The sequence below is a fragment of the Sceloporus occidentalis genome, unplaced genomic scaffold (genome assembly GCF_023333645.1).
Source record: "Sceloporus occidentalis isolate IW3139 unplaced genomic scaffold, rSceOcc1.0.p SCAF_8, whole genome shotgun sequence".
Classification (NCBI taxonomy): Eukaryota; Metazoa; Chordata; class Lepidosauria; order Squamata; family Phrynosomatidae; genus Sceloporus; species Sceloporus occidentalis.
The window spans coordinates 34,457,644-34,564,306 of record NW_028316988.1 but is presented as its reverse complement, the minus strand read 5'-3'; the positions used below and the strand labels follow the sequence as shown (position 1 = coordinate 34,564,306).

At 43.1% G+C, this 106,663-nt stretch overlaps 4 protein-coding genes across 5 annotated transcripts; 2 read left to right on the top strand and 2 right to left on the bottom strand.

The window, feature by feature from the left end:
• The first annotated feature begins 16,545 nt into the window (after positions 1-16,545).
• On the top strand, positions 16,546-25,955 carry LOC149308655 (ras-related protein Rap-2c). Its single transcript, XM_089536234.1, has 4 exons — positions 16,546-16,641; positions 17,528-17,889; positions 20,438-20,757; positions 23,379-25,955. The coding sequence occupies exons 2-3, from the start codon at positions 17,617-17,619 to the stop codon at positions 20,714-20,716; spliced, it is 552 nt and encodes a 183-aa protein (XP_089392360.1). The 5' UTR covers positions 16,546-16,641; positions 17,528-17,616; the 3' UTR covers positions 20,717-20,757; positions 23,379-25,955.
• Positions 25,956-30,389: 4,434 nt separating this feature from the next.
• Positions 30,390-46,987, top strand: FRMD7 (FERM domain containing 7). Its single transcript, XM_089536233.1, has 12 exons — positions 30,390-30,446; positions 34,155-34,259; positions 35,174-35,216; positions 36,447-36,525; positions 36,941-37,038; positions 37,852-37,966; positions 38,751-38,898; positions 40,951-41,046; positions 41,145-41,308; positions 41,433-41,501; positions 44,187-44,262; positions 45,174-46,987. The coding sequence occupies exons 1-12, from the start codon at positions 30,390-30,392 to the stop codon at positions 46,230-46,232; spliced, it is 2,109 nt and encodes a 702-aa protein (XP_089392359.1). The 3' UTR covers positions 46,233-46,987.
• A 1,280-nt stretch (positions 46,988-48,267) lies between these two features.
• Positions 48,268-81,945, bottom strand: STK26 (serine/threonine kinase 26). The gene is made up of 12 exons (XM_089536231.1): positions 81,553-81,945; positions 79,823-79,994; positions 64,970-65,200; positions 60,340-60,396; positions 57,504-57,612; positions 57,253-57,410; positions 55,509-55,694; positions 54,868-55,016; positions 53,260-53,353; positions 51,999-52,061; positions 51,767-51,903; positions 48,268-50,497 (listed from the first exon to the last, which is right to left on the bottom strand). Exons 2-12 carry the CDS (start codon positions 79,862-79,864, stop codon positions 50,473-50,475), a joined length of 1,251 nt encoding a protein of 416 aa, XP_089392357.1. The 5' UTR covers positions 79,865-79,994; positions 81,553-81,945; the 3' UTR covers positions 48,268-50,472.
• An 8,052-nt stretch (positions 81,946-89,997) lies between these two features.
• Positions 89,998-105,852, bottom strand: IL13RA1 (interleukin 13 receptor subunit alpha 1). 2 transcript variants are annotated; one of them, XM_089536229.1, is made up of 10 exons: positions 105,758-105,852; positions 99,576-99,733; positions 98,186-98,330; positions 96,678-96,798; positions 95,589-95,764; positions 94,672-94,814; positions 93,215-93,365; positions 92,458-92,551; positions 91,746-91,869; positions 89,998-91,127 (listed from the first exon to the last, which is right to left on the bottom strand). In XM_089536229.1, exons 1-10 carry the CDS (start codon positions 105,801-105,803, stop codon positions 91,053-91,055), a joined length of 1,233 nt encoding a protein of 410 aa, XP_089392355.1. In that variant the 5' UTR covers positions 105,804-105,852; the 3' UTR covers positions 89,998-91,052. The 2 variants fall into 2 exon arrangements, with proteins under 2 accessions (XP_089392355.1, XP_089392356.1); XM_089536230.1 differs by having other exon boundaries at positions 93,215-93,362.
• Between the last annotated feature and the right edge of the window lie 811 nt (positions 105,853-106,663).

The following is a 106,663-nucleotide window of genomic DNA, read 5'->3' as shown; positions in this document are numbered from 1 at the left end:
GTGACCCAAAGCAGCTTTATTTTGGCCTGTCCGTATGGGGTCTTAGTTAAGTACATAAGACTTTAAGAAAAAGTTAAATATTCCATGTCGTCTGAGCATTGGACAACGGCTCTGGAGATCAGGGTTTGATTCCTTGCTTGGGCATAACCAAGTCACACTCTCTCAGTCTCAGAGGATGTCCATAGCAAAGCCCCTCTGGAGAAACTTGCTAAGAAAACCTTATGACAGGTCCGCCTTAGGCCCCCATAATCCAGCAATGACTTTGAGGCACACAACAGCAGCATAAGTGTACTTAACTAAGTAGTTGATCTGGAATACTGGCCCATATATATATATACACACACACAGTTGTGTCCCCAGCCCCTTTTTCCAGACAGCTGGTCCACCGCTCTCTGCCTGCGAACACTTCCAAACCCTTTTGGATCTGCCATGTCTCGCATGCTGCACTTTTTGAGTGTCCGCTTGTGGAACTGCCATGGCTGGCTAGCTGCTCCTTGCCCCCAAAACCTTTGGCAAAGTGATAGGATCTGTCCTTGCCAAAATAAAATCCTCCAACACACATCCGTACTTGCATCTTGCCTGGGGAAAAAAAAATGAATGCACAATAGTCCAGGGATCTGAACGCTTGGAAATGTAGGCTGAGATTCACCATGGAGTAGAGGGAGTGTAACTTTAAGCCACGGAGTTAGTTCATGTGCAATGCGCACAAACAATGCACTTGTGTTACGTGCAGCAATGTACATTGCAGGAGCCTGCACCACGTTGGAGCATGCGTCGTTCTCCGGCTCCAACTGCCTGTACTTTGCAGAAATTCACTACAACTCCCAGAAGCTCTTAGCCCACTAGCCATGAGGTCTGGGGGATTCTGGGAACTTTAATCCCCTCCCAAAAAAGTAACATTTCCATGCTCTGCAGCTGAAGAGTTGAGTTGCACCCTGTTATGGTGCAGTGCTTAAAAGCCAGTACTGCAACCACAAAGTTGTGAGTTCGATTCCAGGGCTCTAAAATGGACTCAGCCTTCCATCCTTTTGTAGGTGGCTAAAATGAGTACTCACCTTGTTGGGGGCAATTGGCTTATACCATTGTAAACTGCTAAGAGAGGACATAGTTCACCATTAAGCAGTATTGAAATGTGAATGCTATTGCTAATTTAACTTTGGAAGTTCTCACTTTGAACACCAGGCATGCCATGTTTCCAACAGCTTTGAAACCCAGTTTTGAAACTGTGTTTTAGAGTTGCATTGGGGAAAAAACAAGTCTGATCCCATTTTTGGAGCCACCAAACAGGTTGGTCAATGGCAGAGGTGGCTCTGTTTTTTAGCAAGGGACACATCGGTCAGGGAACTGGCCGTTCGGATCCATGCGGAAAGCAGACTTTGCTATGCACAGTGGGCCATGCGCTTAAAACTGCAGCCCAGTTTCTACAGATCTTCAGGAAAATGCAAGAAGCCAATGCCAGCCTAGGCAAGAAAGGCAAAGATATCATGATCCAGAGCCATTGCAAGTAGTTTTTGGGTTCAGTTGAACCACTGCTCTGCAGTTCCCATTTATCTTACTCAGAGTTTGGAAATGTTACCTTACTTTCCTCCAGTTGGATTCCCAACATCTTCCAGCTCTGGCCATCAAACCATACTGGATTCTGGGAGTTGTATTCCAAAAGCAAAAGGGATCCCCCTCTCTCCATGTTCTGGCTTTTTAAGGGAATGTGTAAGGAATTTAACAGTAACCCCTCTTTGCTACAACAGCTTTTAATACAGACTGAGTCTCCCTTATCCGGAATACCGAAATTTGAAATACTCCAAAATTGTCCCTATGGATGGCTAGGATAGTGATACCGCCTTTGCTTTCTGATGGTTCAGTGTACACCAACATTGTTCCATGCATGAAATTATTTTTAAAATGTTGTGTTTAATTATAATAATAATAATTATTATTATTTTAAAATAATAATTTTTTAAAAAATTAATTATTATTTTAAAATAATTATTATCTTTAAAATGTTGTGTATAATCATAATTATTATGATTATTATACACAACATTTTAAAAATAATAATTTAAAAATAATAATTTTTTAAAAATAATTATTATTTTAAAAATGTTGTGTATGATAATTATTTTTATTATTATTATGCACAACATTTTAAAAATTATTTTAAAATAATTATTATTTTATTATTATAATTATCATTTATTTTAAAATGATTATTTTTAAAATGTTGTGCATAATAATAAAAATAATAAAAATTTATTTTAAAATAAATGATAATTATAATAATAAAATAATTATTATTTTAAAATAATAATTTTAAAATGTTGTGTATAATAATAATAATTATTTTTATACACAACATTTTAAAATAATAATTATTTTTAAATAATTATTAAAATTATTATTATTATTATTATTGCGTTTATTTATATAGTGCCATAGGCTTTACAAAGGCGAGAAAACAACAATCCAAAACGGAAACAAAAAGTCATCTAAAACCACAAACAAGATTATAAAATTAATAAAATATTACTATATACTATTACTTAAAACAGTAGTTAAAACAATGCCGTAAAAGTGTAAATTAATACAAATAATACGGCCATAAAATCAAGATGAAAGTTAGAAGGCTTCCCCTGAATTGAACAGCCTTTAATTTAGACTTAGAACTTTATCGCAATGGCTCCTTCTGTTCCGTTCTAAAGACGGAACGGAAGGAGCAGGAACGAGTACAGAACGAGTGGGGGACGGATTTTACCGCACGCACTCGTCCCTCATTCGTTCCGTTCCCCCTCTCTTCCGTTCTCAATCGGATTGAGAACAGTTCTCAAAAAGCGTTCCCTCTGGAACGGAATGGGCAGGGAAGAGAAGGGAAACGGAACGAGTGAGGGACGGGTGTGTGCGGTAAAATCCGTCCCCCACTCGTTCCGTTTCCTGCCGCGCCGTGCCGAGAATGGCCCTCAACCCCAGTGCGATAATCTTCTTAAAGTAGCCTAAAGAGGTCTAAATATAAATGTATACTCAATATTCAGATGTATAAGATAGCTTATATGTGTATAAGATATCTATGAAGCATAACTCAACTTTACGTTTCGACTCGGGTCCCGTTTCCTAGGTATCTCATAATGTCCATTTCTGCAAATCTAGCTATTACGAAATCCGAAAAATAAATCCAAAAAACACTTCCGATCTCAAACGTTTTGGATAAAAGGGAGACTCAACCTGTACATAAAAATAGGGGGGGAAATGCAATTGATAAGGAACCATTCGAATTGCACCCTCCGCCTGAAAGGATGTATGTTGCCGACCATTGGATTTTTAACCATGTGCCTGACGAAGGCCTTAGAATATATTGTATGTTAAAAGACTGTAATAACTTTTTTTAAAGAAAATAAAAAAGCTATTAGTTGATAGCCTAAAATAACTGTAAATAGAATTTAAAGACACACACACACATAGATACACACATTGTAACTAGAGGCTACAACAACAAGTTGTAATTCATGTTGCGTTATATTTTTTTTCCCATTTCCTTTTTTTGTTAGTTTTAACAGATTTTTTTTCATGATTGCTTTTATATATATATATATATATATATATATATATATGTTTAGTAACTAATGAATTTAATTTTTTGAAGGAGAGTTAGAGAACGTTTTAAGGTTTTTAAATACATGTATTCTACTTGTTTAGTTGCGACAACGACAACACTGAAGCGCATGTCAAGATATAGAAAAATACAAAAATACAAATACAGTCCATAACTAGTTTGTATAGTTTACAGTTTAAGAACAAACAAACAAACAAAAAAATTATTAACTTTGTATGTAACTCCTACAATGATAGATTCATTGTTAACTAATTATATTAAGTTGTTGTTGCTATGGCAACAAAAACTACAACATGGCTACCTTTGTATACATTATTTGTGAGATTTTTTCACATGTAAATTTAAAAAGTCGAGAGAGAGAAAAAAATTAATTAACGTTAATTGTGTAACAGTATGGGTTCGTTTTAAGGTACAGTTCGATACTGTCGGAGGAAAGAGAGAAACGACTGGTTATTTTTAAAATCCCAAAGTCCCATGTGAACGCTGGATCGGTGTCTTTGATGTCACTTTTTCCGGTCAAAAAAGTTTACAACACATGGATTTAGAGTCAGGTTTTATAGCTTGTAGGAATTGTTGTGTGGGTCGGGTTATTCCACAGTATTTTTCTCCGCGACGGAGAGCAAAACTTTGCTTTCGTTCCCTTTACCTTTATCCACTCGGGAAATTCGGGGTTCAGAATTCGGCGCACCGGTGGTGCCGACCTCCAATTTTGCAAAACATTGCAATTCAAAAAATAATAACATCCGGACGCCAGTTCAGCAGAAGGCAGTCGCGAATAATTATTCCCATTATCGCAGCCTTTCCCAGCTGCAAAATTACTGCATTTTCATTGCATTTTAATTGCAACGAAACCGCCATAATTTCTCTAGATATCCCCCAATTCGAGCTAAATTTTTATATGGAAAGCTGTCTTTCAGGATCCCTGAACACACCTTTTATCTATGGAGTTTATCAGACAAGGGGAATTGGAAGTATTATCCAATGGCAATCTGAACGCAATCATGGGGTTTCACGTTATTGCGTGATAGACTACCATACGCAATTTCGGGCCGTGGGAAGTCAGTCCGAACGCAATCATGTGGTTTCACGTTATTGCGTGATAGACTGCCACACACAAATTTGGACAATGACATGCTATTTTTGGGCAATGGGAAGCCAGTTTGAACGCAATGCGCATTCACGTAATTGCGCTAAACTAGCGACTTTAAGTGAATGCGTTCTGGCCCCACTTTCTTTTCATTCGAATTTAAGAGAAATTCCTGCTGTTTGATAAACTCCACAGACTTTCAGGGCCTTACCTGGGTTATTGCCTGTGTTTATTGTCGATTCGGTGCATTGTTTGCTGTCATGTTTTGTTTTAGAATGTATTCATTAAATTTTAATTTTAAAAAAATTGCCGCGGTTGCATCCTATGGAGTCCTGGGATTTGTAGTTTGGGGAGGCGCAAGAGTTCTCCATTTGCAAATTCAGGTGCATTCCCTAAATTGGAAATCCCTGGATGCCATAAGATATTGCCGTGACATTTAAAGTGGGATCATAGCGCTATAAATGAGTAGTGTGAAAGCAACCCGTAGGATTTCGCTTTTGCTTTGAATTTTGTCCCGGAACGAAACATTTTTCTGCAAAATGGAGAAACCCCAATGGATTGAATTTCCAGCCATAAGATTTTGCAACCGTTGAGGTCCTAAAGCCATGAATCTATATTTTGAATACTGGAAATTAATCAGATTCTGAACTGCGAGTTTTCCACCCGTTTTTTCATTTGCTGTTGTTTGTTCCAATACTAGTAAATTCGTAACTAAACAGTTGGATTACTGCAAAAACGAAACAATCCCTCTTTATAATCCTTTGTGTGATTATGTCACAAACAGAACTGGGAAATATATCTATCTATCTATCGATAGATATTTATACTATCAAAAAGAGGAAGACGCAAACCCTGTACATAACACAAAGAAAAATATTGTGGAATGACCCTGTAACAGTGTTGAAGATTTTTCAATATGCTGCAGTTAAACTGATTCAAGTTAGTGTACGAATGTGTGAGACACACTTTTTGCACTTATGTACATAGTCCACGAAAAAAGAAAATCCTTGGAACTTATTTTGAATATATTAAAATAAAATTTAAAAAGTCTGTAATAATAATAATAATAATAATAATACAAGGAAAAAAGTTTGTAAAAGAGATTACTTAAGGCTTTGAAAAAAAAGGAAGAGATTTTGTTTTGTTGTTTTTTTGCTGTAAGACTTATCTGAACGCATGATGTTGCTTTGCTATTGTACAAGCTTTTTGTAGTTTGCCATATAGCTTACAATACAGCGGACTGATACCGGGCCACATTCAACCTGCAGCTCCGATCAATAAGAAAAAATGAGAATTATAGGAAACGGATGCTCAATTTTTGTAAAAATAAGACGAAGGAGTCAAGGTCGCCAGCAAAGGTTCGTTTTGAAACACTTGGTCGGCAGTCTAAATCTGGAGATTAAAAACTTAAACTACTCCAACCAATTTCACCAATTTGGAGACATTACATTATTGGGAGCGTAGCACCTAGAATACACCAGCCATTAGAGGATTCTGGGTGTTGTAGTCAAAAATAAGTAATTCCCCCCCCCCCTGAGCTCCCAGCAATTAATTCAAACGTTAATGGCATTGGGTATTTCTGTCTTCTTTCATTGATGCATCCTTTCCTCTGTTGCATCCCTCAGTGGTTGTATTAAGATTTCCTCCTATGTTTGGCAATGCAATGGGCTCTCCGCATTCGCTGGGGTTAGGGGTCCAAGACCCCCATCAAAGTAGGAAAACCACAAGCAAAAACCCCCAATTTTTAATTACCCAAGATAACACCTTTCTAGGAATCTCTCCAGCACAACTCTGTAGTCAACTTCAGGTGGTAGTTAGCCATAGAACCACATTGGAGGACCTACAAATGCCCAGATAAGTGTTTTCTCTAGGAATCTCTAGGTACTCCAATGTAACTCTATGGTCAACATCAAGTGGAAGTTGGAGGGCTTACAAATGGGGAGATCTTGGAGAAAGATTCCCTAAGTAGGGTTTTATGTGGATTTTTGGGCGATGTGGCCACGTTCTAGAAGAGTTTGTTCCTGATGTTTCGCCAGCATCTGCGGCTTTGGCATCTTCGGAGAATGCGTTCGAGAATGCAAACATCAGGAATAAACTCTTCTAGAACATGTCCGCATCGCCCGCAAAACCCACAAAAAACTATGGATGCCAGCCATGAAACCTTCAACTTTACATTCCCTAAGTAGTCACCAGGACTGTCCTGTGATACCTTAAAAACCAACCAGTTTAATATAGCACAACCTTTTGTAGATCACAGTGCACTTTTAACAGTCGAAGTGGGCTCTGTGATCCATTGAAAGCGTTAGCTGTAATGAATGTCTTTTTGAAGGGTGCCACAGGACTCTTTGATGTTGCCTAACCATAAGACAAGGCGCATTGTGTTCCTGGGAAGACAACCATGTCCCCCTTTTGCATAAGACCTTTGGGTGGAAGAAATGTGAATGCTCACATCCTTACCTCTACAAAAGCCAAGGATATTTTCCAAAGGGTTGGTAGATGCCAAACGCGGGAGAAGTCTTAAGGAAGACAGTTTTTGTGGGAGGTATGGAGGCATCTTCTGAAACTGGACCAGTGAACATGATGGAGACTGGAAAAGCTCATGGCCAACATTTCAAACCTATGGAAACAACACACCTTTGCTGGTGGCCTTTGCAGCCATGTTTCCTATAATCCGAAAAGGCACATGCCTCCAGAGAAGGTGGCCAAAACACACACGCAAAAAAACGATCAATCCAAACCAACAACACAACAATTGAAAGAATGGAAAACCAAGTGGGTCTTTTTTCCCCAAAACACACACACACAACGGAGGGAAATTACCTGACGTGGAATTACAAGGTTCCAGATCTTTTATTACTGTACACAGATGCTATTTGATAGTGGTGGAAGCCAAATGATTTTGTTGCCATGGCGCTTGTATCCTAGCAGCCGAGGGGACGACATGGCCACCGGCGGAAGGACTGGGGAAGGAATCGGGGAGGGAAAAGGAGAGAGGGGTTTTCCCATTCAAATCCCACCGCCTTTAAAGTCTCAAACTCCCAAGAGTTTGGTCTCCGGTGCGATGCCCAGAAAGACAGAGGAAAGAATCCTGCCAAAAATTCAGAAACCAAGGAAAAGTCAACCGTCGGAAGCAAGAGGTTGATCCGACGCCACTTTTTTTCCTAGGAGTAAGCTCCATTGAATTCAGTGGGACTTAGCTTCACAATCAAAATATGTGACATTGCATGGGAATTTAAAAAATAAATCAATTTGGCATTGTTGGGAAGGGATGCCATTGTATTTAGTGGGGTTTGAGCATCCATGGATTTTGGGATCCACGGAGAGTCCTGGAACCAAACCCCAACGGATAACAACGTCTGACTTTGTGTGTGTGTGTTGTGTGTGTATATACAAACACACACACACACACCATTCTGAATTGTAATGTAAAACAATGCTTCACCAACAACAGATAATCCTTTAAAAAGAAGGAAATCTCTACAAGTTTGGCCAGGTTTCATACTCTAAGCTCCAACTTTCACACCAGATAAAGAAAGGGTTCCCATCCTGAACTGTCATTTACCATTTTGTGCAGCCAAATTTGTTCGACTTTTGTTTGAACCCCAGTTATAACCAATGCTAAATCCAGATTATTTTTTAATTTCAGTCAAGCCAACACCTGTGATCTCTTGCTATCACCAGGAAACGTGCGAGGTGCGTAATTCAAACATTTCTTCTTCCTCGCTTGTTCATTTGATACCGACAGGGATGACTTTAAAGGAACGGGTTTAATCTTTGAAACGTACCCGGTGTGCATTTTTGAATGATGCGTTGGCCTTAAGAGAGCATCTCGGATGTTTTCTTCTCCCATGGGTTTCGTGCGAGAAGAAAGCGCAGGCGCGTTGTTCAAAATGGCAAGAAAATGCACTCCAATTGAAGCAACTTCGGTGGGAATCAATGGGGTTTCTCTCCATCCTAAATGTGGAGAGGTTCTGCTGTGATGCAAATTTGGATGGTCCTAGGCCTGTAAAAAGACCGCTCCCTCGGCTGCTAGCGAAAGGTGTATGCTTTGGATTTCTTTTCCTTTTTTGCCACGTTTATATCGCTGTAGTGCTTGTTCGTGCTTTCTAGAAACGTGCATAATATGCGACTCATTTTACTATGTTACTTCTATATTGTTACCGTTTTATTTTTATTTTTATTTTTTTCCTGGATCTTTTAATAAAGTGTATAAAATTCTCTCTTTATGTTTTTTATGAACCCATATCGACACGTTTAATAAATAGGAGTTTACTTTTCCAAGTCTCCAGTTTGATGAGTCACAGCCTTGAAAGCGGCGTTCGGTGGGAAGGAATGAGGATTAAATGAGAAGTTGGATCCATAGTCGAAATCCATGAAAGGATGGGATGCACCACTTTTCAGGGTGGGAAGGGACTTTCGTACAGTATTTTGGAATTGGTCAATGTCTTGTCTTTTTTATTGGATGTTTTTAAGTGTGTTGTATAAAATTCCTGTCTTGGGCAAAGTACCAAGCAAAGTCCATCAGAGATGAGACAGTCGCAGACCCGGTTGTATATAGGAGTGTACCAACCAGTTACAGATCTGAGTCCAAGCAATTCAGGTCGGTAGGACATAGCAATGAATCCAATCTGTCAGTCCAAGAGCAAGTCTGGAAACATGGGCAATTTGCAATACAAGGTGCAAGTTTCTTTGCAAACAAGAGCCAGCAGTTGAGACAAGAGCGTTGCTTCCTCCCGAATGGTCAGTCGTCAGCAACAACCTCATAAGGATTGTTTATGGGATGACAGCCTCTTGCAGCTGTCTGATAACCAACATTTCCTGTATAAATGCTTCGAACAAAGACATACAGTCAGCCCTCCTTATCCAGTTTTTTTATCCACGGATTCAAGCATCCACGGCTTTGAAATATTTTATAAACAGTATAAATTCCAAATAGCAAACCTTGATTTTTTCCATTGTATATAAGGGACATGATTTTGCTATGCCATCTCCTTCCTTGGAAGTATTTAAACAGAGGCTGGATGGCCATCTTTTGGGGATGCTTTGATTGAGAGTTCCTGCATGGCAGAAGAATGGGGTTGGACTGGGTCAGGGCCCTTCTTGGGTCTCTTCCAACGCTACGATTCTATGATTATATTTAACGGGACTTGAGCATCCAAGGTTTTTGTTATACATGAGGGATCCTGGAACCAAGCCCCAACGGATAACAAGGACCTACTGTATAAATACATAAGTTAATTTAAATACATAATTTAAGCTAATTTAATAGCTGTGGTAGGTATTGATGAGTCCATGCTTGCGTGTTGTGACTGCTGGCATGTCTCCCTGTCCTTCTGGTTCCCTGTCTCTGTCAAAGTCTGAACCTGGGTCCCAGGGGCAAAGCATGACTGGAAATTTCATAGAAAAGAAATCAGGATTTTAGAAAACAAAATTCTGCAGTGGCCCTCATGTCAGTGGGGTGATAAATCCACTCTGGGTTTTATCTAAGCCTTGAAGGAGATATCCATGGCGCTCAATCAGTTTACAGTATCTGGCATTCTGCTTGGGGCTTGCATCTTCGTCAGTGGCTTTAAGCATGAATTGAATCAAACTGAGTAGTTTCACAACATCCCTCTTCACCTAGGGAAGGGGTTCTCAACCTTCCTAATGCCGTGATTCTTTAATACAGTTCCTCATGTTGTGGTGGCTCCCAACCATAAAACTGTGGCGTCTTGGTTCCTAAGACAATTGGAAATATGTGTTTTCCGATGGTCTTAGGTGAACCCTATGAAGGGGTCATTCGACTCCCCAAGGGGTTGCGACCCAGAGGTTGAGAACCGCTGATCTAAGGTGATTCACTATGATGTTGTTACATGCAGGCCCCCAGTGTAAATGGTAAACAGTGGAGTTACTGATACCCTATGACCCAATGCTCAATGGACACCAATGCATATCAGAACTGACCAACATGCAACAGGCGTACCCTATGCACATGAGAAGTGTCCAGCGTGCATCTGAAATGTCCAATGAACTTCTGTATCTGACGCACATCAGAAGTGTCTGGTGCATGTTGGAGTAATCTTGCAGTGGCTGGATGCATACTTTTGCAATTCACTAACCAGGTTTTGCTGCAGTTCTTCAACATAGCTATGGATTCATTAGGTTATGAAACAAAGATTGGGATGCAGAGTCTGGGCCAATGGCTATAAAAGGTAAGATACCTGAAAATGGACGTTATCAGAAAAGGGAAATTGGAAGTATAATCCAATGGCAATCCGAACGCAATCATGGGTTTTCACGTTATTGCGTGATACACGCGATTTCGGGCAATGGCAAGCTATTTCGGGTAATGAGAAGTCAGTTCAAACGTGGTTCAAACTCACAAATTCGCTGAACTAGCGAAGTCATGTGAATGCGTTCTGGCCCCACTTTTCATTCTAAATTAAGAGACATTCCCCCCGTGTGATAAACTCCATAGTCTGTGATATAAGGTATCGTATATACCGTGTGTGTGTGTGTGTGTGAGAGAGAGAGAGAGAGAGAGAGAGATGGTTGTCCCCATATTGTCTCTCTGGGGGTGACAACATATGTTACTGCACTGGGGTGACACCAACAAGATCCCAACAAATGCCTACAATGCCTGTTGTTTTCAAACACTAGAATTATATCCTAGTGCAAAAGAGTTTAAGCATTGCTCTTAATTCAGTGACTGCAAAAAGAAAGCTGTCCTACTGCGTCCATAGAAGGACTGGTGCAGATAGAAGGCCACGATCCCTTCAAATGTTCTCTTTTCTCCTGTACTGAAGCCTATTTTGAACAAGCGCTTCAAAAAAAACCCAGGTTAATTGACTGACCCATTGTGCCAGCCCCCTTTTCTCTATTCTTGCTAACAGGGACTTCTTCCTAACTAGGCGGCCAATTAAGCAAAGTAAATATGAAGTGTCACGTATCACAGGCATGCACCATGTGCTACAAAAGCGTGCAACTGGGGACAAAAGGAAGAGCTCGCCCATAGGTTCCATTTTTTAAATGACACCCTTTTATATGTTTTGCTTGAATATCATTGTTCCCTTTTCCATGCATAAAATTAAGGAAATTAATCAAGCAGATAGATCAGGGAAAGTGCTAGGTTTGGAACTAATACAGGAACCTTTGTTTCTCTCTTCTGGAGTGGATTCACTGTCTCTCTCTTCTAGTCTTTTGTCATTTTGCTACACAAAGAACAGAACCAGACCAAGTAAAGAACTTCATGGTGTCACGATTGGGGCCTTGCAATTTAATGACTAAGGCTACCACTCCCATCTTTCAAATCCATTTATATCTACCCGGCTATTTTCTGCTAGGCGTTCTCTGTTTATCCAACCTGATTGATGCCGAACCGAGGGAGAGAGCAGAGCATGGGGTGCATATTTCAGAGGCATGATGTGACACATTTTGCGGCTCTGGAGGAACCGCCGGCAAGGCGTGGCGCTCTCTGAAGCACGCCTGAGTCATGAGCGCCTTTTCAACAAGCACAAAATGCTTGAGCCTCAGCTCTGCAAATGGCACATGCGTTGGAAATGGCCAGGTCCTCAGCAGAAGCCACAAAATCTTATTTGTGCTGGCTATAAGCTCCCTAAATTTCAGGATGATTCTGGTCACTGTAGTTCCAAAAGTAATTTTTGCTCAAACAGTGCCGCAAATATTGGAGGTGGGTACACTTTAATGCAATGGTTGGTCCTCCATTTCTTTTGGACTTCAGATCCTGGAAGCCCCAGCCAACTAAGGCAACAGTTAAGAATTATGGAAATCTGAAGTCCAAAACATCTAGAGGACCAAAAATTGGGAACCATGCTTTATTGGATGCTGGCTGGGGGGTTATGGGAGTTATCATCCCCAAATGTAATTTCCTTAAGCAGTGCTTCAGAGTCGGGGTGGCGAGACATGTCCTCCTCTTCCAGGACACATCCTCCATTTCAACCTTCTCTCCAGGAGGAATTCCAAAATGTCCTCCATTTCGAGCATAACAAAGAAGCATGGACTTACATTTATATTAGTGCTTGCAGCTTTTATTTGGTGATGTCCTGCATTTTTCTTGGAAGCACCACATTTTGCAGTGCCTTGTCCCCCTTTGCAGTTATGATATCTGCACTCCTGTTCACATTATGTGGCAGTAGATGCTCTTTAATGCTGGGGACTGTGGCAGTTATAGACCTTCACAACAATTTTTTTGAGCTGTGCTGAAAATATATGGCAGCATGTACTGTGTGCAACAAATTATCCGGGAGATTATGGGAGCTGTAGTCCCCCAAAGTAATTTTTCCCATGCTGTGCTGCCAGTACTTATGTTGGCTGGGGGATTATGGGCATTATAATCACTCAGGAGTAATTTTTCTCCAACCTGTGCCGCAAATGTGGCAGTGGCTTATCTTTGGAATTGAGTTGACAGGAGAGTGATGGGACATTTAACCCAACACGATGGGAAGTTATCAAGTTGGAGAAAGCACCTCGAAAGTGTATTTTTGCACCTGCCTCAATGCAGGCATTTTGGGTTTTCCATTGGGAGGGATTTTTTTCCCAGCCAGTTGCAAAATCTGACAATCCTGGATGCATCCCCGCTCTGCAAATAACTTCTCTTCACCATATTCAAAAGCCAAAATCCTGGGATTTGTCGTTTCGTGAGATATTTATCCTCCTCTGACGGAGAGCTCTGGATGTCACAACAAAATAAAGATCCCAGGTTCCTATAGCACTGAACCATGGCAGTTAAAGCGCTGTCAAACTGCATTATTTCTAATGTGAAGTCGAAGGCTTTCATGACCGGCATCCATAGATTTGTGTGGGTTTTTCGGGCTAGGTGGCCATGTTCTAGAAGACTTTATTCCTAAACTCTCAGGAATAAACTCTTCTACAACTTGGCCATATAACACGAAAAAACCCACAAAAAACTGCATTATTTCTGCCATGCAGAGAAACAGAGGTTGTAAATACATTCTGCACTTATCATCAACGCCTGGCCCTGCATTTGTTTGCAAAATGATTCTCTGGTGGCCAGGCCATTGCTGGGAATGAAGCAACCTGAGTTTACCTTTGCCACCATCAATCCATCTGTCCACCTTGGCTTTAAATCCTGGCCAGCTTTCTCTCCTCTTCTTGGCCATCCTCCATAGGCCAGCAGAAGAGAAGAGGCTCGAGGCTGGCAGGGTGAACCGAAGCGGCCAGATAATCTTATTATTGTGACCTTCCCTTTCTCCTCTCCTTCCTGCTCCCCAGAGTCCCTTCCAATGAGTATGTTACTCCCATTCAGGATCACGTCAGGGCTAAAATTAGACCATAAGCTTCTCTGGGTGGGACTCTGTGTGCTGCTTGCTGTGCCAAGACTCTTGAGATAGAGAGGATCTGAAAAGAGGCAGCAGGACAGGGCAGCCTTTTCTCCCCCAGCAAGTCTGCCTTGTCGGCCAATTTTTGTGCTGCTCGCTCAACGTTTTGTCCTTCCACAGGGTCTGTCCTATTGAACACAATGGGTCTTTGTCCAAGGAGTGAGGAATTTTTTAATTTCAAATGAAAAGAAAGTGGGGCCAGAACGCATTCATGTGAATTCTCTAGTTCAGCGAATTTACGTGAATTCAAATTGCGTTCGAACTGGCTTCCCATTGCCCGAAAATAGCTTGCCATTACCCGAATTTGCATGTGATCGCCTCTCACGCAATAACGTGAAACCTCACGATTGCGTTCGGATTGCCATTGGATTATACTTCCAGTTTCCCTCCTCTGATAAGGTCCCAAGTTTTTGCCCACCAGCCGTTCCCAGGTATCAGTTTCCCTACTGGAAGATGTCCAGCAACTTATATTTAGACATGGAGAAAAGGCATTCTGCACATGCTCCTGCTAAGGAGTTTATCACACAGGGGGAAAATGTGGAGTTTAAACAGTGATTAATCCGTGAAAATCGCACAATTAACATTAAAATGAGATTAACACAAGAGCCCTTATCCTGTGAATAACCAGGGAGTAACCAGGCAATAAACAGAAAAGTCATTCACTGGACAAACCCTTAAGTTGCAATTCCGGTGGGATATTCTTTAAAAAGCTGACCAGATAATGGTTTTTGCCTATGTATTTCTATTCAATGCGTATGTATTTCTATAATTGAGATGCTCACTTTCCTCTGTTTGAAAAATGTTATGTTGCAGTTACTTACAGGTTATTTTTTAATAGAGGAAGACATCTATTTCTCCCTCCTATTCCCTTTGACAACAAGGCTGAACGTTGCAAATTATTAAGGGGAAAGAGGGTTACATATCATCTTTGGAAATCCCCTCAAGGACCTATATTCCCTTTTACTTGCAACAAGGCTGAACTTTGCAAATTATTAAAGAGAAAGAGGGTTATGTATCTTTGGAAATCCCCTCAATTCCAAAATGGCATTCAATGTGGTCATTTGACAGAGAGATCCCATGATTATGGGGGATCTTTGGGTCTGAGAGATTTAGGGAAATCCTGGGTTGACACCTAGCGGCTCTCAGAGAAAGGACATTCCAGTCATTAGATAGAAGGAAACACATAGGGAAAAAGTCAACTAATTCCCTGACAAAACTGACAATTGGACCAACTTTAGAGGAAAAGTGTGTCTTTGTGCTTTTAATTTAGATCAGTGATCCCCAAACTCTGGCTTCCCAGGTGTTTTGGACTTCAGCTCCCAGAATCCCAGACCAGAGGCTTCTGAGAACTGAAGTCCAAAATACCTGGAGGACCAAAGTTTGGGAATCACTGCTTATGGTCCAAAACACACTGCAGAAATAACCCAGTTTGAGACCGCTTTAAGTCCCTTGGCTCAGCGCAAGGGGATCCTGGGAATTGTAGTTTATTGTGGCTCCAGAGCTCTCCGAGACAGAATGCTCAATATCTCACAAAACTACAAATCCCAGAATTCCCTAGCACTGAGCCAGGGCAGTTAAAGCAGTCTCAAATTTGATTATTTCTGCAGTGGGTTTTGGACCTTTGACACGTCTTTGGAACAGACACCATTGTTATGCCAGGACACATGGCTGTACATGGATTAGGATTTGGGGTGGATTATTGTAGCTCCATTATATGGAATCCTGGGATTTGTAGTTTTGCAAGGTCTCAGTGCCTCACAAAACTACAAATCCCAGGATTCTGTTAGCTGGAGTCAGGGCAGTTTAAAGTGGTGTCAAACTGCATTATTTCTACAGTGCAGATGCACCCTTAAACTGGTGCAAGGCTTTCCCAATCACTCCTAATTAAGTACAGATTGATGGTTTAGCTGAGTGTTACACTAATTAAGTTCCCTATTGAGGCCACTTCCGGTAGTGCGCTAGGAAAAAAACAGCCACAATTCTATGGCGAGAGGCGGGACTTCCGGTAGCCGCCATTGTCTATAATATACATAATGGTACATGGGGACGCTCTGGGCCTCGCCGTCTCTATGGTGGGAACCTCCCCAAAGCATTTATTTCTAGGAAAAGGCATTAAAAGCGTTCATTTTCCAAACACACAAATGATAACGAAACATCTTTTTATGTTTAACGCCGAGGTGGCCTTTATATTCTTATCGGAAGGCTCCAGTAAGGCTTTAAGGCCTAATACCATAGAGAAGCCGAGATAGAGCGCCGGAAGTGGGCTCCGCGCACCGGAAGTGTAGGCCGCGGAGCCTTTTTATTATTCTTGTAAGGCCTTAGTGCTTGGTAGAAATAGATTGAAATACATAATGTAATATATTAAAAAGCTCTAGTCAGCTTTAACTGTGGCGACACCGCAGGAAGTATGTGTATATAACCGGAAGTGGTGTGTATGTTCCCGGAAGTGGTGTGAGCGGTGCCCTGGAGAAATGCTTCCGGGTGGGTCGGGCGGGAGGGCGGCGGGCGGTTCCCTCGGCTCTTAGCAGCGAGCGACGGCCATGGAGTGAGCAGCGGCGGAAGGAGCAGCAGTGCCGGCGGCAGCGGGGCCTTTGGGGCTGGAGAGCCGGACGGAGGTAAGCCAGGAGGCCCCAGGGCTGCCCTTCCGTCTCTTTCTCCAGGGGAGGAGGAAAGAGGGGCCCCAGAGCCCCATTGAAGGCAGGCAGGCAGGCAGGCAGGCAGCCAGGACAGGCCAGCCTTGGAGCAGTTCCATCTATCCCTATAGGGCTCAGCGATACAGCCATGTTCGTCTGTAGACTCAGTCTGCAAAGAGACCTTGTGGCACCTTTGGGACTTATTGAAAGAAGGGTTGGCAGCAGGAGTCATGCTAGGCTTCGGTCTCCTTCCTCAGATGCAATGATAATAATGATGTAGAGAGACCTTGTAGCACCTTTGAGACTCACTGAAAGAAAGAAAGAATTGGCAGCAGGAGCTTTCAGAGACTTCAGCCTAATTCCTCAGATGCCCTATTATTATTATTATATCATCATCATCATCATTAAATGATATAGCCATGTTAATAATCACTGTAGAGAGACCTTGTAGCATCTTGGAGACTCACCGAAAGAAAGGGGTTGGCAGCAGGAGCTTTGCTACATTAAAGCGTTCTTACTTCCGCAGAAGCGTTTAGGGGTTTTGGGCTTTGGCTCCCAGGAACATCAGCCATCTTGGCCCATTTATTTATTCATTTAGAGCATTTATACTCGGTTCCCTGCCCTCAGGCTTACAATCTAAAAAGACGTGACACAAAAGGAGAAGGGAATGGCAGTGGCGAAGGGGATCAGGTCCGGCAATTCTTCCCAGTTGCCTGGGATTCTGGGAACTGAAGTTCAAAACGTCTGGAAGGCCGGAGTTCGGGACCTCCCTCTGATAAAGCTCTTTTTGGGGGCAACAACTCGGTAGCAACGTCTATTGTTATTGAGATGATGATGCTGATGATGCTTCTCTCTCTTTGCCTCCTAGCCCGCTGTGCTGCCTTGCCGTTCCTGACCCTCCGCCTCCTGGTGGGTAGCATCCCTGTTTTATGCTGGGCAGCGAGGAAGGCAGCGCCCATGAGGGAGTACAAAGTCGTGGTTCTCGGGAGTGGGGGGGTGGGTAAGTCGGCCCTGACCGTCCAGTTCGTGACCGGGACGTTCATCGAGAAGTACGACCCCACCATCGAAGACTTCTACCGGAAGGAGATCGAAGTGGACTGCTCCCCGTCAGTACTTGAAATCTTGGATACCGCAGGGACCGAACAGTTTGCTTCCATGAGAGACCTCTACATTAAAAATGGCCAAGGGTTCATCCTAGTTTACAGTTTGGTAAACCAACAGTCTTTTCAGGTAATGAAAACAGCTGCGGGGTTTTTTTGGTTGGTTTGTTTTTAATGGTTTTATTTGCTTAATGGATGCACATCCTGTTTTTCTTCCACGGCTCACAAATTTGAGTTAAAACTGTGGCAGCTGAAAACATTAATTTAAAACTGTTTTTAAAAAGGTAGTTAAATATTATAATGATAAATACACTATTGCATATAGTGTATTTATCATTATCTTGCCAAGAAAACCCCATGATAGGGTTGCTGAAAGTTGGAAACAACACGAAGAGACGGCAACAAAATACTATACATCCCAATTAAAAGACCCTCTGCAACAGACAGTTGATACCCAAAGGCCCGGGTTAAGCAGCAAAGCTTTTGCCTGCTGGGAAATGGAGGGCAGAGAAGGGGCTGACCTACCTTCCACCGTCTGGAAGCAGCCACCAAGAAGGCATCCTCACAAAATGGCCCTTGATGATGGCGGTGAGACCTAAAGAAAGCCTTCCCCCAAAGAACTGAACAATTGGGAGGGTTCATAGTGGGAGACACAGTCTGCCATATATCCTGGACCTTGTTTGCCTTTTGACTGCTTGAAGAGCCTTAGACAACTGCAAGTTTTAATGTGTTGATATCTGCAATGTATCAATGGTGGATTTGATCACCAAATGTTATTTTACGGTATTTATACCCCGCCCTTCAGCCCTAAAGGCTCTCAGAGCGGCTTACGATTATTATTATTTTATTATTAGTTATCAAAGACTAGTACTTCCTTAGATAGTTATTTTTAAGGGATGTGTCTGTAGTTGGTGTTCCAGAGATATCCTTCAACTCAATGCATATTTGCTAGATCTGAGTACTGAAGTCTGTTTCTGACATCAGGTTGTGGTCCGCTTTACAATATCTGAAGCTTTGTTGCTGATTTTGTCTTTAAAGAGAATAATAATCTATACAGAGATGTTGCAGTATGTTTGAGGCTAGCTAAAAGAATTTGGCAGCAGGAGGCTTCCTAGGCTTCAGTCTACTTCCTCAGATGCAATGATAATAATGTAGAGAGACCTTGTGGCATCTTGGCACCTGGTTTATGTGACATCAATTTTGCAATAGGTTTGAAAAATAAATTCATTTGCTTTTAGATACCTTCTTCTAATCCTCTTGCCTTGATTTTTCATCTCTGAATGCCTTAGTTTGGAGATCATGGTTAGTTTAGAATCTGGGCATTGTACCCATATACCTTACCTCCTGTCCTGGTATCTTGAATGTTAGGTTTATTTTCTGAGGGGCTGGCTGGCAAAACCAGCAGAAAGAGTCTCCTACAGAACTGTTCTCCTTGTTTGTAGCTCAGGTATGAAGAGTTACAGTCTGGCATCTGAAAAGAGCCTCTTGTAACCTGAAAGGACCTAAGGTGAGAAGGAGAGCATGGGAAAAATGCAGGATCCAGCCCTTTTGAAGACTCTGTCAAGGCTCCTTCCTGGCAGCAGTTAACTTTTGGAGTTGAACTGACTCCAGCTTCTTGGCAGAGCCTGTTCCACCCACACAAAGAGGCATATCTTTGCAAAGAGCATATCTGCACGGATGCATAGCTAGATAAATGCTATCTCAGACCTTTTTCCTTGGCATTCCTTTCCTATCTCCTTTTGGCTGTGTCTCTTCCTTGCGCATGCTATCTTGTATGTTCCAGAAGAAAGACAAATTAATAACCCCTCAAGACCTCGCGCCTGTTCCAAATGCCTTTTATCCCCCTTGGGTTTGCCAACAAGGCTCTCTTGCACTTCAGTTGCTTGAGGGCTTTGGGTTTTTTAACCACTGCTGATCAAAAAGAAGTAGGCGTACGCCTTCTAGTGTGATTGCATTAATAATGGTAGCTTTCAGTATTTAATTGCTTCTGTCCAAGATGCTGCAGATCTTGTGAGGCTTTTTATAGTCAGGCAATAAAGTAGGAAAGTTGTGTTGTCGTTCTCATTGGAGGAAAGTGTCTGTTGGAGGTCTCTGCAACTTTTAGACCCTCGCCCAAGGATTGTGTCTTGCCAGATGTTTTTTGCATTCCCAGGCTGGCAACAAAACCTAGGAGTGTTATCATGCTCATTGCAGGCTTCTGGAATCCCAGAAGTAGTTTTTCCCCCCAGTTTCTTTGCCTTAAATAGAGCCTACAGCACCTGGGATTCATTAGAGGTCTCCCATCCAAGTACTAGTTAGAGCTGTCCCTGCTTTGCTTCCAAGATCAGACATAATCTGGTGCCTTGAGGGTATTTAGGCCACTGGTCTTGTTCTGGCACCTAAATCAGTGGTTCTTAACCTTCAGCTCTCCAGATGTTTGCACTTCTGCTCCCAGGACCCTTTGCCTTTTTCCATACTGGCTGGCTCTACTGAGAGTCGAAATCCTAAATATCTGAAGGACCAGAAGTTGAGAACTACTCCCCTGAATGAATACTGTTCATCCCTTCTCAGCATAGCCAGCTTTGCTTTCTGCCCCACAAGCAAAAAAGTGAGACTGAGCCTAGTTAGATACTGCAGTTGTTTTGGTATAGGACAACTACCAGAATAGAGTCCATTTACAAGTCTGATTTCTTCCTCAGGACATCAAGCCAATGAGGGACCAAATTGTCCGTGTGAAGAGATACGAAAAGGTTCCCCTCATCCTGGTGGGAAATAAAGTCGACCTGGAATCAGAGCGGGAGGTCTTGTCAGCCGAAGGCCGAGCGTTGGCTCAGGAGTGGGGCTGTCCTTTCATGGAGACATCTGCCAAGAGCAAGACCATGGTGGATGAACTGTTTGCAGAGATCGTGAGGCAAATGAACTATGCATCCTTGCCTGAAAAGCAGGACCAGTGTTGTACAACCTGCGTTGTCCAGTGAAAGAGAGAAGCGAAACCTCAATCATGGCCATACAAGAGCAGGTTGGTAGAAGATCCATACTTGACACACTTGCAGCCACACTTATCCATTCCCCAAGCTGTTAGGCTTGGAGTGAATCCTGGAGCCTATCGATAAAGAAGTCATACTTCTCTGCTTTTACTGCAGGCATCCCATGACAGGTTTGTTAAGGAAAACTGATGGGCAGGTGGGTAGGAACAAAGAGGGAGAGGGTAACTGCTTCTCCAAGGCTACTCAGTGGAGTTTATATAAGGCTAGTACTAGATTTAGTAGGCTTGACTTAGATCTACTGGATCTGGCTGGGTAGTGTTTGAGGATGGCTCCAGAAATACAACTTTCCGCCTCTTCTGCCAGTGTGTGTTGGTGTTTCAGGTGGCTTCAGCAGCATATGCAAGTGTCTTGCATAAAGACTTTTCCAGAGTTGGATATGTAACTTAGGTGGAGGGTCTCCAATCCCAGAACTGTCACTCCCAGCCAGCACAGCTGTGGTCCCAAAAGCTCACTTTCCAAGAGCTGTGTTTCCCTTATCATACAGGAATGAAAATCTTAGGTGTCTCCAAAGGCAGTCTCCCCCATTTTTTCTGGCTCATCAACCTAGATGGCAAGGGTGAGGTTGCCATCTAAAATGAAAGAGGCTTGTCCCACCGATCCAGATACCTCACTCCAAAGCCCTCATGCATGTTGATCTGAACTTTGTCTTATAAAAATGGTCTTGACAGAGAGAGAGAAGGAAAAGCCCCTGTCCATGCCGATTGTACTTCTCCACAGCATGAGAAGGCGGTCTCTTGGCTCAGACGAGGCAAGAGGTTGCGAAAGTTATGCGTCAGCCGTCACTTGAGTTTTCCAGGAGGACTCCTGATAGCAGCACCCATTACTGTCAGAGTGTGTGTTGAAACCCATGCCAGCGACTTCAGATGGACTAAAACTGAAGCAGTGACATTGGGGAAGGCTTTCGTGGTGGTCTTTCCCTCATCTGAAACTTCCTTCTTATAACATGCAGTGTGGCTTTTCTGTCTCTGTTACTCTTCCACCAAACGTATTAAATTTATTTGGAATTTTCTGATCACAGATAGCCTTTCAGAGGCCAGGAGAAGGTTCTCTTTTTCTAACTTACCGGAGTGGAAAGTATCCTCTCATACCAGGCAAAATCTTAGCTGATGAACAGGGGCCAAAGTTCAGAGACATATCCAGGTTTGTCTGGAATATCAGTGTGCAAAGGGATGTCGTAGCACCTTTGAAACTAACTGATCAAAAGATGTTGTAGCAGAAGCTTTCATTGACTTAGCACCTGAGGAAGTAGATCAAGTCTAAGAAAGCTTGCACTACAATGTCTTTCACACAGTTAGTCTCCAAGATCCCTTAGCATAAGGACCAGTCTTGTCAGGGGTGAGTATGGCCCTCTACTCAAAATAAATTCTCATGCTAGAAATAGGGCAGAAATAGTTATCTTTTCCAAATAGACCAGCTCCAAAAAGGCATTGAGGTGAATTTGTGGAGGTGAGGGCCGTCTATGGTTGCTTCTCAGGTTGGCTAGAAATGACCTCCAGTATCTGAGTCAGTTCACTTCTAGGGAATGTGAGATAGAACAGTACAGTTGCCCTCAGACCCTATTTGTGAGTTTTCTATAGGCAGCTGGGTAGCCACTCTGTGCAAACAGAGTTCTGGACTCACCAGAGCTTCAGGGGTCTCCAAACATCCTTTCTTTCCCATGGGGTCAGGTGTGTACCATACCATCCTAAGCACCATCAGTTCTTCCTCCTTTTGGCCTCTGGGTTCAGCCCTTTCTTTCAAAGCTTCTCTGTCTCTTGCCATTACCTTATTGTGTAATCCTGTTGCCCCTGTTGTGTGATTTGGGACAGTGTGTCCCCTCCAAGACAAAATGTGGAAAATAGAACAAGCCGGGATACTGGAAAGGACTGGAACGCAAGCAACAACAACAACACAGCTGCCTTAAAATGGATGGTGCCAAGAAAAAGGTCTTTCTCAAGTGCTTTAGTTTCTTTTTCATTTAGAGTATTTATACCTCGCTCTTCAGCCACAAAGATTCTCAGAGCAGCTTACGGATTGTTAATTTGACAATTCCCTGCCCTCAGGTTTACAGTCTAAAATGTCATGACACAAAAGGAGAAAGGAATGCTGGTAGGGAAGGGGATCAGCTCCAGCAGATATTGCCAGTTCTCTTTCTCCTAGGCCAAGATGGTAGCAGTTAAGATGGAGCGAGGGTCTTTCATCTGCCCTTGGGGCTAGGGATGGCAGAGCTTTGCCTGTTTCTTCTCTCTGTCTGAGACCAGGGTGGTAGTAGTTAAGATGAGCGTATTCCACCCATCTCTGGGGCTATGCATGGAGGAGCTGTGCCTGCCTCTTCTCTCCCTCTGAGTTGTGGATTCCTGAATGGCAGTGGCTTGGTCTAGATATGCCTTGCAGCCCCTTCCAACTCCAAGATCCTATTTTAATGATTCTAAGCAGGGTCTTGGGATTAGTGAGGGGCAATAAGTGACTCTTTGGTCACTTATTGTAAGTAGTGGGAAACCCCTGAAAGGTATAGTTAAGTAGGGGGGCATGCCTGCATGGTACCAAGTAGGTATCAGTTCTCTCCGGGAGAAGCAGAGCCCTGGCCATGACTGCCTCTTTGTCTTTACTGCAGATAAAACTCAGAGGAAAATTTGCACAGATGCTGCTTTGGAGAACCCTTTCCAGCCCAGGCTGCAGAACTGAGCCTTGATCAATCCTGTCTCTTTAGCACGTGTTTCCAGGCGTCGAGTGCAAAACGAAACAAAGAGGGTGAGCGATGGCCGTGGAGGGACCCGTCGGCCAGCGACAGAAACGCTTAGCATGTTTACCATACGTTTTGGAATCTGTTCTTTAATCTCTTGATCCTCTTTTGGTTACTTTTTTTAAAAAATAGCTTTCTAAGTTCCTATTAACGGCTAATATGCAAAGATTCTTTTTTTTTTTTTTTAATATTTTGATTTCATTAATTGATTTCCAAAACTTGTATTTATTAAACTCTAAACTCAGTATTACCTACTCAATGCCTTTTTGAGAGAGAGAGAAAGAGAAATTAGTGGAGAATAAAATTGAGCCTTAAATGAATGGTTACTTCTGTATATTACCTCACATCCATGCTTGGTTTGCAAAAAAGAGAAATGGTTTCCCTCTCGTCCCAAATGTCATTGGTTGAAACTTTGGAAAATGTTCTGTTTAGATGTGACGGCGTCATAGAAAGATACTAAAAGAGTCAAGTTCTGTGGTGGCCATTTCATGGTGCGAAGTAACTGAGCAAGGCCTGGAGGCGTCCGGCAAGTTGTATTATGATGTGTGTTCTCTGTTCTTACATGGCGTTCAGATCTTGGAGGTTTTGGGTTGTTGTTTTATTTTTAACAAAAACGATTGTGTTACAAAATCACCAATGCATCTCCTAACTGTGTTCATTTCCCAGTTTCCAATGCTTTACTGAACTTGGTAAGGGGAAGTAACCCATTGGCTTTGTGACCCAGAGCAGATGCTATCGCGAGTTTGCCTGACAGGATTTAAGATGACAGCCAGAGCACATCAGCACATGATAAATCAAACCTAAATTTAAAAGAAAAAAAAAAGACTTTACATTTTCTAGTTCTTTAAAAAAATAAGACTTTTCTCTCCTAATATTAATATTTTGAAGCAATATTGGTTAGCTTTGCTTGGTGCCCGTCCTGCACTGCTCTTTTCCCCCCTTCTTATTTGCTTTCTCCCCTGTTTTCCAGTGAACGGAGCATTAGTTGGTATGACAGGGCAATTGCCTCAGCAGTCACTCAATGCGCAGACGCATTGCTCAGCCGTTGCCTTCTGCTGAATTCTCCTGATTTTTAAACTGTTTTTGTCTGGATACTTGAAACTTTGGGGCAGCGGCACAGGTATAGGGCAGAATGAAGAGTTTATCAATAGTTGCCGTGTTCCGACTTTGACCCAACTGTTTGTTTCAGAGAATTTTCTAGCAGCGATCTGAAAAACCTTGTTCTTCCACCCACACTCAGTTTGAATAACTGCAGCTTCCACAGAATTGCAGATTTCAAGAGCCTGTCTTAAGTCATTTGAATGTACGCCTGAGAGAGAGCGACTCGCCCTGGAATAGCTGAGAATTTATTGGCAGGGAACACCAATAGTGCAGTACTCCTCTGAGGTGAGCCAGCTTTACATCCGAAAGTAGAGACTACTATCTGTAGTCTCCATTGAGTCCTACAAACAAAAAGAATTTAGCTTTTAACCTCTGGCTTCCCCAATTGGAAATGGGGCTGCCAGACATTAAAGTTAGATTCGCACTTTAATAGAAGACACCCAACAAAAGATTGCTTTCAAACTGTGCCCACCTGGCAATGTGTCAGGAGATACCTAGCAAAGGGGCACAGAATTCAGATTCTACCTTATTTCTCAAGTGAGTGGAGCAGCTGCGTGGCATTGCCACTAAAAACTCTTCACTTATTTGCCCTTTAAAATTTCATTAAAACTGAATTAGTGTCGACACATGGGGTAGTTTTAACAGGAAAGGCTAAACAGGATCCAGACTGGGTGTCTTAAGGGATAAGGGACCAAATGTTCAGTGATGGGTTTCTGTGTACGTCGCAGGGTGAGAAATTAACACACACGTCTTGCATCTCTTACCTGTGCCTCTGAATTCTCACATCTATTCAAATCACTTCAGGGAGGCTCTTCGAACAGGCCGTTTTCGGGTTGTTCCAAGGTTTTTCATACCCCTTGTATGGGGTGAGGTGAGGAGAGTGAGATGCTTCTGGAAGAAGTGTCTCCTTTCTGCTCACTTGCTCCCCTTTCTCCTAGTTGCACAGTATGGCAGGTCAGGACCAACTCCTCTTACTCACCCCCCGATGACTATCTAGGGCACACAAACACAACTCTTTATTGAGGCGGACCTACTCTCCGGTGGTGCGTTGTAAACGTCTGCATGGACACCGCTAACATGCCCAAAAGTACCTGAAGCAATTATACCTACCTGTATCCAATGTACTGTACCATTTTGCTGGTGAAAAGTTCCAAAAAATAAATAAGACAAAATCTGGAAATGGATCAAATGCCGAACTAGAATTAATGGGCGAATGCTTTGTAACCTTTTTAAGAAAACGGCCTCCTCACTCCACCCGCCTGGTTTCATTTGTTCTTCTTTTGTAAGACAAGCCTACGGTCCACCTGTTTGTAACTTTTTTAATAAAATAGATACCTGTATTACCAAGGCTGCGTCCGCCCGGTCTTTTCTCGATGAAGCTGGTTTGCGTACATGTGTGTTTTGGCCAAAGGACATGCCGTTTGCTGTGTTCTGCCTATGCATGTGCTGTCATTTGCAAAAGGAGGCTCTTAGTGCAAAATAACACACTTGCTGAGATTCTTGTTACAGAAACGCGCTTTCTGGGCTGCAAAGACAGGCTTAGCTGTACAAGGAAACGCCTCCCCACCCGCAGTGACTGGAAACCGTTTCTGGGCTATCAGCCGGCATCAGTGCTTCTCTGATCCTTTCCCCACAAGCAAAACCAAGAAGGTAAATAAGTTTCTTGGTTCTCGATGACGATGGTACAAGAACCAGTTTGGCACTCCTGACCCATCTCAGTTACTCATCCACACAAGGAAACGGAAATGTTCAGATGACAGAGTTAACTTGCTCATGCATCTCAGAGGACTTGGAAGAGTTTATTCCTGATGTTTTGCTGGCATCTGTGGCTGGCATCTTCAGAGAATAAACTCTTCTAGAACATGAGCACATAGCCCAACCCCCCCCCCAAAAAAAAAAGATGGATGCCGGCCGTGAAAGCAAGTGGTGTGTTTTACTTCATGGAGCAAGGACCCCAGACTGCTGTCACACAGGAGTTATCTGAACATGTCAAGAGTGCATTTCCCCCTGCAACCGCAAAGGCCTGGGCGTTGGTGCCCACGTTGCATGCTTTTTGCAGCAAAGGGAGTGGTTTCCTTGCAGACTCAGCGGCTGGCACTTCCTCTTTGAAAGATGGGCTCAACCAAGCAAGGAAGGGCAAGAATACCAGAGCAAGTCGAACGTCAAAGAGGAAGCGATGTTTAATTTTTAACCCAGTTTTAGCCTGTTTCTCTTGCAAGGAATGTACAAAGTATGCATGCCGCCTACCCCTGTTATCTGTACAAACAAGCCTATGGAGTAGATTGAATTGTGTCAGGACTGCTCCAAAAGGTCAACCAGAAAGCTCTGGGTTCAAATGTTCACTGACTATTTTGTACCCAGGAGGTACAAACTCAGTGCTGAGTTGCAACAGCTTTTTTTTTTTTTTTTTGGGGGGGGGGGGGATATTGAGCAACATCTCAACTTCTGTTTCTGACATTTGTGTGTGTGTTTTAAATTTGTTGTTTCGTTTTCTGTTCTTAGAATAAAATGAACTCTAGGTTTCTTGCCAAGCCATAAAACCTTTGTTTTCCCTGATCTCATATTGGGATTGTTTGATACAAGAATAATATTTTTGGTACTATATTCATTGTAATGCCAGCAAATCTATCTAATAGTGATGCTTTCAGACTTCTCCGGTCTTCTAGGTCTTTCCTAATATCTTTCCAACACACACGGTTTCCTTTCCATTTGGCCCAGTTTGGCTGCAACCGTCCTGATGAATCCTCTTTCTCAGCTGCCTTCAAAACATCCCAGTCCCTTGCTTCTTGCACTTTCCCAGCTTTCTTCAATTGCTGCAAATTGAAGGGTCAAAGTGGACAAACAGTTTGCACTCGGTTTACTCAGGAGGAAGAGAAGGGCCAGAATTTGACCCTTTCTTAAGAGATGGACAAAAAGCAAGAAAGAGGATGCTGGGGATGCTTGCACTGGATTCCTTGCGCCTAGAAGAGAGTTAGACTTCATGACCTCTAAGGACCCTTTCCAAATCTATAATTCTACCTAACCTGAGGAGAGATATTACATTTAAATGGACACAGCCATGCAAAAGCTGAGAAACTATCAAGTAAGTAAGGGGGAAAGCATGGGGAAATGGAGGGCCTTTGGAGAGGCAAAGGTTGGAAATCAATATAAGTATTTTCAATGCTAAGAAGGTAGCCTTCCACCTCTTACCTGTTGCCTCTTATGTCCAAAGGAGGTTTGCCATTGCTTTTCCCTGAGGCTGAGAGAGTGTGACTTGCCCAAGGTAAGTTTATATGACATTTAGGATGTGTGTGTGTGACATTTAGCTGCCTAATGTCTTGTATTTTGTTCTGGGAGGTGAATGTTGATGGTGGAGATGGGCAAAGGGGGGGGGGGGAAGAGAGAAACAAAAGATTGCTTGATTTTAAAGCACAAAGACATATAGATGTAGATATAGGTACACACACACACACACACATACATACATATATATATATATATATATGCTGGTGGTTCACAAAACTACCAGGATTTTCTAAGATGTAGCCCTGGTAGTTAAAATGGTGCCTATTTCTCCAGGGTAGATGCAAACCCTGAGAAAAGAGCTATTACGAGCCTAAATGCCACAAAAGCATGAGGTGCTGTCTGGTTTTGCAAGCTAAGTAGGGTCAGCCCTGGTTGGTACTTGGATGGGAGACCGCTGATGAATACCGTTTGCCTAAGAAAACTACAAAAACTATGGGGTCACCATGACAGGCAACTTGAAGGCCCAGACAGACACAATATAGGACAGGTGCTAAATACACTCAAGGCACCTGATCCCAAATGATCTTGGAGGAAAAGGAGGGTCAACCATGGTTAGTACTTGAATGGGAGACTTCCAACAAATGCCAGGTGCTGGCGGCTCTGTTTCAGAGACAGGAACTGGGAAAGCCACCTCTGAGGATTCCTTGCCTAGGAGAACCCAATAATCTTCATCATGGGGTTGCCATAAGTCAACAGGTGACTTGAAGACACAGGCTCCCACAATGAATGAATGCTAGGTCAAGGGTCAGGCACACATAGCTCTCTGTGCTGTTGGACTGCAGCTCCTATCATCCCTCCAGACCAGGACTGTTGAGTATTGCAGTCCACTAGCATTTTCAGAAGACACACAAGGGTACAAGAAACATTAGGGCACAACATTGCTTTCTATGCTTTGTTGTTTTTGTGTGCCTTCAACCCTGTCTATCCTGGGGTTTTCTTGGCAAGGTTTGCTCAGAGGCTGAGAGAGTGTGACTTCTTGCCCAAAGGTCACCCAGTGGGTTTCATAGCCAAGCTGGAACTCTAGACATACCTAAAACTGGAATGGGAGACTAGTCTCCCGAAAGAACCAGGAGATGGTGCTCTTTCCAAGCAAGTCAACAGCTGCTCCCTTTTGCATCTTTCACCAAAGAAGCGCATGAATTCGTTGTGAGAATGCCAGTTCTCTGCAAGCGATGCTTCATTCATTCTAAAGAAATAGCTAGCTAGACAGATATAGATTTGTTATTCTTTTTTAGACTTGACCAGTGACAAATAAATCCTTACCATCCAGTTCCCCAAATTAACAATATAATTATTGCAATATATTGCTGTGTACATGCGTTGTTATGTGTTGTGTGCCTTCAAGTTGTTTCCAACCTATGGCAACCCTAAGGCGAACGTATCATGGGGTCTTTATGGCAAGATTTGCTCAGAGGAGGTTTGCCATTGCCTTCCCCTGAGGCTGAGAGAGTGAGACTTGCCCAAGGCAACATTATTATTATTATTATTATTATTATTATTATTATTATTATTATTATTTTCTTATATACTGTAGAGGTATACTAGGCCATTGTATTTAATGGAACTGGGGTATCCATGGATTTTTATATCCATAGGAGGTCCTGGAACCAAATCCAAGACAAGGATACCAAAGGCCCACTGTAATCATCATCATCCCCCATTTGCATTTAATAGGACTTGAGCATTCATGATCCTGGAACTAAACCCCAGTGGATACCAAGGGTCCACTATCATCATCATCACCATCATCCTCACCATCGTCGTCATCCCCCATTTGTATTTAATAGGGCGAGCATTCATGGATTTTGGTATCCATTGGGGTCCTGGAACTAAACCCCAGTAGATACCAAGGGTCCATCATCATCATCATCACCATTGTCTTCATCATCGTCATCGTCATCATCACTAGCATCATACTCTATTAGCATTTAATAGGACTTGAACATTCATGGATTTTCGTATCCATGGGGATCCTGGAACTAAACCCCATCAGATACCAAGGGCCCACTGTAATCATCATCATCACCACCATCATCATTATACCCAATTTGCATTTGATGGGACTGGAGTACCCATGGATTTTGGTATCCACAGGGGTCCTGGAACCAAACCCTTGTGGATACCAAAGACCCACACTGTGACCCCTTTCCCATCATCCATGGCATGTCCAGCAGCGAGGATGCATGAGCAATCCCTATGAAATGCAACCTTGGAAAGCCTTTGTCCTTGGCATATATCAGCCTCAGCACTTGAAGGAACTGTGGAAAGCAGAGAACAAAAGGAAACCCTTTCAGGTTGTCATTTGGGGGCTTGCTCTGCTGTTTGCCACAATATCTTCCTCGAGCATCATCTGCCTTTCCCCACTTACACTCCTCTGCAAAGGGTCTGCTCTCTTAAGGCTCCAAATCCTGATTTTTTCCCAGCAGAGTCTGAAATTTTGTATGCCGTTTTGCAGAGCACCGAGAGCATTCCAGCTGCTCAGCCGCGCAACCAAGGATGTTGCATCTGAAAGTCCAGTTTTTGGATGATTCCCAGAAGATCTTTGTCGTCGATGTAAGTGCATTCTCTCATTGTGATGCTTTCATTTGGCCATTTGCACCTTTAAGACTTCTTTTGCAATCTTTGATGGCAGAGTCTCTCCTATATCTTGAAGGTTAACTAGTTGGCGCATGGGACTTGTGTGGTGTCAAACTGTTCTATGCACCATTTGAAAGGAATGCTTTTTTAATAACAGATTATTTGCATTCTGATATCTGCACACTTGCATTAAGAAATCTTGTTTTTGGATGACTGCCGGTTATGGGGAGGGGAGATTTAATTCTTTTTAGAAGAAAGATCTGCATCGCTTACTCCATCAATATTGCACTTTATAATTTAGACTTCAGAGGAAGGCAATGGCAATCCTCCCCTGAAGAAATTTCGTCAAGAAAGCCTTTGGATAGAAAGCCACAGTTGACTTAAAAGGTCCTTAACAACAACAGCAACAACATTTTGTAAAGACATTATAAAAGGAAAAGGTGCATACAGTAGCGGCAACTCAAAGAACATATTCAAATGTATTTATTTCAATACCCAATTAATTCCTTAGGAGAAGTGTCTTGTATGGCTTCAAAAGATAAGTGCATATTTTGTTCAGGATTGTTTGCAGCTTCCTTTTTCTGTAGCCGATGAGAAACTGCACTTTCTCCAGATCTTTATCTTTGTCGCTCTTTAGCAGACCAAAGAGTATATTAGTATATATGATATAATCTGGAACAAGAGGAAAAGAATTTGCACAGTTTCGCTTCTGGGAAATGAAGAGAGCATTGCGTCAGCTCCTTCAAAGCTTTTGAAAGATGCTATTTCGCTTTCTGTTTGGTTAGGATGAAGTGGCTGCACCGTTTCTTAAAAGTTCGTTGTTACCGTTCCAAACTATTTGGATGAAAATTGCATGTGTGTGTGTGTGTGTGTGTGTGTGTGTGTGTGTGTGTGTAATTTAACTTTTATTAGGCACACAACAACATACAGTTACAATAAAACTTCAAGATGAAATTTATATGGCATCAGTTTAGTGCCTCCACCAGAAAATTGGCCATTAGCCTGGCAATATGTGGGTTCTGTCCAAACAGATATTCAAATATGCATGCAACTTTCATCCAAAGAGTTTGGAATTATAACAGAGAGATAAATAAATACAGAAATATAAAGTAATAATAAAAATAATCCAGGATTTGAGAAGTTATTTGCTTGGATCTTAGCTCCAGGAATCCCTTAGCCAACATGACTCCATTCATAAGTATGTACTGAACATCCCTCTTGCATTTTCCCCTCTTTCCAAAATGTAAATGCTAAGGCCGCATCAATGCACAGTGCTACTTTTTTTGGATAACAAGTCCCAGCATCCCTTTGCTGGGTATTGCTATAGCCCCCCCCCCCAAAAAAAAAAAAGTCAGTCCGTCAAGCGCTGAGAAGATTGTGATACTGAATATGGAGCAATGTCTTGTGGTTATAACTGGGAAATGTGCTGGATTTCAACTGATTCCCATCAGAGTCCATCCCTGTTAGTGAGAGACATCCATGGCATTTTAGCTCTGCATGACAAGTTCATTGCAAGAAATAGGTTCCATTAAGGCTCCTGGTTTGAGCCTTTCCTTTTCAACCCTTCCCCTGCAAAATCCTCCTAGGCATTGGATGCATTTCAAGCCGAATGGTTAAAGTGAATGCAGACCTGAATTAGCCGGTCTCCTGGAATAAAAAAGCTGCCCTTGGGTGATCATATATCTTCAGTAGCTATATTTCACGCTGCGTAGATGCAGCTTTTGTCAGGAGTCTGGGTGAGGTCAGAAATCTTTTCTTGAATGTGGGATTCAGGACCAGAAAATATAGGGCCATTGCTGAGAATGGAGGATGGGCTCAGCTCTTCCAAGGATCATGTCGTGGAGGCACCCAATGTCCACATTTACTTCCAGGCTGGACTTCGTCTCTAATGTCCTTTATGTACATTGGGCCTTTGGTATCTGCTGTAGTTTGGTCCCAGGACCCCCAGAGATACCAAAATCCACAGATGCTCAAGTCCCATTCAGTTCAGTGACATAGTGAAAGGGCATCCCTTATATATAATTTTTCAGTCCCAGTTAATCCTCTTTTTCACTCTTTCTGTTTTTCCTGCTTCCATCTGCCTTGCTAAACATCATTGCCTTTTCTAGGGATCTTCTCATGATATGTCCAAAGTATGATATTTATTCATCTTGGCTTCTAGACTTGGTTAGCTGTTCAGTTCAAGGTTGCCAAAGTTCATGGTTGTGCAAGGCAGTGCTATGGTACATGCACATTTGGCAGTGTGCATATGATTGTACAAGGCAGTGCCCTGGTAGAAGCACATTGTGCATTGTGCAGTATATATGGTTGTATAGGTAGCGCCACAATATATGCACATTTTGCATTGTGCATTGTGCTGTGAACTGTACATAGTTATGCAGGTAGTGCCTTGGTAGATGTACATTTTGCATTGTGCATATGGTTGTACATACAGTGCCCTGGTACATGCACATGCTGCATTGTGCATTTTATTTGTTCACTGTTGTAAAGGCAGTGCCCTTGAATGTGCACATTTTGCACTGTGCATTACACATGGCACATGGATATTCATATGGCAGGTTACATATGCCAAGGTGCATTGATATTAGGTTGCAGATGCTCACAACTCCCTAGCAAGCAGCAATGCACAATGTACCACTGTGAGCATTAAGTTATGCTCCATCTCCCTGGTCTTGGTCTCTCTCTCTGGCGCATAAACTGCTCTTTGCCTTTTGTCCCCTGTGGGATGGTGCCCAAATATTATAGTGCAGAAGGCGCAAACAAGGATAATGGTTTTAATTATGGCTGTGATCCAACCATTTGTAAGGAAAAGAGGGACACCTCCGGAGAGTGCGCTGTTATTATCCTGTCACTTCCCAGCTGCTTTTTGTACAAGGGGTAGTAATTTCAGCCGCCTCAAAGGCAGGCAGGGATTGTCTGTGAAATGGTAGCATGCACGCTTCACGCTGCGCATGACTCAGGGTGCGCAAGCAACCCTCAATTTTTCTGGTTCGCCGAAGTCACCATGACAGGTGTGCTTGGACGTGTGCCAGCTGCAATCTTCCTAGCTATGGGACAAGCATGAGCAATATGGAGCATTAGCAGATTTTTAGCATTCTGAGTGCCACAGTCCTAAAAAAAAAGTACCTTTCCCCAGGTCTGAGCATTAATGTTGCCTTAGTGCTTGCACCCAAACTCTTTTGATACTCAATGGTTTGGAAAGAGAGCAGAAAGCAAGCGGCCAGTTCTGTATGTACTTGACTATATAAGTTGACTTCATGCATAAGTTGAGGGCAGGTTTTGGAGCCATGGATAAGTCAAGGGTATGATTTAGGGCCTACTGTATACAGTGCACCCTTTTTTTATGTAGGGATCCCCCAGATAAACATACCCTCGACTTATCCATGGATCATATCAAAATGCACTATTTTGGCACAATTTTGGAAAGTAATGGGGCTCGTGCATGCGACAGTGGCGTGGCGGCGTGGCAGTGCGCACACACCTTGGGTACACACCCCATTCATCTAAATGGGACGCACTGCCCCTTGCGCCCTGTGCGCTCGTGCACAGCCCTCTCATACCTTTCATCGTATGCTGAAAGTTGCGTATAGTGCATCCATGTATAATGCAGGCGCACTGTGTGTGTGTGTGTATGCAAGATATATACACACATTCTTAACCTGTATTTTTGGATCCCTTCAACAGCAAAAATCATCTGGGAAGACATTGTTCAACCTGAGCTGCAGCCACTTGAACCTCACAGAAAAGGAATATTTTGGACTGGAGTTTTGGAGTTCTGCGGGGCATGCTGTAAGTGACGATGCGCTACGCACCTCCGAAACATCCTCTGTGGCTATTATTATTATTATTATTTCTTACCCACCTCTCCCCATGGATATCAGTTAAAAGGAGGCAGATAGTACCTGAGATGGAGAACTGGTTGTTTCTGACCTTTCCAGACACTGTTGTTCAGGGAGGTTGAGATGCTTAATAGGGTGGGATACTCCTCCGTTACAAACCATGATTAAAACCCCATAGACAGAAAACCAGTACATCAGGGAGAAATAATAAGCTAAAGCCTCCTCTGCACACCTCTGAGAAACTAGTTCCCTATGGGCAAGAATATAGATATAGCTTGTGAAAGCATGCTATGTCTTTCTGAAACATTTTGTATGTAAAGAAGGCCAAATGGTGGTCTTTGACCATTTTGGGGACGGACTGGACACTTACAAGGTGGAATATTCCTCTGTTACAAATAATGATAAAATCCCTGCAGAGAGAAAACTAGTAGATCAGGGAAAGGGCTAAGAGCTGAAGACTAAAATGATCTAAAAAGTCGGTTTGGTATCTCCTAGAGGAGCATTAATTTGCGCATAATCGTTCTTTCTTAATTCTAATTGTTTCGGTCTTTAATCTGTATTGTTTTTCCCTTGCACAGTTTTTATAGTAATGCATCAGCGCTTCTTTAAAATAACCATACGTCTTATAACTCTCCTTTAATATACAAGATAGTCTTTATCACCTTTATATAACCGATCCAATTACCTTCGATTTCTAATTTATTCACTCACTAGGAACAGACAAAATATTGTGTGTGTGTATATATATATATGTGTGAGTGTGTGTGTGTGTGTGTGTGTGTGTCTATATATATATTGGACAAAAACAATTCCTGATCCATGATCCAATTCACCAACTGTTTTGCTTTCCCCATATTCTTGTAGGCCTGGCTGGAACTTCTCAAACCGATAACAAAGCAGATTAAAAGTAAGTGTTTCCATGTATTGATTTAAACAAACAAAAGAACAAATTGCTGGAGGTTAGCATGGAATATCCTTCATGATTTTGTTCCTGCTGTTGTTGTAATTTGATAGGAAAAGGCAGGACCTTTGGGTGACTATCTCCTGGCATCCTTATGCTTGATATATTTAGACTTAGACTGAAGGAAACAGCTAGGAACAAAGTTCCTTTGGAGGACTGCAACTTCCATCTGCAATCTTCATCTTTTCAGGACTGCATTTCCATGCTAGCTGGGGGGATTCTGGGATCTGCAGTCACAGGGGTAATATTTCCAAGGTCTGGGTACTGCAGAATTAAGGCAGTTTGACGATGCTTTCATTGCCATGGCTCCATCCTATGGGATCTTGGGTTTTTTAAAGTTTGTTATGGAACCAGAGCTCTCTGACAGAGAAGGCTAAATATCTAATGAAACTACAGATCTTAGGGTTTCATAGCATGGAGCCATGAAAGTTAAAGTGGTGTCAAACTGGGTTATTTCTGCAGTGCAGATGCAGCCTTCGAAGACCATCTTCTCGCACCCCAAAATGTTTCATTGCTGGGAGTTGAAAAAGCCAGGCAAGCAAGAGAGAAGTAATTCAAGGGCACTTTGCAAGAGATAAGTAATGCCAACGCAATTTGCAAGAGAGAAGTAACACAAATTATATTTGCAAGAGACAAGTAATGCTGGGCCTCATTCCCATTGCCTTTCAAATCGTATCGCAAATCGATTTGAACAGGTTTAAATGTCCATGGTTCACATTTGAACCGAATCGCTGAACCAATCCGGAGACGGGGGCCATGCGCTAGACCCATTTATGCCACATCTTTTTGGCACTGATTTTTTCCCACTTCTCTTTGGATAAATCGATTTAGCGCAAGTGTGAATCAGATGCGGATTGGAATTGATTTAAATTTGCCCTTTGGCCGACTGGAGCGGGTCCATTTTGAACCGATTCATTTGTGAATGTGAACCACAAGTGGGTTATTTTACAGGGGAAAATGTAACCAGGGCAAATGTAGTGGGAACCACACTCCGCTGTTGAACCGATCCGTCGATTCGGATCACAAACCGATTTATTTGCAAGTGGGGAATGCGGCCCAAATGTAATTTGCAAACCCTAGCAGGTTTAATCTGAATCTATGTGGCAAATGAAAGAGATGTGTAAATGTTCCCGACAGACCTTTGAAACCAAACTTATGAAGATGTTGTGTTTTAAGATCCTAAGGAGATTCTTTTCAAATTTATGGTGAAATTTTTCCCAGTGGATCCGGCTCATCTGAAAGAAGAGCTGACCAGGTACGCTGCTTTGCATGGCACCCTTCCTTTATTCCTTTATATTTCCCCCCTTAATTTTTCCGTTCCAAAATCACCTCCCTATCTAGTTTTTTGACAGTGTGTTTTAAATAACAATATATGAATTAGCAGAATGGTTCCAACCCACTAATATGAAATACCCTTTTTCTTCTAAGCTGCTACATCAGTGTTACAAAACGCAAGCCCAATTGCATTTTTAGATGCTGTATTTGAGGCTGCAATGTTGTTATTTCTGCTGCAAATTAAATTACAGAACTGTTTGAAGCTGATGGGAATAAATCAGTCAGCCCTGAGAGAATCAATATGGGGATGTACTGCTATGTTATAGGGTTATTATTTATGGGTTGGAGGTGCAGGAGGGCTTTTGTATCAATAACGTCTCCAAAATGGTTCTTAGGTACCTCTTCACTCTCCAAATCAAGAAGGACCTGGCGTCTGGAAGACTTCCCTGCAGCGATAACAGCTCAGCCTTGATGGTTTCTCACCTTTTGCAATGTATGTCTACATAATTGGACCACAAGATGTAATGGTCACTATTGGTCACTATTGACAGGAGAGTAAAGTCCTTCGCTCATTTAACCTGGCCTTTATGGTGGATTTGGGGGGCGTTTGAGGCTATGGCAATGGTGCCGTGGCCGTAAATGTGAACACAACACACTTAACAAAGTCACTGTATATACTCATGTATAGGTCTAGATGTTTTAGTAAAAATATTGATTCCAAAAACTTGGGACGACTTATCCATGGGTCAATGTAAATACCATACTTTAACTCTTATTAAAAAGGGAACCGTGTCCCTATGAAAGGTGAGAGCGTAATATCTTTTTGGAGCGCCTAAAAGAAACATTGGGGCAGCACAGACTGCCTCAAAATGTCGGGTCGGACTCGGCCATTTTAACTGCAGAAGGACACCGAGGACGCCAAACCATGTGCCATCCTTCTGCAGTAAAAAGAACCCGCTTCTTCCGGGTTCTTTTTATGGCACGCTGTGCACATCATGAGTACTCCATTAGCGTACTCAATGCGCAGCGATGTGCAGGTGCTGCGTGTTGTCATCATCATCATCATGGTGGCGCCCATATAGATAGGACTCCTCCATGATGACAATGCCCATGCGGACTAGGGTTCTGGAACCCTAGTTTCAACACTGGCACACCGCTTTTAGCACGTGTGTCTTGGGCCATTTACTCCCTCTACTGTCCCATCCATCCAGCCTCTAACTCTATCCGCCATTTTGTTGCTTCCTCTGTTTGGTGGAGTCTGACTTTTCCAAAAGTATTGTTATTCTTTATTTTTTCCATGCCGCAGCTGCTCTGGGAGATTTCCATGAAGAAATGGATTGGAAGCATCTGGACACACACCAATATTTAGTGAACCAAGAGCGCTTGGCCAACAAGATCATGCACTATCACAAGAAACACAGGTGCGTTCGCCAATTGCGTCTTCTTCAGTGCATTTTGTGGCCCTTTGCGGGTTTTAAATTCTGCGTTAGAGAAGAATTGCAAAATCTTCTGCAATAAAAAAAAATCTGATTTTCTGCAAAATGCATTAAACAGGCAAGTCAAGAAAAATGCACAATTTAATTCCCTTTCTATGCTGCATTTGGCTAGTTGGTTCTAATCATGGAGCCAAATAAAAGGATGATGGGGTCTGAAGTTCTACCTGAAATCTGCTCATCCACTATATATATATATATATATATATATATATATATATATAAAATCTCCATGGTTTGATTGTCATTTCCTGCATGACAAGGGATTGGACTGGATGGTCCTTGTGGTCTCTTCCAACTCTATGTATAAGTCCAGAAATTTAGGTTACATATTGACTCAAATAACCTGAGTCCACTTATCCATGGGTCAATGTAAGTATTATATTTTAATACACACACACACACACACACACATATGGTGAAAGGCAAGAGTTTAATCTGCACAGACTCCCTTCTACTCTCTCAGCCTTCCAGCCTTTAGTATGAGAACAAATAGTTCTGCCATCTGATATCTTGTAAGTTCTTTGGCTTTGTTTTCCTTTACTTCGTCCTTTGCATCCTTTGTTACATGTGCCTAAGTTTTACGCATGATTTATCCAAGGGTCATGTCAAAAATCCATAATTTTGGCCCCAAAATGTGCCCTCGACTTATATATGTGGTTGTCGACTTATAGTCAAGTATATACGGTACTTTGCCTGCTTTTTTTTCTAGGGGCAAAACTCCGGCCGAATCGGACGTGCAGCTTCTGGACATTGCGAGGAAACTGGACATGTATGGGATCCGGCCCCATCCTGCCAGCGATGGAGAAGGGACCCAAATCAACCTGGCTGTGGCCCACATGGGGGTCCTGGTTTTGCGGGTAAGGAGGAAACATTATTCTACAAAGCATTTACTGAGAAACATAGAGATTTATCACACGGTGCCCAAATCCGTGGATAAACAGAGGGTTAAATCCAGGATTGTTTTCTGGCAACGTCACTCGACATCGCCATTATCCCAGACGTAACCCGTCAATTTTGATAGTGTCCATTCCAGAGCTGTGTTGTGTTGCTGAGTGTTTCTACATTCAGCAACATTTGCTACAATGGCATGTGTCGTTGTTGTTGTTGTGTCCCTCCAAGTCATTTTTGATTTATGGCCGACCCTGAAACAGAACATATCCTGGCGTTTTCTTGGCAAGTTTCTTCAGAGAAGGTTTGCTATTGCCATCTTCTGAGGCTGAGGTCCTTTTCCTGGACCTACCTTCCATCAGTTTCAGCCTTCTTCTGTCCATTTGAAGCAGGACTAAGAAGCATGACTTTATGTTTATATCCATCCTAATTTTTTCTTGAACGTCCTGCATTTTCCGGTGCGTTTCCCTCCTTTGTCGTTACGACATTTGGCTATCGTGCAAAAGTCAGAAATGACTTGAAGGCATACAACAGCAGCAGCAGCAACAACAAATCTTCTGGTTTGGAAAGAGTCTCCCTTTCTGGTTCCTTTTGATGTGGTACCGCCGCTTTTGCCTTGACATGCTCAACCCAAACGCTGCAATGTCAGAACTTGGTGTCGCACGGTAGCGCAACATCTCTCCACCATATAATCTTCCCCCAAAAATAGCCACCTAATTTGGAGCAATTACAGGTTAGCGCAATTCTTCAGTGCATTCTGCAGGGCAACCGTATGCCTCGAGTGGCATTTGCTGTGTAACGTGGGCGAGACAAGTCCTTAAACAACCAGGGAAGAAGCCAATATATGTGTGTGTGTGTGCACACACATACTGAAAAGACCACAGGACAATTTAGCCTTGCTCTTAAACCATAAACAGAGACCAATGTTTTCTCAGGCTCTGTTGTCATGCAAAACCTTCCCATATATAATTGTGAATCAGGGAGTAGCTATGAACAAGTTTTCTTCTCCCTAGATGCCAAATGAAAGTGTTGATTTTAGTTAATCTAGACATGTGTTTCTTTGTCAAATGAAATTATTATTATTATATTTGTATCCTGCTTTCTCTCCAAAACTGGCACTCAAAGAGCCAAACTGGAACTCAAACATAGTGTCAACATTCATTAAATGATGCATACATTTCTGTCTTTATGAAGGGCCCATAGCTAAAAATATGGGATTTTCTAGCATCACGTTCAGTCTGTAATATATTTGAGGGCCAGAAAGCTTTTCCTTTTATATAGACTCTGTATAGAAAAGCTTTCTGGGCTCAAATAAGAGGCAGCCCTTAGAACAAGGACATCTGCCAATACCTATATTGATTAGACGTTGAGTCTTTCTTATTCAAAATGCTTGGGACCAGACGTATTTTGGATTTCAGGTTTTTTGTGGATTGGAATTGGAATATTTGCATATACATAATGTTTGCATATACAAACTCTTGAAAATTGGTGGTTGTTGTTGTTGTGTGCCTTCAAGTCACTTCTGACTTATGGCCACCCTCTCTTGGGGTTTTCTTGGCAAGTTTCTTCGGAGGTTTGCCATTGCCTTCCCCTGACTTGGAGACAGGACCCAAATCTAAACATTAAGTTCATTTCTGTTTGGTCAATGGTCAAGAATACTGGGAGTTGTAATCCAACATCTTCAGGAGGGTACCAGGAGAAAGATGGGGCGATGGGGCAGAAACCACCAACGGATCCCCACTTTGCCAAATCCTTAATCCACTCTGGATTTTAGTCTGAGATTTAAATTTATTTGAAGGGATAGGTTTTGAGAGCCACCATCCATCACTGCATTGGTGATCCTCAACCTGAGCTTGGAAACAGTGACATTTCAGGATTAGCAAGGCCAGTGTCCCTATGGTTTAGGGATTCTGGGAGGTGTAGTCCAAGCACATAATTCTTCTAAGTGCTGCATGCGATCTTGAACTGAATTGAGTTTTGAGTCACATATACAGAGCGCCTCTTCGTTTGCGCATTTGCAGGGAAATACCAAGATCAACACTTTCAACTGGTCCAAAATCCGCAAACTGAGTTTCAAACGGAAGCATTTCCTGATCAAACTCCATGCCAATGTGGCGGTAAGTAATGCATTTTTCTCTTATAACAGAAAAACATGGGATGCTGCTTTGTACTGAATTTGGACCCTTGGTCCGATCTCTCCCTCTTCACCCATCAGGCCTTGTGCAAAGACACGCTGGAGTTCGCCATGGCAAGCCGAGACACGTGCAAAGCTTTCTGGAAGACATGCGTGGAATACCACGCTTTCTTCCGACTCTCTGAAGAGCCAAAGTCGAAGCCTAAAGCCTTCCTATGCAGCAAAGGGTCTAGTTTCCGATACAGGTAAAAAAACACATATAGTCAGCCCCTCTGCTGTGTAGTTCAATATACACAACATTTATGTAGTGTGGACTGTGATAAAGGATTCTGTTTTTTCACATTTATTTTCCCATCTTTCTGATGGCAGTGGAAGGACCCAGAGGCAGCTGCTGGAGCACGGGACCAAAGGGAAACTCAAGAGTTTGCCGTTTGAAAGGTATAGTCTTTTCACAAAGCAGTTATTTTACTCCGGTGAAAATACTAGAATAGCAAAATGGAGGTGCGCAGCTCTGCTTCTGTAGCCATTTACTGAGTTTGCAGATATCTAAAGCACAGGATGATTTGGGAAAGGAACTAATGTGGGGCAAGCTTGCACCAGGAATTGCTGCGGCGGCACTGTGGGAACATTACGAGCACCATCTTTGCCGGCATAGAGGAGAAGAGGCATTGCTCATTGCTAAAAATAGTGGCAAGTAATTAAAAGAGGGAGAATAAAGCAAGCGTTGCAATTTAGGAGCCGCACAATTAATTACCCAAGGCTGCAAATATTGTGTGCGCAGAGGGAGAGCCCAATGCACAGCTGATGTTTGGCTGCAGCGCTTCCGGTGCCCAAGAGCCAAACCGTGGTCCATTTGAAGTTCAGTTCTGGGCAGATGAGGAAGGAGCCCAGTGATGTCTCCAATTGCCAGCTTTGACTTTCTGTTGGATGATTCCTCGATGGTTAAGACTTCACACCACTCTCCATCGTGAACAACCTGGAGCCTTCACCATAGAATTTGAGTCTTATCCTTCAATGGGGCTCTTCTCACCTTGCGAGAAGTCTTTGATCATCTGAAGAAAATGCCTTCACACCAGTTGGCCATAGAAAAAGCATTTCTTTCATTCAAAACTCTTATTGAGAAGCAAGGTAGTGTGAACGTTGACCGACAACACCATGGCCATGTATCCCTAAACAAGCAAGGTGGGACTTGATCTCACACCTGCCTTCATCTCATGGTTCGACTCCGAGACTGGTGCATTCAGAGGGACGTCTCCATTTCCGAAGTCCATCTTCCCGGGGAAGAAACCGTCCTTGAAGATGCTATCAGCGAAGAGATACCTTAAACTGTTAGAAGGGGAGGAGACTGGGAAACAAATCTAGGTAGAAGACATGATCCTCTGGAGAAGCCCAAAAAACTGAATTGGGCTCCTGGGAGGACCAGCTTCTGCTCCAGAGGTTCTGCACCTCTGGTCCGTGGGAAAGAGTCATGTGCGCCATAGCCATAACCAGCAAGTGTTTTCTTCCTTTAAAAAAAATAATAATCTTTTATTATGTATTCCCAAATAAATTATCTTCAAAGGAAAATGCACCAGTGCTAAAACTGCTCCATATTTTAATTGGATGCTTAATGGGCTTTGATCGGTCTGCCTTGGTTAGTGGCAAAAATAATCATAATTTGGCCGCGTCCAGCAGCCCCAGTTAAGCACTTTGAAGTCCCCCGTCGACGTCGAGGCGAGCAATTTCAACAAGGGCTGACTAAGGCTGCCCTTTGAGATCATTATGGTTTAATAAAAGCACTTTTAACCTTGGCAGGGTGGTGACTTTAGCTGAGTGCGCTAAATGGATTAAGTGCCCTTTTAAATGCGTTTTTTTACCAATCAGCGTTCTTCTGCCAATCAGGCCTGGGCTGCAGGAGCTACACTGCAAGGACTCTGAACCTATAAAAATGACTTTCTGGGCTTTAGATCATCATCTCCAAGCCACCGTAATCAGTGGCCATGTTGGCTAGCGAGTTCTGGAAGCTGTTGCCCCAAAAAGATCTCTTTTCCAGCCTTGCCTTGAATCCATTGCAGACAGCTTGGGTCCTGGCGATCTGAAAGCCTATGATGATGAGCCTGCCCAATTTTTAAGATTCCCCAGAGAAGGGCTTTCTCTTGGTCCCACCACCTTCCTAGGATATTTTATTTATTTCCAGGATTTATATCCTGCCATTCTCCCACGATGGGATTCAAGGCGGGATATAAATAGGATACAGGACAGAGCCTTCTCAGTGGCGGTGGAACTCCTTAGATGGGCTTCTCAACCAATCTGGGCTACACAGATATATCAGTTGCATGCCTCTTTAATTGCCATGGCTCCTCCTTAAGCATCCCTGGGTTTTGAAGGCAGACAAGGTATGCAAAATTCTCTGAGAGCCACTGGACCGGGGTTCTTTTATTCTAGTTGTCCAGGTACTTGGGACTGTGGCCGAGATCCAAGACTGCTTCAGCATGACTTTTACATTTACATGTGTACTTTTATAGCACTATAGAAATAAACTATAATAATCATCATCATCATCATCATCATCATCATCATCATCATCATTTCTATGCCAATATTCATCTTCTCTGTGCATTGCCCATGGATAGCCACATACATTGAACTTTCATTTACATTTGTTTTGGTGTGCTGATGCACATGGATGACCATGGGCAATGTACAGAGAAGCTTCATAGTTGTTGTGTACCTTTGTTTTTGACTTATGATGACCATAAGGCTGGGGCTGAGAGTGTGTGACTCGTCCAAGGGTCATCCAATGGGTTTCCATGGGAACTGAACCCTAGTCTCCAGAGTCATAGTCTAATGCTGAAACCATTGCACATCACACTGGTTTGTGTATGTCACTAACTTGGCCATGCAGACTGAGGCTTCTGGAAATTTAGGTCCAAAGTGTCAGAAGGATCGGAGATTGAGAACTTGGTTCTAGTTCTCTCCCCTGAACTAAAAATCCCATGATTGCTTAGGAAAGAGCCCTAGTGGTTAAAGTGTTATGAATCCAGTATAACAATGCTGTGTGGCTGGACTTTTGGTCACCGGAGCTGAATTATATTTCTTGAGGAAGCATAACCAGTATCTTGTTCTTTCTTTGTTTCATTTCAGGAAACACTACTCCTATCGGTACCATGACAGGCAATGCCGCTCATCCCCAGATCTTCTTACAGACGTTTCTAAACAGGTACGTAACTTAGTAGTTGGTGGGAAATTGTATGGAAAGGGAAGAGGGGAGGCCCTTGGTATCTGCCGGGACTTGGTTCCAAGACAGCCATGGATACCAAAATCCATGGATGCTCAAGTCCCATTAAATGCAATGGCATGGCAAAATGGTTTCCCTTATATAAAATGGCAAAATCAAGGCATGCTTTTTAGATTAAATACATGTATTCTTTCAAGATGTGAATAGTTGAGTCTGTGGATGCAGAATCGGTGGATATGGAGAGCTGACTGTATAAGTTCAAGGCATGAGCAACCCTCTTCTGTGGGCCTCACCTCCCCAAAAGTGCTCCCAAATGCAGCATCTCTTTATTTTCTTCCAAGTAATTCCCTGTTGCCATTTTACTGTATATCTGCAAGTCCTTTCCGACTTATGGCGAACCCAAAGGCAAGCCTATCATGGGGTTTTCTTGGCAGGCTTCTTCAGAAGGAATCTGTCATTCCCATCTTCGGAGGCTGAGAGTGTGTGACTTGCCTTTGCGGCTGAAGATATACTCTAATTAAATAAATCAATAAATGGTTTTCTGTGGCTAGGCTTGGATTCAAACCTTGAGTCCTTGTATTAGAAAGTGGGATATAAACATAACAACAACAACAACAAAACTAAATTATTTAAACTCTGCTCTCCAGAATCACAGTTCAATGCTGAAGCCACACTACGTTACCTTGTTAAATTTAGCTTATGATTTGTAAACCTTGAGAAGGATGCCATCCTAAGGTGCTGTGTTGTGTGCATCGTTGTGTGGTTGTGCTGTTTGAGGGGAAGCAGTAGAAGGCGGTACATGAAATATAACACACTCTCCTAAAGAGCTGTGTAGTACCACTGTTGTCGCGATAGTGCAACATTCCAACATCCTGACATTTTCCTCTCCCCAGATGGAGGACTTGCGCCTGGTCTATGGCAATATGGGAAGCTACTATGGTGCAAATGGTGTCCACACCTCGGAGCCCACACTCGACAGCCGGCGGAGGAACTCTGCCGTGGAAGTGATCTTTGCAGACGAACTGGAGCGCTCCAAGCCCGAAGCTGATCCAACGCTGCTGGCTCACTCCCAAAGCAGCTCTGTTTTCCCGCTGGTCTACGCAGAGCTGGAACAGGATTGGGAGCCCCCTGACCTTTACGGGTCGAGGGTCCCGCTGACCTCCTTCCAGCCGAGCTACAAGCTGGCAGGGAGCAGCAAAAGCACCTCCGTGGGCAACATGCGCGAGGTGACCCCCAGGCAACAGCTGGCTTACACCGATGTGCCCTACATGGCCCCTGTCAACCCACCACTGGATGTGGGTTCGCCCCAAGTTTTCTTCTATGTGGATAGGCCCCCTCAGTTTGCACGGCATGCGATGATGGGCCCAGTGGAGGAGATGGCAAGTGGCATGAACCTCCTTGGGGTGGCACCCATGAAACCTCAGAGGAGGAATCCGGGGACCTCAAGATTGAGGGTGCCTGAGCCAGAGGCCCTGCCAAGAACTAGTTATCTTACTAGTGTTAGCATGGAGCAAGATGACGACGGAAGTGTCTTTGACTATGGAATCCAGGAACCCGTTCCCAAGAGATCCTGGAGCCAATCGGACATGAAAACCATCAGGTTCCCTTATGGCTCGGAGTTTCGACCTTTAGGGCCGTGTCCTGTCCTGAGTAGCAGGAAGGCTGACCTCCTCCAGTACGTCTGGGCTCAGCAGGGATTTCCGGAAACTCCCCGACTCCAGCGAGCCACCGAACGCTACGTTGGCAGTGGGACGGAGTCCAGCGATTCTGATTCAGAGCTCCTTCCAGATTACTATTCTCTCTATGGGAGGGTGGTCAAAGCCCCCCGGGCGAGGGTCCGCTTGTCTTCTGGGAGTCTGCAGCTCGAGGGAGAAGATGAAGAAGTTTGCCTCGCTACTGCCAGCATGGATGACAACCGAACGTCCCAGGGAGCCTCCAAATACTTCACTTAACTCAAATCTTGCCGCTTTGGTTGAGTCAGTCTTTTTGTCAGTGCCGCTGGGCAATAACGGGAGAAAGAAAAGCAGTGGGTACCTTGTACATTGCTGTTTTTTGCAGATAATTACACCTCTGGGACGTGGAAACTGGGTAATCTGCCAACGCAAAGGCCTCTCTGACCTGCAAAAGGAAGTGATTCAGGTGTTATGCATCGGATTAGTAAAAATCAAACCAAAGGTAGGCTGACCTTCTTCCTGCTCTCCTTGACTCAGTCCATACTTTGGAGACGTGATACAGTTATAGTGCGGCAAGTTACAGATTTAAGGGATAGTTTCATTTCCTTGGAGAGCTGAATATCACCAAGCTGAGTCAGTGTGACTTTTACCAGGGTTAGTAAAAGGCAAGTGAAAGAAGGGGTGGAATGAAGTCTGCTAAAGGGGAAACAGAAACTGTTGAACTGGGGTTCAATTCTAGCTGCCTTTTAAGTACAATGTAAGCATCCTCCTCCTCCTTAAAAGGATCCCAGAACAGATAGGGAAGCGTACTGTAATTTCTTTATGCTGCTTGTGTTAAGAATACCAAATGTGTCACGGAAAGAGTAGCTTACCTTTGTTTGAGTGTATTATCAGGGTTTCATCCTTGACCTGTTCAGTCCAAGCAGGAAGGCAAAGAATATGTTTTGGGCAACTTTAAGTTCTGTTCAACAGCATCAACTCATGTCAATGCTTCCAGTATGCTTCTCTTCTTCCTGTCCCAATTAAAAACTGGCCCTAGAGTGCTTACCATCAGAAATACAGTTCTCTCCTTGGAATGGATGAGGCGAAAAGGTATGTAGGTTCATATGATGTAAAGAGTCACTAATACCACCTGTAACTACTGTACACTGTCTTTTCAGTCTGACATATATGCTGAAGTTCTCTTAGTGGCACAAGTACGCCTTATACTTTGTAAATGTCTTTTCATTGTTGGTGGCATTCTCTTCTACACTTTGCAACCATTAATGTCCAGACTTACTATTTAACTGCTGTGGCTGGTGGAAAGCAGCAGAGGCGACTGGAGAAATGTCTGTGTCCCTGCGACTCAGACATTCCCAAACTCTGGTCCCTCAGGTGTTTTGAATTCAGCTCCCAGAAGCCTCATCCATCTTGTCCAATGGTCTGGGATTCTGGGAACTGAGGTCTAAAACATCCGGAAGGCAGGAGTTTGGGAATCACTGCAAAAGCATAATGTTTACATCACCCGCTGGAACCGCTACGTTCGTCGGATCCCAGTGATGTGATTTTGCATCTGGTTACAGGGACACAGCCAGATGTTTCTCCAATCTTGCCTGCTCCCATTTTCCATCTGCCACAGAATGGCCGAAGGATGCTGTAGTGGATCAGGATTGAGTTGCGTGGACAACGTGGTGTAGTTCTGCCTGCAAAACCTATTACGCCATGCTGTGCCATACAGGATCATGGCTATGCTGTAGCTTAGGACAGGCTTCCATACCTAAAAAAAGAACTGTCTGTTACAAAAAACAATTCACTCAGACTCTTAACTTTCCTGTTTTTGAAGATAAGATTTAGTAGGCTAGTTAAATGTACAGGAATACACTCATCCCTCCATATTTGCGGCTTTGATATTTGTGGATTTGATTAATATTCTCTCTAGGAATCTCTACGTCCTCCAGTGCAACTCTATGGTCAACTTTAACTAAAAGTTGCACTGAAAGACCTAGAGATTCATAGAGGGAATACTCTACTAGGCCTTTGTAGCTCCACCGGCACAACTCTATGGTCAGTGTCTGTTGGACATTGACCACAGAGTTGCCCTGGAGGACCTAGAGAGGTGTCCTCTCAGGTGAAAAACATGGTGGGTTTTTGTTATTGGTGCTTATTCCATATTCACAGGGATCTTGTGCCCCTAACCCTAGCGAATATGGGGGGACGAGTGTACTTCCCTTTCTCCAGGTTGAAGTCTTGTAAGAAGTGGGACGATCATCCTTTCCCCCGATTGTATGAACCTTTTTTTAAAAGCATAAATAGTACAAATGAGGACCAGAAGGCATTACAGAACTTAAATATTTATTTGTTTTAAACCTTTCCACCTTCTGCTGCCCCTCGCTTGCCCCCCACTACCCCCAAAACAACATTGAAAGAAGCTTCGTCTATAAACAGATTTACAGGACTAAAAGCTACAGGGAAGAGCACTACAGTTCTGTATCAGTGACGCAGTTGTTTCCGTAAAGCTTCAGATCAACTGTATTTACAACTTTTTGCTGCTTTTACATTTATAAAAATATTTTTTTATTTAATCCATAACATTATTGTTTTCAAAAACTATGTCCAGACTTTATTTTTTTCCCCTCAAGATATAAATTTCTAATTGCGTTTTCAGTTATATAGCGATGAAAGATTTTTCTTTTTTAACAAACATTTTTTAAAATCAAAACAAAGGAGTTAAAAGTAATTTCTTTTTTTTTACAGTGTAGGCACCATTGAAAATAACTGCCCTTTGCAATTCCAACCACCGTCTTCTTTGCCAGTGTCTTTATATCTATTTTTCTTTCTTAAAAAAGGATGTAATGGCAACTTTTAACTAAAAAAAAAACATCATCAATATTTGCTTGCACTCCATTAACTCTTCGATATTTGGCAGATATACTTTGAATCCTTTAAAAATGACTTTTGTGCAAAAACAAAAACAAAAAATGTGCAGATCTGAACTATAAAATTAAACACATCCAGACTTCTTATCAAAAATAAATTTACACCAACAGTTCCACAGCTAAGGACTGAAATACAACCCCACTTCAAACTTCAGCATAATATACATATTGGGTCGAAAAGGAAGGAAGGAAAAAGAGAGCGATTACCCCATCTAAACAGTACCATAAATATATATCTGAAAGCAAAGTTTATAATTTTATCTACCTTTTATGAAAGGAAAAAAAAACACACTCCATAATGCACAGTACTATCTTTTTTTTTGTGTGTGAAAGAATATCTATAACTCAGTTATTTGCATATTAACTGGTAAATACGTATTTAAAATACACGTCGGAGTGGGGGGGGAATTAAACGTATGGCGATGCGATCTACGTAATGTGTTTGATAAAGAACCTAAGTGTATAAATATCTTACAGGAAGGGGAAAACAACGAAACAAAACACAACCGCACAAAAAGCTGGTCTCGCGCTTTTCTACCTGCTTGCGAGGTATTTATCTCACGCCACGGTTTTTCCTCCAAGGTCCCCTGTCCCAAACACAGAATGAGCTGATACTCCCTTCCCCAAATTTATACTAAAAATAGAGGAAAATATATATTAAATTAAACCAGATTGTGTCCATTATTGCCAAGAAAGCCTCCCCTCTGCCCTTCAACTATATTGCTTTAAAAATTTCTTACCATGATGAATGACTTACGGGGGGGGGGGGGGGGGGAATCCTGTTCTACAAGGTAAAATACATACAAACTGTACACTAAGCTCTAAATCAGTCGCTACATGTTAAAACTTGCAAAGCTATTGACATATATTGCTCTCAAAATGGAGGTGATCACAGAGCTGCCTAAAATACTGTACCAATTTCCCCAAAGGTAGGTGATAATCGTCGCAGTTGTCGCGTTGACGTTTACGGGGGCCGAAGTAAAGGCTAGAAGAAACAGGGTGGTCAAGCAGGTGCTACGGTTAACATCCCACAAGCGGAAGTGCTTATTATTATGTCTGTGTGAAAAAGCTGGTTTTTTAAAAGCCTAGTTTCAGTGACTTTAGAAGCGCTATCACTCTGCGCAAGTACTTCTAACAAAAGGAACAAGAAGACACTGGGTCTCCTTTCAGAGAGTAAGAAAACGTCGCCGGCACACATACTTTCTACAAACTCAAGTAAAGGGGGTGCAAGTCCGATGAACCCTTGAGACCCCGGATCTCACCTGCGGAAATTGGCAACCGGTAGCGCCTCTGGGTTACATCTAGAAGCAATACTGCGCCCTCACCGTTGTTGTGTGTGTTTGTTTGTTTCCAACTGGATTAAATAGGTGAAAACTACAATATTAAAAGTTGCTCTTTACAAAAAAAAAGAATGTCCTGGAAATACAAAAAAAAACCATGTATACCCATCACAAAATAGTGGAGTTCAGTCCTTTTAAATCCCCGATCATCAAATACGTCGCAATGATCCAAAAAGGCACAAGGAGCTCATGACCAAAGCATTGCCAAGCTTAGAGTAGGTTTTGGTGGCCTATACTGGGTCCGTGTGGAACAGCATCCGTTGCTTAGGAGGAGTCATTCACAGAAAACCTGGGAAGAGATGGCAGAGAGAGAGAAAGGTGTCAGTCGCTGGGGGACCCTTTACAGCACACAAACACAGTGCTATGATTCCACTTTAAACCATCATGACAACATCCTATGGAATCCTGGGGTTTGTAGTCTGGTCAAGTCTGGGTGGTCTGCTTGCCCCATGACTATGACATCAAATGTGGAGAGACCTATCTATGCCACCTTTGGCCACCAAACATGGGGACCGCTTCTTGTTCCACTCTACTGAACTAAATGAGGGGACAGTCTATATGCCCACATGGTTACTCTGTGATCATAATCCTAGCTGGACCTAATTAACTAATCTTGATCTCTCCTCTTGACTGACTTTTAGACAACTTCTTCTTCTTCTTCTTCTTCTTATTATTATTATTATTATTATTATTATTATTATTTCTCCACCTTCCTCGCAGTACAGGGACTCAAGGCAGCTATTCCTTCAAACTTGTCACCTCCAGCATTCCACATTCTCCTTCTCAACAGATCACTCACTTTATTACATCTGAATTACTCCATAACTTTTTCCATGGTTGCCTGAGATAAATGACCCCTTTGCTTTCAGACGGTTTTATGTATACTAACGTTTGCTTCGTGCACAAAACTATTAAAAACAGTACGTATAAAATTATCTCTAGGGTATGTGTGTAAGGTGTATATGAAGCAATGAACTTTGTGTTTAGACTCGAGTCCCATCTCCAATATATCTCATTAAGTATAAGCAAGTATTCTGCCTTGGGGCCCTTTGCTGGGAGAAAGATAGGCTAGACATTACATTAAAGTGAACTAAATTAATAGACTACAAATCTTGGCAGTTATAGTGCAATCACAGTGCTTTAAGTGTGTAGTGTGGAAGATCCCAGGTCCCAACAGGGCAGCCTTCTTAGAGCTTGTCTAACCACCCACTAACCCAGTGGTCCCCAAACTGTGCCCTTTAAGAGATTTTGGATTTCAGTTCCCAGAAGCCTCAGCCATGTTGGCCAACAGCCTGGGATTCTGGGAGCTGAAGTTCAAAATCCTTTAAAGAGCACAGTTTGGGGACCACTGCACTAACCCATCCGATCCCTTCTCCTCTCCATCCTCAAACTCTTTCTACCCGTAGTTGCAACTACCAATCTTAGGTTGCCTCTCTGCTCTTTCTAGTACCCCTTCCAGATGCACAGAGCAGCTAAGAAGTAAAACAACAGCCTACACAGTCTCTGGCAGGCACTGCAAGAGATACCACAAGTTAAGAAAGGAAGCGCAGACACTTACTTCTGAAATTTCTCCATAAGTTTCTTCACCATCTTGTCGGTGATCCCCGGACATGTTGTCTCTGCCAAATTGATGCTTTTTTCAAGTTCTTCAATGGCCTTCTTCCTGCTGGCATTGTTGGTGTCTTGCTGCTTAAGCTGAGAAGTGCAGAAGAACACGATAACAGTTCAGGATGTTGCAACCTTGCCACCCATGCTTTTCTGCTTGTGCAGCAGAGGTCAAAAAGACTCACCTCAGCAAATACAGGTGTGATGATCATGGTTAAGCAGCTCAGCGTTTTCATGAGATCTTGGTCCTGGAAGTTAGAAAAGGCAGTATTCAAACAGAATGACTGGTTTTACCAGTTTTTACTGTATGCCACCCTGAGATATCTGGACAGAGGGTGGATTATAAATATTTAAATAAATAATTGTGTTGCTGCTGTTTGACAGAGAAGCCACCACTTATCTAGAGTAGGCTTTCTCAACCTTTTTTATCCTGGAGGAACCCTTGAAATAATTTTCGGGTCTCAAATAAAAATGATGCTATCTACAGCTAAAAAAAACCCCTTACTTCTCCCACCCCACATTCACAGTCTCTTGAGGAACGCCTAGAGAATTCTCATGAGAAACCCTGATCTTAAAAGGGGTATTTTTCTGACCCACAATGGCTTTCCGGGATCAAATGGACAGGAGAAGACTTCATATGAAACAGGAAAAGAACCAGAAGGGACTGCCACTCACCTCCTGTTAAACAAAGGCCTCTCCTGGGCCTAATAATGCTCCTCTTTTTCAACCTGCCTCCCCAAATAGGCTAAAGGCAGCCAGTCAATAAAACACTAAATATATATTTAAAAAGTTAAAATATGAAAAAAGACCTAGCTCCTTTATGATCCAATTGATGGCCTATGAACACATCCCTAGTAACAAGTGATAAAATGCCAGTACAGTGCCCCCGCGTCATATGTGGACGCACTATACGTGGCTTTCAGCATATGCTGAAGGCCATGGGGGGAGCAAGGGGCAGTGCACCCCATTTAGATTAATGGGGTGTGTGCCCATGGCCGCCTCCTCCACATACACAAGCCCCATTACATTAGATGGGGCTTGAGCATATGCATTTTTTACGCGGGGGGGGGGGGTTCCAGAATGGATCCCCCACGTAAAAAAAGGGTGCACTGTAGTTAAAATATTCTGCAAGGTTTAGTAAATACAGGCTACATGAAGTCCAGTAACCTTTCACCATTTTGTACTTCAGACTTGAAAATCCTACCTTTCATTAATGACAGCAACAGTAACAAGCACAACAATACCTTTTAATACTCATCACTTAATTCTGATAAATTTGATAATGGGATGGCTAACAACTCTATAAACACTCCTGCTAAGACAAGGAATAATGCTGTGCATGCGAGTGTGACATTGAGCTCTACTTCACACAAGTACCAAGAGTTAGCACTTCGACTGAAAAGCTTCCAAGGATTTGAGAATAAAAAAGATTCTGGCTGGACGTACTGTTCCGTTCTGCAGTTTCTTGGCATCTGGCTTCTTCCGAACTGTAGTGAAACTCCATTCTGGGTGAGAATTGTTCTCCTTGTTGCTAGACTCACTGATGGGCAAGGGTAAAAAAGAACAACACCAGAGGTTTCAGACAACTGGGCTACTGCATCAGGGGCCCACCCACGTCAAAGCCTCTATGCATGTTAATTGGAAAGACCTGTATTGCAGCCACACTTGTGCAGGTTATGTGTTGCTGAAGGAGAGCTACTGAAGCATACTGAAGAAGAAACAAATACTAATTCCAAATCTCACTGACTCCCACTTAAAAAAAAGGGGAGAAATACCATAAATCCTGTCATCAGCTACATTCAAAGTGCCTTTTAACTCAGCAGAGTAGGCCGCAGGGGCCCTCCAGAGGTTTCCAACCTGCAGACTTTAGAAAGGCTGCAAACTGAGTCTGTAAAACAAGTTTGTAATAGGCTAAAATGCTGTATGATCCAAATAGTTCTGCATGCAGAACAGCTGGCCATTTGCCTACTGTAGACTCACTGCAGCCCCCAACTCTGGCCAGTCCATGAGTGGTGAAAGTTGTAGGGTTCTGGAGTAATGTCTGGCTATGGCTCTGTAGCCAGACACAAAATGAGTACATCCGCCATGGAGGTCTTCTGAGGTCCCTGGACATTTTAGATGGTTATTGTTTTGTGTCTGGCTGCAGGAACATAGCCAGACACTTCTATGATCACACACGCACATTGACATTATCCATCAGGCATAGAATGACCAGTGGGGGCTACAGGAGCTCCGCAGTAGGTCAGGGTTTGTGTGTTTTTGCAATGTAAAAGGAAAAGTGGAATACCATCCTTGGCCTCAACCAAAATAGACACACACAGGTGTACGGTTGGCTTACTCCTGTATATGCCACTAACAGGATGCCAGCCTAAGTGTGTGTGTGTAGCAGGGACTGCTTAGCTGCTGCACCACACAGTAGGGATGCAAGCTGAGAAGTTTCCCACCTCTCTTTTCCACTCTTGGGGTGGAGGGTCTGCTTCAACCACTGCTGGATGCTAGTGGTGGGCTCAGAACATCTCCACAAAGCAATGATTGAAGCATACTAGGTTCAGCCAAGGCTTCAAACATTCACTGGGGCCTGTATGTTTTTCTGCCACTTTCTCACATACTCACTGCTGTTCTTTTTCACTGGGGAGGTTTTTTTCAGCTGCTAGCCCTATCACCAAGCAAGCAGTAGCAGAAGGAATGGGGAGACACACACACACCATTTTCAAGTGAAATGGGCTTATATGTCTTCCTGAAAATGTCAGAGAAAACTCATATGCACTCTATATCTTTTCCACATGAAAGGAAGGGGCATTTTCGCTGGGCTGAAGATGTATGCCGCTATAAAGCCAGCAGTGTGAAGGAATCTGCTGAGAATGACTGGTTAGGCTAGAAAAGCAGTTTTAAAAGCCTGTCAGACCCCCTGGTTAGTGCCCTAAAGCACTAATTCCGATAGCAGATAATAAGAATCGCACTCTGTCTAACAGCATAGAAAGACTGCATTCTCAAGCTGAACTCTTCAACCTCCTGGCCCCCTCCCCAGCAAACAGTCTAAAAATCCATACTTACGAATCAGAGCCATCAGAATCAGTTTCATCACTACTGTGTCCTTCTGCTTTCCATCTCTTAAATCTATCAATAAGCTCCGTCAGATAAGATGTCTTCTTGGCATTCTTCAGAATGAATTTGTGCTTTAGGAGTTCTTTTGCTGTAGGACGCTGTAAGAGACACATGGCATCAATTCCTTTTTGCTGGAGATTACTTTTAAAGCCTTAAATGGCTTTAGGCAGGACCCCATAGACCTGTCCCCTTCCTCTTCCAGTCTGCCCTCAGGCTTTTCTTTCTATCTCAGTTGTAGCCAAGGCACTTCTGGCTGCAATGCTGAGAGAATATCTGGAGACTGTGGAACTCCATGACTCAGGAAATCTCTTTACCTTGCCCACTCCTCCATTTTTGATATTCAAATTTCTTTTTAAAATCAGCACAGCTTTGATTTCTTTTTAACCCGTCTCAATGTTGTAGCAAAGTATCAAACTACATGGGCATATTCTGTGTACCCCTTTCCTAAGGTAGATTGCCATATGCCTCAACATCACACAGACCACTGAAGTTTGCTTGTTTTGCTTATTGCTGCCTTTCATGCCACGGGACAAGCAACACTTAACATTAATTCCAATTTCTGAATACTGAAACAAAAATGTAATACTCACAAACGTTGGGTCCTTATTGAGGCATGCATCTATAAACTCTTTAAAGGGTTTGCTGAAATCTCCTATTAGGGTCGGAGGGTTGTTCTTGGGAATGAGAAAGAGCACTCTCATTGGATGCATGTCTGAGTTGGGCGGCTCTCCTTTGGCCAGTTCAATGGCGGTGATTCCCAATGACCAAATATCAGCCTGCGGGCAAAGAAAAGAACATCTCAATTCGCATGAGGTCAGTCATTTTGAACAGTGAAACAGTAGCCACAACAACCATAAATCTGATTTATATCCTGTCTCCTACCTAAACTGCGACTCAATGTGGCTCAGAACAAGAATTAATTACAGCTGAGATCCAACAGTGTATTTCTACTAGACCCCTTTGCTTCCAGCGAAATTGGTGATCCTCCTTTCCTTCTGTACTCCCTGGTCCACCCTAAAAGCATGCTCCAAAGAAGTGGGAAATGTTTCTGGTGCCACCAAGGGATGAGATAAGAAGGAGGGAAAGTCCCAGCTCCAATGCATCCCAATATTCACCACTAGAATTATACTAAAGCACAGTTACAGTAGCATTGTAGCCAGATAGAGGGAAGTAGTAGTGCCATTCTTTTCTGCTTTGATCAGACCTCACCTGGAGTATTGTATCCAGTTCTGGACACTACTCTTCTGTAATGTAAGAGCTTTATGGGAATGGACTGCCTTAGAGGGTGGTGGATTCTCTGACTTTGGAGGTCTTTCAACAGAGGATGCATATCCATCTGTCGGGAGTGCTTCAGTTGTGCATTCACTAGATGGTCCTTGTGGTCTCTTCCAACTTCTACAAGTCTATGAGTTACATTAAAAGCCTGTCCATTTAAAAAGGAACACCATCCACCTGTTACAAGTCCTTTTCTCAACACCCAAGAGAAGGGGTAGGGGCAACACAGCTTTTTTAGGACAGGAACTCCGCAGCCTGTTAAGGTCCTCTTCCAGGCTATGATGCACAAAGGCTACAGCTTTATACCAAATTGAAACGGCCCGCACACACAGCAGACCCCTGTGTCCGAGGGTGCTTAAATCACGTAGGAATGTCTGTCAATATGGAACCTGGCATATTCTTTCAACACCAACTTTTTTACTGGCAAATTTTCCTCAGCTGAATAATCTTTGCGGTCATGCTTACGGCAAATTGGGGAAGTGCTCACTCAGGAGAAAGAAAAAAGCAGATGGGTGAGATTATGCAGTGTGAAAGAGAGCCCAACAGGAAGCAGAGAAAAGAAGCGACAACAGCTCAGCAGCGAGGGAAGAGGAACGGCTGTGCCTCTGCAACACAAAAACCATCCAAACAAGTGTGTATGTACCATCCCACTGTTTACAGAACTGGTTGGGATTTTAAGATTAGAGCAGGGAATTCTTCTTCGGGGGAATGAGCAGGACAGACGATGAAGCTTGCTGAATTGCAAGAGGCCGAGAGCCAGAATCAAACAGCAATATGCAGCTGGGCACTTTTGCTCCTAACCCTAACATTAACACAGAAGATCCCCGCTGCTGGTTTTTCACATTCCATGCAATTTTGGGCTGTTTAACTATTATCATTAGGGCTTAAAATTTGCACTTTAAAAAGATAATCTTATAAGATTAAGCAGGTCAATGGAGAGGTCACAGTGTTAAGTTGTCACAGAGCTATCAGTCTTTTACCTGGAGACATTTTCTACATGATGGGGCATGACTGTGGTCACGGATCTCTCTAAAACACACAAAACAACAAGAGCCTTACTTTTGAGTCATAGGCTGACTGCTGAATGACTTCAGGAGCCATCCAAAACGGTGTGCCTACAAAGGTGTTCCTCTTAATCTGTGTATCGGTCAGTTGTCCCGCAACTCCAAAATCCGCAAGTTTGACATCTCCTTGCTCTGACAACAACACGTTGGCAGCTTGAAGGGAGAAGAAAGTGGAAAGCCTGATTTAGAAAGAGAAAGCATTTGTGCTTGAATGGATCTTGCCCTTCTGCTTGCTCAAATACACACCTTTTATATCTCTGTGGATTTTCTTCTCTGAGTGTAGATAGTCAAGGCCTTTCAAGATTTCCTTTAGCATTGTAGCAATCTGGAACTCGTCAAACGGGCCGGCCCGGAGCTTTACGGAGAAAACAAGAATATGCCATAAAAGTTATTTTGTAACCCTGGCCATCACCAGTTGTTAAGATGCATTTATGTAGCTTCTACAAGAGGCACACCATAAATAAGCCAAACAGCATAAGTAACTTGGAAACACTATCAAGCAGACATCCACAATATTTTGAGGGCTGCAGCATTTTACAGAAAAGTATAGTGCAGGGATGGGGAAAGTGTGGCCCTTATGCCACATGTGGCCCCCAGAATACCTCAGGGATCTCCCCTATTTTGCTTCCAAATATCTCCTAGGGGATATATGGGACCATGTTGCCATAGTTTTTGCTTCTCTGGATGTTTTTGGCCCAGGAGGAGGCTACCCACACACACACACACACACACACACACACACACACACACACAGTGATAAAGAAGTTGAGCTCTGGATCACTTCCTGTTGGAAAAAACCGACAATCTCCTGGACCAAAAATTTGGCAAAACTGCCTTCCATAACTCCTTCCTCTGCCCAAAAAAAAGTGAATCTGGTGAGGTGAGGAGCAATGGCCCTGCTCGGTTCCTAATTCAGGGATGGCAATGTGACCCTGTAACAGCTTCGAGTTGCCCATCCTTGACATTTAGATCATGAAACTGTAGTGTTACTCTAGTCCTGAGGGGTGCTTCAGTCATTATGAAGTGTGGAAGAGACATCAACGTCTGCAACAACCAAAAAAAAAGAGATGGAAATCTGCATACGTCACCAACAGGATGGCACCCTATATACTGTAATGATGTCCCCTGGTATTGCCATAGGCTACTCCCTTACAGACAACTAGGCTATGAAGGTATCAATAAGCGCTGAGACTAATAGGTCACTTACAAGCTCCTATTTGTGCTGGCCAAATGGCTGTAATAAAGTTATTATTGGCCTGTTACAGACTGCCAAAATAAAGCTGCTTGGGGTCTCTTTGGAGGTATGCTGTTTAAATGATGCATGCATCCTAAGAATCCGGAAGCTGCACCAAAGCTGCACTCCAGTGCTTAGGAATGGAGTGTGGCTTTAGCACAACCTCCGGACTCTTAGGACCCATGCGTCATTTAAATAGCATACCTCCAAAGTGACCCGAAGCAGCTTTATTTTGGCAGTCTGTAACAGGTCATTATTATTACAAGCCCCTATTAACATCACCAAGAGATGAATCTCCTCAAGTATCCAACCCTTGAACAGACGTCATTTGAGGACCTTAAGCAGAACATGCATGTCTCAGTATCATCAAAGAGTACTGTTTGAGGTGATGTGATCTGTTCCTGACGCCTGTCAAGATACGCATTCTTTAACTGCAACACTAAGGCAAGATGGTTCAAAGCAACATGTTACAGATGATCGTACATGTGAATATACTCCAGCTCTCCTGGAAGTCTCTTCTCCTTGCCCTGCAAGATACTTGCTACATGACAGCAGAGAGCCATTATTTTTCTTCCTGCCTTCCTAGTTCCTGCTGAGAGGAGCAGAAGGCAGCTGTTGGGGTTGAACGGAAGGCTATGCATAAGCAGGTGCTGCAATTCGAGTGTGACAAAGGCACAGTATGCCACAGAGCTGAGAAAAATGTCATAAAACTCACTCCTAATAATATTCCTGGATCTCAGGAGCGTAAACACTGAGCACTATTATCTTACAGGAAAAGGGTGGGACTCCTCTGCAGGGCTGTGGTGGAGCTGGACTAGGGGATAGGGGAAAACCACACAACACCACCCAAAGTGCTTTGCTTTTTCAGTCCCTCCTATGTGGCATCCATCATGAACGCTGCATTTGTCATAAAGCAATGGGGTCCTTTCATGGCTTTAATTTAAACTGCCAAAAATGGAAAAGCCAGGTCAGTTTGAACACTGAATATTAACCGTTCTTGGGTTTCATGGTACACTCCCTGGACCTGCTTTCAGAGGAAACATTTCTGCATATTCAGAGCAAGCAAAACATCCCAGTTTTATTTTTAGCTTATTCATGACACTTTTAAAAATAGCAACAAGGGTAATGCCTACTAAAAAGCAGTGTGTGTGTTATCTACTTTGTTTTAATCTGTTAAAACAAGGGAAGAAAAGACAAGGCAGACAGTCTGCAATCACGTCCATCGACAATTAGGGCTTGTAGTCCTTAAGTCAACAGGAGTGCTGTATGACCAGAGTCGGTCTGCACCGGTGGAAAGCGTGTTTGACTTGGACCAAGAAAGTCTGAACCCTGCCCAGACGCTGACTCACTTGGTAGACATAGTCAGCCTTAGTTATCCGTCTGCAAATGGAAGCAAGAGCTATCTAACTGACAAAGTACTTGCAAAGAGATGGGGGAGAGGATATATTATTACTGAGAGCACTTTAAAAAAAACAGTAACAAAATGGTTTACAATCTGGAGCAAATTACAGAACACCTCGAACACTAATGCACTATAAACAAACCCACCTGTCACTAACAGTATAGCAATGCTCAGTCGGTTCCAGAATCTAAATACTGTGAGCAAATTATTAAACCTAGAAATAGGCTTGCAGTGTTAAAGAATGTCTGGAAACCACATATTTTCATCAGGGATATTTAGATGGTTTGAAGGTATACGTTTACTGAAAGGCTCTAATACCTGGCAAGTGAGTTGACTAGCAACTAGCCATTCACTACTGACTAGTGAACTGTTACAAGACTGCATTTGTAAGAATAAAAATGGCTAACCTACAATTAGAAAGTGAAAAAACATCAACAAATACTTACCAGATCCAATGCTGATCCCCCACCTAAGTATTCCATTATTATCCATAACTTTGTGCCCTAGAAATGAAGGCAGATCAAGTGTCAAACTTTTCAAGAGAGGTTATTGTACCCTTTTGTAAAAACACAGACATCTCTTGGGCTCAATCCATCGAACCACAAAGTCCAGAAGAAAGCAAGACTCACCCTCCCACACACTTTGCAACTGCAAGCTGGCAAGAAACAATGGAGAAGTAAGTCAACATTGTTTTATCTCCTACTTCACAATTTTGCTTAATATTAGTTGGTACTCATGCTCTTCAGTTCAACTCCTCAAGTGGCTGAAATCATGCACCATTATCTCTTAAAGCGGAGGAAAGAAGGGGAAGGAAAGCAAGCAAAAATGGGGAAAAGGCTGGGGAAGGTATGCAAGAGAGGAGCAGAATATATTTAGGAACACAACAGAGAATAAAGCAGAGTGGTGGGGTATGTGAACAAGATTTTATGAGGCCCTGGATTTATTGGGTGCCCACTGTCCAAAGGAAAAGGCTACCATAAAAAAGAGTGAGGGAGATAGATCAATCTCTCTTTCAACAGAAAGACATCCGTCTATCTTTACAGGAATTCCCTCCGAGCCAGATATACCTCTGGAAGTTTTTGGTTTGGTAGCCTAATGGCAAGTTCATACATCCAGGTTACTAACATCATTGCTTTCCAAGCAATACCTTCTTTGGTATGGTTGCCTGAAGTGCGAGAGCCAACAAGGGCTGATGAGTTATGTGCTTTATTGTATTTAATTCTCCCAAATGTGAAATTGCTCTCACAATAATAATATAACAAATATTAAGTTATCAAATATTAAGAAAGACAGCAGCAATTCCCTTAGAACTCAACCACTATATCCCTTCTTTGAATTCTTTATGTTCCAGGGGTGTCCCACCAAACACCCTTCCCAGGAAAAGGTGTTCCTTCCTAAAAATGAATCCAAAACCCAACCTCCCTATACTGGCATTATAACAAATCCATGTCCCATCATACAGGTCAAATAAGAAAGCCATAAGTGTGGTTTAAGTGTGGTCTGTATGATATGTTGCCAGATCTCATTCAGGATAGTGAAGGCTACTCAATTCCTCCCAGAGCAAACAGATTAAATCTTCTGGCTTTTTTTAGATTAAAAAAGGCCAACCAATTCTATTTGAATCTGAAATTTTAAAAAGGTAGTAGAATCAAATGTAACAACACCATCAATTTTTAACATGGAATTAAATGTGAGTTCTTGTGTTAGGATGTTTATTTGCTCTATAACAGAGAATGTTGTGTTTGCAACCATTTGACCAAAGAACATTTCCCAAAGTATTGTTCAACATTCTGGGAAAGCAAACAAAGGTTTATTTCCCCTGAAGCCATTGTGAAAACAATTTTAAGGAACGGTTGGGGGAAAAATATCAGTTTTGGAAAAGTCCTGACCCTGCAGTTAAGAGAGCAAGTAAAAGAAATAATTGCATGGGTGAGGAAAATATGCCAGTTCACATTTTGCTTATGAAGGCTCTTCGCAGAAAAGAAAAAAAATGCCTATAATTTTAAGGCAGGTGGTTAGACTAGTAGCAGAATATCTGTTGTTAAAACAGCATGCAAGCTTTTATGTTTCAGATAATATGAACAAAGGCATGGCATTAAATCCTAATCAGGAAATTATTTTGGAACGACGTTGTCATTATCATTAACGAAATGTCCAGTTCTGAGATCAAAGGAGAAGCGCCTGCTGATCAAATGAGGCTAGAACTTTGTCCAAACAAGATGCTCTGGGACTTGAGAGCTTAATACAAGAAGCACTGGAGTTGTTTCTCTCTGAACGTTTCAAAGGTTTATCTTCATCCGCTGCATCTCCTAGAAATGCAGGTAAGATTGTCTTTGGGGCAGTGTGCCAGTTTCTACAGAAATGCCCCCAGCTTCAATAATCCATGCTTCAGTGACTTGTAGACTTGGGCTGCCATTGCACTGCAGAAATAATCCACTTAGACCCCACTTTAACTGGCATGGCTCAATGCTGTGGATTTCTGGGAACTGTAGTTGGTAAGAAACTGAGCAGAAAGACTTTTCCTCCTTGGTTTACACAATTAAAGCATCTTTTACCATCTTCATTGGCCTCCTGTCTTATTCTGGGGCTGATCTGACAGGTTTTCCACGTATAAGTTCTAGTTGTACTTTCCATTAGATTTTTTGTTTTTGCTTTAAGTGTGGTTTGTACATGTCCTTTATTATTTTTTACATTTTAAAACTAACTATTACACACTGCATTGATTGTATTTTATAGCCTTATGATGACAATATTTGATTTCACAATAGCCAGATTTCATCATCCAGAAATGAAAGCTGAAGCCCGTCAATTCCTCAGGTATATCCAATCATTTTTGTGATCAAAGTCCTGTTTTGTGAGACTGAAATATCTATTTATTACAATCGTTGTGCTGCACCTACACTGCAGAACTAATGCAGTTTGACACAGCTTTAGTCATCATGGCATTATCCTATGGAATCCTGGGATTTGTAGTTTGTTGTGGCACTAGAGCTCTCAGACAGAGAAGACGATACGTCTGACAAAACTAGAAATCTCGGAATTCCATATGACTGAGCCATGACAATTAAAGCAGTGTCAAACTGGATTTATTCTGCAGTGTAGATGCAGCATAACAGATCCTAATAGATCTCACAAAACAGCACTCTGATCATAAAAAAATGACTGGGCTGTTTATACACCTGAGAGATGGATGGGCTTCAGCTTCCATTTCTAGCTGACAAAAAGTGTCTATTGTGAAAACCGGCATACGTTTCAGGTGAGAAATATAAACTGATCTAAGGCAGCCTGTCCCAACACAGTGCCCCAACTGATAAACTAAATTACAAATGCCATCATCCTCAACCAATATGATTAGCCTAACAGAACCCTCCATCTTCTTTTGGGTTAACTGCTCTCTGCAGCCACTTTGCCATGCCAAAGGTGTGCCAGCTATTTTGAGCATTCCCACCTAAGGCTGAGTTTGAAGCCAACCCCATTTCCTGAGTATGGACTGAAATCTGAGCCAGCAAATAAAGGTGCAAGGCATCCATGCCCCAGATACAACCGGCAAATAGAGAACACTTTGTTGAGAACCAGGAAGGCATATAGGTTACCTTTATACTACAAGTGTTTGTTCCGACCGTCAGAAATCAGGAAGGGAAGGGGTTTGCCAAGCTCTTCACAAAGCCCAACTGTGCCAGCAAGAAAAACCTTAAAAGCCTTCATTTTGGGGCAAACAGTGTGATCACACAGATACCTTTGGGTGGTTACGGTGCGATTTGGAAAAGTCTACACAGCAGAAGAAAGCCAGCACTGTGGTCTTCCAAAATTTGCTCAAAGAGGTTGCTATTACAAACTTTAACAAGGCATCTATAGCTTTTGCCTGGTCATCCGAGAGCACCAGTGCTAGAGACAGAGATGAGCTGGGGTTCCTGGCACTGCTTGGATCCCAAGGATGCATCTACACTGTAGAAATAATGCAGTTTGACACCACTTTAACTGCCACAGCTCCATCCTGCAGAATCCTGGGATATGTATTTTTGTGAGGCACCAGCACTCTATGGCAGAGAAGGCTAAAGATCTCATAAAATTACAAACCCCAAGATTCCATAGGCTGGAGCTACAGCAATTAAAGTAGTGCCAAACTGCATTATTTCTACAGTGCAGATGCACCTCTAACCTCTTCCTTAGTTCCACAAACGAAAGCTCCAAGTTAAGTTGCCACTATTATCGCATGTATCCCCAACCCTTCAACACAAAATGTCATCCAACCAAGTTCTACTCTTAAATCAGATGTAGACACACGTCAGGCTTGTTGGGCCTACTTTCTTGTTTTCAACCAGAACCAGGCAGCCCAAAAATACAGAATTAAAGAATAAGATGCCTCTTTGAGCATGTTATGAGCCCAAGGATGTGTGCTCAATGCCAGAACTGAGCTCATAGTCTGTTCACACCAAAGTCCACACTCCTGGTTACTTTGAGTTCTCTTCCCTGTTGCCACAGGGGGAAAAACAACATTTAGGTCTTCATTTCTGACTTTTTGTCAAGCAGTGAAAATTCAGCCTTTTTGTTATGCATGCAAGAATCCTGTTGAACAGCTCTCTCTATCTTGCTCCATGTCATGTACTGTCTCATTTTAATGTTGTTTTTACTTTTTAATTTGATCTAGCTGCCCTGTTTGTTTCCTTCATCCAAGGATAGAACCACCGTAGTGAACTAAAATAAAAGATTGTGAAGGCGGGGAGAAGCATTCACCTTTAGGTTTCGTATTACGTATGAATCAGCGCTATCAATTATTATAAAGTCAACAAAAATGACAAATAAAGAAAAAAAATTGTTAGGCAGCTAACAACTAGTGCATGTTGGAAGGTGGCATATCTGTAGTATTTTACAACCCCTGGAACATGAGCATCAAAATGCAATGAAAGCAACAAGCCAAATTCATACTCTAACCTTGATCTGTAAAAACACAGGAATTTTGACAAAGTTAAAAAAACAACTGCCAGCATTCCTACAGTCACAACTCTGATTTTCTTGCCTTCAAAGCCATCAAAGATTGAGTTTTTCAATAAAACATGATGCAGCTTTATACATTACCTTTAGATAGGAGCCATAATATTTTGTTACGTATGGGCTGTCACACTGGCTTAGAACAGTTATCTCCTGCTGAATGTCTTCTATTTCATCTTCAGCCTCTTCCAGATCTATGATTTTTATAGCAACCACTTGTTGTGTCCGATTATCAATTCCTTTAAAGACTTCTCCGAAGGATCCTTTCCCAATACGTTCTAGTTTTGTGAAAAGTTCCTCGGGGTCTGCTCTGTGGTTCTGAAGAAGAGAAGGTGGGGAGGGATGGGATAACACAAGCATTAGGTTTATGCCTTGGTTCAACGGTTACCATCTTGGTTTTAGATGTCAATTTCACATCAAACAAAACCAAACAGTACATCAAGAATATACATGAAAAGCAGGCGTTCCATCCTGAAATCCTCTTCCTAAGAAAACCAAAACTCTTTATGCCATTTTTCTGCCAACCCTCCCACAAAAGAGAGCTACCTCTTCCAGAATCCTATACAAGTAGTAATTCATGGCTGGCATCCTGATCAGCATTTACAAGCTTGTATGTCAGAGCTTAACCTAAATATCCTAAAGGCACCAGATTCTGTATAACCTTGGGAGATAAGCGGGATCAGCCCTGGTTAGTACTTGGATGGGAGACTGTCAGTGAATACCATTGGTGCTGTAGGCTATATTTTAGAGGAAGGAACTGGCAAAGCCATTTCTAAATATTCCTTGCCTTAAAAAAACCCTAAGAAACTCATGGGGTCACCACAGGATGACAGGTGACTTGAAAGCACATATACACATACATACAAGCCAGACTTACAACACCTTGCAACATTTGAGACCCAGGTGTATGGTTGTTAATGACCAAATGTGACCCCCCAAAAACCCATGTCTTAAGCCAGGCAGTGTCACCCTTTGGGTAATGCACTATATGGCTTAAGAGGTAGTTTTTTTGGGGAGGAAGTATTGGAAGATGTAGCCAAGACAACAAATTTTTGCTGGCGTAGTTGCATCTGAGGATGCTGGATCTCTGACCAGGTTGCAAGCCCTGAATGGTTTAATATAAAAATCAACCTATTTTTCAAAACCAGAGATGGACTTCTTTCTTCTGGTTTTATGGCCTCTGCCCATCCCTGCTCTGGGTGACAGCTTTTCTTATTTTGGTCTTCAAGTACACCTGTTACTCTATGTTGATGGGGAAACAGCAACAAAATAGTGCCGAGGACATCAGGAGCCTCAGGTAAAACAATATGATAAAGCCCTCAGACGATCACAGCAATAATAATGTACCATTAGCTTGCAGGGCTGTCGACAAAAGCAGGCATTTATTAAAATTCTGTCTGAGAGCTATAAATAGGACGCTGCAAAAGTACAAACACACAAGTACAAGATGCTAATGGAATAGTCACCCTCCATGTCTACACAGAGTGAGCCAGAAAACATTCTGCAATTTTCCAGCTAAGCCCACAAGAATATTACTCAGTGTGAGCTTCAAACTCTAAAGGCTGCAAATCTAAATGAATTTTTTCATGGAGTAAGTTCCACTGAAATCTGTGGGACTTACTACTGAAGAAGCGTATTTCGGATTGTGCCACACAGCATAAGAAAAGGTTTGTTCAGCTGTGACAGGCTGAGTTTTCTTAGTCTGGATCTGATTGCCTAGCCCCCTATTTCACTATTTAGGTCTTGACATTCTGGAACCAGGTACCGTGGGCCCTCTTTATCCACAGATCCTTTATCCACAGATTCAACAACCCACGGCTTGAAGGTATTCAAAAATATATATGAAGTCCAAAAAGCAAACCTATATTTTGCCATCTTATATAAAGAACAACATTTTACAACAACGTTGTAAAGCTGTCCCTCCACATTTGCAGCTTTGACTATTTGCGGTTTTGATTAATATGTTCTCTCTAAGAATCTCTAGGTCCTCCAGTGCAACTACAGCCAGAAGATGACCATAGAGTTGTGCTGGAGAACCTAGAAGCTCCTAGAGAAAACACTTCTCTAGGCATCTGTAGGTCCTCCAAGATGATTCTATGATCAATTTCTAGCAGATCTTGATCACAGAGTTCCACTGGAAGACCTGGAGATTCCTGTGTTCTCTTAAGTAAAAAGATTAGAGGTTTGTTATTTATGTTTTTTCTACATCCACACTGAGGTTTTCCCACATTTTTTATTGGCAGTTTTACCATTTTCCACATCCTTCACCCCTAACCTCAGCTAATGTGGAGGGACCACTGTATATAATGGGACTTGAGCATCCACGGATTTTGGTATTTATGGAGGATCCTGGAACCGAACCCCAGCGGATACCAAGGGCCCCCCATATTCTCTTCAAGAACTCTGCAAAATCCTTTGTGGACGCAAGACTACCAAAGCCAGGGGATCATCGGTGTACTACCACTAAGAACCCACTTTGAAATACGTCTCGTTTTGTACCTTTCGACAGCAAGCAGCAACAGTTGTGCAACGTCCCCAGCTTGCCTAATTGTTCCCTTTTAGAAACCAGCTGATAATTACACAGGCGGTTTCCTCTGATGCTAAAAACGTTCAATATCCTCATGGAATTTTCCACTTTTCAATATTCATCTCTAGGGATGGGATCGCACCAGAAAAAGGCAGAGGTTTTTGCCACAATACTAGGATGTTTGTAAAGAAATACTTTGGGTGACTTGGAGATTTTCTTTCTCTCTCTTTTCAGTTTGTAAGCAAACATGTGTCAGTTTTCCAGACATTCAGAAATGAAGCAGGTTTTTCCAGAACCGGGTGTATTTTTAGACTCCCTTATTTCAAAAAACCTGTTTCAAGACTGTTGTTCTTTAAACAGCAGCTGTATGCAAACATCACCTCGGCTGAAAAGAAAAATGGAAACATAACCAAATTCAGTCATCTAAATTCGGCCACGGACTTGTTCCTTCAGCCATTTACGTAGGCTCATAAAATCATAAGAGTTGGAAGACAGCACAAGGGCCATCCAACTTGCCATGCAGGAATACACACTCAAAGCAAACCAGATCAATACATAAGCCACTCAAAAAGCATCGGCACGTGTCCCTATAAATTCTACTAGTTGGCGAGCTCTATCATCAAAATCTGGGTATAAAGATTCGAAGTGAAGAGACTGACAAAGCTTAGTGGTTGATGCCACAGATTTCACTACAAACCCATTAGATAACCAAGGGCACAATGTGATGATAATAATAGTAATGTAATAATAATAATAATAATAATAATAATAATAATAATACCACCCCATTTTATATAATGGGACTTGAGCATCCATGGATTTTGGTATCCATGGGAGGGGTCCTAGAAACAAACCCCAGCAGATAACCAAAGGCCCACTGTGATAATAATGGTGGTGGTAGTAGTAGTAGTAGTAGTAGTAATAATAATAATAATAATAATAATACCCCATTGTATATAATAGGACTTGAGCATTCATGATTTTGGTATCCGGGGGGGGGGGGGGGGAGGTTGTCCTGGAATCAACCCCCAGTGGATATCAAGGTAATGGTAATAATAATAATAATAATAATAATAATAATAATAATAATATCCCAATTTATATAATGGACTTGAGCATTCATGGATATTGGTATCCATGGGAGGGAGGGGTCCTAGAACCAAACCCCAGCGAATACCAAGGGCCCACTGTAGTAGCAGTAATAATAATAATAATAATAATACCACATTGCATATAATGGGACTTGAACATCTCCAGATTTTGCTATCCATGCAAGATCCTGGTCCCAAACCCCAGGAGATACCAAGGACCCACTATAGCTATTGCCACTGCACTAAAATAGCAGCTATTTTTGTAAGGGAGAGAAGGAAATCAGAAGCATCGCATTCAACAAAGCCCTTGACAGAACAAATATTTGCCAAGGGTTCAAGAACGGCCGTACGTCATCGGCTACGCTAGAATGCTTGTGAGATGAGCCATTGCCCCATAACCTGGTGATTCTAGTTTGGGATTTCACACTCTCTTTTTTTATGAGCAGATATTCTTTTGTCTGCTTGGGACACTCCCACAATACTACTGCAATAACCTGGAGACAGTTTTGACGACAACTAGCTTTTTGTGAAATGCCCCAGCCCAGGTGCTTTGGGTGTTCAAAGAGCAGAATCACAAGCAGCCCTTTGTTTAACAGATGCTGTTTTTCTAACATGAATACCTACAGGAGAGACATGGGCTCCCTTGTGCCAAAAATGGGATGCAAAATGAAGCAGGCAGCCGCTGCCTTTGCAAACAGTGAATTAGACAAGGAAGAGGACCTATTACCACAAAGGTGAGGAAATGAAGCATGGAGTGCTATGACTTACGACAAGGAAATCTCTCCCCCATCTCTCTGGGTTGAATTTTACCATTTTTACTTCCTTCAGCGGTTTGGAGACAGAAACACATTGCAAGACTTGCTTTCAAACTCATTCTGGCTTATGGCAACCCTATGCTAGGGTTTTCTTGGCCAGATTTATTCACAAGAGGTTTCCCATTGCCTTCCTCTGAGGCTGAGAGAGTGTGATTTGGCCAAGTCCATGGCTCGGTGGGGATTCAAACCAAGGCCTAGTCCAGCACACAAATCACGCCACCTCTCACATTTCAAGAGACTAACCGAAGTCAATTATATGTGAAGTTACCACGCCTTTCCAAATTTAATAGTGCCTCTTGTACAGGCTTGCCAAAGCCTTAGCATTTCCCAAATGAAAAGCAACGCAGTTTTGCTTAGTCTGATGTCTGGTGACGACAAACGATGAAGGGTCACCCCGGCAGAGGAATGTTTTGGAGGGGAGTGCCTGGTGCGTGTGTGTATATACTAACCTTACAAATCTTTGAATATTGTAAAACGCTCCAGAGTCGCAAAGATTCACCTTCTCTCACCAGAATTTGGAAATTTCTCTTTAGACTATCATGGGCCTTTTGGGGGGAAGGAGGAAGCCCTTAGGAGTTGTAGTCCCCCCCCCAAAAAAACAACTTTTTCCAAGTACTGCCACCATACAATTATACCGACTGCAATTTCATGACATAAAGATGTAGATAATAAAAGTAGGAATCCAAGTATTACACTACTAACAATAAATACTTTGGAGATAATGTTAAAATTGAAAAGGCATAGGAAAACATGGTATATTGAGGATGAGAAAGTACATCCACTAAGTATTTTTCTTTCAAATCCACCAAAAAGCTATAGATGTGGAAGAAGTGAGTGGGTTATGGATAAAATGGAACATCATAGTTAGAGGGTATAATTTAATTGGGTTTGAATTGTTTTTGTGAGTTCACTGCAAAAAGAAATAGATGTCTGGAATATTACTGGGAGCTAAATGTTTATGGAAATTGAATGTATTTTATAGGAATGTGTCTTTTATTTTTGGAAAACTGATAACAAGAGAGATTGCAATACAGGTTCCTCCTATTCTGCAAGACCTCGCCATCCAAATAATTAACCAAATCCCTCAGAGCCTTTCCTGGCACTATCTCTTGGGCCACCCATAGAGTCGGGAAGCCAAGACTTGATAACAATTCAAATGTAGCTAAGCAAACAATTATCACATTAATAAATATGTTTGTCTGACTAAGGTTTTTTCACTTTATAGATGCAACTATACCTGTCAGTGGCGCGTTTCCATTGTGTGGCCGCAGGCACGGAGGACCTACCTTTGCATTCACTCTGGCACCTATTCACATGGCAAGCACATGCAAAAACATTAAATATATAGTTTTGTGCACTCCTGCAATTTGTTTCTTTTAAAGCTGGTAGTATGCGGTTCGGTACATATGAACAGCAAGTCAGCTACTCAGAACTAAATGTTTCAGAAACAGCACAGCTTGTGTTTAGAGGCAAAGCAACTTAACATTGTTGATTGCCAACTTTTTAAGGTCTTTCCCACTTAAAACTGCATCTGTCCTTCATGCAAAAAGCAGAAGCTAGGCCATGTACAATGAACTCTTACATCAGCTCTCAGAAACAAGGAGGTGGTTAGCCACTTCGTTCTGACACTGAGCAGCCCATGCAAAATTAATTGATCTCCTCAAGTCTAGTCAGTTAACCGGTCTCAACATCGCGGAAACATCCATCAAAATTTAACATCCAAGTGGTTGCTTCCGAGGTCACACTGGAACATGGAGCTGCTTTTGCAGAGGGGGGTTCTCTGCGGCTGCAAATGAAGAACAATGCCTTGTGTTTCTACCACTTGGTGTATCTTTTGTGAACACCCACTTCCATCAACACTGTTTGATCCTCTTGGCTGCAAACACAAAATGAACTGGAACTCAAGAGGAAAGAAGGCCTCTCTAGCTCCTGACAAAGTAGAGTTCAAAGCCTGATGAAGATGACAAGAGAGCAGGAAGATCAAGAAACACATTATTGTTAACATGAAGCTTCTCACTTTGCGCAGAATGTACAACTAATCATTATCCTTCACTGTCACAAAGCGCAGCCTGTGAGTTCAAATAGCTTCTCCTCCAGTTAAGTTTTAAAAAGACCTCCATCTTTACCTCTGTTCCTAATGAGACCAATACTCTAATTCTGAAGATGTTTATGCTAAAAGGAGTCCACTGACTTTAATGAGATTTCCAAGGGAACATTCTTAGGATTACAGCATCAACACTCATTTATGGTGTTTGTGCAAGTGAGAGAGATCCAAACCAAAAGGCTTCGAAGGAAACAACTTGAAGGCAACCAACAAGAACAATCCAGCTAGCATTCAAAGTTTATTTTTGTAACTTTTGTTACAGTAGTTAACTTCTCTAAAGATTCAAGCGTCCCACGTAAATAAGAAAGGATCCAATTGAAGCGGTGATCCCTGTTCAAAGCTTATTTACACATTTGTGTAATTCCACAATATTCTGGAGTCAAAACTGAGCAAGAATTTCTTTTTTAAACGTTTCCTTATTGCCACTTTCCCAAATACATGAAATGCCAGCACATGTGCATTTGTGACTCTTCGTACGAAGCCAGCGCTGTCAAAGGAGTACAGCTGACTCCATCACGTGGCAATAGCATCTGAACATTTCTGACAACTAGAGCATATTGTGAAAAGTGGAGATAAAAATAGGACTTCCCTGACCTGTTCTTGGTCAGGGAAGTCAGCCATCAACAGCCATCTTTCAGTTCCTATTGGCCAAAACAGGTTTTGGGGTTTTTTTTTACTACATTAAACTTCAGTCAAACCTGAAGAACCAATACAGGCTGACAGCAAGCTGCGACTTCTAACCTGCCTCTTGCAAAGAACAGGATTGCCAGCCAGTTCCAAGGTTGGAGTTGATATGCCAACAACATGAATTTGACTGGTATTGTCTTAATCTTGGTTTTATGCAGGAAAAGCAACAGTGTGAACAAGGTGCGGTAAAGCTACCATTCCTTCTGACAATCTGCACTCCCAACAAACCCTCCTTCTTTAACAGGGAGTAATGCCCACCAAGTCCCTCCAGCATGGCATCATTATGGTTGCAATATAGGTTATTGTTGTGGTGGTTGTTGTGTGCCTTAAAGTCATTTCCGACTTATGGAAACCCTAAGTTAAGCAAGCGGATAGGAAGAAAATCAATTTATTTTAAATGTGGTGCTGGAGAAGATTGCTGAGGACACCATGAAAGTCAAACAAATGGGTGCTAGAACAGATCAAATCAGAAATCTCTCTGGAAACCAAGAAGGCTAGACTAAGGATGTCATACTTTAGTTGTATCACGAGAAGGCATGGATCACTAGAAAAGACACTATTGCTAGGAAAGGTAGAAGGCAGTAGAAAGAGAGGAAGGCCACATGCAAGATGGATGGACTCTATAAAAGAGGTCATGGATATGAATTTGCAGGAACTGAGCAGAGCAGTGGAAGATAGGGAGTCTTGGAAATCTCTCATCCACAGGGTCGCCATGGGTCGAGATTGACTCCAGGGTGGATAACAACAACAAAAAAAGATAATCCTTTCTTCAGAGGGGGTTTGCCATTGTCATCCTCTGGGGCTGAGAGATTATGATTTGCTAAAGGTCACCCAGTGGGTTCCAATGGCCAAGTGGGCATCTGATCCTGGTATCCCACAGGGATGTGGTGGCTTAGTGGTTAAGATGCCAATTCTGATGAGTTGGCAGCTCGAGGCCTGGGTCTCTCATGATGGGGTGAGCTCCCGTCACTAGTCCCAGCTTCTGTGAACATAGCAGTTCAAAAGCATGCAAAGGCAAGTAGACAAATAGGTACCACTTCGGTGGGAAGGTAATCGTGTTCGGTGCAGTCATGCTGACCACACGACCGCCAGAGTAGTCCTTGGACAACGCTGGCTGTTCAGCTTAGAAACAGTTGGTTATGACTAGATATTCATGTCAAGGGACTTCTTTACCTTTTTTATCTACCCCAGAGTCATAGTCCAACGCTCAAATTACTACGCCACACTGGCTCCCTGAAATACAGGTACCTCTCCATTATTCTGCAAGATTTCACCATCAAAATAATTAAATCTCTCAGAGGCTTACCTGACACACTATCTCTTGGGCCACCCATAGAGTTGGGAAGCCAAGCCTAGATAACAATTCATACATAGCTAAGCAAACAATTATCACATTAATAAATATGTTTGTTTGACTAAGTTTTGTTCTGCTTTAAAAATGCAACTGTTAATAGAAACAGAGTTGTCAAACCAAGTTCCATATCAAGGCAAAACTACATTGCATCAGCCAAGACAACCCAGAGGGCAGCCATGCTGCAAAATTAGATGCTAAAATTGTTGTGCACCAGGAGGAAAACAGGTAATGTGTCTTCCTTGATTTGAGCCACCAGAGTTCTGCTTATGATCACAATTTGGGATGTTAACTTAGAGGACAAAGACCAGGCTTCTTAAATACAACTATCAATCTTCACAATGCATCCACTTGTTTCTTCACCAGTTCCCTTTTAAATTCCTACGAACAAATCCAACGTTACGCAGTACAAGACGAAAACACAAGTGTCTTCATACACTAAACCTTCCCACAGTGGTAATTTCAACATAACTACTAGAGCATGTTCAACCTCACATCTGTTTACAGTTCCTGAATTGAAGCCACAGGAGCTTCAAAACCGTCTAGAAGGCGGCAGCGCTCTTAACAATTACAATTACAAAATGGCTATAAGTAGAAGTGGGCAAACCTAGCACTATCTCTTAAATGACAGAACGGTCCGTTTCTTTGCCAGGAGCTTGAAGGAAAAAAGGATGACATGTGGGATAATTTCTATCCTGCACCCAATACTCAAAGGGGTGTTTTTACTTTTGTGTTTTGTGCCTTCATTTAAAAAAAATGAAATGGAAACGCTACTCTTTGCAGCTGTACATAGCAGAGAAAGATACTACCTCTTCCTATATTAATTAAGAGATCTAGGTTAGGTTAACAACAACAGCAAATTGAGAGGAAATATAAGGTTTATTGCTTTAATGGCGAAACAGAACGCTTCAAGGAATTTCACAAAGTTCTTCCTGAAACTCTACACAGCCTAATAATAATAATAAATTAAAGGAAAATGGATTCTATACAATATAGAGAGAAAGCTGAGAATTTGCATTCGTTCGGCTTATAGATACATATTTACCAGGGGAACATTTCCTCCTATCAAGCTATTAAGGAAACTTTTGTAAATGAGAGAAGGATTCTTTCCTACTAAATGATCATTTAAAGTTCCTGCTGTCACAGGTGACCAGGACTACTAAAACTTGCTACTAATTGCTGCCCACACTGGAAAGACTTCCCCATTTCCAGATCTATTATTTGTCTAATCAGATCAAACCATCAAGCTAAATCACTGATGCGTATGAATGTAAAAGTATAGGGTTGGGGGTTTTTTTTGCCGGAGATAAATGTTTCTGAAAAAGAAAACAAAAACAAGTCGGGAAAACCTTTAAGCTGTCTCTGCACAAGCTAAATTCCTTGCTCCAAAAACACGCAGCCAGTTATTTATAAACTACTTAGTTGTATTTAGCTACTTAGCTAATTTCGAATTTCTGAACAATTCAGAACACAGACACTGTTTTCTTTATTTCTACGTTCAGGACTATCTCCTTCTGTTGTGGGGAAATTACACACACACACTTCTTAAAGTAGGTTAGGATAGTGCTAGAGAAGTGTTATGGTCCACGAAGAGAAGAAACATTACCTGTTGTTTCAGCTTTTGTTCTGACTGGGTTTAATCCTACCTTGACATTCTGAGTTGCATTTTAATTGGAATTTTAATAAGCTGTTTTGGGTAGCTAGTTTTACATCTGGACTGCGGGTTATTTGTTTTCAATAAAAGATACTCTAGATATTATGGAAGTCGGGAACATTGATTTTGTGAGAGCTGGCAAGACGGGACTGAAAAAGAGTAAAACGTATGTCAATCCAATCCCTAACATCACAATTTGTTGACTTTTACCTTGAAAAACCTTACCTTAACCTCCCGTCTGTTTAAAAGCATTTCTGATCCTACTCAGTCTTACATCTCCCTCCTTTTCAGCTAACTTCCTAGTCCTTAATGATAGGGGGGAAAGGACCAAGGTCCAAAACACACTGCAGCAATAATCCAGTTTGAGACCACTTTAACTGCCCAGGTTCAGTGCTAGGGAATCCTGGCCATTGTAGTTTATTGTGGCCCCAGAGCTCAAAGCAGTTTCAAACTGGATTATTTCTGCAGTGTGTTTTGGACCAAAGTCAAACAGTGTGAAAACCCAACATGTGCAACTAGGATTAACCTTAATGACCTACGTGGAAGATCATCCAAGATCAACCCATCCAACATCAGCGAATGAGTGTGCAAGGGAAAACCTGGACAGAAATATCGCCATGACATAAGCAACAACTTCAAGGACCACAGTGCCCCTCTTAACTCAACATCTTTCATCTTCAGCCAAAAGGCAGCAGAGAAAAGAAAATGTTTTCGTTTCAAAAGTGGATTGATTCCATACCAGATTCCCTTGCGTGGACCATCATGTTCCTAGGTCACTGAGCCACCATTCACAGGCTTTGAGTTTAGATCATTCAAAGGCTGCATCCACACTGCAGAAATAATCCAGTTTGTCATAGCTTTAACAGTCAAGACGCTATCCTACAGAATCCTGGATTTGTAGTTTGTTGTGGCACTGGAGCTCTCTGATAAAAGAGGCTGCAAGTCTCACAAAACTACAATTCCCAGAATTCTATAGCACTGAGCCATGGCAGTTAAAGCAGTATCAAACTGGATCATTTCTACAGTGTGGGTGCAGCCTAAGATCTGTCCTGTGTGTGTAGATACCTTGCAAGCAGCTGTTTTCCAAGACATTCAATCTCTGTACACAGAATCGACAGGAATTTTCCAGGCATTTCGTTTATTTATTAGTGCTAGTGTGCAATAAAACAAAATGCATGGAAAATTCCTGTTGATTCCGTGTACAGAGATTGAATGTCTTGGAAACAGCTGCTTGCAAGGTATCTACACACACAGGACAGATCTGTGTAGTACTTTGTCCTTCTTGGAAAAGCTGCAGAGATATACTTGTGTGGAAAACACAGCAGCAAGGAACACAGAGGAAACTGGCGAACCTGATTTTAGGAAAGAGCTCAGGATCTGCTTTTAGGACAGAACCTATTTATTGAAACAAAGCTATGCTGCGGGTGCTTAGTGTCCATTCGGAAGTGAGTCCCAATGAGTTTAGCGCATTAACTGTCAAGGAAATCAGGTTTAGGACTGTAGCCTTAATAAGCAATCCAAGTCCCAATTCACAGCTGAGATGCTACTTAAACATAATATACAGATCCTTCAGAAAAAAGTGTTTCATGCCTTTCCATAAAGAGTGACAGTAGTAGTTGTCCTGTGTATTATTAAGTGACACCCAAGATTTATGCAGGAATAGAACAACTATCATCCTGCATACCATGAACACAAATGCAATGCTTTAAAACAGGGACACAACACCACAGCACAACGCTTTTGGACTGCAACTCCCATTGCTCCTAGACAGATATTAAAAACGAACACCAATAAAGGCATTCTGGGATTACACCTTGTCGGTACATCTGCACAGTCCCTATTGTTGTTTTTAAAGGAGAGGAACTATTCACTGTGCAAAAATACCACATTTAAGCTAAAGATCTCTGAGGTTTTAATAAGCTTCCAAGGAGCCAACATGGACGCTGTTAAAATTAATATTTGGGGACCTTGACATATAGGATGGGATCAGAGCAAACTGAAAGTAATGGGAGAGATTGTTGACCTTTTCAGCTATGCTAGATTGGAAAAATAAGCAAGGCCAAGGGAATCAGGATCTTGTCAGCCGGAAAAAAGGGGCCGGAGAGAAGAGTGACCATGGATGGGGGATCCCTGTAAAATATATTCAGCCGGCTAAAGGGCCTTTGCTCTCTTCCTTTAGAAAACACAAGGCTTTTTGATGGGCTTAGTGCCATTACACTCATGTCAAGCAGATTAGAAAATCACTAGAGGGGAAAATATCAAACAACCCACCAACCCCAGATTAGTTCCAGGAGACTAACTTGTGTTAGTCTGTGACAGCAAAATGACAAACAAAAAAAAGTATTTCATTTATTTAAACTCCAACCAACCCGAAAAAGCCACAGTTTGGTCCACAGGCAACGTTCCTGGTATGGCATTTAAAACTCTCTGGCCCCCAAACTCTCGACCCTTTCAGCTATGTCTAGAAATGGAGATAAAGCCCAGGCTTAACGTTTAAAGTAGCACTGTCACTCAGTTTAATAATAGGAATGTTTCCATGCTCAGAGGTTGCCTGACATGAACTGCTCAAATAAATCCTACTTTATTCTCAGGAAAAAACTGGCAGCATCATGCCATCTATTTTGGCATTCCCAACAAAGAATGGCACTTCCTTGAAACAGCAAAACAAAACTCCAGGTTTTCTTCCTGGACTGGGGAAGAGTTTGAGTCGAAAGGGTCAGTGGCTGCAGGGTAAGTGACCGCTAACTCCATTAATATACATTCTGGGGTTGATCAGTGCTTGGAGCAAATAAGCTTAAGGGCGAATTTGGCAGTAAAGCATGTTGCTTGCATGTTTACATCCGCAACACAACAGTACTGCAACACAGCTGTTCCACAGCCAAGAGGAGCTCCTCAAATTGGCACGGGTATTTTATAGAAAACCTCTGTCCTACAAAACGCAAGCCAAAGGATGTGTTACAAAAGAGTAACCGATCATTATTCATACCCAAGGGGCCTAAATACCCTAAAGGCATCACATATTATCTCATCTGGGAAGCTAACCAGGGTCAGCCCTGGCTAGTACTTGGATGGGAGACCACCTATAAATCCCATGTGCTGCAGGTGCTATTTCAGAGGAAGGAACTGGCAAAACCACCTCTGAGTATTCTTTGCTTAAGACAACTCTGTGAAATTCAAAGGGTCACTGACAACTTGAACTGGGGTCAAGAATACACAACTGGGGTCCAAAACACACTGCAGAAATAATCCAGTTTGACACTGCTTTAAATGCCCTGTCTCAGTGCTAGGGAATCCTGGGAACTGTAGTTTTGTGAGACATTTAGCCTTCTCTGTCAAGAGAGCTCTGGTGCCATAGTAAACTACAATTCCCAGGATTCCCTAGCACTGAGCGAGGGCAGTTAAAGTGATTTCAAACTGGATTATTTCTGCATTGTGTTTTGGAGCTGTATTGGTACATTCTGGGATGGGCCAGCGCTTGGGGCAAATAAGCTTAAGGCTGACTTTGGTGGAAGAGCCTGCTGCCTGCATGTTAACACCAGCAGCTTTAAGCACTGCAACAGAAATATTCCACAGCCAAGGGGAGGTCCTCCAATTGGATGGGTGTTTTACCAAATATATCTATATCTATCCTACAAAGCACAAGACAAAGGAGCTAACATAGAATCAGAGACCCCAAAGGCCATCCAGTCCAACCCCCTGACAAGCAGGAAATCACAGTCAAAGAACCCCCAAGAGATGGCCATCCAGCCTCTGTTTAAAGACCTCCAAAGGAGGAGACCCCACCACCCTCCGCGGGCCTTCTCTCCATGACTTGTGCTGTTTAATCACCATACTATGCAGGCACATTTTTATTTGACATGTAGTGCAGGGACAGCAGAAACACAATGCCATCTCCCAAGAGTTCCTGAAGTGTAAAAAGTGCTGATCTGAATCTCTTCCCTCAACAAGAAGGAATCCTAATTTCTGTCCTTTCACTTCCATCCCTCCAGTCCATCTGCCATGGTCCAGGACTCAGAGGGAGAGAAGAACTGCTGGATTCGATCCCCCTTCCCCACCACCATTCCCTTCTCCTTTTGTGTCACGTCTTTTTAGATTGTAAGCCCGAGGGCAGGGAACTGTCCAGATAACTATCTGTAAACCGCTCCGAGAGCCTTTAGGGCTGAAGAGCAGGGTATAAATACCCTTGTCCCTCCATATTTGCTAGGGTTAGGGGCACAAGACCCGTGAATATGGAAAAAACGCAAATAACAAAAACACCACGTTTTTACCCGAGAGGAAATCTCTCTAGGAATCTCTAGGTCCTGCAGTGCAACTCTATGGTCAACGTCCAATAGACACTGACCATAGAACTGCGCCGGAGGAGCTACAAAGGCCTAGTAGAGTCTTCTCTCTAGGTCTTTTAGTGTAACTTTTAGTCAAAGTTGACCACAGAGTTGCACTGGAGGACCAAGAGATTCCTAGAGAGAACATATTACTCAAATCTGTGAATAATCAAACCCACAAATATGGAGTGATGAGTGTACCACAAATAAATAGTTGTGACTCTCCCTGGACTACGCTGAGACCTCAGGTTTGAAAGGCACACTTTCACTGCCTGCAATGAATGGCGCAGATGTGCTCGTGAGGATCCTTGCTAACGAAATCAGGATGTGTTGGATGTTTCCAGCATCAGCGCCCCGCTTGCGCTTTGCGTCCCCAAACCCCGTCTCACCTGCATGCCTGGCACCTGCACCGCGACGGGAGAGTGGGCCATGATGACCTCAATCGTCCTTTCGCACGCTCTCTCCTCCTCCTGCTTCTCCTTCCTGCGGCCTCCTGCTGCAGGGAAGCAGGCGCTGCTCCTCGCTGCTTGCCGCTACTACAGGCTTCGGCTGCTGCGGGGCCTGCGAAAGGGAGGAGGGGGGGAAAGCGAGAAAGAGAGAGAGAGAAAAAGAGAGAGAGAAGGAAACACTGCATTAAACACTTCACCTTAGTCAGGGCTTTATTGGAAGGGAGGAGGAGGAAGGAAAGTCAAGCACCCAATGGAACAACCAGACCTCTCCCCAATGTTTTAAAATTGAAACCCCACTTTTCTCACCAGAGACCCCCACGACTGTCGAAGCATGTCCCCCTCCCCATGTTTCCTTCAGCCTTGACTTTTAACATCATCACAACTGCATCGCACCCCTCCTAACTTAAATGTCCCTCTACTTTCTCAGGTGCAGCCCCACATCCCTCAGCCCCAGACTGTATCCTGTCCTTCACCTTAGCCTCCCTTCCACACTATGAGGCACTATTTTAAGGTGGGTGAGGAAGGCACATCTCCAACTGCCCCCCCCCCCAGAAGACCACCATCACCATCCAGATCCTGGCCTATGGGATGGGGAAGGGACCCCCTTTGACCCGTCCTCATGGGGTGGAAGAGAGACACAACACCTGCTGTCCTAGGCTATGGGATGGAGAAGGGACACAGGCCATGCTGCCCTCCTTAAAGCCAAGTCTATGGAGGCAAGGGATACAGTCCCCCAACCCCTCTCTGACCATTCCCTGTGGGGTGGGAGAGGGGCACAAGATCTTCCACCCCCAACCCCCACCCTGGTCAATGGGGTGAGGAACAGCCCAATGTTGACTCCTTACAGCCCCTTCTATAGGGGCAAGGGATACACTCCCCAACCCCCACTGGCTCTTCTCTATGGAATGGGAAAGTAACACAACACCAGGCCCTAGTCTATGGGGTAGGGAAGGGATACATGCCATGTTGGCCTCCTTGCCAACTAGACTACGGGGGCAAGGGATGCACTTCCCCAGCCCACACTGACCCTTCCCTATGGGGTGGAAAGGGAACACAATCTTCCTCATCCCCACCAGATCCTTCTATGGGGTGGCATGTATGGCATACACTCCCCAGCTCCCTTTTGACCTTTCCTCCCTAATAGATGCTAGTCTATGGGGTGAGGAAGGGATGCATGCCATTTTGCCCTCTTTACCTCCCCCCCCCCCAGTCTATGGGGTGGGAGAAGGACACAAGACCCTCCACTACCACTACTATCCCCAAATCCAGGCCTATGGGGCAGGGAAGGGATACGGGTCACGTTGCCTCCAGTCTATGGGGGCAAGGGATGCCCTTCCCCAGCCCCATTCCGACCCTTCTCTATGGGGTGGGAGAGTGACACAACATTGTTCCTCCCCCAAGACCCTAATCTATGGGGTGGGGAAGGGACGTGTCCAATTTTGCCCCCCAGCCTATGGGGTGGGAGAAGGGGCACAACACCCTCCAGCGCCCCCAGACCCTAATCTCTGGGGTGGGGAAGGAAAACACATAGACAAGCCCCCCTTCCCTGGACCTAGGGTCCAAAGGGGGGAGCCACAAACACCAACACACCCCAAGCTCCCCTCATAGTCTATTATCACACCCTTAGACCCCCAACTTATGGGGCAGGGAGGGCATTGATTAGGGTTTACCTGAGAGCCAGAGACGAGGGAGAAAACAAGCCCCAGACCCCAAAGCCCCAAGCAGCAGCCCCTTGCTAGGCCTCGGGGACCCCCTTTCTTCCCCTTCCCCGAAGGAAGGGCCTCGGCGGCGGCGGCGGCGTCGCACCTCCTTCCTTCCTTCCTTCCTTCCTTCCTTCCTTCCTTCCTGGGGGCGATTAGTGGCGGCGGGCTGCTCCTTCCCGGCGGGGCCTCAGCGTCGGCGTCGGAGGCCCGGCTTCTTCGGGGCCCAGGCCCATGAGGCCGAAGGGGGAGAAGGCAGGGAAGGCGGCGGCGGCGGGAGTCGGAGGGAAGGAGCCCAGGCGCCTCAGGAGAAGGAGGAGGGCAGCGCCGCCATTTTGGAGGAGGAGGAGGAGGAAGAAGAAGGAGAAGGGCCCCGGCCCCGGCCTCGGCCTCTCCTTGGCTCGGCTGCGGCCTCCTCTCCTCCGCCTCCTTCTCCGCCTCTTCCTCCGCCTCCGAGGCGGGCAGCAGCAGGCCCCCTTCGCCGGGGGAGGAAGCTCTCCATGGGACCGAGGAGGGGGCCTCCAGGCAAGGAGGGTTGCGGGGTTTAGGGAGCAAATGGGCATTGTGGGGTAGCTGAGGGTCTTTTGGGGGTGCCTCCTTCCCAGGAGGGCTGAGGGGGGATTTCGGGGTGCCTCTGGGGAGAATGGGGAGCATTGAGATAACAAACGGGGCGCTTCCAAGGAGGGTTAGGGGGGTTAGGGAGGGGATGGGGATGGGGGTAGCTGAGGGTCTTTTTGGGGTGCCTTCAAAGAGGATTGAGGGGTCTTAAGGGAGTTTGGAGAGGGATTTGGGGAGCAAATGGGGCTGAGGAAGGAATTTGAGGGTGTCTCTGGAGAAATGGGGGGCATTTAGGGAATAAATGGGGCTCAGAGGCAACTGCTGTTTTTGGGGGGATAGCTGAGGGATTTTTGGGGGGTGCCTCCCAGGAGGGTTGAGGGGGGATTAGGGGAGCTTGGAGGGGGTTTAGGGAGCAAATGGGGATTGGGGGGCTGAGGGGTTGGGGGGATTAAGGGAATTTGGAGGGGGATTTGGGGAGCAAATGGGGCTGAGGAAGGCATTTGAGGGTGTCTCTGGAGAAATGGGGGGCATTTAGGGAATAATTGGGGCTCAGGGGGATTGGTTTTTTTGGGGGGATAGCTGAGGCATTTTTTGGGGTGTGCCTCCCAGTTGAGGGGGGATTAGGGTTGAGGGGGAATTAGGGGAGCTTGGAGGGAGGCTGGGGGGATCTTGGGGAGTCTCCAAGGCATCTGAGGAGGGGAGTTCGAGGTGCCTTTGGGGAGAATGGGGGGATTTAGGGTATCAATGGGGCTGGGTTTTTTTAGGGGGGAGATAGCTGAAGGTCTTTTGGGGTGCCTCCCAGGAAGGTTGGGAGGATTAGAGGAGCTTGGAGAAGGGATTTGGGGGGAAATTGGGCTGAGGCTTTTTTGGGGGGGCTCCAAGGAGGGTTGGGGGTCTAGAAGAGCTTGGAGGGGGATATAGGGAGTAAATGGGGCTGAGGAAGGTATTTGTGGGTGCCTCTGGAGAAATGGGGGGCATTTAGGGAGCAAATGAGGCTGAGGGGGATTGGGGGCAGAGGATTTTTTGAGTGGCATAACAGGTTTTTTTTTGGGGGGGGTGCCTCTAAGGAGGGCTGGTGGGGTTTAGGGGAGCTTGGAAGGGGGGGTTATGGAGTACATGGGGCAGAAGGGAATTTGGGGGGTGCTAAGGGGGCCTGGTGGAGGGATTTGGAGTGCAAAGGGGGTTGGAGGATTTGGGGGTGCCTCAAGAGGGTGGAGGTGGGGTTTAGGGGGACCTTGGAGAAGAGGTGGGGTTAGTGGGAGGTTTAGGGAGTAAATGGGGCTGAGGGGGATTTGGGGAGGTGCTGAGGTATGGGGTTTTGGGGGGGCTTTAGAGGGAGCTGAGGGTGGATTTGGGGGTGCCTCAAGGAGAGCATGGGGAGGCTCAAGTGTATTGTTATTTTAATTGTTGACTTTGTGCGTTTTCCATTTCTAATTCTGTTTTGTATTTTAACATGTTGTGTCCCACCTCAAGCCTTGAGGGAAAGAAATAAAACTACTACTACTACTACTACTACTATTGTTGTTATTATTATGGAGCAGAACCATGGACATTGAAGTGAAAAGTCGCAGTGCTGTGCAGTGCGCAAGGGCCCCAAATGTTGACATTTTCAAGGAGGGTATGATGGTAAAACAAAATGAACCCACTCCCCATCAATGGACAGTCAAAAGACCACTCTCTGCACCTCTTAAATCCTAGAATGATTTTTAAAGATTTAAACTGAAACCAGCCATTTTAAATGTACATCTTAGAATTCAAACTGAGTAGAATAAATCCCAACAAGGTTGGAGTTCTATGCATCATTTTGACGGTTTCACCAAAATCTTTTAGCACTCAGCTCTATTAAACCTGCATTAACGTCCTCTGGTTTTTCTCTGACTTCTCAATACTTGAGATCACTTGAATTACGTTGCTTCCTCCCCGTCCTTTAAAAACACAATTTCCATTTGAGCTGAATGCATTTTGTCATTTCACTCTGAATCATATCGTTTTGAACTTGAAAACACTGCAATATTTCTTTGCCGCCTGGCAATTTATCCTTACTCCATCCTCCCAGGTAGAACAGTTTGTGATAGACTGAGTTCGGCATTTACTTATTTTAAGTTAAATAATGAAGTCATTGATAAATAATGTGGTTTCTTTCATATTCTTTTTTTTAGCGGAGACCAAGTTTAATTGCGGTCTGCAACATTTGGAGGAATTCAAAGGTACCCATTCATTGGGTTTCAAAATCGCCATTGAGCTCAGATCCCGTATGTATTCCAGGAGCCGAGTTTTCCCACCATTTGGAACAACAGTGGAGAATTCACTATTTTTCTGGTCTTCTTCAGTCCTCTTTCGGCTGAGTTTCCTGTCGGCCTCCTCGGACCCACAGGCTAAAAATAGTCTAAATACCATCCATTTCGGTTTAGCGGGAGATAACCAAATATGACTGGAAAGTACAGTATGTTTTTACTTAGTGTGTTGTGTCGCACGGTTGTGGATGCAGTAGCAGCAGGTTTGGGCTACAATCTAGACCAGTGATGGTGAACCTTTTACAGACCGAGTGCCCAAACTGCAACCCAGACCCCACTTATTTATTGCAAAGTGCCACGTCCCTCTTGCTTTCTAGTAAGAAACTCTGGCAAACTCTGTGCTTGGGCGACAGTATGTGTGCCCACAGAGAGGGCTCTGAGTGCCAACTCTGGCACGCTTGCCATAGGTTCGCCATCACTGATCTAGACTGAGAATCCATCACAAATCTATGGCCAAATATGGCGGAGTTGCACTGGAGGACCTAGAAATCCCTAGAGATAGCATACTGTATATACTCATGTGCAAGTCTAATTTTAGTCAAATAATTGATCCAAAAAACCTGAGTCAACTTATCCACAGGTCAATGTAAGTAATGTACTTCCACTCTTAGTTTAAAAAAGTATGAAGAGAGATCTTGTAGCACCTTTGAGACTAACTGAAAGAAAGAAGTTGGCATCAGGAGCTTTCATAGGCTTCCGTCTCTTTCCTGAGATACATGTGGTCTTAGGCTGAAGTCTACGAAAGCTCATGCTGCCAACTTCGTTCTTTCCGTACGTCTCAAAGGTGCTACAAGATCTCTCTTCATACTTCTTCTACAGACTAACACAGCTATATCTCTGTATTTTAAAAAAGGCAGTGTAATCTTGTCCTGGAAGCACTGACCCTGCTCTACTCTCTCATCCATCTAGCCTTTAGCATGAGCACAAACAGTGATGCCTGCTGGAATTTTGTAAGTTGTTGGCCATTGTTTCCTTTTCCTTCACCCTTTACACCCTTAGTTAAAAGTGCCTAAGTTTTGACCTCAACTTATCCAGAGGTCATATCAAAATCCGTAATTTTGGCCCCCAGACCTGCCCTTGACTTACACACGAGGTTGACTTGTTCAGTATATGCGGTATTAATCAAATCCACCAATAATCAAAGCTGCAAATGGCAAATCTGCAAATCTGGAGGGTTAACTCTACACACACTTATTGCACATCCCACCCAAACTTGCTGTCTTTGCACCGACCGCAGTGCTAATTCCTGCTCCTTTGAGTCTTATCCATGCGCCACACCATTTCAAAGGCAACATTCACACAACTGCAGCCTGAGAAAACTGCTGAGGAGGATTGAAAAAGCCACTGAAGTTGGAGTAAACATTTGCCGTATGCCTTGTATCTCAGCAACAGGGCTTGCAAAATTAAAAAAAGAGCGAGAAAGCAAAGGCAGGACTCCAAGAAGAGCTGCTTGGCAAATGCCAGGCATTAGTACCTGGTGCAAATCAGGCTGACAAAGCAGCCTTTCTGTCCTGGGGCAGCCAAAAAGGACAAACTCCGGCCAAGGAGAGATGTGAAAGTTCTGACCATCTGGGACACAGACCCCAAGATGACAGTTGAATCCCAAATGGAGGACACAGAAGCAGAACAAAAACAAGCAAATTGGCCAGCTAGCTATCGTACTTGTCTTCCTTCCAAAAGAGGGAACAGGTTAGGGGTCAAGCCCCCCAAGATGGATAATTGGGAGGAAATAACTAGCTTTAAAAAGTTAAATATTTTCACAATCGCACAAAGTGTGACTAGAAGAGTCAAATATTGAAGCAATAGACCTATTTGGCTCTAAGGCCGCAAACCGGGATCCTCTTGTTGGTGCGTCTGCTAGTTAGTTTTCTCTCCTTGCACAAACACATATTAAGGGCTCAATATCGATGGAAGGACAATAATCAAAAGATGTTGTTTAAGCTTGGAGTCTGTATGAGGGGAAAATGATCAAATTCCAATGATCAGGTAAGTTGCAATTGATAACAGAGAATACAGAGAGACAAGGAAGTACTAAATGGTGTTGGTTTTGGGTTGGAAGACTGAGAGAATGTCACTGTTAATGTAAAGTTGTGTCACGTGTGTGATGTACGTTTGTTGCAAAATGTATTTTTTAATTATATGTTAATTTTTAAAAAGAAAAAGAAAATAAATTGTAACTGAATTTTAAAGAACTCTTCAGTTTAAACCCCCGCCTCCTCCTTTTGCGCAAGGTCAAAGAGATCCTGGCCTATGTCTGTCTGTCTGTGTGTGCAAGAGGCACATTTAGTCACACAGGACTTCCTGCCTCCGAAACCAGCCTTTCCCCACTTCCCTTTCACCAAATTTTAACCCTCTTCCACTCCTCTCTTTCAGCCTCCGGCTGCAAATGTGACTCACAAGCGAGTATTTTACAGTGGCCTCCTGAAGTCAGATAGCAGGAAGAGGGAAGTGTTTCAGAAGTATAGTGTTTTTTTGGCATACAACACCTTTTCGTGGGTCTCTCCTCCAAACCCCAGAACTCAGAGATGTGCTGCTTCACACCATTTGTGTGAGAAAGATCAGTAGCTATTCTTTAGTCTTGGAAACCTTTGACAGATAGTCTGCTCTCACCTTCTTCCCACTCCCTTCTTTCAGCTTTTGCAAAGGTACCTTGTCATTCTTGATTTCTTCCATCTCCATATCTGTCCTCCATACTGCTGGATATCATCCCCATTTATCTAGTATTTCTCACTTTCCATGGGGTTAGAATTCAGAGGCATATTTATTTTATTTATTTAGGCCCTTTTATAGCCATGTTAATCTGGAATATTAGTATACAAAGCGATCTTGTACAGTGGGTCCTTGGTATCCGCTGGTGTTTGGGTCCAGGGCCATCTCTGGATACCAAAAGCCATGGGTGCTCAGGTCCCGTCAAATGCAATGCTGTCCTTTATATAAAAGGGCAAAATCAAGGTTTATATATTTTTAAAATATATAAACTTTTAAAAACTATTTTCAAGCTGTGGATGCTTTAATCCATGGATAAAAAGGTCTGTAGGTATGGAGGGCTGACTGAAGCACCCTTGAGACTGTCTTTGTAGCATGAGTGTTTGTAGACTTGGAATTTAAAGTGGTATCAAACTGCTGTAATTATGCCATGCAGATACATCACAACTCTAGGAACTACACAAGTTAGCGCCACTGCTCTCTGCACCAGAAATGAAGGAATGGTGATGGTGGTCTCCATTTCTGGTGACGCAAAGGGCTCAAAAGGAAATGGATTTGCCAGCGGCTTTAAATTCCCAGAGTCAGGTGCCAGCTGTTTGCAGAGTGCTCTTCCTTTTATTTCTTGCCCGGAGGGCAGAAAGCGGGGAAACAATTCCTTTCCAAGAGTGAGAGACATCCTCATCTAAGGGAAAACAAAAGGCACTTTCTTTTGTGGGTCAGAGAACATTTGGGGTAGACTCCGGAGGGGGTGGGTGTTGTTTCAAGGGGGCTGCCTGGCTGCTAAAGCACTGCTTCATGGCATGGAGAAGGAAGATTGGTTTTGGAAGCTAAGCAGGGTCAGTACTTGGATAAGAGACTGCCACCAGGTCCTGCATTTCAGAGGAAGGAACTGGCAAAAACCACCTCTGAGTATCACTCCTCTTGGGCTGTAGAAATAATCTAGGTCATCATCACTTTAACTGCTATGAGCTGATGCTATGGGATTCTGGGAATTGTGGTTTTGTGAGAGCTCTGGCACCACAACTACAGTTCCCAGAACCCCGTAGTGACAACCGGGATTATTTCTGCAGTGCAGATGCAGCCAAAGAAAGCGTTGTGAAACTTTTAAGGTCACTGAGTTGACAGGAGACCTGAAGGCACATGAGACAACACAGTACTAAAGGTATCGGGACCCTTAAGTTCTAGAATAGGGGACAGAAGATGATGATGGTTGTTATTGTCGTTTCTTTTTGATGGGCCTTTTCTGCCCCCTGCTGTTCAGTTTCTACACAATAATATTGTATATACCCATGTACAAGTCTAGAAATTTTTGTCAAAAATTGATCTGAAACACCTGAGTCGACTTATCCATATGTCAATGCAAGTACTGTACTTTAACTCTTAAAAAGGAACCATCCTTTGGTGGAAGGCAAGAGCGTCATCTTGCTGGAACCACCACCTCATCCATCCAGTCTTTAGTATGAGCACAAATGGTTATGCCTTCTGGGATTTTTGTAAATTCTTTGGCATTGTTTTCCTTTGCATCATCTTTTACAACCTTTGTTACATGCCCCTACGTTTTATCCTTATGCATGGGTCATATCAAAATCCGTAATTCTGCCATATATAAGGCCAGTTTACAGTCAAGTACATAGAGTAGGTCATAACACAGATAGTCCACATTGAGCGCTTTGATGGTGTCTTCCTACATGGCTGAATTGGGTTGGACTGGATGACCCTTGAGGTCTCTTCCATGATTCTATGAAAACAAAACCCAGCTGATGAGGGCAAACCAACCACACATCACCATATAAAAGTCCAAGTTATGAGTTTTTAAAAAGGGGCTTTTAAAAATAGTTATCTACAATCCATGAGCCTTTATCTTTGCGTTCAGTGCTACACAAACAGGTGGTCCATGGCCAAGTGTCAATCCCCAATCCATTGTCTTTGGCAAGTTTCCACACAAGAAACCACCATAGCCAGCTGGTATAAATATGGTGATGGCGCTTGGCACATTGGGGGAAAAGGAAAAACTCTGGTCTCCCCCCAGATTTAGGATACACTACTTTACACTGTTAATCTGAAAATGTAAACTGCACTTGGAACACTTTCGTCCTCATGGCAAGGCATAATCATATCAAAACATCTATTTGTTGTTTGTTGGGATCACTCAGAGCAGCTATTTTATCTCGCTGGCCCAAGCGGCCATCATCTCACTGTAACACTCCCGGCTGCCCTGTTGCCATACTTAGCAGATGGAGAGAGGGATACACAATGCGCAGGCAAGCCAGCCTGGTTTTATGTGGCCATTTAGCCTACATATTTGCACATCTGTGCCTAGAAAGACGCAGCCCAACTGATAAGTTATTTAAAGCTGCTTGTCTGAATGTTTAGATGAAAGTTATGTCTGGGACTGTGGCGTGGGAAAGAGATGCAGACTGGGACACTTGAATACTCTCGCCAAATGCGTTTTTTTCTGTCTGGCTTCTTCTGCACACAGATATTCTGAGGATTTTAGGGATGAACCATGCTCCAAGTAGGCCCACAGTGCTTCCTAAAGGTAATAGCAGTTATACCAGTCAACCTTAAGGACTGGACATTGGCAGGGTTTTAGTGTAAAGAGCAGCAAGATGTTAGGAACAAATGAACACTGAACAATTAGTTGCCTGATCTGAGGCTGCTGCATTACCCTCCGAAGGCTTGGTTGCAGTTGAGGTGTCAGACATTGTCTGGAAATTGCCTGCGAGTTCCTAAACACAAGCTGAAAACCAGCGAACAGCCAATAAAATAATGCAGCCCTACAAACCGACAGGGACTTACCAAGAATTAGGGCCTACTGATGTGCAGCAATGGAAAAGATATCTCCAAAAGCAGAAGAGATGCTTTTTTGTTTTATATATAAAAAAAGTATTTCTTTTCATTCTTTATACAAAAATCGCAGATCTCAATTGTTAAAAAATAAATCCCAAGTAAACAAATACTCGTAAGTTAACAATGTTAAAAAAACCCAACCCTAATAACACAAACTTCAAGCTTGTTCAAAAGTTTGCTGAGAGAGACAGACAAGAGGCATGTACGCATCATTTAGACATTCACACAAGGCATCCTGGACCCAGATTCTGACAAGTGTTAAAAGGGCTCAGATACACAAGCTGCTGGGTGTTAGAAAAGGCTTTTTATAAGCTCCACTGGAACCAAAAGAGGTTGGTCTTCGCACTTTCATGGCCTTATGGCTTCTAAGTCCTGTGAATGCTTTCCCTTGGCATTCCCACAGGTAAAAAGGTATGCAGTTGGCAGCCTTCACCAGATGTTTGGGACTTCAAGTCCCAACATGTCTGGGGAAGACTAGGTAAAGTTGTGCAAACCTTTGGCAGAACTTCCATATTTACATGCTTGTGGCAGACAAGACAGATAAGCTAAGAATCTAAGATGTCACATGCTGCGGCCAAGAGCAATCGCCACCAGTCGAGTGACCTGACTCACTGTCCCTTTAGCCGTGTTTGAAATGATGTGAATAATTCCTGGACTTGGAGAAGCTCAAAGTTCCAGACCGGCTGAATGTAACACCGAGGCAAGATCCACTACGAATACGCTCGCAGTTCCAGAAAGTGACAGAAACAGAAATGCCTCTTCTCCCAGAACAAATGCTGCTTCACAGAAGTTAACAGAGAGCTTGATGTTTGTGGACATGGTTCAGTGGGGTGAGCATGGGTGGCAAACTGGGGCAAAGGGGTGAGGGAAAAGGGACTGCTACTGACGTGATGGATTTCTGGGGCCTGCTTGGTCCAGCAAGATGGTTTTAGCAAAGAGGTACCAGGGAAAGGGTGTTGTGTACAACTCCAAGAGACTGTCCAGCAGGTGAGCGCATCAGTTCCCTGGCCCCCAAAGCATCCGGTTTAAGTCATGTGGAGTAAAGAAAGCAACTTTATGTCCTCAGTTCTCTTTTCTGTTTGTGATTATCAACAAATGGGTTGGTTCTTCTTTGACTGGCAGTTCTGCTGGCTGTTTCTAGGAACAAAAAAGCAGAAGCAGTCAAGCAATGCAACATTTCTTTATTTACTACCTCAAGTGCCTTGGCACTGCTCATGCCCACGCTTGACACCCACATGAAAGTTTCATGGGACCTTTAGTGCCCCAGATCCCCTTTTGCCTCCAACAATCCTCTCAGCAGTGCTCAGTCTTCCCCAGTTTTCCCAACTTTCTTTTTACCATACTTTATTGTAAGTTGATCTTGTGGATACAACTGAAGGTAGGTTTTGGGCCCAAAATTACAGAATTTGCTAAGTCCCCAAGGATAAGTCAAGGGTAAAACTTAGGGACGTGTAAGGATGTAAAGGACAATGCAAAGAAAATGGTGACTATGGGGTCAAGCAGATCAGCACCTTGGAGCAGTTTCAAAGGCAGAAACTTCAAAGATGCACAGAAAAGAATTACATGTTCAACATATTTCAAGCACTATATATATTTTTTCTTTAGGGCTGGGCTGAGAGGAATTTGAATGCTTTCAAAAGGAAACAAAAACCGTCTTCCACTCTGTCTCAAAATGAGTTTTTTTGAGCCTCTGCTTCCTTCAGCTTTTTATTAAACCTAGCCTTGTTGAGATCAAGGTGGAAGCGCAACACTCACATAGAGATCCATGTTTGGCTCCTCAAACATTCCTTTCGCATGGAGATCTTCACTTTGGTCTTCAAACATTCCTTTTAGAAACTTTCCCGGGTCAGGAATCGTTGGAAGAATCAGCAGCTTAATCCTTTAGAAATATAACAACAACAAAAAGAACAAGAATTTAGCAATTTTAGATAGCAGACTCGGTTTAATTGATTCAGTGTTTAAAAAACAAACCCTCTACCAGTTTTATTTTTATAAAGCTGCAGCATACCAAGATGGTTACATCCCTATTTCAGTCTCTGAGAACTGCTCTACAGAGCATTTTACAGGGAAAGCAAAGGCCATGGTCCTTACTTTCCTCAAACCCTTGTGCTCTTACCATATTGTAGTTTAAAAGCTAAATTTAACCTGGATTTCAGGGAATAGAAACAGTACTCCCACTTCTACAAGAATCTATAATCTTATATATAAATCCTCTGCCTTAATTGCAAATCACAATCAACTATAAAGTTTATTGTTATTGTTGTGTACATTTCAAGTTGTTTCCAACTTATGGTAACCCTAAGGCGAACCTACAATGTGGGTTTCTTTGGCAAGATTTGTTCAAAGTATGTTTGCTGTTGCCTTCCCCTGAGAGCATGTAACTTGTGAAAGGTCACAGGGCAAACCCTTATCTTGGAAAATAGTTATACTACACACAAAAGACTCAAGTGAGCAATCAGACTCTTACCTCTTCAGGTAAACCAGCAAAATGATAGTCAGGATGGTCACGCATAAAGGAATGAGGATTAATAGAAGAAATTTAAACATGTTGTCTCTTTCATCTGAAAAAACACACACCAAGAGATAGGGTATATAAATGCATATAGCGCCTAGAAATATAACTCACCATAACAAGACTCCCTGCAAGCAATTTACACATTAAAAGCCTGCTTGAACAAAAAAGGTGTTTCTCTGCTCGCAAAAGGAGAGTGGAAAGGGAGCCAACCTAGCTTTCTATGGATGGGGAATTCCACACAGTGGGAATTCAGCCACCGAGAAGGTCCTCTCTGGTGTTCTCATCCGAAAAGATGTAGTGTTGACCTGACAATGTAGTGTGCGTTCTTTCAATTGTCATAAAAGAATGCACAAGAATGCATACTGAAGCCAGGATAAACCAAGAACTCAATCCATCAGAGCCTACCAGTTTGCACTCTTAATAGCCCAACCCAATGAGTTATATCATTGGAAAGACAAGGGTAGGATAGGTGAAAACACACACACACACACCAACCATACATATATCACCAACCCCTCCTTCAAAACCAACTGTAACCGTTCCTCAAAATTAAGTAAGATAAGTCACTGGTATGAAAGAGGATCCTATGAAAAATGTAACACCATCATGCAAACATTAACAAAACATTCATCCTGAAAGTTAATTCATTATGTAGCCCAGTAAAGCTGATGGAGCCAGTTAGCTTATGCATTACAAAGCTGTTTCTCACCCCATTCCTCCTGGTTGCTCCACTCACTCCACATTCCCTGGTAGTTCTTGCAATGGTTGTTAAGACTATCTTGAATGGCTCTCACCCGGAAAGTGTGGCGCTCATTAGAACTGAGGGGAATTGCTGCGGTGGTCTTGCCCTCAACAGTCTTCTTAAAAAAGAAAAGAAAACCTTTTCATCATCTACCGACTTTTAATATAATTCCGTATAATAAACAATTGCTTATTGTTATTGCTGCCGTTGCTCCTTGCCTTTTCCTCAAAACGGGGACACAAGGCAGCTTACAATTTAAAACAAGCGCAACACAGTTAAAAACGTACGGAAGTCGACATTAAAGTCAAATTAATCTACTAACAGCATTAGAACAATTCAAAACATACACTTAAAATGGATGATTTTAAAAGGCAACTGAATAAAATCAAAACCACACTCTTTAAAAAAAAATTACCCTTCGGTCCTAAAACCTTGTCAGAATATAAAAGTGTTAAGGGACATTACAAATTTTTAAAAGAGCAAGAAATGCACAGTATGAAGCGGGAGAAGGAATGGTTGTCTACCTGACGGATACCTGGCTCTTGCATGAAAGGCAGGGTTTCTACCCTGGAAAATATACAAGCTCAAAGACCGACTGAAACTGGATAAGCAGCTTGAAAATGAAGATTTGGGGGCTTGAAAACAGAGCCAAGGGGATTCCTTCTGTCTGGAGATAGGTCATACCCTCTCATTAGGCTCTGGAAGCCCAACAATATACTCCACCAGCAGGGAGGAAAAAAATCCTGCCTCAGTTTACAAGAAGCTGTTCTTATCTATCAAAACTTAACAGAAGAAAAAAGGCAGACAGTTGGGAGTTCAAAATAGAACTCAGTTGGACTCAAGCCCAGCAAACCCAGCCTTATGAGTAATGACTTAGGGAGTTAGGTATGTTTAGCTTGAGGAAGAGAAGAGTGAGAGGTGAGCTATCCTGGAATATCTGAAGAGTTGTCAAGTAGAAAATGGAGCAAGCTTGCTTTCTGGCAGAGGTTTCAGAAACCAATGGTTTCAAATTCCAAGAAAAAAAGTTTCCATGAGAAGAACATCTTTACTGTAAGAACTATTAAACGGTGGAAAAGACTCCTGCGGAGGATATTGGACCCTCTTCTTTGCAGAGGGTTTGAAACAGAGGCTGGATGGTCATCTCTTAGAGGTGCATTTCAGTTGTGCATTCTTCTATGTCAGTAGGGATGGCCCTTGGGGTCCCTTCCAACTCTTCAGCTTTTATGATTCTATCACATGAAAAGAAAAATAGATCCAAAGTGTCATCAAGGGTCTGGAACTCAGATCTCTTGGAGGATTCTTCATGCCAAACCAGGATTTTTATATTCTACTAAAGTGACTAGCCTTAATTTTTAAGCTGACACAATTCTCTTTCTACATCAATTTAGACATTCAGTTGTAAGCCAGATCAGACAGTAACTCACCATTTTCTTTGTGTTGGAGCTATTTATTTCTACCTCATAGCATATGCTGTTCCAATTCAGAGGAGAAGTCCAGTTTAGAAACACTCCATCACTACTTTTTCTAATGTTTATGATGGACGGAGGATGAGGTTTTACTGGAATCTCTAAAGCAATAGACAAATAAATAAGGCATTTTTTTAAAAAAAGGCCAAGATCCCAGATTGGCAAAGAGATCTGGGCAAAGGGATCCCAGATCAGCATCTGCCAGAGCTGACCACTCCTGCCCCCTGATCCAGCTTACTGGGCAGCAGTCCCTGAGAGCAACATCTGTTCTCCTTTTAATCGGTTTGCAGTACACTGAGGTTTCTACTCTCCTCCTGCCAGTGATCTCTGGTGAACAACCAGAAGCAGGATCCCTGTTGCAATGTTTCCTCACACCAGAGTTCGTTGGCAGGAAGGAGGTGGAAATGCCAGTATGCTGCACCTTGATCAAAAGGAGACCAGACCACCACTGCTCTCAACGACTGCTACCCAATAAAGCCGGCCTAGATAGACTTTTACAATATGGCACAACCATAAATGTGTAGGGACTATGAATATAAATCAGTTACAGATGAGTAATTCTAGGTTATGCATCCATACCTAAGATAGTGAATTCCAATCAATATTTAACCAGACAGATATAACGGTGACATATTTGCAGGCTTTCAAAGAGAACGCCAATCAAAATGTTCTCCAAAAGAGAGCCGTTGTGATGTTAGGGTTCGAGAACTGGACTATGACCCTGAAGACCAGGGTACAAAGCCCCACTCAGCCATGGAAACCCACCTTAGGCAGGCTGTTTAATTCTTCTAAAGGCCATTCTGCTTTCAGTGTAATTTCTCATGCCAATCTTTAGGTATAAATCAAGCCATCATCTGACCAACAGAGACACTTACCTGGATCTAAACCATCCTTTGTAACCAGGCACACAGTCCGAATATCTTTGGAATTGCCATGGATGGAAACTGAAAAAGGTTCAGACAAAATCTTTGTGAAGTGGAAAGAGCATCGAAAGGTATCACCTTCTTTTGTATAATTTGTGCACTCCTTTTCTTCAGTCATCCCATGATGCCTTGAGTGGGAAAAGCAACATCAGCAGAACATTAGAAAACCAGGATGGCAGCAGGCAAACCACTAATGTTCATACACAGCTGTATAGACAGAGAGAGACCAGAAGGAGCGGAAAACAGCCAGGGACAAAGGACTGAAATAATAAAAACCTGGCAACTGTAAGCTTTCCTATTCTGGGAGCACCCCAGAATATTCTGGCCAGTGTAGACCCACACAAAGTCAGCATGTCACACTGCCTTTATAAAAGTGTGTGTAGTCACTGGGGCTGTCTGCACTGCAGAAATAATCCACTTTGAAACCACTATAACTGCCATGACTCAATACTATGGAATTCTAGGTAGTTTTACGAGATATTTAGCCTTCTCTGTCAGAGAGCTCTGGCGTCACAACTACAATTCCTCGAACTCCATAGCACTGAGTCATGGCAGTTAAAGTGGTGTCAAAGTGGATTATTTCTGTATTGTGGATGAAGCCATTGCGGAAAGACTGGACTAGGCTGCTGCCCTTGTATAGACATGTATAGTAAGGAGAAAAGGGGGGAAAGGAATGAATCACAGAAAACATGGGACATTCCAAGAAATAAATGGTCACTTCCTCTAAAAAAACAGTATGAATTGAAGCAAGGGAAGCACTGTGGAGACCAGACTAGATTTTGTAAAGCCTTGTGATGGGAATCTATTTTGGAAGTGCTGCTGGCAGGCAGAGGTAAAAGGAGATTAAAATGAATCTGAATGAATCTGTGACTTGAAAAGGGAAATGTGTTCCTGGACATTGTTATTAAACACTTGCTGTTGTGCAATTCTGTTGGATTTCCAACCTGGAAAGATCACTGGATTAAAACAGCTCTGCAGGCCTAAGAGCTCTCAAACATCACTTTGAAGGGTGGGGATGAGGAGGAGTTTTCAAATACAAACCAGTAGGTCAGGTTGTAGACGGTGTCCCGACTTGCATTCTCTCCACGCCGCCATGAACACTCTACGTACTGCCTATTATGCCAAATGCAGCTGACATCAATGGCTCCCGTACCTGCACTACCTGGAAAAAGAGAAGCAGCAACATCAAAAGCTGGACTCATCTTGTCAAGCACCTTTCAAAGTCAGAATCTTCTTTGCTCAGTTAGGTTTCGAGGCTTTAATGCTGGCCAGACAGAACTGCTGAAAGGGAAGGAACTGGGCTGCCAACAAAGCAAGAATGAAGCAAGAATGATCAGCACAATCCTTCACATCCAACCTAAGGCCAGGTCATAAAAAAACAAAGCTACTTGCAAACATTTGCTTTACATAATTTGTCCTACAGTGACTGTAAACATAATTTATATAACATAGTTATATATATATATATATATATATATATATATATATAATTTAATTTATATATTATATAATTTGTTGTACCGTGACTGAAAACAGGGAGATGAAATGGGAGGTAGGGCAGGAAGTTACAGGAAAGAAAAACAGCAAGTGCCCAAACTGTCCCCAGGCTCCAGTGCAGTAGCTCTCAAACTCTGTGCCCTTGTGACCCCCTTTACATCTACATCCAGATATCTTGTCCCCTCCGCTTGACATTGTATATGAATAAAAATATTTATTTAGTGTGTGTATTTTTGTTTACACATTCATGTATGTACATATTTTAATATCTTATAAAGAAACAGCTCTTCTCCTGCACTCTCCTCAGTCAGAGGCTCCAAGGGCCCTCCTTGCCTTTCTCTTCCCATCCAGAACAGAGGGTTTGGGAGGATCAGGGCATCCAAGTCTCACCCCTCGGAGCAACTTTCACACACACAACCAGGGTCCCACCCCAGAGTTTGAGAACCACTGCTTTAGTGCATTGCTAGGCAAACTGTGCCAGGCCCCTAGTTTTTCACCTCTTGAATATTTTCAAGCGGATGTTTGAATCTCTGGATACAACATCCATAGATACAGAGAGCCAACTGTATGGACAAATGCAGTCTATGCTTTCTCAACAAGGGTTTTACATTGCTGCTCCTCATTTCAATGGGAAGTAAATTGGAATGAGTACTTTTCGACCGATTCCCATGTAGAACATCTGTTGGCCACATGGGATGCAGGGGAGGGGATGACGAACATGGGATTACTGGCAATATCCTATGCAGAGTTTGCTCAGAGTTTTCCAAAGCGTGAATGATAAAATCTGTAGGGATCACTGGAAGGGCACAGAGGGCTGACGAACCCCTGACTACTGTTCTCATGCGGACGATGAAATGGCAAGAAGTAATGAGGGCATTCAGGCAGGGAAAGCTTGCCTTCGTGGATCACAGGGTCGGGCCTCTCCCAAAAAAGCATGCCAATTACAGTACACACACGTTGCTATGGTAAGTTTAATACGGGTAGCTGCACAATTTTGCAAAACACCAACCTTATGTCAACATGAAGCATGGAGCTAATAAGGGGTGACCTACCATTTTGTGGAAGAGTGATGTTAACCCATTCTCCTTCACTCCAGTTTCCTTTATTCCATTTGTCCTGACATAAAGGTCTGGCTCTGAATATAGCTTTCTTTCCCAGAGGTACAAGGATTGCCCGGGACGGGTTTAAAATACTTTTCTAAGTTTGGAAAGGAAGACATCAATCAGAAAATGAAAAACTATTAATTTCAGACAAGACGCAGATCACATCAAACCCTGACAGAAAGCATGTCTTGACACAATGTAAGCATACAGCAATAGCAGCCATAATTTCTTTTGAAACAAGATCTGTAATCCTATACAAATTTACTGGAGGAAAAGCCCCACTGCTCCAGGTGTCCTTGTTTCCAAAAGTGAGAGTAGTAGTCAATGGGGGGAAAAACCTTCTCTGTGGAAGTGCCTCATCTCTGGATCAAATGTCAGCTTGATGCCTATGCTTTTATTGTTTTGGTCTCTACAATGCAATCCTATACTCATCAGCTCACAAGCCCCTCTGAATGTAAGCAGACCTGTACATCAAGAAGTGTGTCTACATCTACAACTTTGTTTTCCCAAGCCTTTGCATAAATGACTTGGGTTGGAATCCTATTGATGACATACAATTGGCCCTTGGTATCCACAGATTCCTTATCCACAGATTCAACCACGCATAGCTTGAAAATGTTTTTAAAATATATGAATTCCAAAATTTTGCCATTTTATATAAGTGACATCATTTTTTCTATGCCACTGTTTTTAATGGGACTTGAGCATCCACAGACTTTGGTATCCATTGTGAGGTCCTGGAAACAAACCCCAGAGGATACCAAGGGCCCACTGTACCTACCTTGGGGTTATGTGTGTGTATGTCCCTTTATGGGACAAGGTGTAAACTGTTTACTACTCCTTCGTACAATGCCCAAATATCCAACCCCTCGAGCAGCCAAGAGAGAAAGACTACCAGTGTCCAGCTGCAGCCAATGGGGAGAGAAATTCATTCCTTCAATCTAGACACAACATCATGACTTTTATGATCATTTAACTGTCTCATTTGACTATAATCTGCATCATAATCCTGGTACTTTTAATTTTTTATTTTTATTTCTTTACATTGGCCTGTTACAGACTGCCAAAATAAAGCTGCTTCGGGTCTCTTTGGAGGTATGCTATTTAAATGATGCATGGGTCCTAAGAGTCCGGAGGTCACACCAAAGCCACACTCCATTCCTAAGCACCGGAGTGCAGCTTTTGGTGCAGCTTCCAGATTCTTGGGATGCATGCATCGTTTAAATAGCATACTTCCAAAGAGACCCGAAGCAGCTTTATTTTGGCAGTCTGTAACAGGCCAATAATTTACATTCCCCCCCGTCCCCCCGCCACCAATGAAAAGAAAAAGGAAGTTTACCATAGCTATCCATTTTCCATCAGCATCTACACCACTCTCATAGAATAGATTGCAGGCATTGAACGACTGTACAGGAGGCAATGACACACTCAACTCGCAGCGCCTTTCCTGGATTGCATAATGGACTTCAGACAAGCGAAGGAGGACCAGTGAGGCTTCTGTGAAAAGGAGGAAGGAAAAAGAAAACAGAAACCATCACTTCCTGTGCTTTTGAGAGAATATTGGCTTTTAGGACAAATCCAGGCAGCAAACGGAAAGACAGGCTGGGAAAGGCAGAGGCTTATTTCTGCAGTGGGATTTGGACCCGAGAATCATTTTCTGACTGTAGTTCTAGGCATCCTTCCCACCTGTACCTGGAAGTACAAGGGAGTGAACCTGGGACTGTCTACATGCAAAACATTACCTTCTATGAAAGAGCTATCACCTTTTATTTTATAGTGACCAGGGGATAAAGTGGCTTGTAGCATAAGCAGCCACCGGCAGTCACTCTCTCATAAGTTCTGTATTTTGAAAAAGCTCCGAAACAAGAAACAAACTTCCCTCCGAAGGAAGGAAGCCAAGATTACTAATATCGAGGAACAGAAACATTTGTGGAAAGCAGGAATGCATCCAATGAGACCACACTTTGGCCTCTAGTAAAGTTTAGTAGGCACAAAAATGAAGAACAATATTTCTGGGGGCAACCCCACACAAAAGTCCAGCATGGGAAGGACTCAGCATCAAGATACATGGCTCAGCCACACCGGCTTATAGAAGGGCCACCATGCAAATTCACATTCAACTGACTCATAGATTTTTGTGTTCAGAAGCCAGGAAATTTTTATCTCCTTCCATGACCAAGAAAGAAAGGGGAGGAGGACTTGTGACTCAGAAGCAATTTCAAAGGAGGAGAGTGACTCAGTGTTAGTTTGTCAGGAACAATTATGATCTGTTGCTTATGTGTTTGTGCGTGATGGAACGGCAGGGAGCTTGATCTTCATACAAAAGGTGAGTGTGGCTCAAAGGAAATGAATCCGACAGCCTTCCATTGTGGCTCCCAGAGATTTTTTCATCTTAACTGAGCTCAGAGCAAGGCTACAGTGGGTCCTCCATTCACTGGGGCTAAGGACCCCCATGAAAGTGGGAAAACTGAGCACACCTCTCTAGGTCCTCCAGCACAACTCCATCATCAACATCTCCCAGAATCTGACAAAAGAATTGTGCTGGAGGACCTACAAAATGCCTAGAGAAGTGTTTTCTCTCGGAATCTCTAGGTCCAGCTATATAGTCAATGTCCAGCAAAGTTTCACTGGAGGACCTGGAGCTTCCTAGGGAGAACAGATTACTCCAACCCACAAATAATCAAATCCACAAATGGTGATCAATCTGGAGGAAGCAAGGAAGGGGAAAGCGCAGCTCCCCTAATTCACCTACTACACCTTTATACTGCCTCTCACCTGGGATCACAGCCAAAGCCACTCTTTATCATCCTAGTCTTTAAAGCAAAAGGTGAAAGCTATTCAGGTAATTGTGTGTCAGGTAATCACTTGTTTTATGGTAGGCATGTGTCTGTTTGTCTCTCTCTGTCTTCAAGGTTTTAAGCGATTTCCTTCTGTGAGTTGCCATGAGTCCTACCTTGGGAGAAAGGTGGCATATAAAGGAAATAAGACAGAAATAGATAATAAACCGCACGTCACCCGTTGGCTTATGGGGACCCTAGTTTTCTTAGACAAGGAATACTCAACGGTGGTTTTGCCCAGTCCTTCCTCTGAAATGAAGCCTACAACACTTTGGTATTCATTGGATGTCTCCCATCCAAGCACCAACCAGGGCTAACACTCCCCTTTTTAATGTTTATGTTGTTGTTGCTGTGTGCCTTGAAATAGTTTCCCACATACGGTGAACCTAAGGTGAACCTATCACACATATTTCTGGGGCTGAGAATGTGTGACTTGCCCGAGGTAACCCAGTGGGACTCCATGGCAGGATGGACACCTGAACCCAGGTCTCCAAAGTCCCAGTCCAATGGTCAAACCACTGCAACATGTTGGCTCTTCTTTATGTTATATACTAGGTTTTTTTTTTAATGAGAAATAAAATGTGGATAACTACAATGACAGCATAGATGGAATACAAAAATGCACAGCCTGCGGAAAAGCAGAGATTATCCCTCCGCACATACAGTAGGAAAGGAAACCTAGACAGCCTCCCCAAATAACTGCACCTTGAATCGGTGGTGAAATCAAATGACAGACAGAATGAGGTGAACTGGAGGACATTACACAGTCCATAATTGAAGCGCTTCACCTTTTATTTGCCTGTTCTAGTTCATTCAGAAGAGCAAGCTGGAACAGGATCTCCAAGTTGAACTGGAGTAAGGGAACATTTAGGGCTTCTCCAAGTGCTTCTGGTTTCAAGGTTTGGAGTGCGTCAATCCAGCTCTTCCCACTCCTGCGGTTTAACATGCTGGGGCTAGTCTGTATCAATGCACACTGCAGAAATAATTCAGTTTCAGGCCACTTTAACTGTCCTGGTTCAGTGCTAGGGAATCCTGGGAACTGTAGTCTGTGGTGACATCAGAGTTTTGTGACAGAGAAGGCTAAACGTTTCACAAAACTCCAGTTCGCAGAATTCCCTAGCATTGAGCCAGGGCAGTTAAAGCGGTGTCAACCTGGATTATTTCGGCAGTGTTTTGGTCTTTAGTGGCACCAAAACTGGCTGCTCCAACATTTTGGAGAGCTCCCAGCTGTGGAGCTCCAGGAGGACAGAGATCAGTATCTGCTTTTTCTTGAGGCACACCCTGCTTTGAACACACCTATCTGACCTGAATTGAGCCTCAAACTGAGCCAGACTATCAGCACATCTTAGCCATGTACCATTTGTTCAGGCCATGTGCAGCTCTCCAGTCTTGGGCTCAGCTCTCTTCATGAACCTTGTTACTCAAGATCCTCTTTAACAGGAAAATGCCAATGACTGAACTTTGCAAAATGTACACTCTGCCACTGAACTGTGGGTCCTTCAGCACCCAGCATCACTCCACCTAACTGGGAATATCGAAAACAAGGGTTTGGATGAGCCCCAGAGTTGTGAACATGGGAACAGTTGGTTTGTTTTAAATGAGGATGCATAGAGAACAGGTAATAGGTAACCACAAACTCTAAGGGATGAGAATATACTGGTGTACATAGCAACGCTTTTTGTGTTTTGCACAACCCTCCAAGAATCTGTAGATCTGGCCAGAGTCTGTTATTGCTTCTGCATTACTCACAAGCGACTCTGCATTGAGAAATAACAGCATCTCTTTCCTTCCCCATTTATACATTGAGAGGAGAGGTGCCATCTTCAGTCAAATCATGGGGTTTTCTTGGCAGGGTTTCTTCAGAGGGGTTTTTTCCTTTGCCATTGCCATCCTCTGAGGCTGAGAGATTGTGACTTGCCCTGGGTCACCCAGTGGGTTTTCATGGCCGAAACGGGATTCGAACCCTGGTCTTCAGAGTCGTAGTCCAACGCTCAAACCACTACACCACGCTGGCTCCTGCAATACAGGTACCTATCCACTGTTTTGCAAGATCTTACTACACTGGCTCTCATTGGTGTGCCTCAAAAACCCATTGGATGGGGCACTGCCCAGCTGAAAAGATGGGTTTTTGAGGGTCATGTTCATTAACTGAAAACTGTAAATGAGAATCCTCCGAACTACTTGCCACTTGTGTGTGTAACGTCTTGCTGTCACCTGGGTCCAAAAGTTAAGAGAAAGGCAACTGCAAATAATAAACAACTATCCATATAATAAGTGGAGGTGATCTCTTCACCCGTTAGATTCAGGTTGTATCCACACTATACTCCTTGTAGCACTTTGATATCGCTGTAAATGCCATGGCTACATCCTCTAGAATCCTAGGATTTGCAATTTTGAGACTTTTCCGCCCAACGGTTGGGCTTTAACTGCCTTGGCGCAATGCTAGGGAATCCTGGGAACTGTAGTTTTGAGGCATTTAGCCTTCTCTGTTGCCACAAAAAACTACAATTCCCAGAATAGCACAGCATTTAGCCAGGGCAGTTAAAGCGGTCTCAAAGTGGATTATTTCTGCAGTGTGGTTTGGACCGTTGTTAAAGAGTTTCTATGTGTTTCCTCAAGCTACAAATCCTAGGAATCCATGCAAGGTATTTAAAGTGGTATCAAAATACTATGTGTTTTGCAGTGTGGATACATACCCTCATGGTTCTATCAAATGGAAATAAACTAGGATGGGTTAACATTGTTTTTCCTGCAGCAACCAGGTCCAACTCTAGGTCCCTAGGAAGAGGAGGGAAGGAAGTAAATAAGTATCATGGTTGTATTTATTAGGTGTCTAGTAGGAGACTAGTACCAGGCTCACCTTTTGAATGCAATTCTTTCAGAAATGGTTTGCAACCTATAAAGCCGCACCAGTTCCACACTGAGTAAATCAAATTATCCCTGTGGTTTTTCTTATACAGAACCCTGATCAGAATCTAACATTTACTTAATGCGCTTTTAAGATCACCCGATAAGCCGGGCTTTTACTTAATGCACTTTTAAGATCACCTGATATGCAGAATTCTCTGCCTATTACTTGTATGTATTTATGTATTTGCAAGGGATGACTGAAAATAATAAAACCAAGATGAACCCGCCGGCAAAATGGAGTTAAAACTAAAGCGTAAATGAATCCGAAATTAAAACCCAGTGCCAAGATTCAATGAACACTAGATCGTGACCAAAACGTTAACAGCAAAGCAAGTTTCCTTTTGGATGGGAATGAGTAAAAGGAACTCTCGCACGTCCTCTAAGGAGTAAGCGCCGCTGGTTGCTAAAATAAGACGGAGCAAATAAGCATAGCTAAAATTAAGACGTTAGTATTAAAACATGGTACTAGAATCCGTTTACTTTTTATACTGAGCCAAAGTGAAACTTACACCTCCCAGTTGGCTCCCTTTGGGAAGCTTTTTCTTCTGAATAAACATTACCCTTGAGCTGATTTAATCTCTAGTAAACCAATAGTGGTTTATGTTGGACTATGACTCAGGAGACCATCTGCATCTGTAAACTATATACATACATATATATATATATATATAGTGTTGACTTATGATTGGTTGAAATAAAAGTATGGTTGTTGTTGTAAACCTTAACACAATTATTATTATGCAGTAGTATCCTGCTCTTTTCCCAAACCCAGGCTACTTAGGATCTCCTTGTGAGTAGGCATTGACTAGAACAGCAAGGGCTACCTAAGCCAAATGGGGTCTCCTTTTGTGAGTATGCATCCTTTGAGTAAAGTTCTAGCAGGGATCCAAGGGCCATCATCAAAGCCAATGGGGTCTCCTTGCGAGTGAGCATCCTCTGAGGAAGCTTTCACCAAAAAACCAACTGGGGCTCCTCCTGAGTAAGCATTTACAAGGGGCTAACGACCAGCCAAGGCAACAGTAGGGCCTCCTTGTGAGTAAGCATTGACTAGACAAGAGCCTCTGAAGCCACTTAAGGGTCTTCTTGTGAGTAAAGGACTGGCCAAAGGGCTACAAGGGGGCCTTCCTTGGAAGTGAGTACCCTGAGGAAGCTCTTACCACTCACCCAAACCAATAGGGTCTCCTCCTGAGTAGGCTTTTACTAGTGGCCAACGACCACCACCCAAACTCCTGGTAAGCATTTACTCCAGAGCCATGAAGCTTACAGGGGTCTCTTTCTGAGTAAAGCCTCCTCTGAGGAGGAAGCTTTGAGCAAGGAGCCAAAGGTCACCTAAACCCAGAGGCTCTCCTCCTTCCTAACCCTTTACTAAGGAGCCAGAGCCTCTGAAGATAGTCGGCGTCTCCTTCCTAAGCCTTTACTACAGAGCCAACGTGGAGTGAGAGGAAGCTTTGAGTAGGGCAGCACCCAAACTAAGAACTCTCCTCCTTCCTAAACCTTTATTTACTGAGGAGCAAGAGCATCTTAAGATACTCTGGGGTCAACTCTTTTCTAAGCCTTTACTACAGAGCCAACTTGTAGTAAGCCTCCTCTGAGTAACTTCTGACATAAAAACCAGTGGCTTGAGTAACGTCTGGACGGGGCCAGGGCCTCCTTCTCCTTCTCAGCCCAGCGCCCACTAGTCAGAGTTGTCCTACTCGGAGTAAGTAGTGAGTAAAAAGTGAGTAAGTGGTGAGTAAGCTCCAGGCTTACCATTATTCCCTTCCCTGGGACTCACCTACGACGGCGAAGAAGAGAAGATGGAGGACGACCAGGTGCCCCATAGAAGAAGAAGAAGAAGAAGAGGAGAACGAGAAGCGCCTCTGCAACACAACCGCCTCCAACGCATCCGCCGCCGCGAATGATGACCAAGCCACTCGCTCCGCCTCAAACCAGGCTCCAGGCCACGCCCATCAGGGGGCGGTGCCGAGCGAGGCCGCGAGCGCCATTGGACGCCGGGAACCGTAGTTCATTGGGCGCCACAGCTCTCGCTCTGGCAGCGGAGACTCAAGGGCCCGCCGAACTACATTTCCCAGCATTCCCTCGCTCTGAGGCCCAGGGAGGCTTTTATTAAAGAGGCCTTGGATTGGAAGAAAAGGGAGGGGGGGTATAAGACAACAACAACAGTAGCACAACAGTAATGATGATGACAAAACAACAACACAACATAACAACAGTAATGATAATGACACCACCAACATAACAGTAATGATAAAAATAACATAACAGTAACAAAACTACAGTATGTATGTATATATATATATATATATATATATATATATATAAAAAAAAACATATATTAGTGTGCTTGTGTGTGTGTACACACACACACACACACACACATCCATGATGTTTTGACTCAGGGTCAGATCTATTGGACATTGAGTCAAAGTACCATATATATATATATATATATATATATGATGTTTTGACTCAGGGTTCTTAGATTTATTGGACCCTGAGTCAAAACATCATATATATATATATATGTGTGTGTGTGTGTGTGTGTGTGTGTCTCTCTCTCTCTCTCTCTCTCTCTGTGTATTTATATACACACAGACACACATATACATACAGTACACATGTTTTGACTCAAGGTTTTTAGATCCTAAGTCAAAACATCAGTCATATATATGTGTGTGTG

What these genes read in the sequence shown, in the direction of transcription:
- FRMD7 (XM_089536233.1), top strand. Translation starts at nt 30,390, where the DNA reads ATGTTGCATCTGAAAGTCCAGTTTTTGGATGATTCCCAGAAGATCTTT. An exon ending in GGTTTCTCACCTTTTGCAAT is followed by an intron (nt 37,039 to 37,851) that starts GTATGTCTACAT and finishes TCCATGCCGCAG; the next exon opens with CTGCTCTGGGAGATTTCCAT. An exon ending in TGGGGGTCCTGGTTTTGCGG is followed by an intron (nt 38,899 to 40,950) that starts GTAAGGAGGAAA and finishes GCGCATTTGCAG; the next exon opens with GGAAATACCAAGATCAACAC.
- LOC149308655 (XM_089536234.1), top strand. Translation starts at nt 17,617, where the DNA reads ATGAGGGAGTACAAAGTCGTGGTTCTCGGGAGTGGGGGGGTGGGTAAG. An exon ending in TAAACCAACAGTCTTTTCAG is followed by an intron (nt 17,890 to 20,437) that starts GTAATGAAAACA and finishes TTTCTTCCTCAG; the next exon opens with GACATCAAGCCAATGAGGGA.
- IL13RA1 (XM_089536229.1), bottom strand. Translation starts at nt 105,803, where the DNA reads ATGGGGCACCTGGTCGTCCTCCATCTTCTCTTCTTCGCCGTCGTAG. An exon ending in GCTCCAACACAAAGAAAATG is followed by an intron (nt 93,366 to 94,671) that starts GTGAGTTACTGT and finishes TTCTTTTTTAAG; the next exon opens with AAGACTGTTGAGGGCAAGAC. An exon ending in TTGCTGGTTTACCTGAAGAG is followed by an intron (nt 91,870 to 92,457) that starts GTAAGAGTCTGA and finishes ATATTTCTAAAG; the next exon opens with GATTAAGCTGCTGATTCTTC.
- STK26 (XM_089536231.1), bottom strand. Translation starts at nt 79,864, where the DNA reads ATGGCCCACTCTCCCGTCGCGGTGCAGGTGCCAGGCATGCAG. An exon ending in TGCAGGTGCCAGGCATGCAG is followed by an intron (nt 65,201 to 79,822) that starts GTGAGACGGGGT and finishes TCTCTTCTTCAG; the next exon opens with AACCACAGAGCAGACCCCGA. An exon ending in ATTATGGCTCCTATCTAAAG is followed by an intron (nt 60,397 to 64,969) that starts GTAATGTATAAA and finishes CTTCATTTCTAG; the next exon opens with GGCACAAAGTTATGGATAAT.